At 45.0% G+C, this 134,219-nt stretch overlaps 1 protein-coding gene across 2 annotated transcripts; it reads right to left on the minus strand.

Moving 5' to 3' along the window:
- Positions 1-13,309: 13,309 nt before the first annotated feature.
- BAK1 (BCL2 antagonist/killer 1) lies at positions 13,310-98,444 on the minus strand. Of its 2 annotated transcripts, none has more exons than XM_083173098.1 (6): positions 98,293-98,444; positions 61,854-61,967; positions 46,443-46,575; positions 41,574-41,717; positions 16,273-16,453; positions 13,310-13,971 (listed from the first exon to the last, which is right to left on the minus strand). In XM_083173098.1, exons 2-6 carry the CDS (start codon positions 61,909-61,911, stop codon positions 13,873-13,875), a joined length of 615 nt encoding a protein of 204 aa, XP_083029224.1. In that variant the 5' UTR covers positions 61,912-61,967; positions 98,293-98,444; the 3' UTR covers positions 13,310-13,872. The 2 variants fall into 2 exon arrangements, with proteins under 2 accessions (XP_083029224.1, XP_083029225.1); XM_083173099.1 differs by lacking the exon at positions 98,293-98,444 and adding an exon at positions 85,702-85,831.
- Between the last annotated feature and the right edge of the window lie 35,775 nt (positions 98,445-134,219).

A 134,219-nucleotide genomic window follows, 5' to 3' on the forward strand; every position in this document is an offset into this window, starting at 1 on the left:
AAATGTTGCAGACCGGGATACAGTTTGCTGTGATCATGAAATAGTACTAGTCTAGCACTGACCGTAGCGCTATATGAATAACTTGTCACATGCTCTCTGTAGCTAAGCTGTGTGTGTGATGAGTCATTCATTAATTAACTCTTAAGGCAGCGCTAACTGCACTGGAGCTAACACTGACAGATGCTGCATTCCCAGCAGACCTGTGATCATAGTAACATGGGGCCTTATTTTGGTTCATTCTTTCTGACAAAATCCTTCTTAGATGGACAAAACCATGTGCACTGCAGGGGGGGCAGATGTAACATGTGCAGAGAGAATTAGATACGGGTGAGTAATTTTGTTTCTGTGCAGGGAAAATACTGACTGCTTTATTTTTACACTGCAATATAGATCTCACTTTGAAGTAAAACCCCACCCAAATCTAATTCTCTCTGCACATGTTACATCTGCCCCACCTGCAGTGCACATGGTTTTGCCCATCTAAGAAGGATTTTGTCAGAAAGAATGAACCAAAATAAGGCCATAGTCATTTAGGGTTAAAAAAGATGTCAGTCCATATAACCAGTCTAGTCATTCAATGCTGGATCCTGGAGAATAGCACCACAATGATCAGGCAGAATTCTTTAGACACAGCACCCTAATGGGCCGACTTATTAACATTATTTTTACAAATAGTAACGTGAAAAGGGATGTTTTCACACCCTTGCTTTATTTTTAGTATCAGTTAATGCATCTAATGGCTTTTGGAGAATGTTTGGTGACAATCTGCTCCAAACCCTTACATTTGCAGTTTTGTAGTAACCAGATCACATTTCTCATACTTATAATGGGAAATGCAATCTTAACAAATTACCCCCCCCCCCCCCCCGAAAAAGCTTCATAGGGCGAATTCTCAGAGGTCACTGCGATATGCCTGCCCTGCACAGCTTTCTCGTCCTGTAGGGAGGGAGGGGGTGTTATTCCCACGAGGAGAGGGGCGTAGGTGGAGGCACATGCGCAGCTCATGATGAGGATATTTGGGACAAAAATACCCCTATGATGATGCAAATTGGCATCGTAGGGAGAGAGCTTTCTTCCAAGCTCTCCCCCTGCATGCGTTGTAACCAATTGTCGCATTATTAATTTTGCGGAGTACAGTAGTGCTTGCATTTCACCCCCTGTGTGTGCAGCTTTATATTCCCTCCCTACTAGGGCTGATGCTATAAACTATAAATTTGTGCCCCCCCCCTCCCATGCCTTATAAAAGAGCGCACACTAGAGGCACGCACCACTCAAAGGGCCTGATTATGTTTCACTCACAAAAGCAAATTCTCTCTCTAATGGACAAAACCATGTGCACTGCAGGTGGGGCAGATGTAACATGTGCAGAGAGAGTTAGATTTGGGTGGGGTTTTTACTTTAAACTGATATCTATATTGCAGTGTAAAAATAAATGCAGGTCCGTTTCCACGTTCCTGGTTGCCTAGCTGCTAGCATTTCACCTGTTTTTGATTATATTATTATTTTACCCTCCTCCGGGCCTCCCGGTGATTGGTGGAGCCTTCTAATAAATTTACTTCTGGCTGGCAAATCCACGCGGTTATAGTTTGTTGCTATATGCGGGACACTGGTCCCTTGTCCATGAGCCTACAACTGTCCAACTGTCTGCTAGGGCATTTTTTGTCTGTCTGGTAACCTGAACCACATGTGGTGACACAGGTTAGCTGGTGTTGCTCCCTAATCCAGCTAACCTGTGTCATGTGTCCATACGTTGCTGCTCTGCAATCCAGCTGACCTGTACCACCTCTTCTGCTGGTGCTGCTCTGCTATCTAGGTTACCTGTACCACTTGTCCATTAGGTGCTGCTCTGCAATCCAGCTAATCTGTATTACCTGTCCTACAGGTGCTGCCCAGCAATCCAGCTAATCTGTACCACCTGTCCAGTCTGTGTTGCTCTTCAATTAACTAACCTGTACCATTCTGCATTTATAACAGAACTGGAACATCATGGAGACTCTTTTTGTATGTATTTGTTTGTCGCGCAGTCAATGGCAGCACCATCTGGGAGGAAGCCAACAGACTGCACTGCTTCTGTGAGAAGAGGCTGAATGCTGATACTGCATGGATGAGCTCCAGTGTCTTGGACTGGTGCTGGACTGTTTCCTGACAGTCGGGATCCCGACAGTTATTACCCCGATGTCGGGATCCCGACAGTCAAAACCAGTGGCGGAACTACCGTGGGTGCAGGGGATGCAGCTGCTACGGGGCCCGGTGGCTGGGGGGGCCCGGGCCCCATAGACAGCAAGCAAGTACTCCCCTGTACCATCCATGACCGCCAATATATTATCAGTGCCAGAGCCGCCCGTCCGCTATTAGAGCCCCGTTGTGCAGTGTGCTGGGCTGTCCGGGGGAGAAGCCAGGCTGGGGAGGACGCCGCCGATGTGCACTTTGACCCGCGAGATGTAGCGTCATCATCTCGTGGGTCTGCCGCAGCAGCAGCTGCTGCTGCTGGTAATAGCCCCTGCTGCTGGTAATAGCCCCGGGCCCGGCCGCTTGTCCTGCTTGTGAGGGAGAGATACTCGCGAGATGACGTCATCTCGCGAGTCCGTGCACGCTGGGCTGCTGCTGCATGCTCTGCTGTTAGGAAGAGACTCGCATCCAGAAGGGGGACACTGGCTGCCTATTGCCTGCTGCGTGCCTGGACCTGTGTGGACGCACCTGCAGGACGCTATCACAATGCCACAAAGGGATGATGGTAATAACTGACACCGGTAAAGACCGGTGGGGGGGGGGGGGGGGGGGCATTAGAAATTTTGCTATGGGGCCCACAAAGTCCTAGTTACGCCTCTGGTCAAAACCCCAACACTCGGGGTCCCGACAGCCACTGGCTATTCTCCCTCATGGGGGTCCACGACACCCATAGAGGGAGAATAGAATACAGTAGGTGGCGAGTGTAGCGAGCCACCATGCCCGCAGCGTGGTGAGTGCAGCGAGCCCACAAGGGGCTTTGTTGCACTCGCCCCACTGTCTGAGTCCGGCCAGTCGGGATCCCGAAGTTGGGCTAATGACTGTCGGGATCCCGATTGTCGGGACCATATACCACACCCATCTTGGAACTCTCCTATGCGACTACTGTCTTGGACTACCTCGCGTGCTGCCCTGCCTGCACACACCCAGTTGATCCTCCCTTCTGCTACACTTGTAGGGACAGCTATGGTGACTGAGGCAGTGGTATTTACATGCTGCAACAAGAGGTAAAGGCTAGATGCTCATCCCTTTCTCTACCTGTAGGGCATTGTAAGCACTTCACTGTAATGGAAGTTGCTGGAGGTCCTTAGTGACAGTGCTTCTCCTGGGCGAGTCACCACCATTAAGACATCTATCCACTAAGTACTGTGTAGTGGTGGTCAGGGGATGTAGTTTAGTATATACATACTTGCCTATCCCCCCAGAATGGACGGGAGGCTCCTGAAAATTGGTTCCCTCTACTGGCCCTCCGGAAGGGTGGGCAATCCTGCATGTCCGTGAAACCCCCCGCCTACCCCCACAACTACTTCCTCTGGAGGTGAAAATCATGCGATTTGCGGGATTTACTATAATGGGGGTGGGTCTTGATGTAATCAAGCTCCGCCCCCTCCACGGCAGTCCCTTTGAGAGGTTTCTCTCGGAGAGGAGAAGTATGAGTATATAGTGTAATTACTGCAGTGTACAGGGGCAAGTAGTGTAGTAATATAGTGAAGGGGGGTGTAAGGTAGTGATATAGTGGTTGATTAAGACCTGTTCGCACATGTCCAAAATCGGTCCCTCCGCTGATGTTTTGGGTCTGCGCATGCGCAATGTCGCCAATGTGAATGTGCAGGCCCCGGCTGTGAGAGCCTTCAGCTAAGTTTTGCATGGCCAAGGCACTCGCAGCCTGAGTGACAGGCAGGGGGGGCATTCCTAGGTGGGCCCCCAGTGTTTGATGGGCATGCCCACAGAAATGGTACGAATACAACCAGCCGAGCAAGCAGGTCTGAATTGGGCCCATAGTACAATGTATTGGGACAAGTAGTGTAGTGATGTAGTGCAGAGTGTAGGGGCAAGTAGTGTAGTGATGTATTGCAGATTATAGGGGCATGGGTGTAATGATGTAGTGCAATTATATTGTTCAATGCATGGAGACACACGGGCATATAGTGGAACACAATGCTGAGTGCATGTGACTAAATGTGACAGGTCAGATGGAAACCGATAAAATGGCGGGGGGGCCACCGAGTGGGGGTGGGGCCTCTGGGAGAGGGCATGGCTACACCCCCTGGAACAAATAAATGAACGAGAGGGAGAGAGAGAGGACAGGCTGCAGATGCAGTTGTCTCTCTCCCCAGCTCAGCACACCACACTGAGGAGAGTGTGCTGAGCTGGGGAGAGAGGCTGAGTGGTGGAGGCATCCTGTCATCTCTCTCCGCACTGCCTGGCTCCCTGTAATGGAGGAGGGTGAGCGGGCCCTGGGCCCCATCAGCAAACCCGGGTCCAGGTAAAAAGTACCCGGCCCCCCCAACACCACTGAGAATAGGGCATTTGGGACCCACAGGGGGCATGCAGGAAGCATGCTGCTGTGGGGGCAATGTAACAGGCACTTAGGGCATTTGGGGCACACAGGGCGATATTGTCCATTAGTACTGTTGACTCCAAACTACTGCCTTGTCCCACGTGAAGGAAATCCTAGTTTCGGCATTGGGTATGTGGTTATGCATAAAATGATGAGCAGTTTCTTAATGTATTATTCAGCTGAACATCCCCCAAACACTGTTTAAATGTATTCTCCTCCATACAGGACAGTGCTGCCTTCAGGTTCCATCACATATTTACTGATATATGTAGTGGAATACCTGGTGGAGCACATGATGTCTGGTATATTCCACATTTCAGGTGGAATATATGATATCATAAACAGACATCATATATTGTGCAAAACACATAGTGAAATACATGATGGAATGCATAGGGCAGAAATGGTAACATTACCACAATTGTCTGCTTGTATTTAGGTGCACATCTTTTACATGTTTTGATAAAAATGGAGACAGGATAAAAAAAAATAAAAAATAAGTTTTGTCTTTACTTTTTGCACTTGCCTAATTTTTATTTATTTATTAACAGTTTCTTATACAGCGCACACATATTCCTCAGCACTTTGCACAGAATATTTGAACATTCACATCAGTCCCTGCCCCAGGTGGAGATTACAATCTGTATTCCCTACCACATGTACACACAGACATTCTAGGGTTAATTTTGTTGGAAGCCAATTAACCTACCAGTATATTTTTGGATTGTGGGAGGAAACCGGAGTACCCGGAGTAAACCCAAGCAAGCACTGGGAGAATATACAAACCCCACACAGTTAGGGCAATGGTGGGGATCAAACCCATGACCTCAGCGCTGTGAGGCAGTAATGCTAACCATCACACCGTCCGTACTGCCTCATAAATGTAAGTATGGGGCATACTTATTTATTTATTAATTACAATTGGAAACAGTGATAAAACTAACTGGGTAGTAACCAGACCTCGAGGTAGGAGGGCCCTGCTCGTAAGCTTACAATCTATACTTTTAAACAGGAATTGCTATGTTGCTTAATCTTATTTTTTATTGTATTTGTATAACAACAAATTGCAGATGTACATTAAGTGATAAGTGTGGGTTTATGTAGTAGTATTATATAATAATACTTACATTTTTAACAGAGCTGTATAGGAATGTTCACATAATAGTTCACATAATAGCCCTGAACAATGAATTTTAAATACATGGTCCCAATATGGAAATTTACATTTCTGTAGAATGCACATTGGGGGCTGCAGTGTATTTTGAGCAAATATAGCCCTGGATACTGTTTGCTCGAATGTGTGGCCAAACAGCACAGTGATCAATGTTGGCTAGGACTGGTCTTGTTTAATGACCGAAAGGATACCTCCTGTCTCTTGTGAGGCTTATCTGTGGAATGAGGCTTATCTGTAGGTCAGACACTCACTTTCTATGTCCTAGTAGGGAAGTGGCAAGAGTCTCAGGGATGCATTCAAATGTCACATTGCTGACCACGGATTATCAGATATGTGTTTTCCAACAAAAATATAAATCATTTTTCAATATTTTTACTGATCACTGTGATTTTTTTTCTCTTACAATGCTAAATACTTCTACTGGCATATATTTGTTATCATGTACAAAATCACATGGCGAATGGCAAATTCTTTTAGTATTAACTGGATGTCTGTTGTTAGTGGAAGTGGACAGACGACAAGAACTCTGTTTCCACAACATAGCTTAGTATTGTACAGTATATATCCAGCAGTGCATGCCTTGCCCTTAATGCCCTAACATTTCACACATGTCAGTTTATTGTTCTATCTCTCTCTCTCTCTCTCTCTCTCTCTATATATATATATATATATATATATATATATATATATTATATAAACAAAGGATCAAGTTCTTATTCCTGCAATGTATAAAGTTAGCTAAAATATTTTTTTCAAAAATGTGAATAATGCTTATTAATCATATTACTCTTGGATTGGCCAAGGATAACATGATACATTATATATATATATATATATATATATAGATAGGGTCTATCAGGAAAACATACTTGTTAGAAATGGTATCTATTTGATATGAACATTTATGTGAGAATCTACTGTTTTTATATTATTGTATAAAATAAATTATTTTTATTCTACCATTGTGTATGAAATTAAGGTGAAACCTACACCAGCGCACCTCTATTCTTTCTTTTTCTATATATATATATATATATATATATATATATATATATTATTTATCACGGCTTGGCATAATACACTTTAAGCTACTTTAATAAGCAGTATAACAATGACAACCAATGTGGAGACAATAGGGATCTGCTTGCAAATCATTGCTGCTATTATTAAGTATAAGAGGACTGAAACATGATGTAACGGAAGCCTGTGAATGATGTACAAACAAATGTCATTGGCGACTATGCCTCATATATGCAGCAACTAATGTGAGGCCATATGAGCTTGTTGTTACATACATGGAAACATAATGGGGTAGAAATTAGGATTAGGCATGAGGGCAATACTTACTGGATTCTCGCTGCTCAGATGTTTCAGCCTGAACTTTTCCTTGAAATATGACGTTGGAGCCAATTTTGCCACCAGCAGCAGGTGATACTTACCTACTCTTCCAGAAGCTGCAGCAGACTCATATGTTTTTGGGTAGTCCTCCGCATTCACAGAAGAGTAGGCAAGTTTTCCATATCGCACCCGCTTCCTAGTGAAGTGGGCAGGATGGGGTGAAAGTTGCTGTAATTACAGCACTAGTTGGTTAAATAATGTGCATTGCTGCATTTAGCCCCTCCCTACATGCAGACCTGCATTTCCTGCCAGTTCTCTTATGTTGGTTGTGGAGCCTAATGATGCAAAAGCCTAGTTCCATCCTCCTTTGTCTTCTGCATTGTCTATTCTCTGGGCTTCTCCTGGTGAGGAGACAAACAGTATAGGCAAGTATGGAGCTGATAGGACACCACTATGTGGACACCATGTCATGTCTATGATGTTGACATGTCATCCATGTAAACACATTGAATGTTGACATGTTAAATATTAACATGGTGTCTGTCAACATGTTAAGCAAGCCGACATTTCATACATGTCAACATTCTTGTTTCAACTGGTATGCATGCCAACAAAATAGCTGCTGACTTACACACTACATCCAACTTAAATGACTCACCTCAGTTTTATTCTATATTTCTGCATTACCTTTTCAGACCCTTTTCATCTGTCTTTGTGATTGTTGGCATAGGATGACAGGTTTATAAATATAATTTATCTGTGATGCTTATAATGTAAGCGACATTGAGGTCACAGTGGTTTCATCTCTCTACCCTTTAGCCAGCTTGTGAAGTATTAGATGTTATATGTCAGGCTTGCCAAGTCCAGTAGGACTTCAAATGCCAAGTACAGTATCATAGCGCCTGCATGCAACATCACATATACAGCAGCTAATACCAGAAGGGTCAAGTTTTAGGAGCCATGTTTACCAGGAGAGGAAATGCACCCTGGAGTAATTTGCTTGCTTGCTGAAAACTATTTTTTATTTAAAATCCATTAAACTTGCAATAATAGGTAGACAGGAAATCATATCTATTGCTTGGCACAGGCATGTCCAAACTATCAGTGGCGTAGCTACGTTTTGGGTGCCCCCCCCGCCGTTAGGGGGGGGGGGGCGCCCCCCCCCCCCGAGCACCCCTACCCCACCGGCCCGGCCGCCCATGCAAACCCCCCCTCAATCCCCCACAGCCTTACCTATCGCGCTGGTCCCGGCGGCTCTGTTCTTCTGCTGAGGACCACCAGAAAATGGCCGCCCCCATACAGCAGTCAGTTTCAGAGAACTCTGTGCTATATGGGGGCAGCCATTTTGTGGTGGTCCTCAGCAGAAGAACGGAGCCGCCGGGACCAGCGCGATAGGTAAGTCTGCGGGGGATTGAGGGGGGGTTTAACTATAGCACCGCAGCCCCCGGCGCCCCCACATGCACAGCACCCCCCCCCCCCCCCCGCGGTGGCGGGGGCTGCGGTGCTATAGTTACGCCCCTGCAAAGTATGGCTCTCCAGCTGTTGTAAAACTACATGTCCCATAATGCCTTGCCAGAGTTTTGCTATTAGGGAATGCTAAAACTATGGCAAAGCATGCTGGGATGTGAAGTTTCACTACAGCTAGAGGGCCACAGTTTGGACATGTCTGGCTTAGCACAAGAACAGACATAGGGCCTCATACAGAGATTGACACAGTGTTGATTCTTTACTCAGTGGGGCATCTGTATAAGTTTCACTGCGCAAGTGCCACAATTTCTTGCATCTGTGATTGCAAAGAGGATTTACCCGCTAAGTGACTGTCAGGCAGAAACTGTTTGGGGGACGTAACAGTGAAGTGGTGACTCAAACATAGCCATGTCATGACCATTTATTTTTAGTGTTTCAGCATGCACCTGTTAATTTGCATGCCGTAGCCTTACTTTTGAGGCCAAACTTCATTACCATATGGCTACTGAGATGTTCGATGTTCCTCCGATGTGCATCAATTAGTTGTTTGTAATCTAGTTTGTGATGTGCAAGCAGAGCTGCTTATCCATAAGATGAAACAGGCAGCTGCCTAGGGTCCGGTGATTTCTTTAGGGCCTGCACACTACAAGACAGTTAAGATTTCTGAGGTGGGGGCTGTGAGTGAGTTCAGTTTGCAGATCTTAAATTGTGTCTCACACAAGAAACAATGGTTCATTATCCTTGGAATGAGACGGGTCTGATATCTGTCCCTGTGATGTCCCAAGTACCAGGAGAGATTCCACTCCATCCCACTGTCTCCTGTTAAGCCTAATTGGATTGTTGGTATTTTATTTTCCTATATTTTTATTTTCTTTGGAATAGTTTTTACCTGTGACATAACGTATAAAAATATCTTGTAACCTTTTTTTTTTTTTTTTATACGTTTTTTAGTGTTTTAAATTAAAATGAAAGAATCTTAATTTAGTTTTGGTATATGTTGTATATCCAGCTCAAGCCTCTGAAGAAGTCGCCAGAGCGCTACCGTGTCATTAATAATTTTGTATGTCTGCAAAACCATAGCTGCCGTGGACCAAAACAGGTACTGTGGTTGGTGGCAGTTTATTCATTGAAATAGACGCACACTTGGGTATCCAGTGACGGTGTCACGTGGCAGGGATTCGCAGATTGGCGTATCTGGGGAATCGCCGTGCCTAGGATAGTGACACCTGGGTTCAAAGGACACGCTAGCCATTAAATCATTAACCATATAAAGGATAACACTATTGTTAGCTTGTTTGCCCTGGAGCACCACTGATATCGATAATGATATCGGTGGTGGCACACATCATCTAGTGTGTATGGGACTTAAGTATTCAGCATCTCTTGGTCTCACCTGAGTAATATACTCTTTCCATCATCTACTGTACAACATAAATCCAGTCTCTCATATTCACTGCATCTGAAGTAATTGTGACAGTTAAGTTCATCAGTAGCGTTATATACTAAAATATTAGTTATGTGAAATATAATTTTTATGTAGTGTGTCCTATACTGTATTTCATGGAAAGACCCATATATACAATACCGTACTTTTATGCAGTTCTAGAAAAATGCTAAGTAAGAATGGTTTCACAAATACAGGTCTTAATAGTTTCATTTTTATTGATGAATAAAAATGCAAAGCAAATTAACAGAATCTAAATCAATTTGGAATAAGTGACTTATTCCAAAATACAATCACACCTTAATTTTAAATACATTTTCTAAAAGGAACACAGTTCACTGCATACATGGATGCTTAAGGACTTATTCTAGTTCACTCTTTCTGACAAAATCCTTCTTAGATGGACAAAACCACGTGCACTGCAGGGGTGCAGATGTAAAATGTGCAGAGAGAATTAGATTTGGGTGAGTTATTTTGTTTCTGTGCAGGGCAAATACTGACTGCTTTATTTTTACATTGCAATATAGATCTCACTTTGAAGTAAAACCCCACCCACATCTAACTCTCTCTGCACAAGTTACATCTGCCCCACCTGCAGTGCATATGGTTTTGTCCATCTAAGAAGGATTTTGTCAGAAAGAGTTAACTAGAATAAGGCCTTAAATAACGTGTTTATTGAATAAAAATGGTGATGAAAAACCATATACTGTTTAGATGCAAAACATGTTGTTAGCATATAAAAATAAAAAAGGAAGTTATACTCACGTTTCATATAATTTACCACTGGGCAAATACCCTAACATTTGGACAATTGTCAGTAGCAGACTCATCCTCATAAACTGAACATATCTGAAATTATTTCACCACTTTTGCAATACTAATTTAAAGTTTGTTAGGGAAAGGTTTCTAGAACTGTTTCAGAGTTATGTTTGCTCATTTCTCCCTGTAGATCTGCTTCATGTTGTTTAGCTTGGCTGAATTTACATTTGTGGACTGCAATATTCAAGTAGTGCCACATACTCCCAAATGGATTGATATCTGGACTTTCACTATAGGGTCGATTCAGACATTTTTGCAGCCCTGCGATCAGTATGCCCGTCTGAGAAGAATGTGCATTGCTGTAAATGGGAGAAGTCCAATAACCATGGAATGGATCCCCCCTCCCCCCATGTGCAATGCCACGTACGTCAATACTTACTCGGCACTGCGAAGGTCATGAGGAGATTGGGCCTCTGATGACGTCAGCATCCCTCCCTCCCAACGGCTGGGCCTGCCTGCATTTTCGTGCAGCACTCCTAGAAAATGCTGGGGTGCCAGCCTGCTGTCAATCAGCCAGCGTACGACCTGTGATCACAGGCCATCACTGACTGTGGCCGCACAGAGGCCTCACACATGCGCACTGCAGACCATGGGCATGCAAAATCAGGATTCGGGCCCTATGTTATTTTAGAACATTTCCCTTTTTGTTGCTTAGCCAGGCCAGTGTTACTTTAGCCTTGTGCTTGGGATCATTGTACTGCTGATAGGTGGACCATAGATGCCTAACCTCCCACATATGCAGTACAACATACTGTATAATGGAACTGATTCTGACTAAGTAACTTCTGATAGCTTATAATAGTGTTCTAGGCACTGCTGATTAGTGTTTTTTGTCACAAATGAAATGGTACAAAATCACAGATAAAGAGCATGCCGGAGTTATGGCCTGATTCACTCATATTGGACCATATAGCGGGGCCCAAAGCAAATTGTTGAACCTGGGTCCCCACTCGTGTGTCAACCATGACACTGTGTGTCAACCATACAGTGGTGCAGTGACAACTCAAATCCAACTCCTGCAAAAAATAAAAGGACACTGATAAGGCACCTACGAAAAGTAGAAATGAAACCCATGTTTTCCCTATACATACACATTTAGGGTATAGGGTTCCGTAAAATAATAAAAATATCACTGATGTATATTCCCTTTTCTATTTTCAGTCACAGCATCTACTGAAATTACTGCAGGTATAAAGCCAATTATAATGTCCACCATTGGCTTCAAAATCCTCTTACCGAGAAACTTTCCTCAGGCCAGCCCTGTGTGGCATACTACTGTAGAGTACAGTGTATAAAGTATACTACCCTGTAGTGTCCTGGGTATAATGGATACTACTGTGTGGTGTACTGTAAATAAAGGGTACTACTGTGTAGTGTACTGTGTATAAGGGGAACAACTTTGTGGCATAAATAACCATAAGGGGCTCTACTGTGTGGCGTAACATGTGTAAGAGGTACTACTGTGAAGTCTAATGAGTATAAAGGGCTATACTGTGTGGTGTAAAGGGAACAAGTGTGAGGGGGGATAAACAGTGAGCAGGTGCTGAGTGAGGTGGAGCAGCTGCTGAGGGGTGCTGTGTAGACAACTGTTAATGACTTGGATGGATAACATTGGAGATGTAAAATGGATGATTTTTACATTTGTGTATTTATTGATAGCAAGCATTTTTCATTGAATGAGTCTTTCCAACATTTCGGGGAAAAAGAGGTCTTTAAAGTGATTTTGCAATTTTTTTGGTTTATTTAGTAAAAAGGTGGATAAATGCTTTTTAAAATTTATCTGCAAGTTCTAAAATCTCCCACCAAAACACCTTTACATATGCAAGTCCAATTTAATTCAATCCATTATTGAGATTTTTACAGAAATATACCTAAAATATGGGTGCCGGATGTCCTCTGGACAGTTGGGATTCCAATGGTCAGTATACAGATGTCAGAACCGGACTGTTTAAAAAGTCTACTTACCTCATAGGGGTCCACGACCCCATAGAGGGAGAACAGAACCTGTGGGGAGCATGGAGCCGAGCCCGCAGCGTGGCGAACGTAGCAAGCCTGCAAGGGGCTTTGGTGCACTCGTCTAAGTAACGGTAGTCAGAATTCCGCTGTTGGTCTGGTGGTCAGAATCCTGACTTTTGAAGCCCCATACCACACCCTTGAAATCTAATGTCTTTATTTGACAAATTATGCTACTTAAACCCCTCCAAGTGTGTCATTATTCATTGGAAGGAGTGTACAAGAGGCATTGCACACACACTTACCTTAAAATAAAGTTTTGAAACCTTTTCACCTGCTCATGGATGTGGGCACAAACAATGGGAATTTCTTTGGAAAAGAAATGTGTGTTTGCAATTGAATTACAAATTATCAGTGGGAGTTCGCCATGAAAGCAGCTTGCAGGACCCAACTCGCTCCTAATTTGATTAATCCCATTAACTAAAATTTTACTGATAACTGAGTATAATACTTTTTAACAATAATAAATATACAAGTAACAAAGACATTGTTTTGTAAAAAGGGACTTTTATTAATTGTTTCTGTGTTAAATTGCTTGTCCTTGAATATCTCAAAGATGTCCCGTAACAGTTAACTCTTTATTATTCCCTGAGAAGATAACGGAAATTTGTATCATTGGGGTAGATGTATTAAGCATTAACAAGAGATAAATGCAGTGGTGATAAAGAGAGATAAACATCCAGCCAATCACCTGCTAACTGCCATGTCACAGGCTGTGTTTGAAAAAAATCAGTTATGTGGTGATTGGCTGGATGTCTATCTCTCTTTATCAGCCTTGCATTTATCTCTTGTTAAGGCTTAATACATCTGCCCGAATAATACAATAGTTACAAATCATGCAGACCTTGATGGCGATAATAAAAAGTTTGATATACAAAGTGAAACGTCCTTATAGCTCAGGTATAAATTCAATGTGTCCTTTGGTAATAGATATCCACAGGTTGTTTAGGAACTGGCCTCTTCTGTGCCTCAGAATTTCTTCTCATGTATCACTTTCCAATGATGGAGTAACATACTCCAATATTAACATATCAGAGTGCAATACTCCTGTCACGACAAACGCTTAATCACAAACTGCAGGATAAGGACAACACCCAATGCCATGAGCACATATTTCACGCTGTTATTTGTCAATTTAAGAACGGCAGCCTGGGTGGAATACAAACAGAGAGTAGAAAACAGAATACATATTAGACAATATACGATACAAAGACATAAATATGCAAGTATATGTGCAAGACAAATCAAACATGATAAGTACACCTGGGTATAATTGCAACAGGATACGGTCATTGGGTCTACAGCAAGTTGGCCGACAATCATTAGGTCAACACCATTAGGTCGACATGGGGTTAGGTCGACATGGGTCAAGGTCAACATGGGTCTAGGTCAACAGGTCATTAGGTCAACACAAGCATTAGGTCGACAGTGTCTAGGTCGACAGTCAAAATGTCGACATGGGGTTTTTCACTGTGCCGACAGGTGGAATTTCCTGCCCTACCATCCACTATGGCGTGGTGGGAGAATAAAATCTTGTGCCGATCGCAACGAGGTACTGTGCCCGAAGCATTGCGAGCGAAGCCAGCGATGCGAGGGGATGCGGTGCACTGGAAACTGTGTCGACATTCGGGTAAAAAATTAGTTAAAAACCCCGTCAACCTTTTGACTGTCGACCTAATGCTTGTATCGACCTATTGACATGTCGACCTAAACCCGTGTCGACCTAAACACGTGTCGACCTTGTCCCATGTTGACCTAGAACCATGTCGACCTAATGACTGTAGACTAAAGGATCCCAACCCATTGCAACATACAGCATCTATTTACATCATGCTTACTCATGAAAAGTTAATTTCTTGAAAATATAACGCCATGCACAAGTTTAAAATATAACTACAGAAACAGAACTTGTAGTAAAAAGTGTACAGCTATTATACAGTGATGATATTTGATCCCTGTCACATACTTTCCATGGTGCTAAAGGACTGTTATTAGATATGTGACAATTTGGGCTCAACTCTGGTAATAGTACATCACTCAAAGTCAAGGGAGTAAGCTTCTTGCAAACCTTCAAAACCTAGTGACCCCAGAGCAAATATGAGCTGGTGCCCGCTTCACAAATCCCCCTGGATTGTTTCCACAGTCACCATCTTCTCTGCCTTGTTTTACTTTATTATGCGGACACTCTGCACTAATGATTTCCATTGTTATTTCCTCTATGCTCTTTGGGGAAGTTCCTGTCAGTTTTCAGGCTGTGTTTCAAAAATGACTGTTAGAAGCATATTGGTTGGAACTTGGTACTTTACACATGTTATCTCTCTCAACTTTATCTATCTACAAACTTTGATTTATATACCCCATAGAATGTAAGTTACATTGAGATAGAAACAGATGGAAAACATTAAACATGCTATGCACTTATTTTGGGCCAGATGTACTAAGCTTGAGAAGTGATAAAATGGAGAGTGAAAAACCACCAGCCAATCAGCTTCTAACTACCATGTCACAAGCTGTGTTTGACAGGTAGGAGCTGATTGGTTGGTGGTTATCACTCTCCTTTTTATAACTTGTCAAGACTAAGTACATTTAGCCCTAGGCTGTATAAAAATAATTTATATGTAATTAGCGGCATACTTGTTTTGTATTTTCATGTTAATGTGTTTAATGACTCCAAGTGGTATTTGCCCCTGTTCTGCGGGACTTACTGTATAGGTGATTTACTAATATACAGATGTGTCCACATACATCTTGGTTTTACTGCACTATGTATGGCACAAATTGGCACACCTTGGACTCTGCAAATGTCACGCTTTGTAATTTTTCTAAAAATTTCCACCTCTAATCTATTACTTTATACAAATTCTACTGCTGTAAACATTTTTCAGAATCCGCCCACTTGCTACATTTGGAAAAACAGCTAAGCCGTGTTTTACATGTTGTGACAAATTGAGAAAAAAGCCAAGATGTATGTGGAAGGTTGTTTATCACACTCCACTTTATCACTTTTTGCAGCTTAGTACATATCACCCTAACTACCCTGTTTGGAGCAGCAACTTTGTAAAGCAGAGTGTCATAGCATCCCCACTGGCCACATTCTTTTCTATGTTGCCAATAGCAACAATCAGATTCAGTCTATCATTTTACAGGATGAAATAGTGAAATGATAGACATAAATCTAATTAGTTGCTATGGGCAACATCACTTCTTCTCATTTTTAGAAGCTTTAGTAAATTTACCCTTGAAATCCGGTGATTAGTTTCTCTGGCTTGTTTCATTTTCACTGTCACAATTTAATAGGAGGGATGAAAACTGGTTGTGCTATAAAGTTCTAAAGATGCCCAAATGCACTGCAGACCGAACAGCCAGCTTGTGACTTGTTCCTCTTGTTTTTATATGGTTTATATAATACTTCTCTTGAATCAATAGATTATATCTCATTACATCACTTACCCAACCACCTTGTCTGACTATCCATCGTGCAATGCTACTCTCCACTAGATATCTAGCAAGCCATTGGGCAATTGTCCTTAAAAATCCACGCTGTCCATTCTTCCAAATGTAGACAGCCATCCGATACCCAAAGCCAAGGAGTGTTAAAACTCGTCCCCAATTCATTCCAGTCTCAAAAACACTGCAAAATAAGGGTGAAAGCGATACATTCAAGATTACAGTTCTATGCAAGGGGAAGAACAAAAGTAGTGAAGAGATAAAGAAAAGGCAATTGGAGTAAAAGCATTATAGTAATATAGAATACTTCAAATAAATAAAAATGACAACTATTAAATATTGTAAAAATGTAATAGGCAAAAATGTAGTTTTTGAGAAAGTATAATAATAGATTCTATAAGAGGAATATCAAGTGAAGCCCACTTAGTGAGTTCTATGCCCATTTCCATAGCGTATCTTGCATGACATTGATATAGGTTTTTCCAGAAAGGCTGTATATCGGCCTTTGTACATTTTGCATGGTTCTGGCACCTGTGCCTGCATAGATGGGCTGAGGGCATCCTAATATAGACTGCTGCTAACTGTACCAAACCGTTCAGCCTCCTCCACAGCCTTGATTAATCCCTGTATTAGAACCAGGATGATATCCAGATATCAGGCCATAATCAAGGAGTTCCTCTCCTGGCATACTACCCCGGCATCATCAAGCACCCATTCTGAATCCAATTTAGCCCTGGACTTCTTGGCCGCTAAATTCGAAAGAGGACTAGCCTCCACCACAATACGCTCCTACGGCTCAGCTCTGGACCTCTTAATTCCAGGGTTTACAGAGAACAAATTATACCTTAGGCTTCTCAAAGGTATTTTTCTGTCTAGGCCCCTATGCCCAAAATATACCAGACTTGGGATATTAACCCCTTCCTAGACTTCCTCGCCACGATAGTATTGCCAACAGATATTTTTGGTATGTCCAAAAAGCTAGCTGCGTTACTGGCCCTTGCCTTCGCAGCAAGGGGAGCGGCGCTCTCCTTAATCCACATTTTCGAACCATGGATGACCATAACACCGGCAGGTTTTCACATAGGCTTAAGGGGTCACACTAAAACAAGTTCTGTTCAGACTCCCTTGGTAGAACTTGATTTGGTCAGGGATCAGGCAGATCCAGATCTCTGCTTGGTCACTTGTTTGACTCATTATCTAACACTTACCACTCCGTTGAGATCTGATATTTCAAATCTATTTATCACATGCCGGAAACCTTACTGTCCTGCCAGACCTTCCACTATAAGGGGTTGGATAGTATCCGCCATGCAAAATTCAGGAATTGACACTTCCCTTTTCAAAGGTCACTCCCTTCGAGGTGCTGCCATTACTTCGGCAGCAGCCAGAGGCCTTCCCTTGAAGGCCATTATGCAGTCAGCACGTTGGTCATCCTCTCGGACCTTCGTGAAGCACTATTGGAGACCCTCCGATACCCAAAGGATACAATTCCTTAGCGCAACCACCAGGTATTGCTAGGTGGCAAGCCTCCCGACTTATATACACATCTCTATGTCATAACTATTCGATAGTGGATTGCCATCTGTAAGCTTCCATAAAATCTGACCTCAGGGGGTGGGGCTTAGCCTTATATACAGCAGGAGCATGTGACTAGGAGTGCACCTGCATGACCTCCTGTGCACATGTCATGCACCAGCAGCTAAGCTCCCTACTCCAATGGCTGTGGGGTGAAAATTTTCTTTCACTATACCATCCCAGAGTATGCCTATATGCTAGGTGGCAATCCTATTCCCTAGAACAAAGAGAGTTCGCAGATCATAGATACCTGCAAACTAAGGTTTTTTCCGTCTTGTTTCATTCTTTAAGGTTTGTACCTAGCTTAAGTGCAGCTGTGATGTGGGGTGCAGATGTTTCCACCTCTGCATCGGCACCTCAGTGCTTATTGTATGATAGCTATTGTAATGAGACAAAGTCCACAGAGCAAGATTTGCCATACATTCAAAATGATAAAAACATCACAGGATCTGAGTATATAAATGAGAATATGAATAGTGCTTCTCAAGCGCCCAAAATAATCATTCTTAATATGCCATTCAACAACAGACCCTCATGGAAATTCGCCATAGGAATCTATTGAATTAGCTGGCTTGCTACATTTTGCATTGTACATAAGCAGCTTTACATAGTGTAAAACTGTTGCTTCTCGCTTACATTTTCTATGACAAATGTTTAGAAAGCTTTTCTGTATTCATTGTTAGTTCTCTGATGTGGAGTTAATTTCTAATTAAAAAGGACTATTTTTCTTTTTGTAGTTTAACCAACACATTAAGCTTAGTTTGCTATCAAGTGTTTGCTTCAAACACTACTTTCAAACACTACTTACAGCGTTAGGTCCCTCTGGGTACATATGAATCAACGTCAATCCTGTCATGATTAATCGAACTCACTGCGCAGCATGAAAATCAAAGACATTTTGTAGTACTCTGTTCTCATTTTAATTCTGATGTGATGCTCACGGATACCCCTGCTGATTACAAGTTCTTTGTAATTGTACCTATCAGAAGTCTGAGTTAATATTATAGATAATTACCTGAAACTGGATAGGAACCAAATGTAGAAAAAAAGTATAGACCATATAAATAAAGATTTTATGATGATTTATTTTATTTGTAGAGGGATGAGATATAATTGCAACATCACCCTCCCCCGACAAAAAAAAACCCAAAACATTTATTTATAGAATTAGTGGCAGGTAAATTTACACAAAGTGAGAAGTAGAGGAATGATAAGAAGACAGCAAGATGGACAAAAAGAAAGAGAAATAGGTTCTTCATTACCTGAAGCTGAAGTAGGAAGTCTAGCCCATACAGAGGGCTGGGAGGCAGGAAAAAGAAAATTAAGACATTATACAAAGTAACATATCCCAGATTTAACACAATGCACATCACATGTAAGGTTACCATACACTACTGCAAGAAGTAGCAGCAGTGTATAGCCATCCGATCTCCCTTGAGCCGCCTGGGACCTTCCTATTTCCATGGGATCCCATTCCCTGCCCCCGGGAGGGGGGCAGAGGTAGAGGCAGCAGGTCCAACCTCCGACTCCGAATGGATATGCACGGGACCGCGCATTGGATCGGATGGCATACACATGCGATTTGGGCGGATTTCACGCGTTTTCTAAGCCCTATCCGTCAGAATCGGGTGAAATTAGGCCAAAATTGCATAGTATATTATTAGTATATGGGGGCCCTAAGAAGCTGATGTATCAAGCAGGGAAAGGTGTGTTAGTGGAGAGATGAACCAGTGGAGAAGTTTCCCATAGCAACCAATCACTTTCTACCCATCATTTTATAAAGTGTACTTTACAAATGCTATGTTGAAGCTGATTGGTTGCTATGGGCAACGTCTTCACTGGTCCACCTGTCCACCTGTCCACGCTTTTTTCTGCTTGATACATAAACCCCTTAGTACCAAAAAAATATATGAACTGCTTGTCCCAGAAATCATTTCTCTTCCCGTCGTCTGTGACTGTCCGAATTTTGTGGATTTTGTGGTTGCACGAACTACTACTATCACTAGTGCTTACATTTATTTTGCGTGTTAGCTAGGTTTATTTTCCTGGTTGCAATGTTTTTTGCATTTTAGCAGTCATTTTTAAGTTCTGTTGTAAGGTCCCCATCCACTAGTGCGAGGTATCGCATCTGATACCCGCCAAATCTCTTGGCAGCTCTCGGGTGGCTGGACCGCATACGATACATCCTATGTGGTCCTTTTACATATGATATATTACATGCAATCCCATTCATGGCTTGCGGGATACGATAAATATTCTTGCCAGCCATGATGATCTGTGACTCCAATCCGATGAGTATGGGAACGCTTGGCCATATCACACTAGTGGATGGAGGCCTTAAGGATACTCAGGCAATAGGAAGAGTGTTGACAGTGCTACTGGTTTTACAGTTCTTTATTAAGGGAAAACAATTTGAAGTTGCCCATAGCAAACAATCAGCTTTGTAGTAGTACTCTTCAAGTGCAATGTATAAAATGGAAGCTGTTTGGTTGCTATGGGCAACTTCTGTTCTTGTCCACTTCTCTACCTTTTTTAACTGCTTGATACATCGACCCGCTTAGTTCATTTATGTTTGCTGTGGAACCCGTGTGCTGCCAATGTAAGAAATTCATCTCCAAGAATCCTCACTCTATCCCCATAATACTCATTCAATTTCTATGTACTAAGCCTTGCAGAGAGATATAGTGGAGGAGATACTGCAAAATACCAACTTGCCAGCTCCTAACTGCCATGTTACTGGCTTTGTTTGTCAAGTTACAACTAGGAGTTGGTTCCCTGATATTTTGCATTGCTATGCCAAGTACCATGCCAAGGAGGATTTCTGCACCATGAAGCCTGAATCACCACATAAATATACAGAAATAACTCTTAGGGGTTATTATCTTGGAAATACATTTCTTGAGGATTCTGCTGGAGGTTAGGAAACTAGAGAAACTCCCTGTGGTGCAGCATGTTTCCTGATGATTATGTTTTGGATCTTTGTATGTACATACAGTATGAATAAGCCAAAGAAGCCCAGAATCCACATCCTAAACAAATGATTTCTTGGGTGATAACATCATTACTGGACAAGTTCATTCCTAAGATAGACAATATAAATACAGTATATAGTGGCAGATGAGATCATTAAGTGTGGATATAAAAGATGTACAGGTGGTACCTCAGGGCAGTGAGTGCCAGGGTTCTCCTATTGCATTTAATTGGTCATCAAGCAAAGAATCATGGGAAATTAGGGTACATTCAGGGTCATTTAATTCTGAAGACAGCAATGTTTTACTAATATTAACAAAAACCATGGGCATAAATGATGCCTCAGCTCTAGCTTCTCTTAATATCAAGTATTTAATTATCGTCAGACAAAATAGCAGAGAGTTACTAGTACACCAAGTTTTTAAAGACCATTATTAATGAAGATCATTAATGAACAATGGGAACAAATTAGCAAACAGTAGTTTAATATTCAGAGGTATGCATCATCTTCAGGATGAAGCTTCTAAATGGTGCTCAGTGCAGAGAATTGATGCAGCTGTTGCCAGCCTTTCTACAAACACAACTATTCCATTGGAATATAGAGTCCCCCTAAAAGATCCCTTAGATAGAAAAGTAAATACAGTACTTTGGGAACATTATGTAAGTATGATGTGGTTATGTTTTAATTCTCCAGAGCACTTGGGCAGAGATTGTTCATAAAAATACATAAGAGAAAATAATCAGATGATATAAAATAAAAAAAGGGATTTTTGTAAGAACTTACCGTTCGAATCCCTTTCTCTGATTCTATCCAGGGCCGTCTTTCCCATTGGGCACGATGGGCAGTTGCCCGGGGGCCCTAGGGGCCCCCGGCCCAGCCCAATGGGAAAGATGGTGGCCGGGGTCCGGGAATCCGCTCACCCTCGCTGGGGGATCAGGGCGGTGGCGGTAGCTAGAAGCCTGATTCGGCGAAGCTCTATTTGCCGGCGGGGCGGGAAGCGCTGTTGCATTTGAATAGACTGGCCGGACGCTGATTGGCTGAATTCAGAAAATCAGCATCCGGCCAGTCTTTGAAAAGGCAACAGCGCTTCCCACCCCGCCGGCAAATAGCGCTTCACCTCCTAGCTAGCAGTGAATTTAATTTCGGGGGTCCGTGTGCCGGGGTTCTGATCACCCTCACTGGGTGATCCGGTAGGGGGATCAGGGCATCGGTGGCGGTAGCTAGGAGCCCGAAGCGGCGAAGCGCTATTTGCCGGCAGGGGGGGGGGGGCGAGAAGCGCTGCTGCATTTAAAATGACTGGCTGAATGCGGATTGGCTGAATTCAGCCAATCAGCATCCGGCCAGTCTTTTCAAATTCAACAGCGCTTCCCGCCCCTGCCGACAAATAGTGCTTCGCCGCTTCGGGCTCCTAGCTACCGCGACCGCCGCCCTGATCCCCTTCCCCAGCGAGGATGGTCGGATCCCCGCCACCATCTTTCCCATTAGTGCTATTTGCCGGTGGGGCGGGAAGCGCTGTTGCATTTGAAAAGACTGGCCGAACGCTGATTGGCTGAATTCAGCCAATCAGCGTCTGGCCAGTCTTTTCAAATGCAACAGCGCTTCCCACCCCGCCAGTTAATAGCGCTTTGCCACTTCAGGGCAGGCTCCTAGCTACCGCCGCTGCCCTGATCCCGCTGCCCGGATCCCCCAGCGAAGATGATCGGATCCCCGGCCGCCGGAAGCTGACTGGCTGCCGCACGGAGCCAGAGAGGTGAGGGTTGGGGAGGTGACTGTGGGCTCCTGGGCAAACTAATTTGGGGGGGGGGGGGGTCCAGTGAACTAGGTTGCCCAGGGGCCCTTCCTAATGTTAAGACGGCCCTGATTCTATCCTGGTGACGCAGCTCAACCTTGGGATGTAGGAGGGGTCCGAAGAAGCCAGGCAGGCTCCTCCCTTCCCCATCCCAGGATTCCTCAGTACAACTTCCAGAGCACACTAGGATACATTAACTCAGCACAACGCCTGAACTTATTAATATGCACAATCAATTTTAACATAACCATTATAACATGACAACCCATGAAAACAGCATTAGTTACTGAACATAAGGGAGGGATCGCTGTGTCACCAGGATAGAATCAGAGAAAGGAATTCAAACGGTAAGTTCTTACAAAAATCCCTTTTTCTCTTTCATCTATCCTGGTGACGCAGCTCAACCTTGGGATGTTCAAGAGCCGGTCCTTTGGGAGGGTATGCTCAGGTTTGTAGTTCTCACCACTGCTTGCCCGAATGATGCGTTCTCCGACGCAAACTCATGGAACCTGTAAAATTTGGTGAAAGTGTGAACAGATGACCAAGTGGCAGCCCTGCATACTTGTTCAGCTGTAGCTCCATGGCGCACCACCCAAGAAGCAGCAACCATGGAGCATTGATCCAGGAAGGCACTGGTCTGCCAACTTTAGTATAGGTAAAAGCAATCACTGACCTCAACCACCTAGCAATGGTCTGTTTAGAAGCAGGCCAGCCCTTTTTGTGTACATCATACAACTCCAACAAAGCATTCGTTCTATGGAGATCTTTCACTCTGTCCACATAAATGCGCAAAGCGCGAACAACATCCACATTTTTTAGTCTGTCCCTTCTTTTGGTCTCATCCGGAGGACTGAACACCGGAAGAACAATTTCTTGGTTTAAATGAAAGAAAGAAACAACCTTAGGCATAAACTTAGGAACTGTTCTAAGCACAGCCCTATCATCATGAAATACTAAAAATGGAGATATGCTCCTAACTCAGAAACATGCCTTGCTGAGGTGATTGCCAACGAAAAAGTCAATTTCCATGTAAGAAATTTCAGGTCAGCCGACCTTAAGGGTTCAAACGGATGTTTCTGCAAAAATGACAACACCAAGGATAAATCCCACTGTGCCACTGGTTGCTTATAAGGAGGCTTCAGCCAAATAACCCCTTGCAGAAAGGTCTGCACCTCCGGTATCAAGGCCACTTTCTTCTGAAAGAATGTAAACAATGCCGAAATCTGAACCTTCAAGGACTGAAGACTCAGTCCAGAAGAGAAACCATCCTGTAAGAATTCCAGAAGTCTTGAAATCTTAAACCGAGAAGTGTGACCCTTTTGACGTTCACACCATCGAACATATATTTTCCAAACCCTATAATAGTTCCTTGAGTAAACTGGCTTTCTAGCATTTCTCATAGTAGATATGACCGCATCCGAAAACCCCTTCTTTTTTAAGATGGAGGTCTCAAGAGCCAGGCCGTAAATTTAATTGATCTAGGTCCTGATGAAAAAAGGGGCCCTTCCTGAGCAGGTCTGGCCATAGAGGAAAATGCCACGATGTCTCCTGTGATCTCACCCTCTTTAACACCCGAGCAATCATCGGGAACGGAGGAAAGACATAAGCCAACTCAAACTTCCAGGGCACTGTCATGGCATCCACCGCCCAAGCTAGAAGATCTCTGGTCCTCGCACAGAATCTGGGTACTTGGCAATTGTGCCTGGACGCCATCAAGTCCACTTCTGGAAGGCCCCAACAAGATACTATCTCCTGAAAGACTTGCGGAGGTAATGCCCATTCTCCCTCCAGAAGTTTCTCCCTGCTCAGGAAATCGGCCTCCACATTTTGGATTCCTGGAATGAATACAGCAGAGACAGGCGGAACATTTTTCTCTGCCCACTGGAAAATCCTGGATAATTCCGCCATTGCCATTTTGCTGCGCGTGCCCCCTTGGTGGTTCAAATATGCCACAGCTGTGGCATTGTGTGACTGAATGCGAATGGGTGAACCCCTCAGTCTCTCCTCTGCTTGTGACAGTGTCTGCCACACTGTGCGCAATTCCAGAACGTTTATCGGTAATACTGATTCTTCCCTGGACCATTGTCCCTGTAACCGCAAGTCCAGAAAAACTGCTCCCCAGCCCCGGAGACTGGCGTCGGTGGTGACCACCAGCCACTCCCCTGACTGAAGAGAGTGACACCACTGAAGAGAGTCCACGTCCGTCCACCAAAGTAACGCTGTCCTCGACTCCGGAGTCAATATCACTTTTTCGGATTTCATGGCTTTGGGATCTCCTGACCAACGCGCCAGAATGTTCCACTGAAATGGACAAAAGTGGAACCTGGCACACTGCAGGGTCTCGAAAGTTGCCACCATTGTGCCCAATAGCTTTAGGCACTGCCATACCGATGGACCAGGTGACCTCAGAATCGTCCAAACCAGCTGAAAGATGTCCCTGGCTTTAAATTCCGGAAGGAATACACAATGTAGATGTGTATCCATTATGACCCCCAGAAATTGCAGTTTTGAGTAGGACACAAGTGAGACTTTTGAAGATTCAGGATCCACCCGTGGTCCTGTAAAAACTGAATGGCCACTGACAGGTTTTGCTGTAATTTCTCTGCTGGCTCTGCTTTGAACAGCAGATTGTCCAAATATGGAATGACCACTATACCCTGTAGTCTCAGGATCGCACCCATTACCGCCATAATCTTTGTGAATACCCTTGGGGCTGTAGCCAGCCCAAAGGGAAGAGCTCGAAATTGCAGGTGTAATGTCCCTATTGCAAAACGTAGTAAGGATTGATGTTCTCCGCAAATGGGAACATGTAAATATGCGTCTTGAATGTCCATGGACGCTAGGAATTCCCCTTGCTCCAAGCTCAGCAGAACTGAACTCAGGGATTCCATACTGAAATGGTCCACCCACAGGTGATGATTTAGAGATTTCAGATTCAAGATTGGTCTGAAGGAATTGTCTGGTTTTAGTACTAAGAAAAGAATGGAGTAAAACCCCTTGTTTCTTTCCTCTTGCGGTACCGGAACCACTACACCCTTCTCCAGAAGAGACTTCGCCGCCCCCAAGTGAGGTGATCCTCTCTGGGCAAGGGAGTAGGTAAGAACCTCTTTGGAGGAAACCCTTTTAGGTTTATCCTGTAACCCTGGGACACTATATTGCGGACCCAAGAATCCTGACCTAACAAGGTCCAAGCGTCCGGGTACTGCAAGAGGCGACCCCCCACACTGAGTACAGATTGGGGAGTCTCCGCCCTGTCATGCTGAGGGTTCTCCTCTCCTTTGGACGCCTGTTTCTTTGAAAAGGCTCCAAAAGCTGTACTTTGCAGCTTTCCCCTTTCCAGCAGCAAAACGTCCCCTACTGGAATGACCCCTGGAGGACGCACCTCCTCTAAATGAGGGCCAAAAGGAAGAATGAAAGGCTGCAAACCTAGATGATCTAGGTTTGGCTGCTAATGTAGAAAGAAAAGTGCTCTTCCCCCTGTTGCTTGTTTGATAATGGCTTCCAACTCTGAGACGAATAATAATTCTCCCTTAAAAGCCAAAGCTTCCAGGGATTTTTTGGATTCATTGTCAGCCTCCCAAGCTTTGAAAACTCTTCTAGCATACACAGACACAGCCAAAATACTAGACAGAATTTTAACCGCTTCTTTATCAGCATCTATATTCTGCTCCTGCTTTTAGCTTTTTAGCTAAAGCCAAGGCCTCTGTGTCTGGTTGGAATCAAGCACATAGAGTATTTGCCCACGCTATCATGGCTTTGGACACCCATGCAGAGGCAATAAAAAGTCTAAAGGCCCCCATATACTACGCGATTTGGGCCCGATTTCACCCGATTCTGGAGGATCGGGCTGAGAAATCGATCCGATGCGCGGTCCCGTGCGCATCGGATCAGATCTGGATGTCGGACGGTCTGCACATAATAATAATAAGATAAATCTTATGTGCAGCCGGCATTGAGCTGGTCTGGTGGAGTGGGGACCGGAGAGCAGGGTCCGGTCCGTGGGTGATGCAGAGGGGGTAGTCAGCTAGCGGCAGGAGAGGTGGCGGGGAGCGGGGTCCGGTCCAGCTGCAGGAGGGGTAGTGGGCTAGCGGGTGGACTGGAGATGTAGCGGCAAGTGGGGAGCAGGGAGCGCACGGCGCATAAAAGAGTCCGGGTAGCGGCGAGCGGGAGAATAGGAAACATCCTATTCAAAAGACTGGGTGGCTGCTGATCGGCCGAGAGCTCAGCCAAACAGCGACCGCCCTGCCTGCCCAGTCTTTTGGGACTGCCCGCCATGCCCCCCCGGATTTACATGTGATAAATCGATCCGATTTATCACATGTAAAAAATGGCACATCAAGTGCCAAATCATATCAGAAGCTGCCGGGGGAGCTTAGTGAAAGTCGGGGCCGACATTAGGCCGACTTGTCCTTAGGACAAGTCGGCGTAGTGTATGGGGCCTTAAGGGCATAACCCACACCTTCAAATGCTGCTTTCAAACAGCCCTTCAGTTTTTTTGTCAACTAGGTCTTTAAATGCAGCCCCAACTTGCACAGGTAAAAGCGTGGCTTTTGATAATCTAACAACTAAAGCATCTACAACTTAACATGCTCCTCCGGCATAGGGTATAAGCTCAAAAACCTCTTTGGCATCAGGATCTTTTTATCGGGTATTTTCCAAGCCCCACTTAAAAATCCTGCATCCCCTCATCCGAGGGAAAAGTGACTGCGTCTCTGTGCTGTCTCTTGAAAACTCCCTGCACAGGAGCTTTATCATCTTCAGCTAAATTTAATGCCTGCTTCACAGCCAAAATCAAGTCCTCAATACCAGGCATGCACAGTCTAATCCCGGGCATTGCGGCTCTGCGCAGCGTGCCGACGTCAGAGGTCATGCTGCGCATGCCACACAACAGCCGCCTCGTCCTGTGTGCACCCTGCTGAACTCCCGCCGCCTCCATGACACCGCCCACCCAGGCTGCCTGCATTTCCCTCTTCCCGGACCATCGCCCGACACCACCCACACAGGCTCCATCCTCCTGCCTACACGCCCGGCCGCACCGCACCTGTAAGTAAATATGCGGGTGGCCGGGGCAAAGTTTTGGTATTTGTATGTTTTTGTATTAGGGATGCCAATCCCGGGATCCGGGGAATCCTGGGATTGGGCATTTTTCAATCCCGAATTCCGGGATTGAAAAAATGGCCCGGGATTGGCATCCCTATTGGCGACCATCGAATGATTTCTTCTGCTGCGGAGAAATGCGAGGGGATATGTTTTTGTTACACATCCCCTCACATGTTAATGACGGAATCATCAGCGGCGGGTGGGCCAGCACTAGGACGGGCAACATCTTTGGTGCTTGGTACCGAACAAACCAGAATGAGGGCCATTGTAACCCTTACATGGATACAAATACAAATCACAGATTTACTAAGAATTGTGTTTATCAAATCAATCAAAACTTCAACATAAATTTCAGGAGAAAATACTAAATAAGTAGACTTGCCTGTGAGTTATCACAAACAATGCATACATCAGTATTACCTGTGCAGGCTTTGGTGTTTTCTACAGTAACTCATGTTATAGTTTTCCTAAAAATTGCATGGGGTCCCCCTAAAATAGCCTGGGTGAAAGATTTTTTTGGCATTTCGAAGGTTGTCTGTAAAAGTCCCTTGAAGATCGCTGCTGTCTGTGGTATGTTTGCCACCTATGGATCATTTATACAGACTTTAGATGTTGGACTTTTAATTCCTTTCTTGGTATTTTTTTGCCAGATGCACTCAGGTAATTCTTTCAACCATAGTTCCTGTACCTCAAACTCAATACTAGAAAGCAGCTGGAATAAGTAATGAAGAACACTATCTGCTACTTCGGGATTTGCCACATTTACACGGGTTTGCTGTGCGAACCCGGAATATTCCTGGGCCGGCGCTATTAACACTGCACACAGGTGCAGGTGGCGGCGCTTGGAGATGACATCATCTCCAAACACCGAGAAGGTAACCTACAGGGCTGCCCCCAGCCTCCGTACATGCCCTAGCCACCGACCGTGAGGTGAATAGATACTGAAGACAGGTATCCATTCCCCGCCTCCCTAGCTCAGCTGCTGTCTGCGCCCCCCACCCAACCTCCATACTGACCGCAGGACAGTATGTAAACATTGGTGCAAACGGGAGCCAGGTCAGATGACCAAGCATACCCGTATACACTGCCCCATCACCCCGGGTTCCACCCTGGTCAGAACCTGAGTAGGATTCTCAGGAAAATGGACCCAGGTTTTTTTTCAGCTACCCCATTTACACCACCGCTGACCTGGGTCAAAGAGGCAAAACCAGGTTTTTGCGGTAAAAGGGCTAGGTACTTATGTATTTATGTATTAGCAGGACTCCTTTCCTTAGGCTACGTTGTCAGTGTAGCCTAGCCGGACGCCCTACTAATATGTGCTGTTATACTTACAGCGTGCCGACGGTGGGCTGAAGGGCGGGCGGCGGGGCTTGATCGGCGGCCGGAGATACCGGCAGCACACGGTGGAGACGCGTCCTGGGCTCCCTGCGGGGGGTAAACACGTCATGGCCGTAATTTAGCGTACTGCCGCTGGGGGAGCATCAGATGGTTTCCCTGCTCCCCCAGCGGCACTACGCTAATTGCGTACATTGCCTCTGCCGGGGTGTCATGGAGGACGCTGCCGGAGGAGGGGAACGCTGCCTCCGGGTGTCCTGGAGGAGGCTGCGAGGGGAACGCTGGCTCCGGGGACAATAGGACGTTCGGTAAGTATAAAGCACTACACACACTATCAGCACACATATCCCCACTATCCACGTCATACCCCCATTATCGACGTGGTCGTGGAGTTAATTTTATAAAGTTTGGCGAGCACAGCGAGCCACTGAGCCCGAAGCGTGGCGAGCGCAGTGTGCCCCGCAAGGGGACACGTAGCCACTCTTCGGGCTCGGTGGCTCGCTACGCTCGCCACACTTTATAGAATTAGCTCCACGCCCACGTGGATAATTGGGGTATGACATGGATAGTGGGGATATGCACCATTGTGTATTAGCTCAGCTCCAGTGACGTAAATTACATAGTTATGTAAGTTAAGTAGTTTACGTAGCCAGCATAGTGGTGTATTGGTATTCTGCAATCTACATAATGGGCGCCCTGCTAATATAAAAGTACCAAGGGCTATTAGTGACGTCACCGGGACCCGCTGAACATGTGAGTCATTGCCTACAGTATTTAGCTAAATTGACCTGCATATTCAGCAGACAGGAGGGGTCATTAACAATGCACAGGAGCGTGCACCGTTAATGATATTGAGTGTAAAAACTAGAAGATATTGTAATACAATATCCTCTAGTGTGTATGGGACTTTATTTATGCCCCAAGAGATGTCTTGTCCATATTGGTCTTTCAGAGACATAGCTATTCTAAAGGCAAAGTGTATATGGCTGACTTATTTCACTGTATGTGGCAATTCCCTCTTATTTAAAAAGCGTTGGCTTAATGTTTGGCAATTCGCTGTCCGCCATCTAGTCAGCCCTTTTCCATTATTACTGGAATGGGCTGTATTCGGTATATTGCTGGAAGGATTTAAATTTCCAAAGGCCCCAAAAAATTATTATTAGCTGCGTCCGCTGTGTGTGCTACATATTTGAAGCTACTATGTAGCTGTATGGGCGCTGACAGTGGATGCTTTGTGAAGCTGCTACCACTGGGACTGAGTAGGTCCCAAAAAATGGAGAAAGAACAAAGAAAAAAGGTAGCGCTTGAACCAATGAGGATTTACAATAAAAAATTGACATTTATTTGTGCACATACATATTATAACACTTTAAAAATATGAAATAAAAACAATTACAAAGTTCTCTGCCCACCAAGCCACTGGTGTCAATGAGTTTTTCGGGGGAAGAAAAAACCAAAAATGGGGATCCGCTCCTATTTGTGCCGCCAGATGGTATGGCAGGGGACCATGGGTATAGCAGGGAGTCTTGAACTTCCCTTATCCAGAGAAATAATTAGATGGAATATAGTTACCAGTGCAGTCCTTTTGGTAGATAGCTTTGGGAGATCTTTAATCCTTTTTTGGATAGCGTGTTTGCTGTGTCATCCCTTGATGCTGGAACATGAAGAAGGACCGAATGTAGCACTGTAGAGCGATTGTCTGGTCCACTGGTGGAGGCGGCTGGTTGGATCCCAACAAATAAAGTGCAAATGCGTGTAGTGGCAGTTGGGGGCAGGAGAATAGGGCAGCTCCTGACGCGTTTCGCTGTCACACAAGGACAGCTTTTTCAAAGGTATACAGCTGCTGGACGCTTAGGGGTTTATATACCCAGACTTAATTAGAAAGGCAGTGCACCTGTATGACTAGAATAACCTCATTGGTTTTTACAAATATAATAATAGTACTTGGAGAGCAACAGAAGGCAAAGGACTATACATAGACTTTATATGGTTTGATATATGATCAAAAAAACAGAAATACATGCTATTTGTTTATAAAGTTCAAAGGGTGAAGGCACCTGATTGGGCAGAAAACGGACTTTCCCATTGTTTGTTTCCTGTTTGGAGATAGTAGTGTCATGGTTACATGCAAATTGGTGTTGAACTGACCAATGATAGCGCAAACTATGATGGTTAGGAGGGCGGGGAGTGTATTGCCCAATGATCGTGCTGTAAGATTGCGCGGCGTGCGTTTCAAGTCTCTTTCCCAAAGGGGGAGAGAGAAACAGCACACGGATATACAGTGTGCGTCTCAAGCCTCATTATGAGGTGGGGAAACGGCACGTGATCACGGAGGAAGGCAGGCGCACGGAAGTGTAGCGTGCGTCTCAAGCCTCATTATGAGGTAGAGAGGCAGCGTATGATCTCGGGGAATTATAACGCCATATTAATGGTGAGGAATCAAGCCTCTCTTTGAGTATAGTAGATCATGTGGGCTGATCACATGATCACTTATTTCTGAGAATACAATAGGTTCCTCAGTATCACGTGTCAGTTTATGTCACTTCATTCATAGAAAATCAGTATTAGACGTGTTATATAGACACAAGCGGGTTTTGTGCTGCCATCTAGGGGAATTTCTTTATAGTTTTTCTACCACATTAAACTGTAAGAAAAACTTTTAGTAGTAATAACATTTTATACATGTAGTTTGTAAAATAGGTCTTTGAGCATAAAATACAAAAACGATTATAACTATATGCACAGGCAATATGATCAAGAAAGAGGGATATATATATCCAAAATTTACATAGTTAGATAATTAGATTTATAGCAAGAAGATTTTTTCCAAATAACATTAATATAATGCAAAATTGCATACACTTAGGATCTCCACATAATGATGTATATATACATATATGTATTCCATGTATATAGCAAAAAGCTTTTTACACATTATACACTAATAAAAAGTTGTTTATAGTGTACAGGTATGGTGTTGGGGTTATCGGTTATTATTAATTGCTTAACTCTTGGCTACAGTTTTAGGGATGAGCCTGAGAGATGAGAGGAAGGGGGGGGAAATAAGGAAGGAAGAAAGGGGACAGAGGAGCAAGGAATTCATCAGTAGTAATATTTTCATACAAAATGGTGGTCTTCTAGTGTTTTTTTAAATCTGTTTAGATTACACTATTAAGTTCCACTGCTTCATTGAGACCGTTTGGATGGATTGAATTCATTTGGTACATCCAATATACCTCTCTCCTACAGAGGTTCTTAAAGCGATCTCCACCCCTTTTTGTTTTGGGGATGTGTTCCACTCCAATGATTTTCAGATTTTTTGGGTTGCTCATATGATTTTCAAGGTAGTGTTTTGACACACTATGTGTAGAAATTTTATTAATTATATTCCTACGATGCTCAAGGAATCGTTGTCTGACAGGGCGAGTGGTTCGCCCAACATATTTTAAGCCACATTCACAGATAAGAACATATATCACATAGCAAGTGTTACAGTTTATAAAACTGCCAATGTCATATAAAGAGCCCCCATCCACGGAGATCTGTGATGTTTTTCTATCTGTGTATTGGCACGTTAGGCAGCGACTGGATCCACATTGGAAGAAGCCCATTGGCTTCGTCGGGAGCCAAGAGGGTTGTTTTGGTGTATCGCAAATATTATCAGAACTTTTTAGGAAACTTGGTGCTAATATATTTTTAAGGGACTTATTTTTACGAAAAATAAAGATGGGCTCCTTGGGAATAAGGTCACCTAAGATATTGTCTCCTTTTAAAATGTTATAATTTTTTCTTATAATATTTTTGATTCTCGGGCAGAAGTCGTTGTATTTGGAAATAAAGGCTATTTCTCTATCTATATCATTAGTTCTCCTTTTTTTCTTTGATGTTATATTATCCAATAGAGTAGTTCTATTGATTTGGGAAACTTCTAGAAGGGCTTTATCCACAATGTTCTTTGGGTATTGGCATTGTTCGAACGCATCTGTTAATATACGGGTTTGGTTTGAGTACATGGTTTCATTTGAACAGTTCCTTTTTAAACGAAGGAACTGTCCTTTCGGTATATTTCTTTTCCATACAGGAAGGTGTGAGCTATGGTAATTAAGATAGTTGTTGGTGTTAACTTCTTTGAAAAAAGTACTTGTCACTATAGTATTGTCAGAAATCTCCAAAGTCAGATCAAGAAAATTAATTCTATTTTTATCAAAGGTGTGGGTGAATTTAAGGTTGAACTGATTATTATTCATGTGTTCAACAAAAGATTGTGCAGAAAGGTGATCCCAATACCCAAAGAACATTGTGGATAAAGCCCTTCTAGAAGTTTCCCAAATCAATAGAACTACTCTATTGGATAATATAACATCAAAGAAAAAAAGGAGAACTAATGATATAGATAGAGAAATAGCCTTTATTTCCAAATACAACGACTTCTGCCCGAGAATCAAAAATATTATAAGAAAAAATTATAACATTTTAAAAGGAGACAATATCTTAGGTGACCTTATTCCCAAGGAGCCCATCTTTATTTTTCGTAAAAATAAGTCCCTTAAAAATATATTAGCACCAAGTTTCCTAAAAAGTTCTGATAATATTTGCGATACACCAAAACAACCCTCTTGGCTCCCGACGAAGCCAATGGGCTTCTTCCAATGTGGATCCAGTCGCTGCCTAACGTGCCAATACACAGATAGAAAAACATCACAGATCTCCGTGGATGGGGGCTCTTTATATGACATTGGCAGTTTTATAAACTGTAACACTTGCTATGTGATATATGTTCTTATCTGTGAATGTGGCTTAAAATATGTTGGGCGAACCACTCGCCCTGTCAGACAACGATTCCTTGAGCATCGTAGGAATATAATTAATAAAATTTCTACACATAGTGTGTCAAAACACTACCTTGAAAATCATATGAGCAACCCAAAAAATCTGAAAATCATTGGAGTGGAACACATCCCCAAAACAAAAAGGGGTGGAGATCGCTTTAAGAACCTCTGTAGGAGAGAGGTATATTGGATGTACCAAATGAATTCAATCCATCCAAACGGTCTCAATGAAGCAGTGGAACTTAATAGTGTAATCTAAACAGATTTAAAAAAACACTAGAAGACCACCATTTTGTATGAAAATATTACTACTGATGAATTCCTTGCTCCTCTGTCCCCTTTCTTCCTTCCTTATTTCCCCCCCCTTCCTCTCATCTCTCAGGCTCATCCCTAAAACTGTAGCCAAGAGTTAAGCAATTAATAATAACCGATAACCCCAACACCATACCTGTACACTATAAACAACTTTTTATTAGTGTATAATGTGTAAAAAGCTTTTTGCTATATACATGGAATACATATATGTATATATACATCATTATGTGGAGATCCTAAGTGTATGCAATTTTGCATTATATTAATGTTATTTGGAAAAAATCTTCTTGCTATAAATCTAATTATCTAACTATGTAAATTTTGGATATATATATCCCTCTTTCTTGATCATATTGCCTGTGCATATAGTTATAATCGTTTTTGTATTTTATGCTCAAAGACCTATTTTACAAACTACATGTATAAAATGTTATTACTACTAAAAGTTTTTCTTACAGTTTAATGTGGTAGAAAAACTATAAAGAAATTCCCCTAGATGGCAGCACAAAACCCGCTTGTGTCTATATAACACGTCTAATACTGATTTTCTATGAATGAAGTGACATAAACTGACACGTGATACTGAGGAACCTATTGTATTCTCAGAAATAAGTGATCATGTGATCAGCCCACATGATCTACTATACTCAAAGAGAGGCTTGATTCCTCACCATTAATATGGCGTTATAATTCCCCGAGATCATACGCTGCCTCTCTACCTCATAATGAGGCTTGAGACGCACGCTACACTTCCGTGCGCCTGCCTTCCTCCGTGATCACGTGCCGTTTCCCCACCTCATAATGAGGCTTGAGACGCACACTGTATATCCGTGTGCTGTTTCTCTCTCCCCCTTTGGGAAAGAGACTTGAAACGCACGCCGCGCAATCTTACAGCACGATCATTGGGCAATACACTCCCCGCCCTCCTAACCATCATAGTTTGCGCTATCATTGGTCAGTTCAACACCAATTTGCATGTAACCATGACACTACTATCTCCAAACAGGAAACAAACAATGGGAAAGTCCGTTTTCTGCCCAATCAGGTGCCTTCACCCTTTGAACTTTATAAACAAATAGCATGTATTTCTGTTTTTTTGATCATATATCAAACCATATAAAGTCTATGTATAGTCCTTTGCCTTCTGTTGCTCTCCAAGTACTATTATTATATTTGTAAAAACCAATGAGGTTATTCTAGTCATACAGGTGCACTGCCTTTCTAATTAAGTCTGGGTATATAAACCCCTAAGCGTCCAGCAGCTGTATACCTTTGAAAAAGCTGTCCTTGTGTGACAGCGAAACGCGTCAGGAGCTGCCCTATTCTCCTGCCCCCAACTGCCACTACACGCATTTGCACTTTATTTGTTGGGATCCAACCAGCCGCCTCCACCAGTGGACCAGACAATCGCTCTACAGTGCTACATTCGGTCCTTCTTCATGTTCCAGCATCAAGGGATGACACAGCAAACACGCTATCCAAAAAAGGATTAAAGATCTCCCAAAGCTATCTACCAAAAGGACTGCACTGGTAACTATATTCCATCTAATTATTTCTCTGGATAAGGGAAGTTCAAGACTCCCTGCTATACCCATGGTCCCCTGCCATACCATCTGGCGGCACAAATAGGAGCGGATCCCCATTTTTGTTTTTTTCTTCCCCCGAAAAACTCATTGACACCAGTGGCTTGGTGGGCAGAGAACTTTGTAATTGTTTTTATTTCATATTTTTAAAGTGTTATAATATGTATGTGCACAAATAAATGTCAATTTTTTATTGTAAATCCTCATTGGTTCAAGCGCTACCTTTTTTCTTTGTGCTACATATTTGTATACATGATTCTCCTACAATGGCTTTATTTAGGGTGAAATTACTTAATGTTTTCTATATGGAATGGACGAAGGTGAGTAAAATGAGTAAAACAACTATTTGATACCTGGGAAAGTTTTATTGAAATCTTGTCTACTGCAACTACTGTACTGTAGGGTTCAGATTCGCAAATGATTCCAAACAACACAATGGTTTGAGACCAATATAGATTTAAAGGATGATCCAATTCCTCTTTCTAGTAGTGTCTTGCTTACTGTAATCGAGAGTTGGCGCGCACACGCTCATTGGTCTTATTTACTCAGAAATGTTTGTGGTCAGAGTGTAGTAACTCACTGTTTATTATTCATTTGTAATAGTTGTGACAAATTGATCTATTTTTACTGTTAACTGATATCAATACCGGTCATTGTCATGTTTTTGCCAATAAAGTGAATGTGTACTATTTATATATAGTATTTGTCTTCTGAGCTGTGTGGACGTCAAATGTTGTGGTGTCTTGAGAAAGGCCCTCTAGTGGCCGAAATGTAGACCTACATAACCTAACTGGTAATGGATTACCAATAAAGAAATTGTCATTACGTCAATCCTGGTGAGTGCCCTTATTGGTATTTTTCCATAATATATATATATATATATATATATATATATATATATATATATATATATATATATATATATATATATAATGCAGGGTGCAAGTGAGCATGGCAAACTACATGTTCGCCTTCCCGCTCACACCTAGCAGTGCAGACGGGGGTCGTGGGGCACAGCCCATGGGAACAGCCAACGGTTCATTGGCGGTCCCATGAAAATGCTGGGCATCCCCATGTAAATCGCCCGGTTATGCCGATGTCAGCTGCCCACATGCTTCCCGTACAGGGCGCTCGCAGATCAAAGACACCATAGAGGTGTCTCAGATCTGCAAGCGCTGGAGAAATCATTCGATGGTCATCGACCATCGAATGATTTCTCCCCCTCACCCAAAACTGCGAATGGATGTTTATGCAAATCATTAATTTGCAGCCCTGCGGGGGATCGCTGCATGTGAGGGGAGTGGGCGAGCAGCGTTTAGTCCACAAAATTCCTTGCAGCGTTGCGTGTGGACCAGAATAAGGTCCTTTGTCTGCACAAAAATTCACATTTTGCTTTTTATGCAGAGTAAGAAACAGCAGCAAGATGTAACTAACACAGCATAGGTAGCAAGAGCAGACTCCCTCCCCTTGCAGCAAGAGTAGATGAGTCAGCAATGCAGCAGGAGGTGAGGTCTGACTCCGAGCACAGAAGATGCTATAAAAAAACATTACAGATTTCACCCAGGAACATTACGAACTTCACTCAGCATGCTGGATCTTAGTCACCGGCAGTGGCGGTTTTTACCTATGGGCTGCAGGGCTGCAGCCCCCCATGTAAAACCTGCCATTGTCTCTGCCTAAAGTGAAGCCAGCAGTGACTTCCTTTTGGAAGTCCGACCTGCCAGTCACTCAAGGCAGTCCCAAATGTGCAGCAGCCCCCAAATTGGGTTCTGCGCATGCGCAGTACCACGGACCATAATGCGCATGCACCAGACCTGGGAACCTGATTAAGCCTCCAGGGGCTGCTGCAAAGGCAGCCCCTGGAGGCTTGGGCCAGCGTATGTTCAGTATGTACAGTATGTAGTTACTGCGCATGTGCTGGCCTGTGCAGGGGACCGGCGGCCTCGACAGCGTGAAGCGAGGGCAGCGGAGGGGGGGGGGGCCTAGCGGCAGCCCTCCTCCTCCAACATGGTAAGAGCCGCCGCTGGTCACCGGGCGATTGCTATCGCCCTAAACACGGAGCGATGTAGGGGTATTTTCTAAGCCATTCAGAGAGATCGCTTAGAAAAAGCCCTGAATGTTCCCGGTGTGTACACCCCATAAGCAATAACTAGCCAAGTTAATAAATGCTTATCGATTAAAAAAAAAGCATTTTGAAAACATATTGTTCCATATTTTGGAATATTGTTATATTTCAATGAGGTATATTGAGGTATCTCTTTCATTTATGTTGTATAAACACATCAAACATTAAATACAGACAAATATATTTTATTTGTGCATGAAACAAAGTTTAAAACATGGAATAAAGTTTGTGTACAATCTCAGGTACTGAATTTGAATGCCAAGCAATCATTGTCTTGCACATATTTAGTGTTAGTTATATATCCTGTGCACAGTAGTGCCAGTTACAGATGTGCCCAATTGGTTTTTAGCAATAATAATAATAATAAATTAAAAAAGTACATTTTGCAGACTATGGTTTTTGAAATAATTTGGATAATGGATAATTTGGATAATGGATATATGTCGATTCAAATTTTATTTAAGAAATCGCATGTCGACCTTTTGATTCTCGACCGATCCCATGTCGACCTAATGACCCTGTCAACCTAGCCTCTTGTCAACCTTCCTGCATGTCGACCTAGACGCATGTCGACCTAATGACTGTCGACCAAGATGCTGGTGACCCAATGACCGTATCCCCCTGCTACTATATTGCAGTTGCAGCTGTTCCACTAAATTTTCATAAGTGGTTTTATATTAGACATGACTGGCAATCAGACATGCGGACTGTGGTTGTGTATTAGATGCAATTGGCTGATCAGCCATCACTTACACTATGGACTGAGCACACAAATTCATGTACCTCCAAACAGGAACATCTACAAGTTTTTGGCTGCCATCTTTCAAATCAAGATGCCCTTACTGTACATTGGCATTGGCTATTTTAAACACACAACCTCAGCTGACCATCCCACCTCCCTAGTATACAGGGGTATGGGTCATTGGGTCGACCCAATGTAGATCGACATACAATGGGTCGACACCCTTAGTTTGATACCTATAAAAGGTCGATATGGACTATATATCAACAGGGACTTTAGGTCGACATGACAAAGGTCGACATGGTGTTTGTTTTTTGTTCTCTATGTTGACTTATGCCGACATGGAAACCGTATCCCGTGTACAGTCGCAGGAGTAAAAGACAAGCATCCCGAAGAGATCGGCACGTGCATCAAAGAGAGAAAAAAGAAGAATTTACTCTAAATAAGTATATATATATCTAGCCTCATGTCCAACACTGCTGTATGCTATAGATATTGGGAAACTAGGGTTACCACCTTTGTATTGAGAGATTCCCGGACAGTGACCTGCCCCTTGACACACCCACAGCCCGCCTATTGATCCACCCTCAGCCCCGCCTCATGGGTTTTTTTTTTTACATTTGCTTCAAATCTTTTCTTGATTTTGCACACGGAAAAGCCATATACAGGTTACATCACGTCACACACTGTAATATCCATTATACATTATGCCACACCGTGATGCCCATTACACGGGACGGGCCGAAGGCACGCACCAAATATTGACACCATAATGTCACACACCCATATTATACCACATGTCATAATGCTCACTACGCGTTATGCCAGGGCTCAACAATATTTTTTTTTGGTACTTGTTACCTAGAACGGCGCCGCCGATTTTGATCCTAGGCATCGCATGGGAAAAAATCGCGTCGGTCGCATCGCATGCGGCCAAAAAATCACATGCGATGCGACCGACGCGATTACCGCGATTTTACATAGGGAACAATGTTAAATGGCCCAATTGACCCGATTTCACATAGGGAACAATGTTAAATGGCCCACAGACCCCAAATAGCCACCCTGAAGTGTGAAATGCCCCCCCCCCCCAATTGTTAACACCACCCCACGATCAACGTCAACCCGAAGCGTGGCGAGCGCAGCGAGCCCGCGAGGGGCGGTGGTACGCGTTCTCCGACCTTTTCATACCCCCACTATCCACGTCGGCGTGGAGATGAGAATAGAAAGTGTGGCGAGCGCAGCGAGCCACCGAGCCCGAAGTGTGGCGAGCACAGCGAGCCCCGCGAGGGGACGCGGATACCTTCACAGGCATCCGCGTCCCCTCGCGGGCTTCACAGGTATCCGCGTCTGCTCGCCACACTTCGGGCTCGGTTGCTCTCGCCACACTTTCTATTCTCAACTCCACGCCGAAGTGGATAGCGGGGGTATGAAAAGGTCGGAGGACGCGTACTGCCGCCCCTCGCGGGCTCGCTGCGCTTGCCACGCTTCGGGTTGACGTTGATCGTGGGGTGGCAATAACAATTGGGGGGGGCCATTTCACACTTCAGGGTGGCTATTTGGGGTCTGTGGGCCATTTAACATTGTTCCCTATGTAAAATCGGGTCAATTGGGCCATTTAACATTGTTCCCTATATAAACCGCGGTAATCACGTCGGTCTTTTTGGCCGCCAAGGGGGAGGGCAAATGCTCTTTGCCAAGGGGAAGGGCAAATGCTCATTGCCAAGGGGGAGGGCAAATGCTCATTGCCAAGGGGGAGGGCAAATGCTCATTGCCAAGGGGAGGGCAAATGCTCATTGCCAAGGGGGAGGGCAAATGCTCGTTGCCAAGGGGGAGGGCAAATGCTCGTTGCCAAGGGGGAGGGCAAATGCTGCTCGTTGCCAAGGGGAGGGCAAATGCTCACCGTTGCCAAGGGGGAGGACAAATTTTCACCGTTGCCAAGGGGGAGGGCAAATGCTCACCGTTGCCAAGGGGGAGGGCAAATGCTCACCGTTGCCAAGGGGGAGGGCAAATGCTCACCGTTGCCAAGGGGGAGGGCAAATGCTCACCGTTGCCAAGGGGGAGGGCAAATGCTCACCGTTGCCAAGGGGGAGGGCAAATGCTCACCGTTGCCAAGGGGGAGGGCAAATGCTGGTTTTCAAGGGGGAGTTTATTGACAGGCAGGCAGGCAGCCGGAGCCAGGCAGAGGCAATCTATATCCTACATCTATCCGCTTATACTCCACTCTGTTACCTGGTCTGCGATGCTCTATGGTGGCGAGTCCTGGAATGCTAAGTGTCGGATCCCCGGCCCTGCTGCTGTCTCAATGTTTCTTGTCACTGACAAAACTTTGGCCCTCACTCCCGGCACCTTCTCCTCACCCGTACTCGCCTCTCCGACAGCCTGTCCACGCTTCTCTGGCCTACTACAGTGCCTGCTCCGTTCTCCTCCCATCAGCCACTCTGCTCAATCCCCCGCCATTCTGCTGACTTCTGACATTGCGGCTGCTGCATCTCTTGCCCCTGCATGTCTCACTCTCAAAATCACTGTCAGCGCCGCGGCTGGGTGACACTTCAGACTTCGAGGCAGAGGAGAGTGAGTGAACAGAAATTATATAGTCCGGGAACGCCACCCGTCCGGACTCGGAACACCGGGTTTAATTACCAGTTTGTCCGGAGTAATCCCGGATGGGTGGTAACCCTATGGGAAGCACATTCTCATACATCTATCCTCATGTCCAACACTGCTGTATGCTATAGATATTGGGAAACACATTCTAATACATCTATCCTCATGTCCAACACTGCTGTATGCTATAGATATTGGGAAACACATTCTAATACATCTATCCTCATGTCCAACACTGCTGTATGCTATAGATATTGGGAAACACATTCTAAAGGTTTTCCATATACAAGTATATTCCCACTCCGCCACCCACTTTTCCCTTGTTTGTAGTACCTGGAAGCAATTTTTTTGAAGTAGTCATAAGCATTTTCTAGGTTGGGATTCAGGTCTTTAAGGACATTATCAAAGTATTCCTCATAGCGCTTATTCAAGTCATCTCCAATCAATGCTAGTTTTCTTCCCACTTGGTCTATATTGCTGTACAGAAATAAAAAGGTTAAAATCACCTTGTGCAAACACAGAGATATGATCATTCATTATATTTTTTAGCAATGTTCTAATCATTTTCATTTATTTTGTACCTTACAATGGATTACTTCTATACATGAATTTTTGATCAGACACAATAAATGTTAAATTACAGTTTATACAACCCAAGTACAAGTCAACACAAAGGACAGAAGAAGCATGTACCATGCAGCAACTATCACTGAGTTCTACTATGCCAGGACTTCATCAGCACCATGCCCTGCACATAGGACAGTCAGAGCAGAGGGTTATGCCCCATACACATGGGTCAACTGGGCCTTTGTGCTGAGCTACATAGTTAAGCACAGGTTGCTCAGCACACAGCAATGCACCAGTAATGTACCAACGATGTGTGCTGAGCGATGTATCACGGCCAGCATTCTCTGGTGAGAGAACAATGGTGATGACTAGATATATACTGCAAGCTTGAATGATCTAGCCTGGTGATAACGGCGTGTGGGACCGTTCATCGCCATCGCTATGGGGCATACACACAGAAGGTTAGTAAAGATCACTGTCAAGGTTAGACAAATCGCCCTATAATATTGCCTAGTAAATCTGGACTCCCATGTTAAATGCACCCCATTTTCTCATACCCCTACTATCCAACTACGCATGGAGTTGATTTTATATAGTGTGGCGAGCGCAGCGAGCCACCGTGTCCGAAGTGTGGTGAGCGCAGCGAGCCCCGCGAGGGGACGCGGTCTCATAAGAAAAACGTGAGTCCAGATATTACATAAGTACCAAAAAGAGTTGCCAGGCAAGAATATTTTGACTAGATCGCTGGCTGTCTAGTCAAAATTGCTGGTATTCACTGCTGAGAGAGATATTCACTAGGCGATCTGCAAGGAAGACCAAGCAAGTATGTTAATTCTAGTATAGTCAAAATCGCCCATAGACAAAATCGCTTAGGTCAAAATTGTTGTTGTATCTAGTCAAATCGCTTAGTTAAAGTCACTCACTTGCAAAAATCGCTCCGTGTGTACACCCCTTTGTGCTTAATTTCTAAGTGATCTAGCCAGATTGCTTAGAAATTAAACTTACATCTTCTTGTGTGTATGCCCCATTAGACCACACTACTAGAAAGATTATTGAAATGAGGATAACAGATGGAGTAGCAGAATTCATAGGGCATTTCCTGCTGTGCAAAGGGGTACATGGTCATTATTACTGTTTATACAGGTTGTAAAGTTTGTAACATTGGATTTGGCAGAAATTTCAGTTTCCTTTTACTAATGCCTAGCATTTATTGAGCCCCTTGTCCCTTGCAAAATGTGAACCAAAATTACAAACATATAAAAGTGATACATGATAAAGATAATCATGAAGACCCTTTATTCTTGTCATTAGAAACCTGGTAGAACATACCTCCCAACTGTCCCGCTTTCCATGGGAACATCTTAGTTTTTGGGGACGTTCCTGCATCCCACCCGGGGCCGGCAGTGTGTCCTTCAGAGGGAGGCGGGGCTTGAGCAGTTGGGAGTCACTGGGTGAGCAGCGGTGACAGCATGCGCACAGCGTCTATTCACGCAGCCAGAGCGGATGGGGGCATGGTTAGAAGCTCACAGAGCGTCTGGGCCATGCCCCCAATGCAGCGAAATGGGAGATGGCCTAGCAAAATACACTTGTTGTAAGCACCCTTCCTGACAGGCCTCGCCCCCAAGTTTAAGGCGCGCGGCTCTGGCGAGCGCATGTGTCCTGCTACGGTGGGACAGAACATTGGGAGATATGTATAAAATATTGCAGTATTATTGTAGTAATAATCATAGCAAACATAAGAGAGTATTTACTATTCAGTCTGGGGTTTTTTTTTTGGGCTAGCCAGAAAAACAGACTTTCCTATTCAATTGCGGCCATTTTCGGACAGTTTTTAGTCATGTTTGGACTAATGCAGTTCCACTCTTTTTAAAAGTGGAAACTGCATCGGTGAAACTTAACAAAAAAATTGTTGAAAACGCCCACGTTTTGACAGAACACATTACTCACAACCTGCAATTGAACAGATCGAATGTAGATTTGACCTACAAAAGTCAAAAATTCCTAACTGAATACCCCCATAGTATACATATACTGTATATTATTTTCTGAGAAAAATAAAACAAATTTAGTTTATGAAAGTGGTGGTTGTAGTGGTGCGAAGTGAAATAGACAAAAATAGTGTGTGCATGCACAAAGTAGGTCTGTTTGCATCCAGTGACATCACAAAGCAAACAAAACTGACTATCGGAGCAAAGTAGGCGATGGTTTCAACAATTGTTTTCTGACCAGAAACATTGGTTGTCAGCCATTGGTTTCCATTGCCCATCCCTAGCACCATTTTTCAACAAAACATGGGGTACTTACTGTATATGTTAGTTGGGCGCCCACTATAGTTAATACGCTCATACCCCCACTATCCATGTCCGCGTGGAGTTGATTTCATATAGTGTGGCGAGCACAGCGAGCCACCAAGCCCGAAGCGTGGCGAGCGGACGCGTAAAACTAAGCAAATAGCTTAGTGGGCGCCCAACTAACATATAAGTACCAAACATGGGCCCTTATTCTGGTCGGTGCGGATATATCCGCGTGCGTTCGGGCCGCCGATGTTTTGTGTCTGCGCATGTGCAGAGGCGTCTCTGCGTATGTGCGAGCGGGGCGTACGGCCAAATCCCGCATGATATGTGAACACTCCGAACAGGGGGTGGAGAGGGGCGTGAAGGGCTATTTGTGCTCATTACCATATGCATACGCCCCGCGTTTCATGGGTGTTCCCATGCAAACGCTGGGCGTACGTATGGTAATGCGGCCGTGACGCGCGTGTAGGGGGAGGACATATGACATCACCGGATGTCAGCTGCCCGCCCAGATCCCTGCTTTTGCACGGAAAAATGTCCGTGTAGTCTGAGGTTGCGGGAGCTGGTGGAGCACTCGGTCCTGCATTCGATGGTCTGCGACCATCGAATGATGGGGGAGGTTCCCTTAGATGGAGGAGGCGTATTCCGTGTAAAATACACGTGCGGTCCGATCGGCCAGCTTCTTACCGCGTACGGACGGAGTTGGCGATCCGTATGGAAGGCGGGGTTTCGCACGCACGGTCCTGGCCGCATAATCTGATCCGGCCGCACCGACCAGAATAAGGGCCATGGTTTTATGAATCAGACTACAGAATCAGAATACATGATTGCACTAATCAGGCATTACTTACTATGTAAGAAATGTCTTGTTGCCTTGCAAATATTCAATATGATTAACCCACTTCATCAATGATAACCAGCATATTACACTGAATTTCATTTCTTTGTTTTCTAAATACTTTACTGTCTTCTATTGCTGCTTTCACACCGCAAAACCTGCTTAGACCAGGTATTTAAAATGATTTTTAAAATGGGTCAGAGCAAGTTTAACCCCTTTCCCATCGCATGTAAATACCTGGTCTAAAGTAGGTTTGCAGTGTGAAAGCAGCTGTCTCCACCGGGATTGCACTGCAGCGCAGCACACAGCAGAGCACTGGGCAGCAGCACTTGTTGGCACTGGCTGCAAAGTGGCCAGTGATGTAAGTGGTGGCACGGGGCAGCTTAGGAGGAAGCAGAGCAAGAAGCCCCAGGGAAAGGGACTGACTGACCTCACCTCCTGTGGCAAGGTGACGGCTGGGGAGCAGCTCTGCAGAGTGGCACAAGCGCAGGGTTGGCACCAGGAAGCCCAGGATGTGACATGGTGCACTTCACCTCTCCAGTCATTGTGCCAAGTGATCAGTAAACTCCAAGTCCACGACCCCGGGGCGGTGATTGACGGTGGCATTACCTGAAATAGGCCAGACTGTCTGTCCCCCTGGCATGTGCCTTTTGCTGCCAGGGGCACCTCACCTCATGAGCCGACCGCTCATACATATGCGCATATGTAATGAGCAGCCATCTCATTAAATATGCACGGCGCTGGGGACCAATAGTGTCCACTGCAGCCTGGGTACCGTTTCAGACCCGTTCAGACAGCAAAAAAAAAAAAACGAATCTGAAACGGGAAGGACCCTGCTTTTTTACCGTTTCCCAAAAACTTTTTTTGGAAACGGTAAAATCACTCTGCACCTTTCAGACCGCACATATTACCATTTTAAAACGGTTAAAGATCGGTAAAATACCGTTTTTTTAGTGCGGTCTGAAATGGGCATATTTTATATATCAGAATGGTACCCGTCTCTTTGTCTTGCTTCTTCTAGTTCCCTATTAAGTGCTCTAGAATCCTCATCCTCTGACCAGAAACATCTATGGTTGTCAACCATCGATTTCCATTGCCCATCACTGGCAAAATATAGCAAAAATAGTTTTATGAATTAGAATTTACCTTATACATGATTGCACTGATCAGGCCTTACCTAATATGTAAGACATGTCTTGTGGTCTTACAAATATCCAATCTTATTAACCCTTTGAGTGCCAAGTGAATTTTTCAAAATAGGTGTGAAAATTGCCAAGCCAACATTTTTATTCATCCTATTGACCGGGAATGTTTACCTGATATAGGAAATATAATCTTTTTTAACATAACATTATTTATTTGACTTTATATTAAAAAATATATATATTTTTAGAGGATATTTTTGCACATCTCTCACAAAGATGTTGGCACTCAAAGGGTTAACTCACCTTATCATTTATTTGTTTTCTAAATTGTCTTCTATGTTATATATCACAATGGTACCCGTCTCTTTGTCTTGCATCTTCTAATTCAGTATTAAGTGCCCTGGAATCCTCATCCTCTGCTCTCCTCAGCTGATTCGTGTGATAGGCGTAACTCATAAATATGCCTTCTGTCTGTTGTCTCACCTGCTCCTCTGCAAGAAAAGAGAATATGTTGAATAAAAGTATCTTGCCAATTATTCTATGAACTCACTCACATCAGTCATTGCCCCAGTGGGGCTTACAATCTACAGATTTAGCTATGCTCATCTAAGCTGCGGCTATTAGCATCCATCTTGCAAACTGGCACTGAAAAATTGTTACCTCTGCTCGGTTTTAGTTTTCCAGTTATTGTTATATTTAGTTCTGTATACCCTGTATTGTTGTAATGTCTGCCATATATACGGTGCTGTGAAGCACTTGTGGCACCTTATAAAGAATATTTGGTACTTGTGTAATATATGAGCGATTTTTTCACTGTATTGCATTGCATCGCATTGCATTGCATCACATTGCATGCAATATAGTGGCATACAATTCATGCAATGCGATTTTTCATTGTAAAGACCAGATTTTTAATTGTATAGTCACCCATGGGTGATTTCATACCCCCACTATCCAACTACACATGGAGTTGATTTTATATAGTGTGGCGAGCGCAGCGAGCCACCGAGCCCGAAGCGAGGGGACGCAGAATACATGTAAAGTAATCCGCGTCCGCTCGCCACGCTTCGGGCTCGGTGGATCGCGTCGCTCGCCACACTATATAGAATCAACTCCATGGGTAGTTGGATAGTGGGGGTATGAAATCACCCATGGTTGACTATACAAATTAAAAATCAGGTCTTTACAATGAAAAATCGCATCGCATTGCATTGCATTGCATACCTTAAGTAGTGGCATGCAATGAAAAAATCGGGAGCCCAGATAATACACAAGTACCGAAAATTTTATAATAATAATTATCCGTGACAACATTTTAGCAGTGCGTACGCACATGTATGGACGTGTGTGCACTGCTGCTAAATCTGTATATTACCTAGAATATATTGGGTACTTGTGTATTATCACGGCGCCCACTGCTCTATTAGCGTACAGGGCTATTCTGCGTAGGGTAATCACGTCGCATTGAACAGCATTGTATACAGGATGCGATGCGATGAGATTTCAAAATTGTACAAGCACCCATCACATTCTATACCACGGAATGACATAAAAATGCCATTTAGGGTGGCTCCCCACTATCCACTTCCCTCACCACTATCCACGTCCTCCCCCCACTATCCACGTAATCCCGAAGCGTGGCAAGCGTAGCGAGCCCGCGAGGGGTGGCGGAACATGTCCTCCGAATTTTTTCATACCCCCACTATCCACATCTGCGTGGAGTTGATTTTAATTTAGTGTGGCGAGCGCAGCGAGCCACCGAGCCGGATACCTGTGAAGTAATCCGCGTCCACTCTCCACGCTTCGGGCTCGGAGGCTCGCTGCGCTCGCCACACTATATAAAATCAACTCCACGCCGACGTGGATAGTGGGGGTATGACAAAAAGTCAGACGATGCATTCCGCCGCCGTTCGCCACGCTTCAGGATTACGTGTATAGTGGGGGGGGGACGTGGATAGTGGGGGGAAGTGGATAGTGGGGGGCCACCCTAAATGGCATTTTTATGTAATTTAGTGGTATAGACCATTAGAAAGATAGGGTGCGATATAAAATCGCATCCCATCGCATTGTATGGCATACATGCGATGCACTGCGATGCGATTTCACTACGCTTCCGTACATAGAAAATCTGGGCGCCCTGATAATACACAAGTACCATATATTTGAAGCCAATTAACCTACCAGTATACTTTTGGAGTGTAGGAGGAAACCCATACAAACATGGGGAAAACATATTGTACATACAACCAACCAGTGCCTTGGTCAGGAATTTAACTGATGACCTCAGGGATTATTAATGCACCTCCAAAATGTATTAATGTTTATTTGCCAACTAACACATGGCGCAATCTGAAGATGGCACTATAATTGCTTAAAGTACATGTCCTACCACCAGATGTCCTTGCTCATGAGACATAGGACCTTATTCAGGTCCGTTCACAGCGGCCGTTCGTTCGCACAGGGACAGATGTTTGGCATATTCGCATTTCTGCACCCAACATTGCGGGTGGTGGGCAGCAGGCCGGGGTTCCCATGAAAACACTGGGTGTTCCCATGGTAATCCCTGATGATGTGGGCATCAGTGGTGGGCAGCTGACATAACTGGACGTCAACTGAGCGTCCATTTCCTCCTGAATGTACAAGCATATTTGAGTGACCTGAGAGTCACTTTTGATATGCGTGTACGCAACACGACTTTCAATGGTTGGGGACCATCAAAAGATGTGGGAGGTTCTCCCTGGCCTGTGAATGGATGTTTATGTAAATCCAGTCAATCTGTTGAATACATATCAAATCCTGCTTAAACAGTAAAATCTTAACATATAAGCAAATAACAGAAAAATAAGGCAAGAGAGAAAGTAGAAAAAGAGATAAAGAGACAAGAAGGAGGGGAGAGGGGTTGTGTGGTCTTCCTATTGTTTATTCAAACCCCACAAAGAGACAATTTTCTTCAATCTTTAGTTAAACATACAACGTCTAGATAAAGGACCAAAAATATAGGACTCGTTCTTAAGTCATATTCACTAGGTATGTTTTAGAGAACGAAATCAAGCCAGGGAAACCAAGTCATTGTAAATCCATACTGGCTTTCTGGTGTCGCCCGTATCTCTTCCATAGTCATATATACTGTATGTCTATTCTACATACCCACTACTTCCCAGTAGGTAGGGCAGTGCACTGCCAGCGAACAGGGATAACCGTTTTGGGGCACTATTAAGGAACTTTAATAGAGTTTTTTGTAGGTGGTCAGGAAACCTGTCACAAAATTAAGAAGCCAGAAAGCGGGCTCCGAAGGAACTTCAGGGCCCACCATGCAATTAGAGATGGAAATTTATCCCAAAAGGGGCGAAGCGAGCGACACTCCCACCAAATATGTAATGGGGAACCCGTTTCATGCCAACAAGTGTCGGGCACACCTGAGAACATTTTATCAAGTGTTAAAGGGCACCTGTACCAGCATGATAAAACAAGCTGTTAATTCCAGCTGTAAGTCCCGTCCCAATCTCTAGTATATTTAGGGAGGTCCAGGAACTTACTTTCAGTAAACTATAACACTGTAAGAGGAAGTATGTTGGATGGGAAGAAGCTAAGCACATGCCCTCAAATATAGTTAGGAGTCTGGTAAAACTAGGGTGCACTTTATTCCCCAGAAGAAAATGTTTTAATTGAAGATATTTCCAGATCTCTGGGTGGTCCCATTCTGACTGCATGGCAGGGAAAGGGATAACCTCTCTGTTGCTCACCAGCTGACCAACACGTGTCACCCCTTTCAGTTTCCATGAGTGAAAGTCCAGATGTGCCCGGGGAAAGGGGGAAGTCTGAATTATTAAACAGTGTGGTCAGGGGAGAGAGTTTGGCAGATATATATGGGAGGATCCTTAGTCTGTTCCAACGTAATAGTGTAGGACCAATGGTAGGATGGGCTATGATGGGGACCTTTGAGTGCCACGAGTATTGAGCTATTGATGAAGATATGGTGGCACTCTCAATAGAAACTCATTGTTTAGCCTCAGAAGGACGGGACCATTCCATTATCCTATTACGGACAGGGGCATCATAATACAAGGAGAAATGGGGCAATTGAAGGCCTTCCATGTGTTGGCTCTTGTTCTGCCAAACAAATTCTCTAACTACATTGTTTAAGTCCTGAAAGAAAGTTTTAGATATATAAACTGGGAGTGTCTGGAGGAGAAATAAAACACTGAGTAGGATGTCCATTTTAATTACACTAAGCCTTTCCATCCAAGAAAGTCTTCTGTTGTCTCGTTCCCTGTGTTTAGAGTGAAGTGCGGTAAGCTGTTTTTTTAATTCTCATTGAAAAAGCATGTTAGTTCGGTAGGTAAATAAATAAATAAGTATGTATTTTGACTCCCAAGTACCTGGAGCTATTGGGATGCCAGATAAAGGATTTTTAAGGCCCTGTAGGAATCAAGAGGGAGCCTAAGTTTGACAGGGAACAAAATCTACGAAATTTGGACATCAGGTTGGGGATCGAGATGATCGGGTTCATTAGGATAACCAGCAAGTCGTCCGCAAATAGTGCAAGCTTATATTTCTTATCCCCTACTGTAACTCCAGAGAGATATCTCTGGACAAACATCCATTAGCAGCTGTTGAACAAGCAGGCGGCGTCTAGGGAGTCAACCAGAGTAAGGTCCTAAGTTCCATAGGGAAATGCAAAGACATAACTAGGACTTCACATGCCCTATAGCACCCCACCCCACAACAGAGAGAGATTGAGGGGAGTAAGAGAGACACAAAGAGGTTGTCAGGTGGGGGGAATAGATGGGAACAAGAAAGAGAGGGAGTTTCAGGGAGAGAGAGAGAGAGAAAGAAAGGAAGAGTAAGAGGGAGAGGAGGAAGAAAGAGAGTTGTCAGGCAGACAGAAGGAAGGAAGACCATGAGATAGTGGGGGAAATTTACTAAGATGAGCGTTCTAATTAACATGGGATGTTGCTATGGGCAATCAGTTCCTATCTATTATCTTCTAGAAGGTGATAAATAATAAGGAGCAGATTCTGATTGGTTGCCCATAGAAACATCACCTGTAAAAATAGAACTCCCATCCTAGTAAATGTTCCCCAGTGTGTCAGAGAGACAGTGGGCGGGATGCTATATAGCAGAAATGCGGTAAAAACCCCGTTTTCGGGGTTTCTACCGCATTTCTATATGCTATATGCCCCCTCCGCAGTGTCAGCGCTGCGGAGGGAATCGCCAGCTAAAGCTGGCGAATCCCTGCAGAAGCCTATGGGCTTCTTACCGCAGCGCTGTTTGAGGGATCCGTCACGGATCCCTCCCAGCGTGCCCTGCGGCCGGCGCCGGGGTCTGCGCATGCGCAGATGGACTCCCGGGTCACAGACCCGGAAGTCCAGCGCCGGCACCGCATCGCAAGGGACAGCGCTTACCGCAAGAGCTGTCCCTTGCATGAATAACGGCATATGTTATAGCATATGCCGTTATTAATAATGCGGTAGCCGGCGAAGGGGGCCGCGGATGTTACAACATCCCGCCCAGTGTCAGGAAGAGGGTGAGGGAGAGAGAGAAAGTGTCAGAGAGAAAGAGAGGCAGACACTGAGTCAGAGGGCGAGAAAGATCTAGTCAGTGAAAGAAAGAGAGAGACAACATCATGAAGATAGAGAAGGAAAGTGTGAAAGAGAGGGGGATTGAAACAGACAGTGTCAAACAGTGAGAGGGAGAGATACAGTGCTGGGGAAAGAGAGAGCGGTGGGAGAGAGAGGGGGAGAGTGTCAGGGAGAGAGAGGTAGTGACATATTATATTAATAATTGTGCAGCATACAGCATAACTGGATACATGTATCACTACTCAGAACTTAAGTAATATTGTAATAATTATAAAACAAATAAGATATCCAAAATGTCCTTATGCTGTTGTTATGTGGATAAAGTACTCTTTGGGTGCTACTGTCCGGTGGCTGGCCTCCATAACCCTTCCAGCCCCCCTCCCTAGCCTGACACTGTGTTGAAGGAAAGGGCTTACCACCTGCAGTCAGTGGACGGGGCCACTATAGCTGAGCGCTAGAATTCCTATATGTGCTGCCACTGCCCTAATGCTTCCGATCACTAACCCATCCACCCTCCTTCCCTGCCTAAAGTCCCATACAGACACAAAGATGTGCTAGTAACGACACATCGTTGACGACCGTCGTTTGCTATCACCTTGATAGTGCAAAACGAACGACAAGCTAAAATTCAAAACAAAAGCGAAAAACGATGTCATACGACGGGCGATGAACGATGACCGATGATCAACGATCTGTGGTCGTCGAGGTCCATTTTATCAATCTGTCAGTCAAAAAAATGGGCAGGAATGTGGGCAGGATTATGTACAGTAAATAAATAGGCTCGGCCATTTTAAACTCTCTGCATTTGATGCTCTGTGCTAGTTCTGTGAGGATTATTCCTGCTGAACGCTTTCGCAGTGCTATCTTTTGTGTTTCTTTCTGCAATGGTTCCTTATCGGTACAAAGTGATGGCAGCGTATGTTGGAGTCGCTTTGTTAGTGGACAAGGAGAGATTGAAGAAACGTAAAAGGTTTCGTTCTTGCTGGTCAAAGAAGTGGCTCCAGAAGAGAGATTCGCTCTCTCACATGGTTCTGCTTTCTGAGATCCACGAGGACTGTCCTGACGATTTCAGAAATTTTCTCCGCATGGATGATGCCACGTTCACGGAGTTGTTGGAACTGGTTAGGCCTCATATCCAGAAGCAGGATACAAGGATGCGCAAGGCAATTCCTGCGGAGGAGAGACTGATCGCCACTCTGCGATTCCTGGCGACCGGCAGGTCCTTACAGGATATGAAGTTTGGAGCGGTCATTTCCCCACAGTCTCTTGGTCTCATTATACTAGAGACATGCAAGGCTATCTACAGTGTCCTTCGTGAGCAGTACTTCCAGGTAATAATAATTTACTTATTTTGTATGTTTTGTTTGTAGATTTTGAAATATTATTTTTTAACTAATCTAGAATTTTGAAATTATTGCATCCGTTATGGATTACTCCTCCAGCAATGTGCAAAATGTGTTTTCCCTCCATGTGGTTGCAGCTGCAATGATAGTATATTTGCATATTTAAACCCCCATATACTGCAGTTATTTTTGCCAACCAGTGTAATGTGAATCCACAGTGTTTAGGCAGAGTGTTGGTGCTAGTGTTGTTTAGCCTACCTGGTGCTTTCTATACTGCATTTCCCTGGTGCAACTATGTTTTTAGCCTGCCTGGTGCTTTCTATAATGCATTTCCCTGGTGCAACTGTTGTTTTTGCTGCCTGGTGCTTTCTATACTGCATTTCCCTGGTGCAACTATCTTTTAGCCTGCCTGGTGCTTTCTATACTGCATTTCCCTGGTGCAACTGTTGTTTTTGCTCCCTGGTGCTTTCTATACTGCATTTCCCTGGTGCAACTATGTTTTAAGCCTGCCTGGTGCTTTCTATACTGCATTTCCCTGGTGCAACTATGTTTTAAGCCTGCCTGGTGCTTTCTATACTGCATTTCCCTGGTGCAACTGTTGTTTTTGCTGCCTGGTGCTTTCTATACTGCATTTCCCTGGTGCAACTATATTTTAGCCTGCCTGGTGCTTTCTATACTGCATTTCCCTGGTGCAACTGTTGTTTTTGCTGCCTGGTGCTTTCTATACTGCATTTCCCTGGTGCAACTATGTTTTAAGCCTGCCTGGTGCTTTCTATACTGCATTTCCCTGGTGCAACTGTTGTTTTTGCTGCCTGGTGCTTTCTATACTGCATTTCCCTGGTGCAACTATCTTTTAGCCTGCCTGGTGCTTTCTATACTGCATTTCCCTGGTGCAACTGTGTTTTAGCCTGCCCGGTGTTGATTGTAGTGCAATTACCTGGTGTTATTTCGTTCCCCTTCTCATATACTCTTGTTCTTTTGCAGTTACCGTCCTCAGAGGAAGAGTGGCTCAAGGTCGCAGCAGATTTCCGTGACAAGTGGAATTTTCCGAACTGTGGCGGAGCTGTCGACGGGAAACACGTGGAGATAATTCCTCCACACAATTCTGGGTCCTTGTATTATAATTACAAGGGATACTTTAGTATTGTTATGATGGCCATTGTGGATGCCAATTACAGGTTCCTCTACGTGGACGTGGGAAAGAATGGTCGTGCCTCGGATGGTGGTTCCTTTAAGGACACCCTATTTTACCGCAGCCTTATTTCTGATAGCCTCCATCTGCCCACATCCTCTCAGTGTACAAATGGCATGAACTTTGTATTTGTTGCTGACGAGGCCTTTGCCTTACACAAACATGTGATGAAGCCCTATGCCAAAAGGGGGCTAACTCAGGAAAGAAGAATTTTTAATTACAGACTATCGCGAGCGCGCAGGACAGTTGAGAACGCCTTTGGGATTCTGAGTAATCGCTTTCGAGTATTCCACACAGCGATAAATCTGCGCATGGACAAGATTAACTGGGTGGTCTTGGCATGCTGTGCCCTTCATAATCTACTGCGCACAAAGAAAATGGCCCGCCACCACCCATCCCATACTGAACCTCCCGAACCACTTCAGCCACAAACCCCTACACCAGCAGTGGGGTTCACTGAACTCCAACGTTCAGGGGCTACTGGTGTGTCTACCACTGAGGCAAAAAGAATCAGGGAGCAGTATACTGCTTACTTTAATGGGGAGGGTGCAGTGTCCTGGCAAAATGATGTTGTGTGATATGATTATATTACAAATGTATCATACAACGTTTAAAGTACCATGTTTTAACTTCAAATTATATTGTTGTTTGTTCAAAACTGAATGTGTTCCCATTTGTTTTGTAATGTATTCTTTTATTTTCCATGACATGTACAACTCTCAAATAGGTGTCATATATGGGTCCAACAGTAGGGATCCCAGCAGGCATTATGCCGTTGACGGGATATTGACCCCTGCTTTTGAAAATGCGTATAGGGCGGGGTCATTGTTTATTTAACTGGGGAGTGGCGACAGCAAGGAGGAAGCAATCGTTCACCCTCTGAATACCGACCATGGGTTGTGAACAGGTATGGAGCTTGTCCATTGTCCCTTGTGTGCCCCGCTGTTGATGTTTTCATAATAGGGATACCAACCCAGGTAAATAGCCCCATCCACTAGCTCTCTCCCCTCACACCATCCACTCACCTGCTCATCTTGTATAAGAAAATACAATTGTTTTCAGTAAAAAACTTTATGTAAAAATTTAAATTTTTACATATACAATTATTAAATAACTCTCATAAAATAGCAAAGAATTGACAATAAATTGTCATGAGATAAAACATTTCCCAACCAATGGAAAATAATATTTAACAAAGTGCAAACATGTGTTTGTTGAGTACAATGGGGCAGATGTATTAAGCCTGGCAAAGAGATAAACTGGAGTTAAATTGCAAGGAGATAACGCACCAGCCAATCAACTCCCAACTGCCATATTTCAAACACAGCCGATTGGCTGATGCGGTATCTCCTTCCACATTAACTCCAGTTTATCTCTTTGCCAGGCTTAATACATCTGGCCCAATGGCCCACATACAGTGGAATGCCACAGGCAAGGTGATATGTTCCATTCCCCAACATCAACGAAGAAAGTGCAACCGCATGAACTGATTTTTTTTAGAAAAATGCTTGCAACAGCAACTGTAATTTTACATTTGCAACAAACCAGGCTCATCACCTTGCAGAGTGGCATGGGCACTCATCCAAGCGGAGCAGGTGCTACTTGAGGAACTATAGGTAGGTGATGATGTTGGGGAGTGATCACTCAAGGCAAATTGGTTGTTTGGGTTTTGTGTACAAGTATTCGGTGTAGGTGGATATGACGGATAATGTGGATTGGTTGGTGGTGGGAGAGGTGGCCAATGCAATGTCTGCGATGGTAATATGGGGCTCTCTGGTAATTTACCATTTTGAGCCCTTATTAGCGCATCGTATACAATGCTTTTAAAACGAAGACGTTGGAACTGATCCAACGACTGCAGTTCAGATGCGATGTTCATTCCAAAATTTTCATGTTCATCTGGGGGCTTCTGAAGAACCTGTTCTGCACGCCTCAGAAATTGCTCGGCAGACAATGGTGCAGAGCTCGTACTCTGTGCAGTAACCCGACGTCTTCTTGGCGGTGGTGGGCGACTTGGTTGCGGAGGAGATGGCTCTGCGTCAACTAAATCGACATCTGTAGGCTCGCTGATGGAGACATCATGGTCGCTCCCTGGTGCTGGCTATAATAAAGGTATACAAAAATAAATTACACAAACTTTCAAAATGGTATTGAGCCGAATAACCATGACACTCCAAAAATTGTTGAACTACACATGCCAGCATGCACTGCATCATTTTTTTTTTTTAAAATAGACTAAAAATTTTTGTAGTGCTTATCGTCATGTGCATTTAACAACAGATGGAGTGTATAGTTGTAAAAAAAATCTTGAATGATGTTTGTCCTTTGTACATATACTTACCACCTTATCTTGATTCTCGACAACTACCGGTGGCATATCCCTCATCATCGAGCAATGAGATTGAGTCCTGGGCTCATCCTCAAGGGTGAACAGGAGAAGATTGTAGTACCACAACGTGGGCTTTCTGACTTCATCCGCCCCTGCTCCCGAATGCTGTGACTCCTTCACTCTCTTGTGTTCCTTTAAAAACACTGTTCTGAAATTTTGGATCTTCTTTTTGACCCATTTCAAATCCGCTTGACTTTTACGGACTTTACAGTACTCAATGAGCTGCTGGTATGCCTTCGCTTTTTTGTCCTTGTTTGCATAGTCTTTGGAGGTTATTTTCCAGACATTCATGGGACTGATACAGTTCCAGGAATCCAGTCCAGTGGTCTTGTTCAGTGATTTCAGCTGACATGTCTGTAAATGACAAAAGGATTCAATATACAATATTTTTAAAATATTTTAAAATGCACCAGGCAGGCGGAAGCACTTTGCACCAGGCACTGCATGCATAGAATTCACCAGGTAGGCAGCAACACTTTGCACCAGGCACAGCACTCACAAAATGCACCAGGCAGGCGGAAGCACTTTGCACCAGGCACTACATGCATAGAATTCACCAGGTAGGCAGCAACACTTTGCACCAGGCACAGCACTCACAAAATGCACCAGGCAGGCGGAAGCACTTTGCACCAGGCACTGCATGCATAGAATTCACCAGGTAGGCAGCAACACTTTGCACCAGGCACAGCACTCACAAAATGCACCAGGCAGGCGGAAGCACTTTGCACCAGGCACTGCATGCATAGAATTCACCAGGTAGGCAGCAACACTTTGCACCAGGCACAGCACTCACAAAATGCACCAGGCAGGCGGAAGCACTTTGCACCAGGCACTACATGCATAGAATTCACCAGGTAGGCAGCAACACTTTGCACCAGGCACAGCACTCACAAAATGCACCAGGCAGGCGGAAGCACTTTGCACCAGGCACTGCATGCATAGAATTCACCAGGTAGGCAGCAACACTTTGCACCAGGCACTGCACTCACAAAATGCACCAGGCATTGGATATGGGTTTGTTTATCTCCAGGGCTAGCCAGTCACCCATTCAGCATCCCACCACACAAGGCCAAACCACCCACCCCCACAACATAAATAACTACAAACATGAAGCGCTCAGCACATACTCTACTACATAGCAGCCGCCACCCTACCCTCACCACCACACGAATAAACTCACCAATTTATTGAAGAATCCACCCCTGCCGTGTCCTGCTACGCACGCTGGTTCTCCTGATGCCATCAGCAGCGAAATGGCGCCTGGGAGGTTCCTGGGAGTGGCTACATCGCTTTCCGTCGCTCGTTGTCCGTCGTTTTTCATCGTTTGCCGTCTTCGGCACTGTACGATGTAAACGATGATAGACGAATTGACCTGCATGCAAGGGCGATGACAGACATGATGACCGACCTGCGGGGACGCGCATCGTCGTTTATCGCCCATCGTTTAATGCTAAAAATGTGTACGATACCAAACGATGTTAAACGATTAACGACCATGGATAATCGCTCAAAATCGTTGCAAGGGGGTTAAATGAATGGAATCTTTCATAGTCGTGGGCATAGGATCTTTGTGTCTGTATGGGCCTTTAGTCTTTCTTTCCTTTCCCGCCCCACTCCTCTTACATGGGTAAATTTATTATGGCGGCGCTAAACGCGCAACTATAACAGTTCCTGCTTCTCCTCATTAGCGAGGCGAATCAGGAGGGGAGATCGACAAGATGTATCAACATCTTGTCCGCCAAAGTGGGGGAGTGCTAATTCCCCCCTCTGTCGATGTCCCCTCCTGGAGACAGCGCATCAGTTAATACTGACGCGATGTCTCCTGTCCCCCCGGCCGGCTTACTGCACATGCGCGGGATCTCGCTACTCTCGTGAGATCCCCAGCGCAGCTCAGAGCCAGCAGCAGGGACAGCGCTGTCTCTGCTGTGGGCATAGGGCATTGCCCCCTGCAGCTGTCGAAGTCGATAGCTGCAGGCAGGGCCGGTGCAAGGCACCGGAGCGCCCCAGGCGAGGGGGGGTGGGGCGCCCCGGTGCCTACGGGGGGGGGGTACCTGCGGCGCTGTGTGATCTGGCGGCGGGGTCCCTGCAGTGATGCACGCTATCCGGCAGCCAGGCGGCGGCGCGGGAAGCGCTGATGGGTTTGAAAACTCGCCGCACGCTGATTGGCTGAATCTTAGCCAATCAGCATGCGGAATGTTTTCAAACCCAGCAGCGCTTCCCGCGCCGCCGCCTGGCTGCCGGATAGCGTGCATCACTGCAGGGACCCCGCCGCCAGATCACACAGTGCCGCAGGTACCCGGCACGGACACCCCTGCAGCCTCCATGCGAGAGGCGAGGGGCGAAGTGCCGCCCTCCAGTGGCTGGCGCCCTAGGCAAATGCCTAGATTTGCCTAGTGGTGGCGCCGGCCCTGGCTGCAGGCGGCGGACCGTTCATAAATTAGGCAGGAGGCAGGCGTGCAGTACGAAATATCGTAGCTGCGCTATGCCTCCTGCCAGTGGCGTAGCTAAGTTTTGGGCGCCCTCCGCCATTAGGGGGGGGGGCGCCCCCCGCTGCCGCCCTGCCCGGCCCCGCCAAGCACCCCACCCCCTCCCGCCGCCCATGCAAACCCCCCCCCAATCCCCCGCAGCCAGTTACCTATCGTGCTGGTCCCGGCGGCTCCGTTCTTCTGCTGAGGACCACCACAAAATGGCCGCCCCCGTACAGCAGACAGTTTCAGAGAACTGTGTGCTATATGGGGGCGGCCATTTTGTGGTGGTCCTCAGCAGAAGAACGGAGCCGCCGGGACCAGCAAGATAGGTAAGTCTGTGGGGGATTGGGGGCACCGCAGCCCCCCGCGCCCCCACATGCACAGCGCCCCCCCGCAGTGGCGGGGGCTGCGGTGCTATAGTTACGCCGCTGCCTCCTGCCCCACACCGCCGCATGCTAGACACCCGCTCAGCGGGTGTCATAGAACAGGGGAAGTGCTATCCCCTGCTTTAACGCACGGGGATAGCGCATATTCCCCTGATCGACATTTAATAAATCTACCTCACAGTACCTGACCGTCTCCTCCTAACCACTCCTTTTGGGGGCCCTGCTCCTCCTTACCCGCAGTAGGGATACGGACATTAGGTCGACCATATTAACCCCTTCAGTGGTGGGATTTTCATGTGTCAACCTAAGCCATGTTGACCTTCAGTGGTCGACCCAATGTATGTTGACCTAATATTGGTGAACCCAATGACCCAACCCCTATAAAGGGTGGAATGGAGCCGCTGCACATGCACAGTAACAGCATATTTTCCCACCTGCTCTGTGTGTATGTCTGCTCTGTGTGTCTGTGTGTATGTCCAGGTCCGTCTTTTCATATGGGCTTAATGGGCACTTGCCCAGGGGCCCCAGGTGTATAAGGGCCATACTGATAGCTGATGATCCCCTTTTTCCAGGTATACCAGAATTTTGAAAATCAGCCCTGTGGAACTGGAGCTATCCAACTTCAAAGCAGCAGTCCACATCTGACCTGTTAATTGCAATTCCCAGTCAGATTTCTCAGGTTCTTTCTGACTTAGATTTTTACTGAGAGTATATTCCAAAAGCTGAGACTCTCCCCTTTCTGTCGACACTAGAGGCTTGTCTCTACCATGGCCAGAACCAGAGATATCAGCCTTCCAGCAGCCGGTCCCTGCTCCAACTCCAAACATCTGGTGTACAGTTTTATATTTTTGTCAATGGATTTCTCTGGCTCAGTCCTGATCTCTGATCCCCAAGTCTCCAGCACCTCCTGAAAGTTGGGACTCTAGGTTTTTATACTATTGAAGGCTAAGAAATCTATTTCCAGATAATGGCGATATCTGCAGTAAAACAAGCTGCCCCCAGAAAATGACAAATATTAAGGCCACTCCATTATCCAACCGTCCCCTGTGTATAAAACACCCCCTACCTCCCTGGAAGTCATTTACAAGGGACCCTTTATTCAGCTCAATGCCCCCTTCCACACGTTAGTGTTCTCCCTCCCACCACCTGTGCAGTAAAGGAGTAATTAGCAGAAGTTACCACTCCAGGTCCTACATGTTAAGTGGAAGATAGAGCACCCCCTACCACCCGTGGGACATCAAAGCTGCTGCTGATAGCACCCCCACCCCTAGGAGGGCAGAATGGGTAAGGGCCCAAGTTCATTGCTTTGCCCAGGGGCCCACACTGCTGTTAAGATGGCCCTGTGTATGTCTGCTCTGTGTGTGTGTGTGTGTGTGTGTGTGTGTATGTGTGTATGTCTGCTCTGTGTGTATGTCTGCTCTGTGTGTATATGTGTATGTCTGCTCTGTGTGTGTGTGTGTGTGTGTGTGTGTGTGTGTGTGTGTGTGTGTGTGTGTGTGTGTGTGTGTGTGTGTGTGTGTGTGTGTGTGTGTGTGTGTGTGTGTGTGTATGTCTGCACTGGGTGTATGTCTGCTCTGTGTGTATATGTGTATGTCTGCATGTGGATCTGAGTGCTCAATCATTAAACCAGAAAGAATCTGGTAAGTGGCTTAACTCCCCCATCCACTAGCACAAGGTATGGCATGCAATACATCACATGTGATATCCCCATCCCCCCCACCCCCCCGGACAATGTATAATGTGTAATCCCAGTTATGTCTGGGGGATGTGATAGATCCTTGTGGCAGTCAGTGAGAACTGCAATAGCAATTTGCACAGGAACGCGCCTTGCATCGCAATCGCAGGAAAAGGACATGTGATGTGACAATTTTTATGCAATCCATCGCAACCAATCATTGGAATCACATGAAAAGTGCCCATAATGCACTAGTGGAGGAGGGCCTTTAGTATGATTATTGGGCTTGCATACAGCATGGGGATTATTCTGATTGATTTGCAAGGCTGCAAATTCACCTTGAGTGCACGCACCCTACATCTGCACATGTACAGAACGCGCAACATCGGTCGCACGGAGGACCGAACGAATGTGAATAACCCCTCGTGTCCTATGTACTGTATTACATAATCTGCTCTTTGTAGTGGCAGACTATAGCTTATTTCATGCTACAGTAATTATGCATCCTTTATTAGATGGCCACAATCACTCCAAAAACATTTGGAAACCACCCTCCAAAAAGCACATGGTTTCATCTGGATTTTAACTAGCTCTGATTGCTTTGTATATGCCTAAGGGAATGTAATATACTCCGAATCTCCCATTCTCTGTTGCTTTTACTACTTCTTTTATCAGTACCTGCCTTGACCAATCAGTGCTCTAGCTCATTATTACTTGAATTACAGGTGACTTACCATCTACCTGAGGTACATCTCCATTATCTTTTGACTCTCTTCTGCCCCCAGTCGCCATAGCTGACTGATGGAGCAACGACAAGGGTACTGTAGGTTCAGTGTAGTTCTGGGACCCTGAAATTCATAACATACTGCATGTAAGACATCAATAGAAAATCTAACTTTACAAATCTACAGTTTATTTTGACCTAAAAACAATTAGAAACACAGGAATTGAAACTTACAGGATAAAAGATAAATGCGGGTACAAAATAAAACAAGGTAAACACAAAATCTGATTGTTCACTATGGGCAACTTCACCTCTTAATTTTTACAAACAAAAGTAAATGTACCTGTAAGTTTAGTGAGGGTGTGTCAAGGCTGTGGGGAAATGAATGCAGATAAATATTTCTAAGGGTCTCATTGCTGCTAAGCAGATGTACCAGCTCGCCTTTTCCTTATGCACATATGTGCCCCATCCACTCAGTGTAGGATCTGAGCCTCTTAACAACTCATTCTCTGCTCTCAGAACTATGGACCACTCGCAGTGGCAAATTCCTTCTCAAATGGACAAAACCATGTGCGCTGCAGGTGGGGCAGATGTAACATGTGCAGAGAGAATTATATTTGGGTGAGTTATTTTTTTTCTGTGCAGGGAAAATACTGACTGTTTTATATTTAAACTGCAATATAGATCTCACTTTGACGTAAAACCCCACCCAAATCTGATTCTCACCACACATGTTACATCTGCCCCAGCTGCAGTGCACATGGTTTTGTCCATTTGAGAAGGAATTTGCCTCTGCGATTTAACCAGAATAAGGGCCTATTTTTCAGTCAGAAGCATGTGAACTTACACTTTATCGAATAACCATAGGCTCATAGGTGCCGATTTATGTTTTTGCTGGTGGGTGCTCAAGCCAAAAATATAGGGGAGTGGCTTCATGGGGAAGGGGGTGGCCACAAAATAATACGGATATATATTACGCAGCACAGTTGTCTCCAATATTCAAATTATGGCAACAGTGCCAAATACATAAATGCCCACACAGTGCAGGTACAAATATCCCCCCTACAGTGCCAAATACATAAATGCCCCCACAGTGCAGGTACATAAATGCCCACACCTGTGTGCCAGCGACGAGGGAGGGGGATTGCAGTGGGACACGGGCGGGTGGGCCTCTCCTGAGTGGGTGCTCATCAATTACCGTGGGTGCTCGGGCCCTCAAGCAGCCACAGAATCGGCACCTATGCATAGGCTACAGTATAAACTAAAAGTGGAGAAGATGCAAGGGGAAAGAGAAGTAATTTAAATGTGACAAAGAGGCCTTGGGTTTAGACGATTTGGTTGTTGTTACACTATTACTTGATAACACATATTACCTTTAGTTTATATAGTATACATACCAGGTCTGCCTACCCTCCCGGTATGGCCAGGGGGGTGCCAGAAATGGGGTCCCCTTCCCGGAGAATTGCCTGGCTCCTGCGACACCCCCCCTCCCCCCTCGGCAACAGAATTTGAAAAAAAAATTAAGATAGGCCGGCCACTGATTGGCTGAGTGCTCAGCACTTCTCGGACACAGCGGACTGTCCGCCCCTCCACAGCGCTGCACCCACACCGACAGCCCGGACTCCATGCTGCCCACACCTTCACATAGGTGTGTGCCAGCGGTGCTTTACCACTGGCACACACCTACAGATCGGACCAACACATCATGGGTGCTAAAAAGCACCCGCTATGTGCCGGCGATGGGTTCGATCCGACAGACTGAACCTGCAGTAGGTTTAATCTGTAGGGTCCGACCTGATGTGCATGAGACTTCTCTACACTTACTGTTAAGGGGCCCAAACCGGATGTGTTTGACAACCCATCCGACTGCTGGTTCAATCTGTCAGAACGGATCTATCAGCGGCACTTCACGGTTGCTTTTCAGCACCCACGATGTGTTGGGTCCGATCAGCAGGTGTGTGTCATGTGACATCAGCTGCACACCCCCGGAAGCGGATGCCCATGAAACACTGGGTGTTCCCATGTCTCAGCACCGCCACCACCCCGTCCCTCCCTCCATGCTGGGAGCATCACGGCGACACTGGAAATTGCCTAGGCCGTTCGTAATCAGGGTTTGCACACGCAAACTTCGAGCATCCGAGTGAACTGGAATCGACTACCATGTCCCCAGAAATGCCAGTTACATATCATGTCTCAAGTTGTGCCAGTTAAATAGTATGTCCCCAGTAGTGCCAGTTACAGATGTCCCCAGTACTGCCAGTTACATATCATGTCCCCAGTAGTGCCAGTTACATATCATGTCCCCAGTAGTGACAATTACAGATCTGAGATTATGTCTCCAGTAGTGCCAGTTACAGATTATGTCCCCAGTAGAGCCAGTTACAGATTATGTCCCCAGTAGAGCCAGTTACATATCATGTATCCAGTAATGCTAGTTATATATCATAGTACTGCCAGTTACAGATCATGTCCCCAGTAGTGCCAGTTGACTCGCAGCCTTGCAAGTCCACCATAGGCGTGCGCACGGGGGGTGCCAGGGGTGCACAGGCACCTCCTAATGACGCCCCCCTCGCTGCTGCCGCCACCTTCACTTTTAAAACGCTGGGCGGATGCTATCCCCCGCTCGGCGCCTCCTCCCCCCCCCTCCAAACGGCATCTCCATTCCCTCCTCCGTCGGGCAGCGGCAGCTTTCCCCCCCTTCGCTGGGCAGCAGAAGGGCCGTCCCCCCTCCGCCCGGCACCTCTATCCCTCCTCCGCCCGCCCGGCAGCGGCAGCTTTTTCCCCCCTTCACCAGGCAGCAGGAGGGCCGTCCCCCCCTCCACCCGGCGCCTCCTTCCCTCTTCTGCCTGACAAAACGGCAGCTTACTCCCCGTGGCAGAGCTCTCCCCCCTCCGCAGGCTCAAGGCAGCTCTGTCCCATATACACGCCACTGTGTATATGGGACAGAGCTGTGTATACAGCATTATGGGGGCATTACATTGCGTGGCAGTATGGGGACATTATGTGTGGCACTACAGGGGGAATTATGTGTGTGGCGCTACAGGGGGAATTATGTGTGTTTCACTATGGGGTGCAGCATGTCTATGGCACTATTGGGGCATTGTGTATGACATGAAAGGATTAGCATTATGTGTGCGGCACTACAGGGAGCATTATGTGTGTGGCACTACGGGGGGCATTATGCATGTGACACTATGGGTGGCATTATGCATGTGGCACTATGGAGGGCATTATGCATGTGGCACTATGGAGGGCATTATGCGTGTGGCAATACGGGAGGGGGGAATTATGTATATAGAACTAAGGGGGCATTATATGTGGGCAATAAGCATGTAATCCCCCCAGACATCAAGCATGCAATCCCCCAGGCAATGAGCATGTGTCCCCCCATGGGCAGCGAATATGTAATCCCTCCTGGCAATGAGCATGCAACTACCACTGGCAATGAGCATGTAGCCCCTGTGGCAATGAGCATGCAGCCCCCCACCACCGGCCATGTCAAGGAGCATGTAAACCCTGCAAAGAAGAATTTAAACCCTGGCATCGAACATGTAATTCCGGAAAACGAGCATGTACTGTAGGTAAGGGCACTTATATGGCATAATATGTAAGGGGCATTATGGTGTGTGGAATAATGTGTAATGAGCAATATGGTTTGTGATATAATATGTAACGTATACACCATATATGTGGTATAATGTGTAATGGGTATTTTGGTGCATGAAATAATGTGTAATGGGCATCACAGCATGTGGCATAATGTGTAATAGGCAATTCGGTGTGGGGCGTAATATGTAATTGGCATTACGGTGTGTGGCATAATAGGTAAATGGCATTACAGTGTGTGGTCTAATAGGTAATTGGCATCACAGTGTGAGGCATAACGTGTAATGAGCATCACAATGTGAGGCACAACATGTAATGGCCATTACGGTGTGTGGTATAACATGTAATGGGCATTAGGGCATGTGGTATACTATGTAATGGCTGTGTGACGTGTAATAGGCATTATGGTGTAAATTTTTGGCGCATGCTTTCGGCGCGTACTGTCACTATTTTACCAAAAAAATGTCAAGCCCTGGCATAATGTGTAATGGGCATTAAAGTGTGTGGCATTATGTGGAATGGGCATTACTGTGCATGGCTGTCATGAACCTGACTTGTTTCACATTTATTTCTGATGTTCCATGCCTGTCTGGTTCCTAGCTGCTGCTGTTGCAGCTGTTCTGCAGTCTCAGTGATTAGAATTCCTGTGAAGCTCCCTGAGTTCAGCACCAGTCACATGATCCCAGGTAACTCAAGGTATACTTCCTGGTTCTGCCTGCTGCTGCAAGCTGCAGACCATCAAGCAATCACCTGGAGGAATATAAGCCAGCTTCCCAGAGTCCTCCTTGCCTTGAACAAATGTTCTTTCTGCTTCCTGTGTGGTTACCCCAGAGACAGAGAATTCCAAGGCCCCTGGCTATCCAGTCTCCAGCGATACCTTCTCTTAGTGTCCTGCTGCTACTACCTGGTTCCGTTCATCTCCAGAGACTCCTGCTAATTACATCACTGCGGTTGAGTTAGCAAGTTATCCCCTGCAGAGAATACCGCTGACCCTGGCTAGCAAATCCCCACTAGCTTCCAGGCTAGACCTCTTGGCTCCCAGGCCAAACTACCTTCAAACCTATCAGTGACTTTTACCATCACAGTCCTGATCTGTCGACAGGCACTGTCTACCTCACAGTCGACACTCAGCTTCTGCCGTCTATCCCTGACTAACAACATCCGTGTCATCCCTGACGTCCATCAGTTGCTGTATCCAAGTATTGTGACATTATCGCTTATTGTCGACATTGTGTCCACTGTTTTCAAAGTGCCTCCAGAGACTCTGTGCTTCTGTCGTCTCCTGGTGATTAACAACATCTGTGTCATCTCCGACGTCCACCAGTTGCTGCACTCAAGTATTGTCACACATACACCTGTTGTCGACATTGTGTCAACTGTTTTCCAACGTGCCTCCAGAGACTCTGTGCTTCTGTCGTCCCCTGGTGACTAACATCATCTGTGTCATCTCCGACGTCCACCAGTTGCCGCACTCAAGTATTGTCACACATACACCTGTTGTTGACATCCTGTGTCAACTGTTTCCCAAAGTGTCTCCAGAGACTCCGACATTCTCTCCTGGTTATCGCCATCATAGACCAACGACTCCCAGGTCGTCATCTCCGGCTTCCAGGCCATCCTGCAGCTCCCAGGCTGCCAACTGTCATCACCGGCTCCAAGGCCATCCCGCAGCTCCCAGGCTGCCAACTACACCCCCGGCTCCCAGGCCGCCTCACAGCTCCCAGGCTGCCAACTACAACCCCGGCTCCCAGGCCGCCTCGCAGCTCCCAGGCTGTCTGCTATCACTCCCAGCCAGCGTCCAGAGGACCAGGGCAGGGGGCCGCGACCTGCTTGCCAGACGCAGCCAAGCCCATAGTTCCTTGCGGGACTCCCTGGTGAACACCGCTGGCAAGTTAGACTCCGCGCCCCTGCTTCTGGTCTCTGCCAACCCTCTGGTTCGCTGTGCCCGGGTCCCCAGTGTATGTCAGAGCAAGAGACTTTATATATATATATCTGCTCCCAGAATTACTCCTGTCTCAGTGACTCCCAAGGCTCCAGGCTTCCCAGCCTCACCTGAGAATCCGTCCTGTGTTCTCTGCTGTTGCTGCCGATACCACCTGTGCCTCCACTCGCCTCTCATCTGACTGCCGACATCCTACGTCGACAACTCCCGCAGCTTCCAGGCTGTCCACTGTCAACCCCGGCTTTCAGGCCGCCTCAACGCACGTCTCCAGTCTCCGTCCCAGCCTGCGCCCTCCACTGGTCCACCACGGTCACAGCCGGGAACACAAGAAACCCCGGTGCTGACAGTTTGTTCAAGGCCGATGGACTCGGCTCACGACCCAAGTGTGGGACCAGCGGCTCTTCCAGATGTCTTCGCCCGTATGAAGATCCAAGAAGCCACTCAGCAGTGCATAACGAAGAGTCTCCAGGGAGTATCCACTCGATTGGACACTATACAGCAGTCGTTGACACCTCCTGTGTCGACAGTCCAAAAATTTTTTGCATCACCTGCCGTCACCTCCTGTTTGGACGATCTCCAGCAATTCCTGGGTACCTCTAATCCATGTTCCGATTCAACTCCAGTTGTTCAAGTTTCCTGTCCCCGGTCACCCATGAGTTGTCCGTGGATTTCCCAGTCCCCTTGTCAAAAGGATTCTGAGCCTCTGAGTGCTCTTCATGGATTGTTGGAACAGCTACAAAGTCTTCTGTCCACTATTATTATGCTAATACCAGAGATTCTTCAGAGTACACAAGTTACTGCAAGAAGTTCTGCTCGATCCACTGCAATGAAACTATCCCCTGTTATTAACTCACTGAGAAATAATCCAATCTCTTCCATGCAGTGTGAAGACAAAGTCAAGAGATACTCACATCCCAAATGCTCGGAAGCTGAACGTCAGCGTCGCAGACAGCTCCATCTATGCTTCTACTGTGGTAGCGCTAGTCACCTTATTAGAGACTGTAACCTTTGTATGCCCAGGAAGGGTGACAAGCCTCAATGCCGCAGGCCTCCTATGCATAAGTATTCTGAAACATCTGCTTCCACGTTTTCTGCCTCAGTCACGCATTTTCCTAGTTCCAAGTCTGAGAACCAGAAGAGGATGTATAAGTCTCGCCTCCCTAAAAGGGTCTCGGATTCCTTTGTCCCAAGTAAAACATCTGTAGCTGTAGCCTCGGAGGAGGTACCTGATCCCGTAGCTCGTGTTGGGACATCTGAAGCTACAGTCCAAAGAAGTGTATTGAAAATATCAGCCTCCAGTGAGGCATCTGATGCTCTGACCCCAGCAGAGCTATCTGTTTCTCCAGTTCCAGAAATGGCACCCAAGCCATATACTCCAGGTCATCCTTCTTCCAGTGCCATGATGTCTACATCCTGTGTAGTCCAGGTCCAAGATGGACCATCTGAATGCCCGGATTCAGTCCGTTCCGGTTCCAGGCCGGATTCCGTCAGTCCCAGTGTCGAACTTCAGTCCGATCCTCTTAGTAATGAACTTCCCATTGTAAACCCAAAAAGGGGTTTAGGTTCAAATTCTTCAATAGACAGCCTGCTTCCAACGGATGAAGTTGTTTCCACAATCCCAGAGACTTCTTCCATCGTTCCAAGGACCTCACCTAAAGATGCTACTGTAAGTAGTTCCTCATTATACTTTGAAGATGATTTTGCCCAATTTCGCTGTATTGTTCAAAAAATCCTCGCACAGATGGATTCTGATCCATCAGTAGTCATAACTCCTGTTAACGCAGTTAGACTTTTACTGCTCTCCTTCAAAGGTAAAGCCTTGGAATGGGTTAACCCCCTCATCGAATCTAAGGATCCTATACTTAGTAACCTCTCGGCATTTCTAAAAGCAGTTCAGAAAGAATTCCCTCCTAAACCAGCTCCTTTGGGATCTTTGAAAAGTTCCACCAAGGTCACTAAGAGCTTATCCACTACTGCACCATCACTTTCCGAACAAGATCAAGCTATATTGAATCAAAGCATTTCTCAATTAAAAAATTGGAATTCCTCCACTGTATATCAGCAGTCTCAATCTGCTGGGGCATCCAAGCTTGAACCCGACCAGGTCCTCCAGGATCCATATATTAACAGTCGTCATATCTCCAGAAATAAAGATATTTCCATACCCCATTCCCCTGATTTAAGGTTGGGTGTAATTTCACTCCGTTCTTCTGCAGGTCCTTTTAGGAATTCTAGTCCCATGGATGTACCAGCTAACATCACTTCTGCCCCTAAAAAGAAGAATACTGATCATTCAGAGTCTACAATCTGTATTGGTTCTTCTACTCCACATTATTTACAGGACTCTCTAACTGATGCTTCCAAGAGAGAGGATCATATACGTCCAATAGAATTGGACTCAGATTCCGATTATGACCCGGGTTACGATGAAACTCCTTTCCAAGGAGGTTCTATCCTTCACAACAATGTTTTTCTCCAGGAAGATATCCCAATAAATTCAGGTTTTTTCGATGATGGATGGTCCACCTGTTCCGAAGATGAAAACTGGGAAGATCTGTGAAAAAGCTCAGTTTTGGACTTCTTTAGCACTCCTACCAAGTTCATTGGGGTGTTCGGAGTCCACCCCTAAAGGGGGGGGTACTGTCATGAACCTGACTTGTTTCACATTTATTTCTGATGTTCCATGCCTGTCTGGTTCCTAGCTGCTGCTGTTGCAGCTGTTCTGCAGTCTCAGTGATTAGAATTCCTGTGAAGCTCCCTGAGTTCAGCACCAGTCACATGATCCCAGGTAACTCAAGGTATACTTCCTGGTTCTGCCTGCTGCTGCAAGCTGCAGACCATCAAGCAATCACCTGGAGGAATATAAGCCAGCTTCCCAGAGTCCTCCTTGCCTTGAACAAATGTTCTTTCTGCTTCCTGTGTGGTTACCCCAGAGACAGAGAATTCCAAGGCCCCTGGCTATCCAGTCTCCAGCGATACCTTCTCTTAGTGTCCTGCTGCTACTACCTGGTTCCGTTCATCTCCAGAGACTCCTGCTAATTACATCACTGCGGTTGAGTTAGCAAGTTATCCCCTGCAGAGAATACCGCTGACCCTGGCTAGCAAATCCCCACTAGCTTCCAGGCTAGACCTCTTGGCTCCCAGGCCAAACTACCTTCAAACCTATCAGTGACTTTTACCATCACAGTCCTGATCTGTCGACAGGCACTGTCTACCTCACAGTCGACACTCAGCTTCTGCCGTCTATCCCTGACTAACAACATCCGTGTCATTCCTGACGTCCATCAGTTGCTGTATCCAAGTATTGTGACATTATCGCTTATTGTCGACATTGTGTCCACTGTTTTCAAAGTGCCTCCAGAGACTCTGTGCTTCTGTCGTCTCCTGGTGATTAACAACATCTGTGTCATCTCCGACGTCCACCAGTTGCTGCACTCAAGTATTGTCACACATACACCTGTTGTCGACATTGTGTCAACTGTTTTCCAACGTGCCTCCAGAGACTCTGTGCTTCTGTCGTCCCCTGGTGACTAACATCATCTGTGTCATCTCCGACGTCCACCAGTTGCCGCACTCAAGTATTGTCACACATACACCTGTTGTTGACATCCTGTGTCAACTGTTTCCCAAAGTGTCTCCAGAGACTCCGACATTCTCTCCTGGTTATCGCCATCATAGACCAACGACTCCCAGGTCGTCATCTCCGGCTTCCAGGCCATCCTGCAGCTCCCAGGCTGCCAACTGTCATCACCGGCTCCAAGGCCATCCCGCAGCTCCCAGGCTGCCAACTACACCCCCGGCTCCCAGGCCGCCTCACAGCTCCCAGGCTGCCAACTACAACCCCGGCTCCCAGGCCGCCTCGCAGCTCCCAGGCTGTCTGCTATCACTCCCAGCCAGCGTCCAGAGGACCAGGGCAGGGGGCCGCGACCTGCTTGCCAGACGCAGCCAAGCCCATAGTTCCTTGCGGGACTCCCTGGTGAACACCGCTGGCAAGTTAGACTCCGCGCCCCTGCTTCTGGTCTCTGCCAACCCTCTGGTTCGCTGTGCCCGGGTCCCCAGTGTATGTCAGAGCAAGAGACTTTATATATATATATCTGCTCCCAGAATTACTCCTGTCTCAGTGACTCCCAAGGCTCCAGGCTTCCCAGCCTCACCTGAGAATCCGTCCTGTGTTCTCTGCTGTTGCTGCCGATACCACCTGTGCCTCCACTCGCCTCTCATCTGACTGCCGACATCCTACGTCGACAACTCCCGCAGCTTCCAGGCTGTCCACTGTCAACCCCGGCTTTCAGGCCGCCTCAACGCACGTCTCCAGTCTCCGTCCCAGCCTGCGCCCTCCACTGGTCCACCACGGTCACAGCCGGGAACACGAGAAACCCCGGTGCTGACAATGGCATTATGTGAAATGGGCATTACAGTTTAAATTTTTTGTGTGCCTGCGGCGCCCACTGACCCTGTTTCTGGTATGTGTGGGTGGAAAAGCCCATGTACATAAATAAGTCACCTTTTATTTAGTTTGCATTTATGCCCAGTAGGTGGTGATGGACACGCCCAGTAGGCGGTAATGTACACGCCCAGTAGGCGTGATGGGCACGCCCCTCCAATGGTGCACCCCCTAAGAAAATGGGCTGCGCACACCTATGAAGTCCACCAAACGTCAATGAATTCCCCCGCACGTGTGCGAATGGATGTTTAGCATAAACATCCATTCGCAGCTTGCGTGCGTGAAGGAAATCATTCCATGGTCGCCAACCATGGAATGATTTCTACAGCGCTTGCAGACCTCAAACACCTCTATGCGGGAAGTGGGCGGCTGCCAGACCCCCCCGCACCATCAGCAAATTACCATGGGAATGCCCAGTGTTTTCATGGGAATGCCGGTGAAACGATGTGAGTTCCCATGGACTCGACCGGCGCCCCACACCCCCCGCTCACAGTGCCCCAAGCGGCTGCACATGCGCATAAATGAATATGCGCATGCGCATTTGCCAAACATCGCTCACCTTTGTGAATTTGCCAACCAGAATAACCTCCCATGTCCCCAGTAGTTCAGGTTACAGATCATGTCCTGAGTAGTGCCAGTTACAGATCATGTCCTGAGTAGTGCCAGTTACAGATCATGTCCTGAGTAGTGCCAGTTACAGATCATGCTCCCAGTAGCAATAAAAAATACATTCCTGAAACTCATCCTGTATTTAATTTATTTATACTGTATTCCACTTGAAAATTATGTGTAGATTTGAAATAGAGTGGGATTATGTTAAGGGTGTAAAAGGGTTAATTGTTCAATTTAAATACTTAGATATACTGTTTCTGTATTGTTCTTCTGAAGACATTATCATTTTTTAAGTTAAGAAATGTGGCATAGCTTTTATAATGGCATTTAGAACACTGTTTTCCACTTATATTAGTGAGTGACAAACGCTCACTGGGGGATAACATACAATATGTAGCAAATAGCATTAATGTCTCATCTAAAGCCTGCCATATGATGAAAGACTCTCCCATGAGCCACGGGTAATACTGCTTTCATCACCAACATGTTCCCCTGATAGATTACTGCCATTATCCAACTCAGGTTATTTAATATCTCGTTATGTTACAATATATTAATGTAGGTACTTCAACTTTTTTTTATGTTTGTAAAAGGTAGTGCTATAGTGGCCACCAACCCCCCCCCCCCCCTATCTGCCCAAGAGCACGTCCATGTGGAACAAATCACGCCCCTTGATAAATTTCAGCCCCAGTGCTACATATAATTGGTACAGATCTACAGACCTGGCAACCAGGGAAATTTCTTTGGATAGGAATGGTCAACATTACAAAGATGAATATGCTCCCCAGGATCTTGTACTGTCTGCAAACTCTACACAGTTATCAGTTCCAGCTTCCTTTTTAAAGGATTTACAGAAATTAGGTTTTGACTTCCTCTGGCATGGCAGGGAGCCTAGGTTGTGCCACGACATCCCTTTTTCACAATAAATTTACTAGAGGTTTGAGGCTTCCTTGTTTTTTTGTTTTATTACCAAGCGGTCCATCTCAAAAGGTTATTGAAATGGCCAAAGGCCACCCCCAACTAAACAAAGGGTTCAAGTAGAACAGGTTGCTAGCTACCGTATATCCCTCTACAAGTTTTGCCTTGGTTGTCATATATTCAATACCAGTAATTGGTCATCCCACTATCCCCCCTACGATTTTGGTGGAAATATAGAAATTCCCCGGAATTTCTCCAGTCCCTTAACCCCACCTATGTGGACTATGTGAGAATATAAAAGAGACTCTCAGGGCACACTAACTAAATAATAATGGGGTATTCCACACCTTTCTGAGATCTTCAGGAAGAGCTGAATCACCCTAAATCTGAATACTGATATTACAGTCGCTTATGCCCAAAAGCTAATCAAACAGGCCTTACTCAGTGGGCATTATACTCCCTTTGATGCTTATTCTACCAGTATGAATCCCATCTTTCAAGCCATTTCTATACTATAATATAAGAAGGAGTGGCACACAGATCTTGACTTTTCACTCACTGATAAACAGTGGCTAGAAGCCTTCCAACTTCTAAATGCCCCCTCACAAAGTATTTCTGTTGTTGAGACGGTTTAGAATATAAGGTTTCTACCAGATGGTATCAATGTCCAAGTGTTTTAAATCAAATGTTCCCTGGTCTTCCTAATGTTTGCTGGCGTTGTTCCAAAGGTCCGGGGATGCCTGCTCATATTTAGTGGGCTTGCCCATCTTTGCCCGTCTTAAAGACCCTAATTATCCAAATTGAGGGTGAAATTGTAGGTGAAGAGGTTCCTGTGAATCCCATTTCAAAATAAAAAATCACTTTTAAGACATAAGAATAGCCACGGCGGTCATACCAATTGATTGGCATTTTCAATATCCTCCTTCTGTGAAAGATAGTTTGTATATGTCAATGGAGGAAATTTGCATGGCTGCTTCTGATCTTACCTCAATGTTTATCTCCACCTGGTTATACTGGTTAAAATACAAGGAATCCAATCAATATAAGACTATGATGGCATGATATGATATTTCTTCCATCTCTATGAAACCAGTATGCAAAATAATAGCCCAGGTTATATTGTGTCTGGATATTAACCAGTGGATGCCTGAACAAACACCCCCCCCCCCCCCTTCCTTTCTTTCCATTATTCATTGACTCCCCTCCTCTTTCTTTCTTTCTTTCTTGACATATTCTGTCTTTCACTGTTTTATATAAGAATTATGATGCATTGTATCAAGTATATAATACCCCCTTTCACAGTGCAAAAATAACCCAAGGGGACCTTTTGATTTTTGCCGGGTTGGTCTGGTCTCTGTGCGAAGTGAAAGGGCATTTTCAATTTCCCGAGTCCAACAACCCAGCATTCAGACCCAGGTTAAAAGAAGGGTACAACCCAGACCCAGATTGCTGTGCCATGTGAATGGGTAAGCCGGGTCGAGCGACCCGGGTCCCATTCACACTATGGAAGAAGCAGCGCATGGAGACAGCATCAGCTCCAATCGCTGCCTCCTTCCCACTCTGCCCCACCCCCTTTCTGACGTCAATGACCCATGTCCAAATCCCTAGGGGCAAATTTCAGGTAATGCAGATGATGTGCCATAGTGACAGCATTGAAACTCTGTCAACTGTGACCATAGTCATCTAAATCTCACCCCTTTATAATTTGAATTGCATCCCTAAATCAGCCTCGAAATTGTATATTTTAGTATACCGCCCTGTGTATGGGGCTACCGTATATAGGACATGAGAGTAGTAAATTGTGGAAATTGCTGCTTATTGACTTGCCCCTTAGATTAATATACCTCCCAGCTGTCCCGATTACAGGGGCAAAGGGGGGCAGGTTGAGGAATGCAGTGATCACCGCAAGGAGTCGCGCAGCTGCCAAGGGAGCGCTGGACACACCCTCAAAGTGACGGAAAGGTGCTCGGTCATGTGTAAGACCAAGCCCCTCCACACAAGCTCCAGCCCTTTATCGGGAATGGGAAAAAGAGTGGAGAAGTTTCCATCTAGTCCACTACCACTACTAGCTTCTATATTGTAAAATGTATTTGATAAAAGCTACATCAAATATGATTGGTTGATGGGGAAACCTCTCCACATGTGTACTTCTCCATTCTTTTCACTGCATGATACATCAACCCTTGTGTGCTTACAATTGCATTTGGAACTTCGGTATTTGTGTAGTTTCACAGCGCCAGCGCGCGCCCGCTCTAGCTTTGAATCCTGGCAGCTTGCCAAACTGCCTTACTTGTCTAAGCTACGTTATCAGCGTAGCACCTGTTTGAATCCTGGCAGCTCGCCACCTGCCTTACATCTGTAATCTACGTTATCGGCATCCTATGCTGACTCCACGACAGCCCAGCGCTGCTATTCCTAAGCTCCTGTCAAGCCTAGTGAGCGCCTCTCACACAGCGCTGGCGTCCGCATGATATCCTCTCTTCTGTGGAGAGGGGATCATGCGGGCGCCGGCGGAGAGGCGCTCTTTCTGTGTGTTATGTAGGAGCGTCTTAGATGCTCCAGCAATGAGACGTGCCTGCCTCTGATCTCTGAGTAGCTATTGCTCAGATATATGATATGGCAGGTGTGAATGTGTTCCTGAAATACCCCCACTATCCACGGCAGCCTGAAGCGTGGCGAGCGCAGTGAGCCCCGCAAGGGGACTCGTTACGCATCCTCACGGTCTTTTCATACAACCACCATCCACGTCGGTGTGGAGTTGATTTTATATAGTGTGGCGAGCGCTCTGTCCTCTCTCTCCCACTGCCTGTCTCTCTGCAGCTAAGGGTAGCAGGCCCCAGGTGCCTCCATCAGACATGGGCCCGGGTAATATGTACCCCCCCTCCCCCCACAGCACCACTGCAAAGTTTCACAGGGACGAAAACCTATGCAAATAAGACATACTCCCAAGCACTGCATAACATGTAAAGGCACACAATATATATTAGTTAATAAAGAATGGGGGAAATTTACTAAGATGTGTATTCTACTTCACATGTGATGTTGCTATGGGCAACCAATCAAATCCTGTCTTCTATCTTCTAGAGGGTGCTAAATAAATAAGAAGTAGATTCTGATTGGTTGCCCATAGCAACATGTGAAGTAGAATGCACATCTTAGTAAATTTCCCCCATTCTTTATTAACTAATATATATTGTGTGCCTTTACATGTTACGCAGTGCTTGGGAGTATGTCTTATTTGCATAGGTTTTCGTCCCTGTGAAACTTTACCTTGATATTGCATACTACTGTACAGTAACATACTAGGAATAATTCTGCTCAAAGTCAATTAACCAGTGGGATCCTAATTTGCTCAGAGGCAGGATAGACAGGCAATCTGTATGGTATGTGAATACCTTGTTTTGGAAGCAATGATCTGAGACTGGTCCGGTATAAGCTGCAGTCAATTTGGGGTACAATCAATGCTGTATGAGGTTGCAAATGTGGCTTTTATAGCTCAACTTGTTTCAACGTGTTCACGCGTCGTCTTCTTCTTCGTGAACACGTTGAAACGCGTTTGCAACCACATACAGCATTTATTGTACCCCAAATTGACTGCAGCTTATACCGGACCAGTTTACCTCCAGGATCCCACAAGTCTCAGATCATTGCAGCCAAAACAAGGTATTCACACACCATACAGACTGCCCGTCTATCCTGCCTCTGAGCAAATTAGGATCCCACTGGACAATTTCCGGACAATTCCTATATATACAGATTTGCAAGGAATCAAATTATTTTGCTGCCTCTCAATCGGGTAACTATAAGAAATCACAATGCTATGAACTGTTGCAACTCTTATTCAATGGAGCATTTATACTATCTATGATCGGTCACCCAATAACAGTGATCAGCAATTGCATACCCCCCCCCCTTTATTAATGAGAATTCTCTATTAAATTGTTTTATGATTTATGCAATGTATTAATAAATTTATGCTACTAACTTTTTCATGTGGTAGTGTGTCTCATTCTTTTTCTTGTCCTCAGAAGAGGCTCTGCACTCATATACTGGTTACTAGAATTAACTGTGCCCATTACTGATTGTATGCATTGTTGCTGGATACTTATTGCAATACAGTATTAATAGCAGTAGGTAGAATGGAAAGATCTGATACACTGGGCTATAATTATAGTTGGCTCCAGATTGATCCAATCCATTCAGGAGCCAGCTACAATATCAGCACAATGCATTGGCGCTGATCCAGCATAACACAGCGTCTCCAACAGATTCCCAGTATAAACTGAGTAATGGTTAATGCTGCAGCTCTCAAAGGAGGATCTGCACCCTGAACATGGGCACACATCATTTGTAAATCAATTAACTTTTATATATAATGATCTATTCCATCTTAATGGCATCAGAATTATTTGGCCTTTTGCGTAATAAAAAAATCTATCATTTATATTCTTGCCTGGGAGAGAAAATTGATACATCAGGAAAATGTTTTCCCATGAGAAGAACCATCTGAGACCTTACTCTGCTCCAAACCTCTCTACGGGCTGTAGGTCAACATATGAAAAGGGTCGACGGCCATTATGTTGACATGGTCAAAAGGTTGACATGAAAAGAGTCACCATAAGTTTGTCACTATTTTGTTCAAAAAAGGACTTGTTCATACTTTACCATCCCAGTGGACGTGAAATATAATAGTGCGCCGACATGCCAGGGGACACGGTACGCATAGACATAAAAAAACTAAACCACTCATGTTGACCTTTTGCATGTGTCGACCTTTTGACCCTGTCGACCTTTATGTGTTGACATAGTGCCTTTCGACCATTAGTGATCGATCTAATAACTGTCAACATAAATGTTGCGACCTAACGATATTGCATACCCTTCTCTATGGCAGGCTGGCCTCCAGATAGGGGCTTTGCGTTAGAGCATAGAATAATGGAGCTGTGCTGTATTTTCTACAGTACATTAAGGTCATTTGGTCCCATGGTTTCCACGCTATTGATGTGCTTTTATTAGTGGCTTTATTGTTAGTATAAGCATGTAAACATAGACATCAGTGGTTAGGGAGCTTATTGACGCAACTATACATTTGACATACTTAATTACTATGTTTCCATTAGCACAGATCCAGTGTTTACAGAAATCAATATTTCCACTATAACACATTTCTGCTAGTAATCCATCATAGTTTTCTGCAGCCACAACGCAAAACAATGTACAGCGTGTGATCGTTCCACTGTATGAGAAATGCCCACAGTGTTCTGCGCACACACACATGTACTGACAGGCTTGTGACTACTAATTACTGCTGCTGTTCTAAAGCAGATAAACCTGTTCGCTTACATGCTGATCAGACATATGTTTATCTCTCAAAATATACTGAGATAGAACATATTCAAAACATCGACATGAGTTTCCTTTTGCCAATGCCGACACCTGAGGTGAATGGATTAAATGAGGACTAAATTAGCGCATTCCAAATGTATCTAAAAATGTAAGAATAGAATTGTTAACATTAAACAATGGGCCCAATTTAGGTTTGTACATAAACCCAGGGATGTAACTAGATGTGTGCTAGCGATGCCTTGCCCACAGCACACTGTGGCGCATCCGCTGGCACACACCTTGGACCTTATTCTGATTGACCTGCAGTGCCGGCCACAACCACCCCTCCCCCCTGCACATGCTACTCCCCAAACTCCTGCAAATGGATGATTTACATAATCATCCATTCGCAGGCGCAGAGAAATCATTGGATGGTCAGCTATCCAATGATCTTTCCAGCGCTCGCAGTTCAGAGACACCCACGGAGGACCGAATCAATTAGAATAAGGTTCCTTGTCTGCAGAGCATTTCCCCCATTCTGCATCCTCTGAGGCTCCCCAGCTGCTGCAGGACAGAGAGGCCGGTGCTGAAGGAGCAGAGCAGCTGTGAGTAAGAGACAGCGGCCTGTAGGCTGAAGATTTCAAAAGACCCATTGAAATCAATGAGCGGTTGCTGATTGGATGAGAGAGCTGACTGTCAAGCCCTAGGTATGTCTTGTTAGATAGTGTTTTGGAGGAGTTGAGATGGTCAGTCTGGGTAAAGCTTCAGCTTGCACAGATGCCAGAGGTTTCCAATCATCTCTTCCGATGGTTATTATGGTGGTCCAGTGCTGCTAGCAGATTACAGAAGATGTCTGTATGCATAAGCAAGCTCCTGTGGACACAAAGTTGTAGAGTCCTGTACATATATGAATCAGACCCATTGTCTGATCTTACTAGCCAATGCATGCATACAGTAGCATGGATTTAACAAAGACGCAACTTTACAGCTTTGTTAGTTTAGCCATTATCATCTATCTGACCTAGTGCTACAATATCTGCAAAAAGGTGAGCTGGAATACTGCAGCTAAATATATTGTAGTAATTTCAGATCTGCAGATTAAAAAGCCATCATCATTTATATTGATTATGAGATTTACAAAGAGCACTATACATTCTACAGTATATGGGGAATACTGCACAACAGGGTATGGGTCATTGGGTCAACACATATTATTAATGTGTTGGCAATCATTGGGACGACCACAGAAGGTCAACATGGCTTAGGTTGACCCATGAAATGGGTCGACTTGGCTAAGGTCGACTGGGTTGGAAGGTCGACACAAGCTTTAGGATGACAATTTCTAGGTCGACAGTCAAAAGGTTGACATGAGTTTTTCACGTTTTGTCCCAAATGTCAACAAGGTCGACATGGAAGAAAAAGAAAAGAGCTCAGACACATACTGTATGATGGTTTTGGAATTTTGTTTTGTATATTATATCTATTAAATTATATAAAATGACCCACAATACTAGAGAACACTGCAGCAGTCTGTGGGAATCTCTGTATGAATTCCCCTAGATAGAATAGGAAATTGTAGGAAAAGAAAAATTATACAAATACTGTCGTAATAAAGATACATTTATTCTAGTGTAATTATGACACGTATAATTTAATATCACATATATAATAACACATACCTTAAAAATATATGGTACTTATGTAGTAACTGGGCTGCCGATTTTTTGATTGTATGCCTTAAGTTAAGGCATACAATCAGATGCGATGCGATGCGATATCGCATCGCATCGCATCGCATCCGATATCGGATGCGATGACCCGATTTTTCCATAGGAATCAATGTTAAAATGATTCCTATGGAAAAATGGGTCCTTTTCATACCCCTACTATCCAAGTGGACATGGAGTTGGATATAAACCTGTGGCGAGCGTAGCGAGCCACCGAGCCCGAAGCGTGGCGAGCGAAGCGAGCCCCGCGAGGGGACGGTATTCGTCCCCTCGCGGGGCTCGCTTCGCTCGCCACGCTTCGGGCTCGGTGGCTCGCTACGCTCGCCACAGGTTTATATCCAACTCCATGCCCACTTGGATAGTAGGGGTATGAAAAGGACCCATTTTTCCCATTGAATTCCATGTTAAAATGGACTCAGTCCATTTTAACATTGATTCCTATGGAAAAATCGGGTCATCGCATCGCATCGCATCGAATCGCATGGTCGCATGCGATGCGATGCGATCTCCCGATCCGACCCGATTTAGAAATCGGCAGCCCAGTTACTACATAAGTACCAAATATATATATAATAAAAAATGTAAAAAAATCAATAGGAGGACATACTAGAATTTAAAAGTCCACTTGGGTGTAATATAAATCCATGTTGGTGGTGTATATATGTCCTTGTAAAAAAATAAATGATTATTCACATTCACCTATTGAAAAAAATCACGCCAGTGTTCGTGACAAAACGTATTTAGGAACTTGAACAGGTGCTCCATTACCGGACCTCTACCCTGCTGCTATCCTAACGGTTCACCTGGCCCTCCTTCCCCCTAAACATGTGGTAGCGGCGCTCATATCCTGCCTGAGCCAGACATCTTGTCCACTCAGACAGAGCCTTGGTCCGCCCACACGATATACAAGTGGACCACACCGCACAGATCTCACTAAAGGCGGGATGCAGTAACATCCGCGGCCCATTTCCGCCACACATCACCGGCTATATGCGATAATTATTGCAAAGGATAACTCTTGCATTAAGAGCTCCTTTACGATGTGCCCGGCAATGTGTGAGCGGTCCCCGGCGGCTCTCCTCCCTTCTCCTGCCTGGCAGCTCCACTGGTCACTGGTCTAAGCAGCACAGCAGGAGGCTTCCCAGACAGAGGTGAGGGGGGCGCAGATTGGCGGGGGGCGCGCAGGGCAACGGGGGATGTGAAGGGAAGCCCATAGGCTTTTATGAGGTTAAACCAGCTAGAAGTAGCCCCCACAGCAAAAGCCCCGGCGGTGGGGCTTTACTGCATATGAAAATGCGGTTAAAAACCCTGAAAACTACCACATTTTTTGTTTAGTGCATCTCTCCCTAAAGGGATGCTGCAAGCCCCCGCCGCAAACGATTCCGACAGTGGTGCTCACCAAGACACGGGCCTGCCTGCTCAGTGACACACGTGTGTCATCTTCTGACACAGAAACCCAGTAGTGGTGCTAGAGGTCGCCGCCGCATATTAACAATTAAGGCTGAGGAACCGCGACTGCGATAAAGACGGAGCACGAATACCTTTCCAGTGTTCATTTGGGACCAAGACTTACCGGTGAATCAGAGATTTGTATGTATCAGATTATACCATCCTACTGGTGGAAACAGAGATTGATATTCCACCCAAACGTACTTTTAAATTCTAGTATGTCCTTCTGTTGATTTTTTTTTATTATTATTATTATTATTATATATACATACATTTTTAGGTATGTGTTATTATATATGTGATAATAAATTATATGTGTCATAATTACAATAGAATACATTTATGTTTATTATGACAGTATTGTTCAAATTTTTCAGTCATAGTTCATAATTTTGTTGCACATATGTGTAGCATATTTCTACGAACTACCGGTTATTACTTTGACAACATGTCACAATTTTTACCACCCATATATCTATAGTACACATGTGCAGTCTTTTCCTACAAACAATGGTCAACATGGACACCGTCAAAGTGTGCAGCGTCCCCTCGCATGGCTCATTGCACTGGCCATGCATTGGGCACACTATTCTCCCTCCACGCCCTAGTGGATAGTAGAGCATGAAATACCGCCACATGTCTGCTCAGTTTTTTTTTGGGACGACCTAGCCATTGTCCAACCCTGTTCACGTTAACCATGTCCTGCTATGGAAAGTCCTCCACCCGCAGGAAATCGGCAAATTGGGTAAAAAATGCTCAGTGTGTATGGACTGAGCATTTTCCATCCCATCAATTTTCCCCATCATTGGTCAGCATACATGCTGGGCAAAATCGCCCAGTGTGTATGGATCTTAAGACATATTAAGTGCTGGAACATCCAGAAGTAGCAGCAGTGGCGTAACTTGAATTTTTGGTCTACAGTATGTTGGTCGACAATCATTAGGTTGACACCATTAGGTTGACATGGGTCTAGGTCGACATGGGTTTAGGTTGACAGGACATTAGGTCGACAGGACATTAGGTCGACAGTGTCCGGGTCGACAGTCAAAAGGTCGACATGGGGTTTTTCCGTTTTTTACATGAATGTCAAAACAGTGAACATGGACACAGTTTGAAGTGCACCGCATCCCCTCGCATCGCTCGCTTCGCTTGCGATGCTTCGGGCATGGTGCCTTGCTGCATTTGGCACACTATTTCATTCTCCTACCACACCCTAGTGGTTGGTAGGGCATGAAATACCGCCTGTCAGCACATGTAGGCTTAAAAAAACTGTGAAAAAGCCCATGTTGACCTTTTGACTGTCGACCTAGACACTGTCGAGCTAATGCTTGTGTCGACCTAATGACCTGTCAACCTAAACCCATGTCGACCTATCACCTAATGGTGTCGACATAATGCTTGTCGGCCAACATACTGTAGACCACCGTATCCCGGTGCTAAAAGCAGTAGAGTACAAGGACTGAGGAGTCAAAAATTGAAGTATTTGGCTGTAGCAGAGACAGTCGCCAATGGGCTGGAATGCGACAGTGTCTGCAGGCAACAGTAAAGTGCGGTGGAGGTTTCTTGCAAGGTTGGCTGCATTTCAGCAAATGAAGTTGTGGTTTTGGTCAGGATTAATGCTGAGAAATACAGACAGGTACTGTACTTACCCATCATGCAATACCATCATGGAAGCATCTGATTGGCTTAAAATTTATTCTGCAGCTGGACAACGGCCCCAAACATACACCTAATGTTATTAAGAAAAGTCACTTTAAAAAATAACATGGAGTCCTGGAAAAGATGATCTGGCCCACAGAGCCTGGTCAGAAGGATTTTAGCAATGCTACATCCTCAGAAGGATTAGTTAGTTCTCCAAAATATTTGGTGCAACCTCTCTGCCAAGATCCTTCAAAAGCTGGGTGCAAGTGTACTTAATAGAACCGATGATGTTATGAAGGCAACAAATAATGATTTGATTTAGATTTCTGCTCTATGAAAAAAATATATATTAACACTTTTTTATACTAGTTTTTAAAGCATTCTTCCATTGTTGCATTTTTTCCACACCTACCAAAAACATTTGCATACAGTAGTTCTGTATGTGTTAGCACATTAGCTGTGGAGTTACCACACAAGCAATGGGTTTTTAATTGAATCACTCTTGACATTAGAGCTTGGAGCTACAAGTCTGGGGTAATCAGCATAGCTAATTCAATTTGGCCCATAGTGGCCTCAAAGTTACATTTAAGGTTTGTGATTGTAGCCTTGGAAGTCAGATGAGAAAAAAGGTGAGGGATAAGTACTAGAATGAAGATGCCGACAAGAATACAAATCTTGAACCAAACAATAATCTTTAGTAAGTAAACGGAGTAACAGTACACATACTATACTAGTTGGCTACAGTATGTCATTTTGAGTCCAGAGAAAAATAAACGTTGCAATTCAGACATACTGTAATAATTACTGGGGGAAAAAATCTAAATTTTCATACTTTTTAAAGTGATGGCTATCCTGATTGCCAGTATTCCAAGGGAAAATATATTGAAATAATTCCTATTATTGTAAATCAGTTGCTTGATTTGTGGCACTAGAATTTTCTGGAGGGGACAGTTATGCCCCATACACACAGCGCAATTTCAGCCCATTTTCTAAACGATCTGACTAGAAGATGACCCTACATTGCTCTGTGTTTAATAACAAAGATAGAATTATTATTAATAATTATAATTATTTGTTGTTTTTGACAATATTGCTGCTAATTCTTTAACAGAAGTTAAAGTATGGATCACCTCTACATAAGTATACATAAGTATACATAAGTATACTCCTATTCAAGACAATACCCTAAAGGTGCAAACACACTGCACAGCCTTTTTGATCAATTTCGTTCATTTTGGTCCTTCTGAACGATATTGTTAAAAAAATCTTTCAAGGTGTATGCAACGAATGACGAATCACGATGCGCATACCCGCCAGTTGTTTATCAAGGTTGCTCGTCAACTGTGCATGCAGCTCAATTTGGATACCTTTCGTCTTTCAAAATTGGTCATCAGTGTCTTTCAGTGTACACACTGAAAGATATTTTGACCAATATTGTTAGGAAGGGCCAAAATTAATGGCTCCAGAGGGGGGCTGCAGTACAGTTCAAAATTCAAATAGAGCAGGCACAGCAACTGCCATTCAAAGCCGACTCACTCAGGGCCGGTGCTAGGGTGTTTGGCGCCTTCCCCACCTTAACTCATAAATGGATGTGCGCCAAAGAGTTGTGGTGGAGAGAGGAATGTCTGGAGAGAGAGAGACACATAGGAGAGAGCGAGACATAGGGCAGATAAAGACATGGAGAGAGAGACTGATAGAGAGAAATGGAAAGAAATATGGAGAGAGAGAGAGAGAGAGAGAGAGAGAGAGAGAGAGAGAGAGAGAGAGAGAGAGAGAGAGAGAGAGAGAGAGAGAGAGAGAGAGAGAGAGAGATATGGGGGAGAGAGCGAGACATGGAGAGAGGGACATGGTGGATGAAAAGATAGAAAAAAGACAAAAAAAATACTATCATATATATATATATATATATATATATATATATATATATATGTGTGTACAGTAAGTTTAAAAAAGTACAATAAAGTAAAGACCATATCTATGAAACATAGGTGGGGACAGACCTGTATTGCAAAAAAATATATAAGGAATGGCTGAATTAAAAATGAATATGAAAATACTGATAAAAGTACTTAACTTCTTAAATTATGTCCATTAAGACTGAAACGCTGAATAGCAGTGCCAATAGGACTTGCTCCTGTGCAGGCAAACATTGCTACTTTATACAGTACAACGTGCAGGCAAGTGTCTGACTTACTTGCAGTTTGTGCCTATCAGGAGGGAAATGCTGCAGTAACATGGTCGGCAACACAAGCTGTCAAAGCCACATGGGTAGTTCTAATAACTTCTCCCTGCCTACCCTGGATGGAGGTGGAGCTGCTATCACTGCCTGGATGGAAGGGGAGCTGCTAGCACTGCCTGGATGGAAGGGGAGCTGCTAGCACTGCCTGGATGGAGATGAAGCTGCTAGCACTGCCTGGATGGAGGGGAAGCTGCTAGCACTGCCTAGCTGGAGGTTTCTCTGCAGCTTCTATGTACCGATTGAAGCAAGCCGAGGTGCATAGTACAGGGGATGGGGCACTGGGTGGTCGGCTGTTTACAACTGCGGCAGGGTACAGCAGCAACATGAGCATAGCATAGAGAGCGCCTATTCAGTCCGGCGCCTACCTGCTTTGCAGAAGTAGCTGAGTGGGTATCGCCAACCCTGGACTCACTGGCAGTTGGTATTGCTCCACTATTTGAATTTTGAAATGTGTTGCAGCCCCTCCTCTGTAGCCATCACTCCTTTTAGGGATAAAAGACCCCCTGATTCAAATAATGTTGATCAAATTAAAGTCTGAAGCAAAGCTGTGAAAATAAAGAGAATGCTAAGAAAGGTAATGATAATGTTACAGACATGCACAACATAGGGAAAGACTACAAAACAATATCAGTAAACTGCATTTGCCAAGGTTTTTTATCCTTAACCATCCTGCATCCAGCCACAGATCCACAGCCAAAGTTATCTTGCTTTAAGTACGGTAAGGAGCCATTTCATTTCTGGACTGGTAATTATCCCTATTGGGAAATGTATCTATTGGACTGATATCACTGGGACCTAAGCAGTATAATTATATGAGTGAATAATCAGAGTGAAATTGCCTGCCTACATAACATCATCTCTATATATATATATGGATTCAGTATTGAATCCCGGCGTTCAGAATCCCGATGCCGGAATCCCGACAGCCGAAATGCCGACAAGGGGGGGACGTGGATCGCCCCCCCTTGCGGGCCCGGTCCCTCGCTACGCTCGGCACGCTATTTTATTCTCCCTCCAGGGGTGTCGTGGACACCCCAGGAGGGAGAAAGTGTCGGCATTTCGGCGGTCGGGATTCCGGCGTCGGGATTCTGAACGCCGGGATCCCGACCGCCGGGATCTTAACTGCATTATATATATATATATATATATATATATAGTATCAGTGAGTCTCCGAAACTCTGCCATCTGCTAGCAGAAACGACATCTCTTTCTCAAACATGCACAAACACAGACGGTAGCAGACTAGCTTTCGAAGCTTTTGCTTCGAGCGAAATTACTAGTTTGTCAGTTTTAATTGATTTCGTTTTCTGCATGGAAGCTTTTTTAAATTATATTTTGAATGTTGAATATTGTGTTTACTAGCCGAACCATATATACATTTTTTTAATCTGCATATACAGTATATATATTGACATAACCAGTATTTCCTCCACAGTTTCAGGCCTGATTCAGATGTAGACAGATTTGCAATATAACACACAAGCAGCTTTGCAAATCCATCCACTGACAATGCAAATGCAGAAGGATGTGTCAGCCACCTACTTGCTGCACTTGTAATCCCTGGTCTGTGACCGCGGTTGCATCCTGGGATCAACATCGGGACCAACGGTCGCAATGTTCCACACAGATGACCAGTTGAGTACACCTCAGGCTGGAGGTCACAGGGTGCCTTGCGAGGCCAGGAAATATGCATCCAAAGATGCAGACCCTGGCTTTGCCCCTCACAGAAAATGGCTCTGCACCACTCCCGGAACGCCTCTGCCTGCCAGTCACTGAGGACCTGTTCTGCAAATTGCGCAGAACAGGTCCTGCACCTGTGCAGATTGCTGATAATGGAGACTGCATGGACATTTCAATTGGTATGTGCTGCTGATTCAGGCCCTCTGTTTGCAAAATGACAAGGTTGGTACTTTGGGGTTTATGTATTAAGCCTTAAATATAGATACAGTGGAGAGAAAAAAGTACAATCCAACCATTACACACATTACACCAGGTAGAGCCCCCCTTACACATTATTCCAAGTAATCCTTATATACATTAGACTAGGTAGAGCCCCCCTATACATAATGACAAACAGAGCCCCCTAGACACACTCCAGGTAGAGAAGGAGAGAGAGAGAGAGAGAGAGGGAGGGGAGCGAGCAATACTTGACTCTAGCACCCTGCTGAGAACTCTGATGGGGTGGACACTTCCCAGATACTTGTAAATCGCGGCACTCAGAGCCATTGAGGTAGCACACACATGCACACACCACCCGCGCTGCATCTTTTGTGCGGTTGCAGCCTCGGAGGAACAAAATGTTTATGCTATTTCAGCAACGTTCTTAGCTGGGGTGAAGCAGAGCTGTGGGCAATGGAGGCAGTCCATAACTGGGTGCAGTGTGAGCAGTGGGCCCTTGAAGCAGCTACTCTCCATAGCTACACCACTAAACATTAGTAACAAAATATTATTCTGAAGTTTTGAACGTATTGATACTAACATTGCTGTCTGCAATATGTTGTTTCTTGTTCGCTACTATACATGTGCTGTTATTTCATTTCTTCTTACTCAGCACAGTGTACATGATTAATGTGATGCATATTCAATAAATTCCAAATGCAATTTGGCCTTGTTTGAATTCATCATTAAGCATACAGTATAAGTATGTTTTCAGTGTACAGCATTAAATGCATACCTCCCAACTTCTGGTCCTGTTGGTTCGGGACCAGTGGCGTAACTACAGCACCGCAGCCCCCGCGGTCGCGGGGAGGCGCTGGGTAAGTGCGGGCGCCGGGGGGCTGCGGTGCTATTATAATGCCCCATCCCCCGCAGCTTTACCTATGTTCGCTGCGGCGGTCCTGGCTACCCTGGCTTCATTCTGATGCTATTTCGACGGGCTATCATAAAATGTCCGCCCCCATATAGCAAACTGTTCTATGAAACTGTCTGCTGTATGGGGGCGGTCATTTTGTGATAGTCTGTGTTTAGCATCAGAATGAAGCCAGGAGGGGAGCCGGGACCAGCGCAGCGAATACAGGTAAATATGCGGGGGATGGGGGGGGGGGGTCTGGGCGGCCGGGGTGGTGGAGGGGGGGCGTGCTTTATTATTGGCAGGGGGGCGCCCAAATTATAGTTACGCCGCTGTTCGGGACACAAATAAAAAGGGGTTGTGGCCTCGCGGGATGACACCTCCTAAGGGCTGCACCCCTGTTTTCTGTCGATCAGCGTCGCTGAATAGACACAGCATCTATTCCCTTCAGGCTGGGGGGGACTCCCAACTGTCCCCGTCCCCCCCATCCACCGCGGGACAATGGCAGCCCCGGGCGGGTCGGTGGTACATCCCCAAAAACCGGGACATTCCCAGGTTAGGCGGGACAGTTGGGAGGTATGCTAAATGTTATTTTATTGTGAACATTGTACTATCTGCAACATGTGGGCATTAACTATATTTATTGTATGTGCTGTTTTCTATGCCATTAAAGCAATAAATATCCTGGGTGGACCCCGGGTTTTTGCCCAGTCCAGCAGGGTGAGCCTGAGGTGTGAAAGGGCCATTTTCAATACCCTGGGTCCAGCAACCCGGCAATCTGACCCAGGGTAAAAAGCAGTGTTTTACACTGGTTGGAACCGGGTTGAAAGGCAGTCTGTACGGGAACCCCGGGTCGAGCAACCCGGATCCTGTTCACTGCAATGTCAGTGCTGCCTTTTACTCCCCCGCCCCACGGCAGCTCTGCCCTGGGCCCCTGTCTGACGTCAGGGTCCGCACCCAGCAATATCCCGGGTGCTGACTGGGCATGATTTATCACAAATGCTGAGTCGCTCCTGGGCATGACACGGCATTTGCAATGTGAAACTGTGATTAACTAAAGAAAGATTCGCAATTAGCATCCTTATAGCTGACAACAGCAGCAATACACTTTTATCTATAAAAGTACATACTAGTTACAGTACACTCTTATCTGTGCACATCAGCATTTATCAGCACAGATACATTTTTAATTATTAACAGTTTCTTATATAGCACACACATTGGACCGAATGGCCCCCACACACACATACAGCCAGCGAAGGCACGCCTATAACACATGCGAACATGGTCGTTCGTAACGACTGACAATGGGGAGTGGCCTCAGAGTGCACGCACAATTACATGTTCTTTCGGGCCTTGGCGTGTTCGCAAGCCCAACCACTGGGTGTGCGAGTGAACAGGCTCTGCAGGTGATTTCATTTGTAACTCATAGAATACGCACGCAGCCAAACCATTCTCAACCATTTATTTAATGACATGATGTTAGTCATGATGGTGTGTCACACCATAGAATAACATTTTAATTTTTGTTCCTAAAATATTGTACTGCGCAATGTTTTATCAGCTTTTATAAAAATATTATGTACAGTATCTATATCTACATTCACAGCAATATAGACCATGCGAAAGTCATATCTATGAGATACAGTACTGTACAGTAGGGAGCGAGTGCTACAGTGGATTACATGCGTTTTTGCACTTAATAAGAACCAAACCAGGAATACTATAGCTCAGTGGTTCCCAAACTTTTTTGAATCACGGCACCCTGGAGCATCAAAATATTTTTAAGGCACCCCTAGGCCAAATTCTTCTTATCGAGAAATTCAGAATAAAAAGTGCATTGTGTGTATATGTCACAATTATCTGGTGAGGGACAGGATTTGCTTCTGTTTGTCCAAATATATTATGATTGGCAGCCACCAGCACTGGTTTTGCCTTGTACCATGACCATAAATAATATGAATTGATCCTGGTCCACCAATCCAAGGCACCCCAGCAAGTGTCATGAGGCACCCCAGGGTGCCTAGGCACACAGTTTGGGAACCACTGCTATAGCTGCTTCTGAGAATAAAAGCCAGAACTTAGTACACAGAGTAAAGACAAAATCACTAGATAACAGGACTCTATAGAGTGATCGAGCAGTAGCGTGGCATTGTATTTTGTAGATTTTTTTTTTTTTTACAAAACATATAAAGCATGAAAGGTAGAAATGTTTAATAGTGTGCTTACAGTGTGCCTGCATTGAGTAAATGTGGTTACTTAATTGTTTAATGAGTGAAAATTGTATGGTGCATGGGTGAGTAGTGTACAGGTGCATGTATTTTAGCTATTGTACGTATTGATTGGGGTTGCAATGTTGGTCCGTTAAGCGGTTGCCCTGCGAGGCCTGAGACTTGCATTTTGAGAGCAAATTATTTTGTCCGAGTGCTCGCACAGTGCTGCAAGGCCACCGCTCAGCACTTGAAGTCACCACCCTTGTGCCACAGTTTCGCCCACTTTTGAGGTGCCCATCTATACGCCCACATAATGCCTACTTTGCTAGTGTTCGCTCATAAGCATATTTCCGTTTGAAAGGTTGCATTCATATATGGTTGGCCAAACTGCATGCACAGTCTAATGTCGGGCAGCGTCTGAGCTTGTGCTACAGCCAATCGCTGTGCTTGTAAAGAAACTCCATAATGGCAGACCTGGCATAATCTGAAAACTACTGTAGATTAGGTGTTCGATGCATGGCAGCAGGATAAATGAGATGCGGAATGGTAGGTAACTATGCTCTAAAAGGTTTAGTAAATAGATTGCAGATATAAAGGAGCAGATATAACAATGACTGATATTCTTGTTATCATTTATGACAAATTTTAAATGGGGCTCCAATAAATCAGCTCCTACCTGTCATGTGTTTGTAAAATGACAGGAGCTGGTTGGTTGGCTCACCGTTAATAATGTGCGAGTGATAACAAAAACATAATTTGTTTTGAAATTTGCCCCAGTACCAATTAATGAGATTTTAATGTAATTTTTTAACACTAAAAGGTCGACATACACAAGGTCGACAGTGACAAAAGGTAAGTATGCACTAGGTCAGTATGCAAAAGGTTAACACAAGCCAAATGTCGCCAGTCAACTTTTCTGAGTGTTGATACTTGAGCACATGGACCTCCAATTAGTGTAGTGCATACTCTCAAATGGCTTGCTTCAATCGCCATGCTTCTGAGTCCGTGTGAACTCTTTCATGTGATGACCAATACAATGTCAACCTTTTCCCAAGGTCAACCTAGTGCACATTAACCTTTTGTCAATGTTGACCTTGTGCATGTCCACCATTTGGTTTTCGACCTATTGACAGTGTCTAGACACCGTCGGCCTATCTTCGGATGGTCTTGGGATATAGAATCCATCATGTTTAAGTTGACAATACCGTGATGTTTATGCAAAACCAGTGCTGCGGGGATATTTCTTGGCCGGCAGGGGGGCAGGTATTCGCTTGCTCGGTGGCCGGCGTTAGGAGGCTCCCTATGCAGCGAACTACTGCTGCTTAGCGAGCCAACCAGAATGACCCCCCCAGTGTATATGCACCAAATAGTTTGTCCAGGACACCGGGGAAGTTTAAAGGAAATTTGTCACCAATATCTTTTAGTGCATACGGCTATAGAATGGAATCACAATGTAATGGAAATAACATCAATAGTTATATATAATCAGTATTTGGAACAGTATCACATACTGTAAGTACTGAGCACTTTTATTGAAACCATGTGTTGATGAATTGTTTTAGAACAGCATTGGCCCTTGAAGCAGCTACTCTCCATAGTTACACCACTAAACATTAGTAACAAAATATTATTCTGAAGTTTTGAACGTATTGATACTAACATTGCTGTCTGCAATATGTTGTTTCTTGTTCGCTACTATATATGTGCTGTTATTTCATTTCTTCTTACTCAGCACAGTGTACATGATTAATGTGATGCATATTCAATAAATTCCAAATGCAATTTGGCCTTGTTTGAATTCATCATTAAGCATATAGTATAAGTATGTTTTCAGTGTACAGCATTAAATGCATACCTCCCAACTTCTGGTCCTGTTGGTTCGGGACCAGTGGCGTAACTACAGCACCGCAGCCCCCGCGGTCGCGAGGAGGCGCTGGGTAAGTGCGGGCGCCGGGGGGCTGCGGTGCTATTATAATGCCCCATCCCCCGCAGCTTTACCTATGTTCGCTGCGGCGGTCACGGCTCCCCTGGCTTCATTCTGATGCTATTTCGACGGGCTATCATAAAATGTCCGCCCCCATATAGCAAACTGTTCTATGAAACTGTCTGCTGTATGGGGGCGGCCATTTTGTGATAGTCTGTGTTTAGCATCAGAATGAAGCCAGGAGGGGAGCCGGGACCAGCGCAGCGAATACAGGTAAATATGCGGGGGATGGGGGGGGGGCATGGGCGGCCGGGGTGGTGGAGGGGGGGCGTGCTTTATTATTGGCAGGGGGGCGCCCAAATTATAGTTACGCCGCTGTTCGGGACACAAATAAAAAGGGGGCATAGCCTATGAAAAAGGGTTGTGGCCTCGCGGGATGACACCTCCTAAGGGCTGCACCCCTGTTTTCTGTCGATCAGCGTCGCTGAATAGACACAGCATCTATTCCCTTCAGGCTGGGGGGGACTCCCAACTGTCCCCGTCCCCCCCATCCACCGCGGGACAATGGCAGCCCCGGGCGGGTCGGTGGTACATCCCCAAAAACCGGGACATTCCCAGGTTAGGCGGGACAGTTGGGAGGTATGCTAAATGTTATTTTATTGTGAACATTGTACTATCTGCAACATGTGGGCATTATCTATATTTATTGTATGTGCTCTTTTCTATGCCATTAAAGCAATAAATATCCTGGGTGGACCCCAGGTTTTTGCCCAGTCCAGCAGGGTGAGCCTGAGGTGTGAAAGGGCCATTTTCAATACCCTGGGTCCAGCAACCCGGCAATCTGACCCAGGGTAAAAAGCAGTGTTTTACACTGGTTGGAACCGGGTTGAAAGGCAGTCTGTACGGGAACCCCGGGTCGAGCAACCCGGATCCTGTTCACTGCAATGTCAGTGCTGCCTTTTACTCCCCCGCCCCACGGCAGCTCTGCCCTGGGCCCCTGTCTGACGTCAGGGTCCGCACCCAGCAATATCCCGGGTGCTGACTGGGCATGATTTATCACAAATGCCGAGTCGCTCCTGGGCATGACACGGCATTTGCAATGTGAAACTGTGATTAACTAAAGAAAGATTCGCAATTAGCATCCTTATAGCTGACAACAGCAGCAATACACTTTTATCTATAAAAGTACATACTAGTTACAGTACACTCTTATCTGTGCACATCAGCATTTATCAGCACAGATACATTTTTAATTATTAACAGTTTCTTATATAGCGCACACATTGGACCGAAAGGCCCCCACACACACATACAGCCAGCGAAGGCACACCTATAACACATGCGAACATGGTCGTTCGTAACGACTGACAACAGGGAGTGGCCTCAGAGTGCACGCACAATTACATGTTCTTTCGGGCCTTGGCGTGTTCGCAAGCCCAACCACTGGGTGTGCAAGTGAACAGGCTCTGCAGGTGATTTCATTCGTAACTCATAGAATACGCACGCAGCCAAACCATTCTCAACCATTTATTTAATGACATGATGTTAGTCATGATGGTGTGTCACACCATAGAATAACATTTTAATTTTTGTTCCTAAAATATTGTACTGCGCAATGTTTTATCAGCTTTTATAAAAAATATTATGTACAGTATCTATATCTACATTCACAGCAATATAGACCATGCGAAAGTCATATCTATGAGATACAGTACTGTACAGTAGGGAGCGAGTGCTACAGTGGATTACATGCGTTTTTTCACTTAATAAGAACCAAACCAGGAATATTATAGCTCAGTGGTTCCCAAACTTTTTTGAATCACGGCACCCTGGAGCATCAAAATATTTTCAAGGCACCCCTAGGCCAAATGCTTCTTATCGAGAAATTCAGAAAAAAAAGTGCACTGTGTGTATATGTCACAGTTATCTGGTGAGGGACAGGATTTGCTTCTGTTTGTCCAAATATATTATGATTGGCAGCCACCAGCACTGGTTTTGCCTGGTACCATGACCATAAATAATATGAATTGATCCTGGTCCACCAACCCGAGGCACCCCAGCAAGTGTCCTGAGGCACCCCAGGGTGCCTAGGCACACAGTTTGGGAACCACTGCTATAGCTGCTTCTGAGAATAAAAGCCAGAACTTAGTACACAGAGTAAAGACAAAATCACTAGATAACAGGACTCTATAGAGTGATCGAGCAGTAGCGTGGCATTGTATTTTGTAGAATTTTTTTTTTACAAAACATATAAAGCATGAAAGGTAGAAATGTTTAATAGTGTGCTTACAGTGTGCCTGCATTGAGTAAATGTGGTTACTTAATTGTTTAATGCAGTGGTTTCCAAACTGTGTGCCGTGGCACCCTGGGGTGCCTTGGAGGACTTGCAGGGGTGCCCTGGGATGGTGGTCCAGGACCAATTCAAGTTATTTATGTCCAATATAATAGTCAAATTGGGAACAAACAGAAGTGAATCCTGTCCATTACCACATAACTGATCCTAAGGATGAGATATAAACACAATTTATTTAACTTTAATATTTGTTTCTAACTTTCTCAACGAGAAAACTTTAGCCTAGGGGTGCCGCGAAATAATTCTGATGCTTCGGGGTGCCGTGATTCAAAAAAGTTTGGGAACCCCTGGTTTAATGAGTGCAAATTGTATGGTGCATGGGTGAGTAGTGTACAGGTGCATGTATTTTAGCTATTGTGCGCATTGATTGGGGTTGCAATGTTGGTCCATTAAGCGGTTGCCCTGCAAGGCCTGAGACTTGCGTTTTGAGAGCAAATTACTTCATACCTCCCAACAGTCCCGATTTTATCGGGACAGTCCCGATTGTCAGGGGCTGTCCCGATGTCCCACCCGCGGGCGGCAGTGTCCCGCGGTGTGGGGGGGCTGTTGGGAGTCCCCCCTGTCAGCTGCTAAGCAGCGGGGAATAAACGCTGTGCGCATGCGCACAGCGTCTATTCCCGCAGCCAGGGGACTGGGGGCATGGCTAGAGGCTCACAGAGCCTCTGGGTCATGCCCCCATAGCGGCAAAATGGGGGCGTGGCCTCGCGGAAGAGCCGCGAGTATAGGCCACGCCCCCGGAATTAGGCCACGCCCCACAAAAATTTCAACGCGCCTCCGGCGCGCAGGAGCATCGTCCCGCTTCGAGAACTTAGAAAGTTGGGAGGTATGTTATTTTGTCCGAGTGCTCGCACAGTGCTGCAAGGCCACCGCTCAGCACTTGAAGTCACCACCCTTGTGCCACAGTTTCGCCCACTTTTGAGGTGCCCATCTATACGCCCACATAATGTCTACTTTGCTAGTGTTCGCTCATAAGCATATTTCCGTTTGAAAGGTTGCATTCATATATGGTTGGCCAAACTGCATGCACAGTCTAATGTCGGGCAGCGTCTGAGCTTGTGCTACAGCCAATCGCTGTGCTTACAGCACATCACTGGCCTTGTAAAGAAACTCCATAGTGGCAGACCTGGCATAATCTGAAAACTACTGTAGATTAGGTGTTCGATGCATGGCAGCAGGATAAATGAGATGCGGAATGGTAGGTAACTATGCTCTAAAAGGCTTAGTAAATAGATTGCAGATATAAAGGAGCAGATATAACAATGACTGATATTCTTGTTATCATTTATGACAAATTTTAAATGGGGCTCCAATAAATCAGCTCCTACCTGTCATGTGTTTGTAAAATGACAGGAGCTGGTTGGTTGTGCAACGAGTGATAACAAAAACATAATTTGTTTTGAAATTTGGCCCAGTACCAATTAAAATGAGATTTTAATGTAATTTTTTAACACTAAAAGGTCGACATACACAAGGTCGACAGTGACAAAAGGTCAGTATGCACTAGGTCAGTATGCATAAGGTTAACACAAGCCAAATGTCGCCAGTCAACTTTTCTGAGTGTTGATACTTGAGCACATGGACCTCCAATTAGTGTAGTGCATACTCTCAAATGTCTTGCTTCAATCGCCATGCTTCTGAGTCCGTGTGAACTCTTTCATGTGATGACCAATACAATGTCAACCTTTTCCCAAGGTCAACCTAGTGCACATTAACCTTTTGTCAATGTTGACCTTGTGCATGTCCACCATTTGGTTTTCGACCTATTGACAGTGTCTAGACACTGTCGGCCTATCTTCGGATGGTCTTGGGATATAGAATCCATCATGTTTAAGTTGACAATACCGTGATGTTTATGCAAAACCAGTGCTGCGGGGATATTTCTTGGCCGGCAGGGGGGCGGGTATTCGCTTGCTCGGTGGCCGGCATTAAGAGGCTCCCTATGCAGCGAACTACTGCTGCTTAGCGAGCCAACCAGAATGACCCCCCCCCCAGTGTATATGCACCAAATAGTTTGTCCAGGACACCGGGGAAGTTTAAAGGAAATTTGTCACCAATATCTTTTAGTGCATACAGCTATAGAATGGAATCACAATGTAATGGAAATAACATCAATAGTTATATATAATCAGTATTTGAAACAGTATCACATACTGTAAGTACTGAGCACTTTTATTGAAACCATGTGTTGATGAATTGTTTTAGAACAACACCTCCCCCCCACCCCTCCCCACAATGTCCAGCCTGTGGGCACATTTGAAATTTGCCTCCACTCTGCAGTTGTGCAAAGTTTCACTTTCTATTTCTAGATGAATGTGACTCCCATTCATTAAGTTGTAACGCAGGAGAGTTCACTGAAATCTCCTGCTTACCTGACGTCACCAAAGGGGATCGTGGTCCCCATACACTAGTATGAGAAGCCCATTCATTTAATTCCAAAAATACATCCTGTTCACAATTTGTTCGCGAGAGAGGAAGCCATCTTCCTATAGGAAGGAGTCCCGGGTTTTAAAAAGATACACATCTGGATTTTTGTGGACATGTTACCACAGTCAGACCCTGCAGTGTAATTTCTCACTGCTACAATATATACTGTATTAGTAGCAGTAACAGGGATTGTAGGGAACGATATCAAATTGCTCCAGTGATTTTGTATCCACTGCTGCTGCTGGCAGCGCTGTGCATACCAAACTGTCACTGATGCTAATATTAGCAGACCCTTCAGTCTTTCGTTTATTATTATTTTCAAGCACAGCATACTGTAGATGTATTTTATACACAGTAGAATACCAAAAAAAACACTATTATGTGAACATGATCTTCAAACATAATATTAATTGATTAAAAGATATTGGGCTATAAAAAGTAAACTTTCACAAAATGACATAGTTTAATAAATGTACATTTAAAATATGTTATCTGAAAAATATTTCAATTTGCAATGCAAAGTTGAACAGAAAACACAATCTGATTTTCAGCAAACTTTTGCACTCTTATTTTATTCTGCTATCTCTCATATATCTGAAAACTAAAGCACTTTAAGCACATCAGATTTGTTACAAAGAAAAAAGTTAGCCTAACAGCTGTACATACATCAGAGACAGACCGGCATTCATTCAAATGTTGCTTTAGTACTCTGTGCTGTAAGTGTTGTGCAAAACAAGAAAGGGACTGAAGGTAGATTGCTGTGTATATCACTAATATCTTGCTGTGGATTCAGCCTCAAGTCCCAAATCTCACCCACAGTACAATGTCACCCCCACTCACTCACCCTGTGGATCCTTCCTTCCACTGACTGGTGGTCTGAGACTCTGAGTTTAGAGATGGAAAACAGATTTCTGAAGCCTGGCTCTGACTTCTTCCTGGAAGGGTGATGGCAAAATGGGCTGGGCTAATTCAGCTTCAGTGAGGCTCGCAGCACATTGTTGCTGACACTGTAGGAAGGGGAGTGTCCTATACAAGAAAAGCAGTGGGTTTAGAGGAAATAGTGTATGACTAAACAGCTCGGCTAAATAACATGATCTGTGAAGAAAACAAACACCAAAACAGACATGTTTGTGAAGCAGAAAAAAAAAGTCTGGAATTTCTGCAAAATGTTTTTGCTTTAAGTCTTATGAATGAGTTTACTAGTCTCTGCACACTTATGGTTTGATTTAGAGCTGGATTCAATTGCATTTATGTGTCATGTCATCATGGTATACTATTGCACTGGGCAAACAGTAGTTTGCAGGAATCTATGACCTGCAAACTTTCTTTGTTTTAGGGAATAGGATTGCCACCTAGCAACAGCTGGTGGGTTGTAGTGCAAGCCTCCCGACGATCGCTGGAGTAGGAGAAGTGAAAAGAAATTTCACTTACCTACTCCACAGCCGGGGGAGCGGGCTGATGCCGCCGGAGCCTGAAGACGCACGTACTACCCGGCTCCGGGGCTACTGTGCATGCGCGCATATTAATGAGGCGCATGCTAATGAACTCTGTGACGCGCTCACGCTGGCCACGTGAGCGCACAGAGTATAGCAGCTACAAGCCCGCCCCCTGCTCAGATTTTACAGAAGCTTACGGATGGCAATCCTTAGAACATGAATAATAGAATATATAACACCACGTAGTACTTGTATACAATCAGAGACAAGAGACTGAATGATGCTGGATGAACATGTTTAACCCCTTCCCGACATTTGACGTACATTTACGTCATGGTCGGGAAGTACTTCCCGACACATGGCGTAAATGTACGTCATGACTTCTAACTGTCACCGCGTCTATAGACGCGGTGACAGTTTGGAGATGTCTGCTGTCCCTGACAGCAGACATCCCCCCTCGCCGCCCAGGGGGGGCAGGGGTGCCCCCCCGGTCGGCGATCGCTGCGATTGGCTGTTCAAAAGTGAACAGCCAATTGCAGCGTTTTCTGTGTTACCGGCGGCTAAGCCGCTCGGTAACACAGAGATCGGTGGTGATCGGTGCTGTTAAGTACAGCACCGATCACCAGCCCACCCTCCCTCCCACCCGGCAGCCTCCCTCCCACCTACCCGGCAGCCTCCCTCCCACCCGGCAGCCTCCCTCCCACCCAGCCAGCAGCCGCAGCGCCAGCCCCCCTCCCACCCCCCCCGCCAGCCGCAGCACAGCAGCATAAATATGAATAATAAGTGAAATGGGATGAAATATATATATATATATGTGTGTGTGTGTATATATGTATATATATATATATATATATATATATATACACATATATATATATATATATATATATATATACATATATATGTGTGTGTATATATATATATATATATATATATATATATATATATATATATATATATATATATATATATATACCTGGTGTAACAGGCGGCACTCGCTGTCAATAAATAACTGAGACCACTCAGCGGTTCGTTATAAACGTTTTCGGTTTACTCAACCTTCATCAGATATGTGCAATACAGATACAATCACCAAATAAATAAGATACTCTCACCCCATTCTCGTGAGGAGGGAGGAGGCACGGCAAACACCAGCACGAGAATGGGGTGAGAGTATCTTATTTATTTGGTGATTGTATCTGTATTGCACATATCTGATGAAGGTTGAGTAAACCGAAAACGTTTATAACGAACCGCTGAGTGGTCTCAGTTATTTATTGACAGCGAGTGCCGCCTGTTACACCAGGTAGATTGGGACAACCGTCCAGGGGAAGGCACCGCCAGAGAAGATTATTATTGTTGAAATCAGAGTGCCGGGAACTTCACTACTATTGCATATGGACTGGGGACACACATGCCCCTAATCTTTACCAAGGCACCGACCACATTTCAAGAAGGAGATATCGATTTTAACTTCACTGTATCAACACGGGTGTCAGCACCGTCTACACAGAGGACACCATGGAACCTGTATTGGAGGATATATCAGGATACCGCAGTGCCACGTTACCAATTGGAGAAATTCTATCTCTATCTGATGTGGATGCGACGCGCATACTGTCCAAGGATAAACTATCCACCACCGAACCACAAGAGACTAATGAAACTAAATATTTACAACTGCTAAGACTAAAAAACAAAGAGACAGACTTTTATTTGCATGGGGTCTGTCTATCAGACTATTACCGGGAAAGGAAAATCCCTAGAGGATTCAGGATAAAGAACCAACCAACTATAGGTCGCAATAACCCAGACTTTTGCAGAAAATGGGCGGCAGTGCTTAATAAGGCATCGTTTGATTTACTACTCCTTGTAATAGAGGAAGCGACAAGAGAAATGAATGTATTGAAAGAGAGAATTGCCGTTAATGAGAGCATAACTGTACCCATACTACTGAACGATAAAGCATGCGACTGGATGACCAAACTTACTAATGAAATGGAGAAATACAAAAATGATCTGATTACATTTAAAAAGAAAAAATTTGCAGCCGTCAACCGAGATTACGAGGAAAATCGGGTTTACAATTGGACAGGCTTTCAACCAGGGAGAGGACGACCGAATAGAAGAAACACCAGACGTCCCTTCGTAAACAGATTTGACACAGACACCTCCAGTGCCAATAGTGAAACCGATAGCGCCACTAGAGAACAAGCCACCACTTCTCATGCCCACCCTTTAGGGGCACGTACCAGGATTCCACGAGGAGGCACAAATCTACAAGAACAAGGCGCGGGAGGCAATGTGAGAGAATACAGAGACAGGAAGGCAAAAAAAGCCAGATAGTCTATAATCTCTCCACTAGAAAGCTCACACCAACAGAACTATCAGTACTTAACAGAGGATTAAGTTTTGTCCCCACAAATAAACCTAACCAATTACGCAACGGGGTGGACCTTACCAGACTTAATCGCCAACTAAGACTGAAAGAATTCTTTGACAAAACTGAGAATTACATACAAAAAGAAAATACCTGCCCCATTAAATTAAAATCGAAATTTGACCCCATGTCTAACAACCCAGCCATAAAAACGTTCACAAGGACAATTAAAGAAGAGATCAATAAAAAACAGCACTTTGAAGGACAGCAGAACATGACCAAAGAAGAACACAAAGCCCTAAGAGATTTGTCAAAATATGAAGACATAGTAGTCCGCCCAGCGGACAAAGGAGGAGCGCTGGTCATACAAAATATTGAACAATATAAACAAGAAGCCTATAGGCAATTGAATGACCCGCAAGTATATGTCAAATTGGAACAAGATCCCACTCCCATCTATTATAAAGAACTGGAAAATGTTTTACAAACAGCATGTAATAATGGATACATCAAAGAAGACACCAAAAAGGCATTATTAACTACAAACTCTAAAATTCCAGTTTTTTATACAGTACCGAAACTGCATAAGGACAAAGACAATCCCCCGGGACGCCCCATAGTGTCTGCCAAAGAGTCCCTTTATTACAATGTAGCACGGTACTTAGACTACTACTTACAGCCAGTAGTCCAAGAACAAAAGACATATCTAAAAGATACAAATATGTTTTTATACAAAATAAAAGAATTGGGAGAATTACCACCGGATTGCTGGTTATGTACGGCAGATGTAACCAGCCTATATACAAGCATACCCCACGAGAGAGGCTTGCAATCCGTACGAGAACTGCTAACAGATAACCCTACATACCAAGGACCACATATTGACTTTTTCCTCCAGTTATTACGTTTAGTTTTGGAAAGAAATTTCTTTTTATTCAACAAAGAACTTTTCCTCCAAGTACAGGGCTGTGCGATGGGGGCATGTGTCGCTCCGTCGTACGCGAACACTTTCATGTTCCATGTGGAAAATAGACTATTCTTCAAAAATGAACAGTATACATCAAAGATTCTTATGTATACTAGATTTATAGACGATGTCTTCATTATATGGCAGGGTACCAAGGAGGAGTTCGAAATGTTTATGAGAGAAATCAACGAATTAGACGAACATATTAAATTTACATCAGTCATTAATGCGCAGGTAATACACTACTTGGATGTGAAGCTTACAGTTAGTGACCAGAAGATTACAACATCCATTTATTCTAAACCCACCGATAGTAATAACTTACTATTGGCATCGAGCCATCATCCAGAAGCACTCCTCAAAGGACTCCCATATTCCCAATTCCTTAGAGTCCAGCGCATTTGCAGTGACCCACAAGAGAAACAAGCAGAAATGAACAAAATGGCTAAAAGATTTCTACAGAGAGGATACAATAATAAATTGATCCAAGAAGCTCAAAAGAAGGCGATGAACCAACATGAACCAACACCGACAGTATCCATGAATCAAACAACAACAAACCACGATAAAGAAAAAATCATCTGGGTTAATAATTACTCTACAGGAACCAAGAAAATCACAAAATTGGCCAAACAAATCTGGCCAATCATTCAGAGTGACCCAGACCTCAAAGGGTTCAAAAACAGACACCTCCTACCTTGCTACACGCGAGGAAAAAATATCAGGGAACATATTGTCAAGACAGACATATCAGACTTTGACAAAAAGGAAGAGTCACATTTCCTCAGAAGAAAATCGGGAAATTACAAATGTACAGGATGCATCACGTGTACTTACCTACTAACAAGGGACTATATAGCACATCCACATGATGGATATAAAATCCCTATACATCATAAACTTAGTTGCCACAGCTCACACGTCATCTACTGCATAATATGCCCGTGCAGCAAATACTACATAGGGAAAACAACATGTAGTTTTAAAGTGAGAATGACGCAGCACCGGAGCTCAATAAAAACTGCACTAGAAGGCAAAGGCGCAGACCAGCCGGTAGCAAAGCATTTTTTACAATACAAACATAATCTATCGAGTCTGAGATATCTGATGATTGACCAAGTTCCAGCTGATAGAAGAGGAGGGGATAGAAACCTCAAATTATTGAGAAGAGAGTCATATTGGATACACAAGCTTAATACTGTAGCGCCGGCGGGACTTAACGAACAGCTACCGCTGAACTGTTTTCTTTGACAGATTTTAGATCTGAAAATACTTGCTACCAATATGATCATGGACATTATTGTTGGACTCATGATTGCCCTATATCTCCAGTGGTTATTGTATGGATTTGTTACCGTCATTGACAGTTACTATTACGTGAAATTGTTTACAGGTTACCATGGTGACCAAACTTTGTGCCGGAGCCTATTCCCCCCTGCACTCTGTACCGGAAGTGAGCGGAGGAGGAGGGAGGAGGCACGGCAAACACCAGCACGAGAATGGGGTGAGAGTATCTTATTTATTTGGTGATTGTATCTGTATTGCACATATCTGATGAAGGTTGAGTAAACCGAAAACGTTTATAACGAACCGCTGAGTGGTCTCAGTTATTTATTGACAGCGAGTGCCGCCTGTTACACCAGGTAGATTGGGACAACCGTCCAGGGGAAGGCACCGCCAGAGAAGATTATTATTGTTGAAATCAGAGTGCCGGGAACTTCACTACTATTATATATATATATATATATATATATATATATATACACATATATATATATATACACACACACATATATATATATATATATATATATATATATATATATATATAGTGATCGGTGCTGTTAAGTACAGCACCGATCACCACCGATCGCCAGCCCCCCCCCCCCCCCCCCTCCCACCCGGCAGCCCCCCCTCCCACCCACCCGGCTGCCGCAGCGCCAGCACCCCTCCCACCCCCCCACCAGCCGCAGCGCCAGCCCCCCTCCCAAAGCTGGTGAGCAAAATGGGGTCACATGTGGGGGGGTTCCACTGTATTGGTGCTTCGGGGGTCTTGCTAATGCGACATAGCACCCACCATTCATTCCACCACCAAATATCACTCCTTCCCTTCTGAGTCCTGCCATGCACCCAAATGGTATTTTTTGGTCACATATGAGGCATTGCCGTACTCGGGAGAAATTGGGGCACAGATTTTGGGGTGCTTTGTCTCCTTCATTCCTTGCGAAAATGAAAAATTTTGAGCCAGAACTGCATTTTTGTGTAAAAAATTACATTTTTTTACACAAAAATGCAGATCTGGCTCAAAATTTTTCATTTTCGCAAGGAATGAAGGAGACAAAGCACCCCAAAATCTGTGCCCCAATTTCTCCCGAGTATGGCAATGCCTCACATGTGACCAAAAAATACCAGTTGGGTGCATGGCAGGACTCAGAAGGGAAGGAGTGATATTTGGATTTTGCAGCACAGATTCTGGTTGAATGACCCCTGAAGCACCCATACAGTGGAACCCCCCCACAAGTGACCCCATTTTGCAAACTACACCCTTCAGGGAATTCATCAGGGGGTATAGTGTACATTTCAAACCCCCAGGAGTTTCACCAATTTTGATACAACTGAGCTGTGAAAATGAAAAATTAAATTTTTTCATTTTCACAGCCCAGTTGTATCAAAATTGGTGAAACCCCTGGGGGTTTGAAATGTACACTATACCCCTAAATGAATTCCCTGAAGGGTGTAGTTTGCAAAATGGGGTCACTTGTGGGGGGGTTCCTAAATTTTAGCATCTTATGGTGCCTAGAAACCTACATGGTGCCTAAAAAATAATCTCATAAAAAGGAGGCTCCAAAATCAAGTAGGTGCTCCTTCTATTATGAAGCCTGTGGTTTGGTCAACGTGCACACTAGGGCCACATATAGGATATTTTTGAAAACAAAAGAATTGGGGGAATCAATTTTTAGTCACATTTCTCTAGTAAAATCTACTGTGTTCCTTAGAAAAATGTATTAAAATTGCAAATCTGCAAAAAAAATGAAATTTTGAAATTTCACCTACACTTTGTTTTAATTCCTGTGAAACACCTAAAGGGTTAACAAACTTCCAAAATGCTGTTTTAAATACTGTGAGGGGTGCAGTTTTTGAAATGGCATCATTTATAGGGGTGTCTCACATACAAGTCCCTCAAAGTCACATCAGAACTGAACTGGTCCCTAAAAAAATCAGTGTTTGAAATTTTCTTGAAAATTTTAAAATTTGCTATTCATATTGTAAGCCTCCTAGTGTCCAAAAAAATTAAAAGGAAGTTGAAATAATGATGGAAACATAAAGTAGACATATGGTCTATGTTAGTTATTAACTATTTTGAGTGGTATGATTATTTGTCTCACAAGCAGAAAATTTAACATTTTGCAAATTGCTAAATTTTCCATTTTTTTACGACATTTTGGTATTTTTCACAAAAAAACACAGACTGTATCGACCCAAATTTACCACTAATTTGAAGTACAATGTGTCACGAGAAAACAATCTCAAAATCACTGGGATAAGTAAAAGCAAAAAAAAGTTATACCCACTTAAGTGATACATGTCAGATTTGAAAAAAATGGCTCTGTCAGGAACGCAAAAACTGGCTGTGTCAGGAAGGGGTTAATAACTGCTGCTCGACAACAAGAGCGCAATGAACTATCTAACCCATAGGGTAATTCGACAACCAACGGGAATACTATAAGGTACGACGATCAGTAACAGAAACTTCAAGCGGTGCTTCGACGAAGCAGAACGGATTTCTTGGGTTCATTTTTGTTGCTTAGCTGGCTGCGCCTGCTGTTTGCTCTGATTCTTTGGAGCGCCTGTAACCAAAGGAGAAAGGAAACAGTTAGCATCGCAGCAAGTGAAACCACCAGACCTAGCAAGGCAACGGGCGGGTAGGGTGGGTCGCTGTTGCTAGGTGGCAATCCTATTCCCTAGAACAAATAAAGTTTGCAGGTCATAGATTCCTGCAAACTACTGTTTGTTCGTCGGGAGGCTTGCCACCTAGCAACAGCTGGTGGGTAGACTACCACATACCTGGTGGTTGCTCTAAGGAACTCCACCTTTTGGTGATCAGATGGTCTCCAATAGTGCCTCACAAAGGTATGCGTGGAGGACCATCTAGCAGCCTGCATAATACACTGCAATGGCAAACCCTCGGCTGCTGCAGAGGTAACTGCGGCTCCGCGGAGGGAGTGCCCTTTGAATTGTGATGTGTCTATACCCGCATCCCGCATGACCGACACGATCCAACCCCGGATTGTTCCCGGTCTGGCTGGGCAAAAGGGTTTACGACACGTAATGAACAGTTGGGAAAGTTCACCTCTTATTGGTGCTGTCAAGGACAAATATGCCGACAAACAATCTACCAGACATAGAGCGGTCAGATTGATCTCTAATTAGGTCAAACTCTACTAAGGGCCTGAGGATAGAACTTGTCTTTGTGTGCCCTTTGAGGATAATGTGAAAACCCGCTGGGGTTGCGGTCATCCACGGGTCGGAAATGTCTATTAACGACAATTCGGCTCCTCTTGCCGCGAAAGCTAAAGCCATCAGGGAAGCCAGTTTTCTCGATAGGCTAAGGGCTTCGGATGTAGAGGGAATGGTGGCAAAATGGTTGAGAAAAGGTTCAATGTCCCAGGTGGTTGAGTAACGTGGGCGTGATGGTCTAGATAGGAAGATACCCTTGAGTAAGCGTAAATATAATCTATTCTCTGAAAACCCTGGGATTAGAAGGGTGAGCGCGGAACCATACGAACGTATGGTGGCCGAGGCTGAGCCTGTGTCATATTTATGTGATAGGAAATCAATTGCTGAATTCACTGGTGCTGAGGAACGAGAATTGGGTAAGGTGTTTTGCCAGGAAATAAACTCTTTTATTATGGCGCTGTATCTAGCTTTGGTTCTGGGTCTCAGTGAAGCATTAATTAGTGCGGTCAATGATGCTGAGAGGTCTGAGTGTGCTAACAACCTAGCAATGTCGCCATCCACATGCATTGTGGCAGTTTCTGTAGTAAGTCCTGGGTACCCTGAAAGCATTCTCCCGAGATCTCTAGGGGGATCTTGGGGCCCTTCCGTAGTTGGCTGATTAAGGGGAACCAAATTCTGGATGGCCAGATCGGGTACACTAGGATTATCTGGGGTACCCTGTCCGCCCTGATTTTGTGCAGTACCCTCAACAGCAAGGCTGGCGGTGGGAAGGTGTATGGGAGGATTAGGTCCATCCAGGGGAAGGACATGGCATCTGTCTGGAATGCCGCCTGGGACCATATCCTGGACACAAAAGTCGGAACCTGATTGTTGGAAGGTGTCGCAAATAGGTCTATTCCTGGCTGCCCAAAGGCTGTCACGATCTTGTGAAAGATCTCTGGCTTTAGAGTTGCTCTGTCTAATGTGAGACGAGTTCTGGAGAGAGAGTCTGCCAACTCGTTTAACTCTCCGGGAACATATATTGCGGATAACTGGATGGATCTCTGAACCGCCCAGTCCCAGATGTCTATTGCCTCCTGACAGAGAGGTAAGGACCTTGTGCCGCCCACCTTGTTTATATAAGATACTGCGGTTTTGTTGTCCAGACGGACTTGAATGGGAATATGATGAGCCTGCGGGGGAACTAGGGCCGCTAAGGCTAGTCTGGCTGCTCTTAGCTCCAGGAGGTTGATATGGGCCTGTGAGTCCTGCCTGGACCACCTGCCCCTCACGGCCTTGTCGCAAGTGAAGGCTCCCCACCCCGTGAGTGACGCGTCTGAGGTTATGATGATAACCGGTGTAGGGGTCTGGGGGGAGGAATGGGTAGCACTGTCCACTTTTGTATCTCTTCGCGAACTAACGGTGTGAGCCTGATCTTGTGTGACCAGGTAAGGCCTATCCTGATAAGAAATCCTAGACGGCTCTGAGAGTGTCTGCAAATGAGGGGTGCGTGAAGAAACCCCGGGTCTAGAGCTCTCATTTATAATGTGGGACACGAAGGCTTGGATGTCTGTCCATTTCTCTGCCGGTACTGCGATAGAGAAAGAACGGGAATCTATTACGAATCCCAGGAATGTATTAATTAATAATTAATTGAGAAGCCTAGGCCGAGCAGGAGTGATATTATTGTGTCTCTCTGGGAGAGTAGTGTCTCCTGCTCTGAGTGTACGACTAGGAGGTCGTCCAAATAAATTATACATCGGACTTGCTTCTGGCAAAGGTGTGTTACCACCGCCTTCATGAGTCGTGTGAAGGTGTAATGGGCATTGGACAAACCAAAAACCATAACGGTCCATTGGTAAAGGGCGCCGTTCCAGAGGAACCTCAGGAACCTTCTGTGATTGGGGTGTACGTGTACTGTGTGAAAGGCCTCCTTGAGGTCTATTTTTATGCAATAGTCGTTCTGTGTCAAAAAGAAGGGTACTTCTGTTAGACCCTCCATTCTGAACGTACGATGTCTTATGTACTGGTTCAGAGATGTGACGTTCAGAACTGGTCTGTAGGAGCCGTCCTGTTTCCTTACGGGAAAGAGGTGACTCGTCCAACCTGTTTTTGACGTGTCTGCCAATTCTATCCTTCCCTGAGACAAGGCTGTGACTAAAACCTTGTCTAAGAGAGGACTGGCGTTTGTTGTGCATGGGATTCTCTGGCGCGGAAATCTCAGCAGCGGAAGGGACAACCCTTGTTTTATAATTTTTAACAACCACCTGTCTGTCGTAATTTCTCTCCACCGGTGTATGGCCTGTGAGAGGCCAAGGTGCGGTTGTGCTTCTGGTACACTCACCGTTTCCTCTGTCTCTTCTGGGGAAGGAGGATGAAGGAGCCGCACTTCTGGCATTCCGGGACCTGGAGTAGCCTCCTCTGTGGCCTCGGGTGGAGCCTCTATAGTCACGGTAGTCTCGGGTCGCACTGCTGGCAGTGGCAGAACGACCCTCCTGACGAAAGGGCCGTTTGGAAGACTGGTGACTTTTTAGATCCGCAAACGACTTGCGTGCCTTATACCGGATCTTGACTTCATCTATGAAGTCAGGGCCGAATAAATCGGAGTCAGTCAGGTTAGGGACCTCCGCTGGTTTGGGCGCTAAGTCAGCTAGCCCTGCTCTGGACAGCCAACGGGACCTGCGGGTGTTGGATATGAACTCAAAGGTCTGCCCAACCATAAGGGTGGCTCTGCTTATTGCCTTTAGGAGTGCTGCCTTTGATGCCACTAGCGAATCTAAGGAGCTGCTAGTGGTACCCTCTTTCTCTGCCTTGTTCAGTACAAACAGCAGGGGGCCTGCAGCGTCGGAAACCTTCAATTGGATTTTCCTGAGCAGCTTATCAATTGAGTCGCTCTGGGTCTTATCACCAATAAGCGAAGATAATGCTGGGTCAATATCGGGGGCGAAAAGGGCGGGGATATCTGGGATCCCTGTATGGTTACGCAGAACCATCTCATCCTCTTTAACGAGAGATGTCCTGAAGGCTAACTGTGCAAAGTTATGGACCTCAGACTTTTCCTGTAAGGCCCAGTGAGAGGAATACATTTTATTTGGGGGTGAGACTCCTGCTAGTGCCACCCTGGCCATCTGCAGGTCACTATATTCGCCTCGCTTGGAGGATGCAGAGGTTCTAGTCACCTCCTCAGTCTCCCAGTCTACTGAGGCCTGGCTGCGTTCATCTTGTACGTTAGTTGGACTTAAGGGGCGATGCTTACTTGCCCCCTTACATGAGCCCTGAGATCTCTTATACTTGTCTGAGGCTCGGGGAGTATGCCCGTGGGCAGGAGACTGCGGTTTATTGCGTACCGCTGAGGTATTCCTACTTCGGGCAATACCTGGGAATGAGACGATTAGTCCTGAACAGGCGTCTCTTTTGGAGCTTTTGCTCACATGTCTCCTCTTACTTGTGCTTTTTCTCCCCTGTAGCGATGCTGAGCTGGAGAGGGAGTCGCTATCCTGAGGTGTACTGTCTGCCTCAGAGCTGTCCCTGGTGTCTGCAGACCTGACAGGGTTAAACAGCTTTCTTCTTTTAAAAATGCTGTCCTCAGATGAGGAAGTGTCACTAGGCAGCCTCTTTCTGTGTTTGAGGCTCCTAGCGCTGGCTGAAGGGGACACAGGGAGAGTGTCTGTAGCAGAGACAGACACAGTGTCCTCCATGTTCAGCGCTGAGGTAAAATCTGAGCAGGGGCGGGCTTGTAGCTGCTATACTCTGTGCGCTCACGTGGCCAGCGTGAGCGCGTCACAGAGTTCATTAGCATGCGCCTCATTAATATGCACGCATGCGCAGTAGCCCCGGAGCCGGGTAGTACGTGCGTGCGCGCACGTCACGCGCGCGCGCCTTCCGGCTCCGGCGGCATCAGCCCATTCCCCCGGCTGTGGAGTAGGTAAGTGAAATTTCTTTTCACTTCTCCTACTCCAGCGATCGTCGAGAGGCTTGCACTACAACCCACCAGCTGTTGCTAGGTGGCAAGCCTCCCGACGAACAAATGAACAAAAGTTCAGCAGTATTATGGCTGCCTGTACCTAGAACTTGTATATCCATGCCCCAGATGTTCTGTGCTTGCACAGGAACACAGAGTTGATCACATAATTCAGCTGCAAGTGACTTTACAAATATGTACCTCATTTATAGCCATTGATTCTTTCCATGCTAGTACCATTTGCTACATATTAAAGCTGACCATACACTAGAACAAAAACAGGCCCAAATGCACAATTTTGATGGGTCGTGCGATGGATTGTGTGCACATCGTGAGGAATATCGGTTCGATGCGCTATCCTGCGGATCGAGAGGTTGCTCCTCAGATCATCATACCTCCCAACTTTTGTTCTTTGTGGATCGAGACACATGCGCTATCCGTCGCTCTGCGTCTCTGAATAGATGTTATGCGCACAGCGTCTATTCTCTTTAGGCTGGGGGAGACTCCCAACTGCCCCCCCCCCCCCACATCATGGGACAATGGTGGCCCCGGGCGGGACACGGGAACATCCCCAAAAACCGGGATGTTCCCACGGTAAGCGGGACATTTGGGAGGTATGGATCATACGTGCTGAACATATGATCCATCGGCTTTCCTTGCAGTCGTAAGCAGATCGTATATGATCTTAAAGCACATACGATTTCTGACGGGGGAAATAGCAGTGGGTGCCTATTCCATAAAGAAAAAAAATTGGTGGCACAGCGCTAATTAGAGGAGGAATAATCACCATGGGATATAAAATGTAAAGTTTTTATAAAAACACACATATATTTTATACAATGACACTAGCATGAGTTGAATAAAAAATGATAATGGAATCTCACTGTCAGGATGGATGTTGGAGCCACCAAGGCTTGGCACTGGGATTTTGTTCCAATTGATAAGTGCACTTTACCGTAGCCTATGTTTTATTATTCTGGAAAAAAGAGATGGTATAGTCCCAAGGCGCAAAGCCAGGATCCTGCTGCCGTACACTGGAAGGTGAGGATCACCGGAATCCTCTGGTGGTCGATTTTCTTTGGAAAGAACCAATGTAAAATGGGCACTGGATCCCTTGTTTTAACTCCCCTCACTCACTCAAAGTGATTGTTATGCAGTCACATCAAGGTATCTTTAGATTTTTCTGGGACACCACTGTGCTCAAATAATCCAAAGGAGTCGGTGCGTACCGTACTCACATGTACGAATATAATGCCTCTCCTATCAAGGTATCTTTTGGTCCACTGTCAGGTCAATGGCGCTCAAACGTTCCCAGTGGTCCCAAAGAAAGGAGGAGAGTGCAAATGGACTCAATATCAAAGTTTTATTTAAGGTGACATAAAAAATGGGTGCATCGAAACAAACTGCCCCCAAGCTGGTAGGTTGAAGGATTACCTGAAGAGACGATGCGTGGCCACCCACCGTTAACCAGGCAATTCCAGGGGTACAGATGTAGTCAGCACAGGTCCTCTCCACCGCGGAGAAAGGATTCAGAGACAGACAGTGGACCAAAAGATACCTTGATAGGAGAGGCATTATATTCGTACATGTGAGTACGGTATGCACCGACTCCTTTGGATTGTTTGAGCACAGTGGTGTCCCAGACAAATCTATGATACCTTGATGTGACTGCATAACAATCACTTTGAGTGAGTGAGGGGAGTTAAAACAAGGGATCCAGCGCCCATTTTACATTGGTTCTTTCCAAAGATGTTTTATTATTCCACTACTCAGAATGGTGCAATGCTGATGAAGAAAATTGTGTCCACTCAATTTGAGGGGTATCCCATCCGGAGGCCACAGGGGATGTCGATGGTGTGATGAATTTGAATCTAAGTGCAGCCTGAGGACTTGTGGCCGATGGAAGATGGACCACAATCGATCCCAATCGGATGACCTCCTTTAAATTACTGTGTCTTGTGTTTACCTGGAGGTGTCGGGAGGTCGATGGTGTGGGGAATTTGCATTGGTCCTCAGGGTGCTGCCCGGGGGGGGACTTGACTGGGACAAGTGGCTTGGATGGATGAGCCGCACCTGGAGAGATTCTCTGTCAGTGGTCCCGTGCCGGTATTCCTGGGGACAGAAGGTCTCAACAGGTGGCTGATGATGGTGAGGCTCTCCTGGAGAAGAGTCTCTGTGAGAGGTCCCAAAAAGCGGATGGGCTGGTCCTGTATATGGATTTTCCAAGCAGCACTGGATAGGAGTAGTGGGTGGTGGAGGGTGGCTGGGTCCAATCCTGAGAGTAGAGAGATGTATTTCTAACGCGTTTCACCAGTTCAACTGGCTTTATCAAAGGTGATCCTCTGAGCTCCATACTTATAGTGTGGCCAATATGGCTGCTGATTGCTACCAGCTGTGTGAGTTCATGGCATAGAAATCATTAGTTGCAAAAACATACATGATAAATGGAAATCCCATGGTGTAATACATCAACAAGTTACAATCAGGAGACAGACTTAAATAAAAATATGCAGTTCTGATAAAAATATATGGAAGACAGCTTACAAATATGCGGTCATGTGACTTTACTATAGTCACATGACTCTTTATTTACCAGCCAAATGAGCAGACAAAGCTAGAATATACCTGGTTGACAGATACATGTACAGCATCAAAGACGTGCATTGTTGTTCACCCTTCTAGAAAGATCTTTTTTTTTTTTTTTATTCAGTATTTTTTTATTTCATTTTTCCAATATATGCATAATAAAAACAACAGCACTAAACATACACAGGTCAAAAGTATTGTGCCATTCACGGCCTTTAAACAGTATTAGGTACTTGTTTCCTAGCACGGCGCCCATCGCATTGCATACCATAAGGCATGGGTCTTCAACCTGTGGCCCTCCAGATGTTGTGAAACTACATGTTCCAACATGCATTGCCACATTTTTTCCTATACGAGCATGCCAAAAAACCTCAGGGCATGCTGGGATATGTAGTTACACAACATCTGGAGGGCCACAGGTTGAAGACCTGAGGCATAAGGCATACGATGGTATGCGATGCGATGTTAGCCGATATTATACAATTTTAAATTGTATGCCATTGTATGGCATATACAATGGTATGTGATTTTAAATTGTATAAGCACCCTAATGGGTGTTTTCAATGTTAAATGTGCCCCCTATAAGATAAATAATTGTATAAGCACCGTAATAGGGGCTTACAATGTTAAAAGCACCCCCACTCCACCCGTACTATCAACGCCAACCCGAAGCGTATATCCTCACTAACCACATCGGCGTGGAGTTGATTTCATATAGTGTGGCGAGTGCAGCAAGCCACTGAGCCCGAAGCGTGGCGAGCGGACGCGCATTACTTCACATGTTTTCCACGTCCCCTCGCGGGGCTCGCTGCACTCGCCACGCTTCGGGCTCGGTGGCTCGCTGCGCTCGCCACACTATATATAAAGTCAACTCCACGCCGTGGGGGTGCATTTAACATTGTAAGCACCTATTAAGGTGCTTATACAATTAAAAATCGTATAGGGGGACCATTTAACATTGAAAAAAACCATTAGGGTGCTTATACAATTTAAAATCGCATTGCATTGCATTGTATGCCATTGTATGCCATATACAATGGTATACAATTTTAAATTGAATACATTGCCATACGACTGAATATTGTGGGCACCGTGCTAGGAAACAAGTACCCAGTATTACTGTCCTTTGTCTGTTTTAATACAGTCTTAATTGTGTACACCCATTTATCATTTTGCCTTATATCTATTCATACTTCTTGCATGTTCAGGTACTGTAGCAGCATATTTTTAAGTGGATTTCACAATTATTATATATATTTATATACCCCACCCCATGTTGCCTCTACCTTTTATATCACCATTTCCTTAGTTTTGCTTTATCTGTGTTCCTTTATCTATTCCTTATAATATTCTGTCTGTGTCCACTGTGAACAAATTCTTTCAATAAAGGCCCCCCCCGTCCCCTCCAGGACTTACCTGACCAGGCTGAATCCTGGTGCTATCCCCGGTGACCCTGGGCGGTGGTCACCGGGCTGATTCAGTGTATAAGAAAGAATTAACTATTGTTTAATACTGTGGAACTATGAGTTCCAGCAAGCCTTCCCCGCAAGCTGGGACTTGGAGAACCACAAGTCCCGGCATTAAAGGGCCCGCTGGCACTTGTAGTTCCACAGTATGAAAAATAGGCAAATAAACACACACACACACAGACATATGAAAAATAAAACTTTAATACATCCAAAGCCCACATATACTGATACTTACCTATCTTAATCCCGTCGGTAGGTCCCGGGGTCCGAGAAAGTCGGCTCCTGATTTGCCGCTAGGCGGCCAATAGAATCATTTGGAGGAGTGGCGCGGAAGATGAAATATCTCTGCGTCTCTCCTCAGTCCATCTCGGGTAACGGCCGGAATAGCCGGCGTTTGTTATTTTCTGAAGACCAGGACCAGGTCAGACAGAAGAGGACGTGATCTTCGCCGGAGGACCTTGGTGTGTCAGCACACAGAGTGTTCGTAGGCCACGCCCTGATGTGTTTCGTCATAGTACTTCCTCAGAGGGACCTCTGAGGAAGTCCTATGATGAAACGCGCCAGGGCATGGCCTACAAACGCTCTGTGTGCTGACACATCTCCCAGGTGATTCTGACCGTGACGTCCCCTGTCTCCTGCATCGCAAGCCAGCGAGCGTGGCTCTCAGGTGGACTGATTCAGTGTCTCTTCTTGGCTTGTTGTGAGCAGCTTGGCCTTTGGCTTTATATAATATATCTTGTGGTACCCAGTCCACAGCGGTGTTTTAGCTGGTACGAGTCTTTGTATTTTGTGCCGTGGATTTTTATCCCTATATTAAAAATTTATCTTGGTTAATGCACCATGAGGCGCCTTTTTTCTACCTCCATCTAGATCTTTACCTCTGTGGATTCCAGAGGCTTACATACTAAGAAAATTGGCTGCGGGTCGGATTGGTTGGACTCTGGTGCTGTGTAACCCCTTGTTTCCATATCAAGAGTGCTTTCTCCAACTGGACTATGGTGAGCAGTCTACAGGCGCATGGTTTACCTTCTCAATAATTTAATACAGTTTATATATTTCGAACCAAAGCCGTATTTTTCCAGGGCTGCCCATAAATATGTCCACTCCACGCAGTCGTATGCCTTCGCCGCATCCAATAGCATGACTGCCTTTTTTCCCAAATTGTCCCTACTCAGCATGTTAGTATATAATCTTCTAATATTTTATTTTGTACTCATACCCTCCGAAACCCCGTTTGAACCGGGTGGATGACACTGTTTATGACAGTCTCCATTCTTTGTGACAGAATTTTCGCTAGGATTTTTGCGTCCATGTTAATTAATGAAATGGGCCTATATGCTTCTGGTTTACATAGATCTTTACCTTCTTTTGGTATTACGGCAATGAGATTATTGGGATCGATGACACACTCAAGTTATCAAAATATAAATGCACCTATGAATACTTATCGTCGCTGCCTAAATCTTCGCCAACTTCTTATGAGACCTACTTTACAACCATCAACCATAGGAACTGACGGGGGATTCTGTTGCGCATCCACATAGTGGACAACGCATTAAAATACATCACAAACTTACCTGCACAAGTGCTTTTGTCATCTATGTACTTATCTGTCCCTGTGGGAAATACTATGTGGGCCTTACATCCATGCCTTTTCGTGAAAGAATGGCGAACCACAGGACAGATATAAGACAGGCTCTCTCTTCCGGTGAAACAGATAAACCAGTGGCATGGCATTGTGTCCAGTTGGCACACCAAATAGCATCTATCTGGAGTATACTAATAGATCATATTGGAAAACCCACATGAGGAGGAGATCGGATCCTGGCACTAAGAAGATGCAAGGCGCGATGGATGTACAAACTGGACACTATTGCCCCTCGTGGGTTAAATGAAAATAACTCATTCTCCTGTTTTCTTTAAACAAGACAATGTATGCTGATCTGTGGCATGTAGTATCCATAGGTTCCTGCCCCACATCTCTCTTTTTTTGAATATTAAAATATTAATGTATGTGTGTATTTTGAATAATTAATTATTTTTTGGTTTGGTTTTTGTTTTTTTCAAATTTTTTATTGTTATATTATATCATTTCTGTATATAACTTTTGTGTAGATTGTCCACTCCTTGTGATATCACTGCAGTATGTATCATATGCAGTGATATATTGAGTGAGGCTATACATTGTCAACTCCGGCCGGCGCTCCTTTAAATAAGTATAATATATCTATGAAATAAGTATACTACATTCATTTCCTATAAGTGTAACATCCCAGTTGATAAACTATATGCACGATGCACTTTAGTCCAAGTCCAACAGGACAGACAGGATTAATACGCCTCAGTGGTTACCATAGTGATCTTCACCAGGGCTGCCAAGAGAAATCCTGGGCCCCGGTACAACAGCGTCACGGGGCCCCCCTGGAGTGGCGAGCTGCAGAGAAGAGGTGTGGCCATTAAATGGATATAGGGGCGTGTACCACACCATATACCCTTTATGCAACACAATAGTAGACTCCTTATACTTGCCCCTTACACATTATGCTACACAGAATGAGCCAAAATCGAGGCACGCAGCGCAGGCCGCACGCCGGGTCGGGAACAGCCGGGCAGTGTCTGAGCGAGCGATACATTATGCCACACACCGCCATTTCTCTGAAACATGATGCAGCTCACCACAATGCCTATGATACTATGCTGCACACTGTAATGCCCGACATATCATGCCACACATTGCAATGCCCCTCACACCTAATGCATACCTCCCAACTTTGGCAGTGGGTAAAGGAATATATTTGCGTGCCAGAGGCAAAATTTTTGGGCGCCGTTTTGTCGCTGTGAGGGCATGGCCAGTGCTGTGTGAACTGCTGGCCATGCCCTCAGCCTCCCTGCCTGCCTGCCTCATTAGACGCATGCAGTGTCTAATTCCCGCAGGACCGTCCCAAAAAAATGGGATGTCACACAAAAGTCGATACACACTGACTATGCCACACCACACCACATTTCCCCCCACAGTAAGGATTCTAATAAATTATAAATTACCTGCTTGTTGCCAAGGGGGTTAATGTCCGTTGCCAAGGGGGTTAATGTCCGTTGCCAAGGTGGTTAATGTCCGTTGCCAAGGGGGGTTAATGTCCGTTGCCAGGGGTTCTTGCTCGTTGCCAAGGGGGGGTTAATGTGCGTTGCCAGGGGTTCTTGCTCGTTGCCAAGGGGGGGTTAATGTGCGTTGCCAGGGGTTCTTGCTCGCTGCCAAGGGATTAATATGCATTGCCAGGGGTTATTGCTTGTTGCCAACGGGTTTATATTTGTTCCCAGGGGTTAATGCTCATTGCCAAGGGGGGTTAATGTCCGTTTCCAGGGGTTCTTGCTCGTTGCCAAGGGGGGTTTATTGTCCATTGCCAGGGGTTCTTGCTCATTGCCAAGGGGTTAATATGCATTGCAAGGGGTTATTGGATGTTGCCAAGGGGTTAATATTTCTTGCCAGGGGTTAATGCTCGTTGCCAAGGGGGATTTCCGTTGCATGGGGTTCTAGCTCGTTGCCAAGGGGTTAATATGTGCCCCTGTGCCCGGCCACCCGCCCGTCAGCTGCTGCTGCCCCTGCTTTACCCTGCCTTCCCCTGTGCACAGAGAGACAGACGCTAGAAGTCATTTTTCACTTCCAGCGTCTCTGACAGGGAGCACAGCCGGGCAGCGTTACCAGGAAGTGCAGAGCTGTGCTACCTGTCAGACGCTAGAGGTGAACTATGACTTCTAGCGTCTGTCTCTCTGTGTGCAGGGGAAGGCAGGGGCAGCCGCAGCTGACGGGCGGGTGGCCGGACACATGGGCGGGCGGGTCCTTGTCATCCCGGCGCACCCACAGCCCAATAAATATATTTTTTAAAGTGTGTGTCCGCCGGACCCGGGCCCCCCTGGCAGGCCCGGGCCCAGGTAAAATGTACCCGCCCCCCCGCCTCTCGGCGGCCCTGATCTTCACTATGGAGCGGTCCGCAACATTTGCAATATTGATTTCCCGGCAAGTGGAACGCATATACGCTGCACTTCTGGCTTGTGAGACGCACGGCCATATTGGATCCGGCGTCCTGATGCGGAAATAGCACACTGAATATGTGCGGCGGACGGCGTGGACTCAGGTGAGTTAATACCCACCTGCGATAATTCTGCCATTAACTACACTATTTAAGGGGGCGCCCAAGGCTAACTCAGTGATCTTCAATCCCTGCTACTGTTTGGTTGTGTGGCTGTCTTCTTGACAAAGGCCGGACATCGGCCGAAACGTCAACCAGGACTACGGTCCCCACTATTTGGTGATGTACTGAAATAAAATTGTTCTTACTATATTTGCTGGTGAGTGCCCTGATTGGACCCTGAAGGGCCCGTTGTGTTCTCGCGTTCGTTCGTTCGTTCTCTCTCTCTCTCGTTCTCTCTCTCTCTCTCTCTATATATATATATATATATATATATATATATATATATATATATATATATATATATATACAGTGTGTGTGTGTGTGTGTATATATATATATATATATATATATATATATAGGGTGGGTAATGGTGCGGCACTCCGGAACGATAATCAAATAAATTCAGACGACAAGGTACTGATTGACAACGTTTCAGTTGTATTAGCAAACTTTTTTCAAGTCATACATATCAAAAGATAAAGTGTACATACCTTATATACCACAAACAATCACCCGTGCAACATGAAGCTGCGGCAGAGGGGGCGGGACAATCCCCCAACCCCGTCGCCGTGCAGTGACGTCATCGCGTAACAGACGTGATGTAAAAACATGTATACCATCACCATGACAATGAACAAGCAATCTGTAGGAGAGAAACAAAAGAGCATGATGTCATGCTCACCCTCACTGACTTTTATCAATATGGATTGGCAGCCTAGAGTAGTGTCAGACATAGCGTACATCCAAGGTTCCCCACACTGCGCACATATTGCCCCAGCCTGCACACTCTACCTCTACCTGGCCAGCAGCAGCAGGGCAAAGCAGTGCTGTAACTCACGGGTGGGAACAGGGCGGGGCCTGAAATATGCACCATCACTAGATTTTAGGTAAAATATGCAATAACCAGTGAGAATGGGCAAAATATGCAAATGCATATGCAAATATGCAAATTCATATAATCCTGTCTCTAGTAATGACCTTACATTTTTCATTTGACTGCATATTTCATTCCAACAGACAATTTGTACATTTAGTTATAATGCTTTATTTAGGTGAGAATTTACTATACAGTATTAGCAATCAGTGACATTACAGTTTAGTGCACTTAGAAACCATCATGTGCAAAGTGCTATTGTACCAAAGTGTGACTAAATGTATAATTCCATTGAAAATAAAATTAGGGGGTTCTTATTTAAATCCACTTGATCTCTGGCAGCAAACACCATGTGCGTGTATTCCAAAAGCTGATCTCACGCAATGGTCTCCAGGAAAGGGCCGAGCCAGTCCTCCTAGCGCAACCTGATGTTCCAAAGGTAAAAGGACCTTTCTATGGTATGTTGTGACTATTTACCTATTAACTCTACTGTACAATGCACATATACCGGTACTTCTGCATGTGGATGGCAGTTACAGGTGGCTGCAGATTATTGACTCAGGGCTATACCACCTGCATTTTTAGCTTCTTACAAAAAATATTAACCAGGTAAGGTTTGTGTAGTCAGTGTGAAGTTATAATGGTGGTCATCCAGCACCCGGGTAAGGAGAGTCATTACAACAATGACTGTGTTCCCTGCTGCCCACACAGCAACTACCACTGGACATGTGGTAAATAAGCCTTGATCTGGTTACAGCTGTGACCTTGTTACTATAGAAAGGCTACAGAGAGAGAGAGGGTGCAAATGCACTATGCTATCATTACATTATAATATAATATATAATAAGAGGTTGTTGGTATATCATTGGCCAGTGATATTGACCTGCCCACCAATCGTCCAGGTCACCTCTTGTCGAGCAGGTCCCTAACACTCTGGGGTCACCACCTGGGACGCAGGGAACCCCGAAACACGATCCAGCTAAGGACCACCCCAGGGCATCACAATAAAGAATAGGGATAGTAAAGTGGTGAAATTATAAGAATGGAGGTCCCTACTATATGTTTAAAGGTAGAGAGTATGTGAAATAAAAAGTGCATACATAAATAATAGACATACAGGATATAAAAAGTGACTCTGTATTTAAGTTGTGATGCCCTGAGACAGTCCAGCCAGAGCAGCCCGGGGCCCCCACGCCCAGATGCCAACCCCAAATTTTTCTGACACTATGCACAAATAAATAGGACTTACTTGGAATTATGCCTCTGTCTCAGTGCAGTCCATGCTGGTTCCCTGCTTAAAAACATAGAGGGTGGTGGGGGAGGGGTGCTAATCTAGATTGAGGCATTCTCAAACCTCAGGTGTGTATTGCTACACAGATACATGGTAGGGGAAATTGGCTCTAAATTGGACACCCTCAGTAATGAAAGGTGCCATCTGCTGAGAATAAATGGGTTACACAGAGAGAGAGGGTGCAAATGCACTATGCTATCATTACATTATAATATAATATATAATAAGAGGTTTTTGGTATATCATTGGCCAGTGATATTGGCCTGCCCACCAATCGTCCAGGTCACCACTTGTCGAGCAGGTCCCTAACACTCTGGGGTCACCACCTGGGACGCAGGGAACCCCGAAACACGATCCAGCTAAGGACCCCCCCCAGGGCATAACAATAAAGAATAGGGATAGTAAAGTGGTGAAATTATAAGTATGGAGGTCCCTACTATATGTTTAAAGGTAGAGAGTATGTGAAATAAAAAGTGCATACAATTTAGAGCCAATTTCCCCTACTATAGAAAGGCCACAGGCCCATCACAGTTGTCCCAAGTTGCCAGTTAAGAGTGTCAGCATTTCATGAAAGCATATAACTTGTATTAAGCCAGAAGAGGGGGCAGGGTTCAGATATTATAAATGGTAAAAGACAGTCATGCTTGTCAGTGGCTAATTATTTGAAGTATTTTCAGTTACTATAGTGACCTGTTCTTGTTTCGTATCTCCACCTACCACTGTCACTCATGTCGGCAAAGCTGCCAAGAAATGCCATCCACCAGTGCTGCTTTATTATTGGTGATTGATAATACAGCTGCCTGTAACATGTTCCTTTCAGCTGTTTCAGTTGTTACTATGCTTTCTTTTTTATCATGCATTATTTAACCTATTAGACTTGTAAGCTCACTTGGTAGTTGGCATTTGAGATATGAGGAGGACAAGATGCTATTCAAATGCAGCTCCATTCGGGCACGTATGGCTGCCAGTGCTGACATTTCAGCTTGCACCAGCCGAAGCTGTTAGCTGAAATGTGCAAATAGTCAACAGTTTGGGTGTGCAAATGGGACATTTTGCGTCGCGCCCATTCATTTGGTCAGATTTAGCCGCATATGAGAGACATAACTTTATTTATTTTTCACATGTACTTACATTGTTCCAACATATTTTATTGTGATTTCAATTGAGAACAAAACAATACAGATAAAGATATGAGAACAATTTAATTTATACATTTATAGATTATGGCTATAACAAGTTAAAGACAAAAAGTCATCAGGTGTTTCTTCCCAATGTTTTGGCCCAAAACAAAAAAAATTGTGCTATAAAAACACAAGGTTTCAGTGAAATCTGTGTATTTTCTCAGTCTAATAGGCTGTTTTCGGAGCTTTGACTTCGCCTGCCTAATGCAGGTGAAACAAAATCCCAGATAAAGCGATGGCTTATCGGGGGTAATAGAACAGCCCTGCGGCTGTTGAACATGCTCAAACCCCCCCCCCCCCACTACACACACAGACTCTTCACTCCCACCCACCAACATGGCTACATCACCAGCATTGCTGAAACAGAGATCACCTCCACTGACCAAACGCGCTGCCTCGGTGTCATCATTGACTGCTCCCTCTCTTTCATCCCCCCCCCACATTTGTGCACTCTCACAGTCTTGCCGCTTTCACCTCCGCAACATCTCACGCATCAGACCATTCCTCTCCACTGACGCAACCAAAATTCTCATTCACTCTCTTGTCATCTCCCGCCTTGACTACTGCAACATCCTTCTCTCTGGGCTACCTCTTGCCCGCCTCGCCCCTCTCCAATCCATTCTTAATGCTACTGCTAGGCTCATCTTCCTCTCCGCTGCTCTACCTCCCCCTCTGTCTATCTCTTCATTGGCTCCCCATTCCTTTCCGAGTTCTCTTTAAACTCCTCACCACCACCTACAAGGCTCTCTCCTCCTCCACCGCTCCTTACCTCTCTTCACTGATTTCTATCCACACTCCTTCCCATCCTCTTCGCTCCACCGCTGACTGACCTCTCACCTGATCACCTCCTCCCACTTCCGTGTCCAAGACTTCTCTCGCGCTGCCCCCCTGCACTGGAACAACCTCCCGCCACCCATCAGGCTTTCTGATTCCCTTACCTCCTTCAAGCGCTCCCTCAAAACCGACTTCTTCCGACTAGCCTATGCCTCCTAACCTCTTTTGCTCCTCCTATCCTACCTACCCTACCACTCCATGCGTTCCTACTTATCCTACCGTTTTTCGTTCGTCCATCCACCTCCTTTTAGTCTGTTAACTCTTATGAGTAGGGCCCTCCTTCCTCACGTACTCAACCTACCTCTTTACCTCACCTGTGCTCCTGCCCTGTTCTTCCCTTACTCTACTTCATCTTCAGTCTCCTCGACAATTTCGACACCTACTTCAGAACTGATGCTGATTTTAGTTCTACCAGCTATACCCCTATTTATGCTGTATTTTATCAACACACCCTGTACGTTACCTTGTAATTAGTTTTTTGTTTGCTATGTACAGCGCTGCGGACACTTTGTGGCGCCTTATAAATAAACGTACTACTACATCACCAGCATGGGGGCACTGCAGTTTGTGATTGGGGCTTTCTGTGTAAACCTTGGGCACTAAAGTGTGTTTAACATATTTGTAGTTTTAGTAATTATTTATTTTTAATGACATCTCAAGCTCATATTAATAATTTTATTGGTAGAGGCCCCAACTGGTTAGGTGCCCTGAGGTCCCCACAAATCTGTCCCTAGTCCTAAATAGGGTCAGTATCATTTCAAGTTAGTTTGAAAGAATACTTTGTTTTGATATATGTGTTGTGTGTAGCAAGAAGATTTAATCAATGCAATATGCAATGCAATACGAAAAATTGTATCGATAGGGGATTATGTATAAGGAAAATGTTGGTACTTATGTATTATCTGGGCGCCCGATTTTTTCATTGCATGCCACTACTTAAGGCATGCGATGCGATGCGATTTTTCATTGTAAAGACCCGATTTTTAATTGTATAGTCAACCATGGGTGATTGGAGTTGATTACATATAGTATGGCGAGCGCAGCGAGCCACCGAGCCCGAAGCGTGGCGAGCGCAGCGAGCCCCTGCCCGGGGACGCGGATTACTTTACATATATTCTGCGCCCCCTCGAGGGGCTCGCCGCGCTCGCCACGCTTCGGGCTCGGTAGCTCGCTGCGCTCGCCACACTATATAAAATCAACTCCATCCGTAGTTGGATAGTGGGGGTATGAAATCACCCATGGGTGACTATACAATAAATAATTGGGTCTTTACAATGAAAAATCGCATCGCATAAGTACCAAAATGCTTAATAATTATTATAACTTTTGCTGTCATTATTCCCTTCAATCAAACTTGCTCCTGTATATTGTCTAAACTGCACCATGTTTTGTTTAAATGTAAACAACGCTGACATTGTTTGGGATGAGATAAATGCGCATGTTATATTAGCGCACCACATCGCCGCTATTCGCCCTTTTTCAAATCGCACTTTTCAGTCATACTTCGCATATTTAATGTGATGCGCTTTGGAGGCTGAAAAGTGCGAAGAGGTGCGATTTGCGGTGAAGTGGTGCGATTTTAAGTAACAAAAAAGTGCGAGTTCTTCCGCCGGTCATGTGCGAGTTTTGGACCAACCGGAGTGCGATTTACAAAACTGTCTCCGCATGAGTAAGAACCCCCCAACCTATTGGCCCACCTCTTTCCCCTCCATTATGCATCACACCCCCTATATAAAGGGGCATTGGCGCCATTTCACTCTTTGATAGGAAGTAAGGAGCATGGAGAGGAGCAGTGGCAGTGTGATTAGAGGAAGAGGTGTTGGTGGCAGAGTGAGGAGTTTCAGAGGGAGCAGTGGCAGAGGGAGCAGTGGCAGAGGGAACAGTGGCAGAGGGAACAGTGGCAGCAGCCAGCCAAGTGGGAGAGGCAGCAGTGTGGCAGGCAGCATGGCCACAGCAAGGGCAGCCCCACACCAGGCCCTGGGCGTCTAGCCCCAGCAGGAGGAGGTGGAGGATCCGCTGGCATCCCCATCCTACAGCCAAGACCTTGACCATACCCCACAGCAGCTGCAGGAGGGCCACATGTCAGAGGTGGAGGAAGATGGTGGTGAGGAGGAGGAAGACACTGGCATGGAGGAGGAGGGGTACAAGGCTGGAGTTGAAAATGAGGAGGAGGAGGTGGAAGCTGGCCGCACCAAAAGTGGCCGGAAGGTCAGATTTTCATATGAGGAAAATGCTGCACTTGTCCGGGCTATCATGCCAGTGTTTGACCGTTTGCTTGGCAAATCTCACCACAAGACTACTGCACAGCGCAAAAGGGCTATGTGGAAGGACATCACCCAGGCGGTGAACGCTGTCAGTCAGCACAAGCGCCTGGTCCGCAATGTAAAAAAGAGATTCAACGACATCAAAAGGCAGTTGAAAAATAAAATGGCCATGGAGTTGGAGGAGGCCACCAAGACTGGAGGAGGAAGCCCCACCACTGTGTGCTACAATTCGTATGAGGTGAAGCTAAAGCGCATCATACCCCCTGAGGTCCTGCCTGGCATGCACGTGGAGGACACCGATAGGCCGCAAACGCCATCCAGAGCTGGTAAGTGTGACCCCATGCAATCTTAAACATACATGCAAATGTTTTATAACTATAATGTTCACTTGTATTGTTATGCTAAGTAAAGTGCTGCTGTGGAACTACATAGCCCAGCAAGGTCATGCACAAGAAATTGCATGCTCCTACTTTCAAATTGCTCATAATGCTGGGCCCTGTAGTTCCACAACTGCTCATACTGAACAACACTGTAACATTCTTTCTAGCAGCCTGACATGTATGTGGCCACAAACACAGAGGTGTACTGGTGGTTTAGCTGCCATGACTACATACCACAGATTATCCAATAGTTGTCATGTGGCCACTAATTTAATAATAATTTAAACAAATAATAGTGTTGTTAAAAAAAAAAAAAAATGTGGTGAGGAAATAATGCAGTCCTTATCCAAAGGAAGTTTGTCCATTACAGTCATTTCAATGCATGTGTTTTGTAAATGCTTATCCATTGTAAGGTCCATAATGGCTGCCCATCTTTCCTTGTACAGATTGTCAATCCCGAAGTGCTGCAGCATCCAAGAACAGAAGGCCGTTGCTGCAGAATCTGCGGAAGCAGGTAATTGAACAAAAAACACGCCATTACACATACAGTACACACACCCATGTCACATCAACAATATCTCACACTACATTCATCTCCTGCTGCTACATTGCAACGGAAATGAATGTCATCTGAGCTAGGCATGTGACATATTATTCATGTCAATGTTACATGCTGTATCGGGGTACATGTGTAAGTACATAACACCCCTAGGTATGTGCGTCCAGCATCTCAAGCCCTATGTAAAACAGTATAGACGACAATGTGGCCTATATATGCATCAGTACTTACCTCTTCATCTGTATCCACAGGTGCTATACAACTAGGGACCAACCAAACAGATTCTTCAATAATGGTGTTAGACGAAATGGACATCATTCTTGAACCGGTCGAGACCTTTGCGGCAGAGGAAGAAATACAGACCTCATCACAGAGTGATCTTCCCCCAAGTGGGGTGTCTCCCAACCCACCCCCACCCACAAACACACCCCATACAGCAGCTTCTGCTTCCCAAGTAGCTAACTCCTTGGTCAATTTCAAGGACAAACAGATAGAATTCATGGCCTCCCAAAGCCTGCAAATAGGTAACATCCAGGGGTACATGCGTGACACCTTTCTTCAGTTACGCAAAATTGCACGTAGTGTACGGGTAGGTGTAGGCACACATGTGCGCATTGCTAACAGCATTGACACCCGTTTTGCAGAACAAACTTCTGCTCTAAGGGAACAGAATAGGCATATTGGCAGCCTTGCGCAAAGTATAGCTGCACTAAGCCAATCATGCACAGCGCAGACCAATGCCTTAATAGCTATGCAGACCCAAATACAGCAGCTGTAAGCCAATGTGGGAGGTGGCGCAGCATCAACCCTCAGCAGTGTATCCAGCACCCCAATAAGTGGCTCCCCCACTTCCCCACCCCGGCGGAGTGTTAGGACCCGTGGTGGCCTTGGTGCAGGTTCTAGAAGTGGTGTAGGGGTGCCTGATGCTGGCAGAAGGTAGCTCATATATATATTTGTTAATGTTGTCAAATCCCAAACATCTTGTAACATGCCCCCACAGTTGTTATCTTTCACCTGCAAAAATGCAGATTGCGTCTGAAAAAGTAGGCAGAAGTAAAAATGTCTAACCACATACCATTGTGTTTGTGTCTTTTTATAAAAACCAATTATTGTGTGAATTATAACATATTGTAATGGTATATGACAATGGGATTGCACTAAAGTAGTGTGGGGTAACTCCATGGCCGGCAAAGGTTGTGGATCTACATATTCCAGCAGGCTCTGACACTCATGGTTTGGACTGTAATGTTGTAGTGTGTCAGGGCATGCTGGCACATGTAGTTCCACAACACCAGTGAGCCATGTTTGACTGCAAACTTCATTCATACATGTATCAAATGTACTTACAAGCTAGATACCAGCAAGGGATAGGTCAGCACCACCATGTGCATCCGTTGGGCACTGTGTATTAGGCTAAATGTGGATGGAAACAGATGGTAATGGTCAATAATTTGTTTATGAGTACACTTACAGCACAGGTACATTTTGGAGTACAGGCCACATGTGCTTACCAGAAAAGTAACGGCTGATGATGTATGTCCGCCACAACTTCTTTAAAGCAAGTAACACTTGAGTAAAATGCTTAGAGAAAGTGTCCTGTGATACCCCCAAGGCCCATGAGGTCACAGACTGAGTGGAGCCTGTGGCCAAATAGTAGAGGGCACACATTAATTTGTGCTGGCCAGACACTGCATAGTTGGCTCCCCCAAAAGGGTCCAAATCATCTCTCACCTGCTCATATAAGTCCAACAGGTTAATGCGGTTCAGCGTAACCATCCCCACAACCTGTTGATCCGAGAGGGAGTCCAGGTACAGCCGAGCACGATACATACGTGGGGTACGCAGTAGTCGGGGGGCTACCAGGATCTGGTGCGCAGCTTCCTCCCTCCTGCGCAGCTCCTCCAAATGGGCCACATCACAGATAAGCAACTCCAAAACAGTCTGCAAAATCTCCATGTCTGAAACCCTCACAGGTGTCCTTAATGATGTTGGGGTTTATGTAGGGGTGTTTGGGAGTGAAAATGAGGGCACCTGTGGTGAAATTAACCATGTGTGCACTTGACCAAAATGAGTTCTGGGCAAAATCGCCAAACAGAACCTGGTCTGAAATAAGTGCGATTATTAGACACCTAAAAAGTGCGATTTGTGAATGCGCATTGCATTAAATAAGCGAGTTGTATACTTTTCTATACAAAAACATCTGGATGCGATAAAAATGCGAATTAATTTCGCACTTTTGGTAATATGCGATTTCACTCCCTTAGCGCACCCTATTAAATATGCGAATTGACGGAAAAATGCGATGTCGCCATTTTGTTGACTAATTAACGACAAAAAACGCAAATCTCATCCCATAAAATGTCACCCTTAGAGTGGATATTTAGCACATCTATAACAGAGATATTGGCATTCAAAGGGTTAATTATTATTAATTTCTTAATTAGGGCAGATACATTTTATGTAGATTGCACCTTTGTTGCCAGTTGTACCGCCATACCTTATTCCATTATTGTGTTAAATAACACATCCATAAATTGGATAAAGCCATCTCCCCTCATAGTCTCTTTAAGGCAGTCAAATGATTTATCAGTTTCTTGGAAAATCAATAGTCTTTTTTTGTATGAGAATTGGATAGTGTACCCTGATATTAAATTCAATAGTAAGGCCATCAAAAACAGTGATCTTATTTGGAAATGATGAAATAACTAAATGAAACTCCTCGAAGGGGCAGCAAGCATGTCACAGTGAATTTAGGATAATCATGGTAGTGCTGCCTGTGCCTGATACAGTATTTCTAAATATGACAGGAATACATTTGTAGTGATATTGCCCAAAGATTGAATTTAATAAGATTATATATAGATCAGTACATCACTCATTTAATTAATCCTTGTTATAGTTAGACAGAAGTCTGTTCCTAAACTGAGAATGTCAGCAGTGATCCTACAGTCCCTGTTTTCTAAAACTATCCCTCCAATTTCACTTGCTGTTGAATAAAAATGTAGCTGACTCACATTTCTTTAACCAAAAATATAGTGCATTTATTTAGACATTGTTTTCTCACTCTTGTTCCATTGTGACTTGTTATTAGTGCTTAAGCACATGCTTTTTAGACATCTACAGAGCCTGAATATATATTTATATATATTATATACATACATACATACATACATACATACATACATACATACAATCCTGGGTCACGACTGTCCGTCCATCCCGACAGCCGCGACCCTGGCCCGTTTTCATTTTGCTCAACTGCAAATCACCAGGCGGGATTCAATGACCCGCCTGCCAATCGGTGAAATGGGGACGTGTCCGCGTAAACGGCTGTGGATTGTCAAGATCCGGCCGTGATTGTGACAATTCATGGCCATTCTCAGCAAAATAGGTCCGAACGCTTTTAAAGTCGGGCCCGTTCTGTCAATCTGCCTCTTCAATACTGTCGGGCAAGAAAACATTGAATAGGCGCCTGCCGCTATTTCCCCCTGTCGGAAATAGGGTCTGGGATTGAATACCGCCTTTAAAGAGAGAGAGATTTGTCTGGCATCTCAGTGGCAAATGTTTCTCACATGCTCCATAGTCTTGAGTTTGCCTATAATTAGCTTTTTCCAACTATTTAATATAATGAGAATTACGTTTGTACGTATTTATCTATATGGTCATATTTAAAGAAAATATTTTTGGATTACTGACAAAAAAACTAAAAATATTCTAAATAAATAGGTCACTTTCTAGAATAGTGTGTGATTTATTGGCAGACTTCCAAAAATTCAGTTTTTTTAGAATACATTATTTCTGGTCTACAGTTTTGAATTCTATTATTTTTAATAACAGTTATTCAGTGGTGCCAGGAAATAAGATTTAATTTTAATTTCAATAATTTTACGTAATTATTTCTCAATGCGTATAGCCACCTCTCCATGTGCTCCTATCATAGTCAATGCTTTTTTGAATAATGGGCAGTTATAACGTAAGCAGCACTATATGGTGCAGTACCAACTACTCCTTCAGAGTAACGGCTATATCTTGAAACAAAATCACTTTTCTTCTTGCTTGTCCCAAGTAACTCATATTTTGATGGATCAGAAGATGGACAACAAGTGAAAATGGAATGGAACCATGGAAGATAGATGTAATGAAAAAAGGGCCAATATGGCTAATGAGCTATTAGTAGAGGAGAACCCTGAAGTCACAGAAAACATGGAAATAAAGGAGAGTATAACATTTTTATAAAGGCTAAAAAAAGAATCAAACAACAACAAAATAAATCCTTAGTCCTCAGGGGTCCCCCCAGTGCACTGCACCTGTGCACCATTGGTAGTTGCGCTTTTAGTCCATAAATCAAACTGTCAGTAAGCAAGTTTTCAAGAGCCAACTAGACATGGAAATATTTCAATGAGAGAACATTGAAGGGATCATGATGTAAAGAGATGCCTTACATTAGAGGTATAAGGTTAGGGTACATAAGGTACATTCCAATTATAAGACATTTGGGTCTATACCAGTACTGAGTGTTTTCTGTTTAGGTCATCGCTAGATTTTGTCCCCAAGACTGCATGTTTTTTTTTTCCTTTTCTTTTGTCCCTTTCATTTTATCTTACTCACTGTATAGCCGTCACAGCCAGGCCACAGCGATTACCCATCCAGAACATGTGGCGGGGGTCCCTGGTATTCTTCGTTTGGTCTGTCTTCAGCAGTGGATCAGTGCAGTGTTCTTTTACAAGATTCATTTACCATTGCAAAGTGTCTGCAGATGCCGCCATCTTCCCAAAATCAGCATATGGAAGCCAGTTGTCCTCCAGCCAATCAGAGAGAAATGGCTGGTTCAAATCTAGTCAATTGACTGCAGACAGACGCCAGTACAAAGCTTATCAACTGTCAGGTGCTGGGTCCTGAGATCCTGTCTATCCACTAATGTGGGGTACACACCAGGACGACCTCCGTCGTCCACGACCGATAGACGACCATGGGACGATTTCCCTTGGACTTCCCGGGAGCTCCCAGGCAGTCCCCAGCAATCGATTAGCAAAAATTTTTTTTTTTTGCGGAACGATCTAGATCCGATCCCGATGCGCCCGTGATGGTCGTTAAGACGGTCGGATCGCTGGTTTTTGTTTTTTTGCAAGAACACATGCGACCGTCGTCAGATTGGCCTTTGAAATTTAAATGAAGGGGCTGGACTAGCAGAGGGGATAGGAATAGCAGCAGCCATTTTAAACCAGTGTATTTCTGCTTTGTTACTAGTGAGGCTTGGTTTATACCTGCTGAACGCTGGACTATTTTACACATTACTTTGTTTTGCCTGCCATTACAAAGTGTCTTTTAACCCTGCACTATGGAGAATGCAGTGATGGGTCGTCACCAGCAAGATTACCTGCTCTATTATGCTGTGCTGAAGCTCAGACGTCAGAGGGCCCAGCGCAGGAGAGAAAGATCATGCTGGACAAAGCAGTGGCTACTGCAGTGTCATACTCGTTCGCACATGCCACTGCTCAGGGACATCAGGGAAAATAACCCAGACGACTACCGGAACTTTTTTGAGGATGGATGATGCCACATTCCAGGAATTGCTGCGTCTGGTGACTCCCCACATCGAGTAGCAGGATACCAAGTATCGCATGGCTATCCCTGCTGAGGAACGGCTGGTGGTGACCCTGAGGTTTCTGGCGACAGGACGGTCTCTTGCTGACCTGAAGTTTGGATCCCTCATCTCCCCGCAAGCTTTGGGCCTCATCATCCCGAAGACCTGCAAAGCCATTGTGAAGGTGCTGCAGTACCAGTATTGCAAGATAAGGATGAAAAATACACCGTACACTTTATTGTGCAAACAAAATTTTTTTATTTATAATTTAGGCCTAGGACAGAAACAGGTTTTTTAGGCCTTTCATATGTAAAACATGTGTAAATAGTAAAATAGTAAATAGACTTATTGTGTCAACACAAATATATTATAATACCATATAAAAGATATTGTACAAAAAAACACACTATATATAAACATTTAAGTATGTATGACCCAGTTTAAACTTTCCCAATAAGTACGGGCTACTGTGTGGCAGAGGATGTCTGCCGCAGATATGTAAAGGCTGCGGCCCACATGGCGCATGGTGCAGATGCAATGGTCCCGGCTCCATTGATGTGCGCCATACGCCATGTGAGCAGTGGCCATCACATACCTGCAGCTGAGACCATGTCTGTCGCACAGTACCCCATACTATTGGCAAAGAAAAAAGGGCAATAAATGGAGTTTGCTCTCCAGATTGAGGAGAATCCTGTTCTCCCTCTGGTAATGCAGGTACAGGTAGCATCATATATGTAGAAAACCAAGAAAAAAGACACTCTGGTAACTTATGAAACAGGCCCTTACAACAGTAGGGATAAGGTACTGTGCGGCAGAGGATGTCTGCTGCAGATATGTAAAGGCTGCGGCCCACATGGCGCATGGTGCAGATGCAATGGTCCCGGCCCCATTGATGTGCGCCATACGCCATGTGAGCAGTGGCCATCACATACCTGCAGCTGAGACCATGTCGATGGCAAATGACAAAATTGCCTATATTTTAAGACAGATCCTCAAAAACAGGAGACTCCGGATCTTCTATCAGTAAAGAACTGTAGAATTGACGGTACTTTTAGGGTTGAGAAGGCTGTGTGGGTGTTGACTGGGTATGTGTTGGAAGTGTGCTCGACTGGCCTGGTACGGTGGCAGGTGGAGTAGGCACCGGTGATTCTAATGACAGTGGTGTTTCTGGTGCACTACCCATGCCAACTATTTTAGTGCCACTGCTGAGATACCCTAAACTGCCATTATACTCCAACTCCATGCATAACTTTTCAAAAGTCAGTTGCTGGTCCGGAGCCATGTTGCGAACACACTCTGCCACATAAGTGAAGTAGTTGTCATGTTTGTCCGGGTTTCTTTGCAGGACTCGCTGTGCCCGCATCATAAATTCTTCATGTGCTGCTGCTTCTCCTTTTTTTCCTTTGCCACGCATTTTTTTTGCACGGGGGAGTGGTGGAGTGGGTTCCAGGGTGGGTGGCGGAGTGCGTGCCGGAGTATGAGTTTGCTCGATGTGCATGCATTATCAGATAGCGCAGAAAGGTCCTTGGTTGGAGGTGGGTCGTCAGCAAGCTGCAAAAAAATTGAACAACATGTTTACTAATCAATTCTATTTACTTCTAATTTCAGTTCCCTACCAGCGTAAATGAATGGAAAGTCATCGCAGAGGAGTTTGAACAGCGATGGAACTTTCCAAATTGCGGTGGAGCCATTGATGGCAAACATGTCCGCATAGCCCAGCCTATCAATAGTGGTTCCTACTACTTTAATTACAAGGCCTATTTTAGTATTGTACTAATGGCTGTGGTTAATGCGAACTATGAGTTTATCTTCCTGGATGTAGGAAGGAATGGCGTGCATCGGATGGTGGCACTTTCAAGGACACAAAGTTCTACGAAAGGCTCACAGCGAACACCCTTCACTTGCCGTCTGTCCAGGAAACTAAACAGGGGCTTAACTTTGTGTTTGTGGCAGATGAGGCTTTCGGCCTGCACGAGCACGTCATGAAGCCATATGCGCAAAGGGGCCTAAACCAAGACAAAAGGATCTTCAACTACAGTCTATCCAGGGCACGGCGTGTTGTGGAAAATGCTTTTGGCATCCTGGCTAGCCGGTTTCGCATTTTTCACACTGCCATTATTAACCTGAGGGTGGACAAAATTGACTGGGTTGTCACGGCGTGCTGTGTCCTGCACAATTTGCTCCGCAGAAAAGCCACACAGCAAAGGGCTACAAGCACAGCACTCCACGAAGAACAAGATCTGCCAGAGGAGGTAGTGCAGATATCCTCCTTGTTAACCCCAACACAACACTTCACAGGGAGTGCACGAGCCAAACAGGTGAGGGAAGAGAATATGGCCTACTTTAATAGGGAGGGGGCTTTGGATTGGCAGAAGGAATCA

The sequence above is a fragment of the Crinia signifera genome, chromosome 2 (assembly GCF_055691185.1).
Source record: "Crinia signifera chromosome 2, ASM5569118v1, whole genome shotgun sequence".
Lineage (NCBI taxonomy): Eukaryota > Metazoa > Chordata > Amphibia > Anura > Myobatrachidae > Crinia > Crinia signifera.

What these genes read in the sequence shown, in the direction of transcription:
- BAK1 (XM_083173098.1), bottom strand. Translation starts at nt 61,911, where the DNA reads ATGGCGACTGGGGGCAGAAGAGAGTCAAAAGATAATGGAGATGTACCT. An exon ending in GATGCAAGACAAAGAGACGG is followed by an intron (nt 41,718 to 46,442) that starts GTACCATTGTGA and finishes ATTTCTGTACAG; the next exon opens with CAATATAGACCAAGTGGGAA. An exon ending in TTCAAAAAAATTGCTTCCAG is followed by an intron (nt 16,454 to 41,573) that starts GTACTACAAACA and finishes CTTATTTTGCAG; the next exon opens with TGTTTTTGAGACTGGAATGA.